Genomic DNA, 144,179 nt, shown 5'->3' on the forward strand with positions numbered 1-144,179 from the left:
AAAAAGGGTGTGTCCCTAAAGCACAGTGGGAATGGATGAATTAACTCAAGGAACCCCCAGTTTGTGCCACCTTTTCCAGGGGATCAGCATAAGTCTGCAGCAGAAATCCACTATTTGGAATATTCTCACCCACTCCTGTCTAGAAGAGGGGGTAAAATGAAGATAACAAAGATAAGATAAAATGAATAAAATACAGATTTCAGACTGACAGCAGGGGACAAGGGAAGGGCAACATCAATAGATGGAAAAGTGATTTTTGCTGCTCTCCTCAACCCAAAACTCAGCATCTCACCCACTGAGAGGCAATAAATTGGATGGAGAGATATCTACAATGATAGGGGTTAAGCCTTTCTAAACAGAAGCCAAACAATCAGGTGGTGCTTTACTTAAAATTATCTGCAACAAAGAAATATTTTTTTCCCATTACAGAAAACTGTTTAGGCACAAATCAGCCTGTTTTTGATTGAAGTCAGCCTCTAATAAAACAGCTAAATGTGTTGGTCTTGTTCACAAATGGCTTTGTGATTTTAGGCTTTTGATCCAAACTATTGACAGATTATTATCACTGCTGAAATTCTGATAGTATTTCTTTGCTTTTGTGTAGCTACTTACCCACGAAGAGTCCAGCTTTATGAAATCTTTATAGAAGGCTTGTGCAGATTTTGCTTAGAGCAAATCTAAATTGAAGGTCTTAAATCTGGATAGGATTGTTGTTCCCCCCACCCCCCACAGTTATATTGTCACAGGATTTTCTACTGCAGAAACAACACAGAAATTCAGAGTTAAAATAAGGGGAAGAAATGAGCCAAGGCCCAGTTTTTAATTTCCAAAGCTATATCACATGACTTTAGCTGACATTAATTTTGGCAGCCTGGCAGAATCCTGTGGATATGTGGATTTTTCTTGGAAGTTGTTCTCCCAAGTTACTCTAGGTATGAATGACTTCTCTTGATTAATTTTAATCTATAAATCTAAATAAATGTAGCCTTGGAACATTTGGTACTTCACAGCACCATTCTCTGGTGAGCAGAAACATCTGATTTCCACCCCCACCCCTGTACTTTCTGCACAGAGTTGTAAAGGATTCCTTAGGAGTGTGGAGATAAATCTGAATAAAGCAGAACTTGAATTGCTTTTTAGGGCACATTATTTTAATATAGGGCCTGAAAGGCACGGCCAGGAAACTCGTGCAGGGTCTCCCAACAGGCTGGGAGGAACAGGCAGGAATTCCTGGTGAGGAGCACCAGCACCAGTGAGAGCATGAACTGACACCTGGCCTGTAATCCAGGGAATTTCCCTCACTGCAACAGCAAAGGCTCCACCAGAATTTTAAAAAAAGGGTTCTCAACCTGTCTAAAATTTGTCATTTTTTGTTGCAGACACTGGGAAGTCCTCACAAGGATTAGCAGCCAGCAATTACTTCCATAAACACTTCAGTTGGGAGGACACTGAACGGGAATTGGTGCAGGAATACAGCAGTGGATAAAACACTTGACAGCAGGAATTAATCATTTCAAATACTGAACAAATCAGCAAATAAACATCTTCAGCATCTGCCTGCAGATTGTCCCTTGCAGCAGGCCCTTCAATTTGGGATCATCAATCTATTTGATGAAGGTTGGTCTCTCCTCTATATTGAATCATCAAATGTTTACTGTCCCTCAGCTTCCCTCCATTTTTAGAATTACTCTCAGGAATAAAATGAGAATTCACTGTCAGCTTTGATGTTTAAGCGTATCCTGTTGAGCCTGCTAGGCCTGGCTGGAAGACAAAAAAACAGGGTCTGTTTTGATCCCTGCTGAAAACAAGATGAAGAAGGAGGTAAAAATAAATCAACAAAAAAACCCCCTCCAAGATGAGTTTAGTTTGTGCAAAGTCAGCTTGGGAAAAATTGATCTATTCCACTCTCAATTAATGAATAACAGCTGCATTTAAAACAAAAACCACAAGTACACCACCCAAAATCAAACCTAGCTCTGGTAATATCTGTGGTAAGGATGCTTTAAAAAGAATTAAAATATAAGAATTTTGCATTTTTTTCAGTTTTCCCTCTGGCAAATCTCCTTTCCCAAGATAGGTTTGACTAGAACTGTAAATGCTGGCATCAAGAAGGAAAGGGAAAGGCTCATGCTGCACCTGCTAGGTGCAAGGGTTGATGTGACAGAGAGCTGACAGAGTGAGGCCCCAGCACCCACTCTTCTGACAGGCATCTCTGAAATGCAAAATCCTGAAAACTTTAACCACAGCAGAAGCTCCAATGTGTGATGTACTGGCAGGGTACAAAGTCAGCCCAAGTTAATTTAAAATCTATCCATGGGCACCTTTCCATTGTCTTCCATGAGCACTGCTAACAGGTGGCCAGGCAGTGGGAAAAGCCCTTGGAGCTGGAGGGTGAGAGGGAGGGGATTCACATGGAAGAAGATCTGACTGTCTCTGGGACATTTCCAGCAGAGAATCCTGGATTTTGGGGCCTGTGAGTTCCAAAGTGCATCCCCTGGAGTTGCAGAGCAAAGCCTTGCTGATCATAACTGCAGCAGAGTGTGGAGCTGAGGGAAGATTTGAAGCAAGAACCTGGCTTGGGTGCTGCCATTTGCCAAGGAGAAGCTGCAGAGATGAAGAAAGAAGAGGTATTTAATTTGGCTTTGGAAACAGGGTGAAAATGACTGACCTACAAAAAATTTTTTAAAAAGGAGAGGGTTAGATGGAAAAAAAAAAACAACTCTATTCAAAAGATTTGATTCAATCTGAAACAAAACCATTTGTAATAATTTTTTCCCTCCTCTCGCCTCTTTTACAGCTTGAATTTTAAGCCAAGTCCCAGCTAGCAATGCCCACATGGGCTGCTTGCTTCTGCATTTCCCTGGTGGAACTCGAAAGCGCCCACATTGTTTCCACACTTCCCAAATGTTCCCCCTCCGTTTATTTTTTCATCCCGTCTGTCCCCCGGCTCCCGCCGCCGCCCTTTCCAGCTGAAGTTTGTGTCATCTGCTCCCGGCGGGTTCCTTTTTTTAACTTGCGGGGCCCGCGCCAGCCCCGAGCGCTGCAGGTGCGGGGCTGTCCCCGCGGTGCCATCCCCGCCCGAGGGCTGCGGGGCACAGCGGGGACCGCCGGGGATGGCGATGGGGACGGGAACACGGCTGCCAACCTGCCGGGCCCGGCCCTGCCCGCGGGCGGGGAGCGCAGCCGGGGATGCTCGGTGGTGATGCTCGCCTGGTGATGCTGGTGGTGATGCTGGGTGGAGGAGAAGGAGGAGGAGGAGGAAGAGAAGGAGGGGGGAGCTGGCGGGACAGCCTGAGGTGGGCGGAGGGGGGAGGCGGGTGTTAAACCATCGCTCCGGGGAGGGCTGAGCATTTGCAAATTCCGGCTCCAGAGCGCGGGGAGCATCCTACAACCCACGCCGGGCCGCCAGCAGCGGCAGGGCAGGACGAGGCTTCCCGGTTCCCGGGGATCCCGAACGCCTCCTCCCCGGCCGGCCGTGCCCTGCCCGCGCTCCCGGAGCCGCAGCATCGCCCGCAGGCAGCGCTGAGCACAGCCCGGCCCCGGTCCCCGGCGCGCAGGCACGGGCAGAGCCCTGGGTGAGTAATCCCGGAGCCACCCGCTCCTGCAGGCAGGCCACAGCCATCCCAGCCCTTCTGCACGGCGCGGAGCGCTCCGGGCTCAGGTGCGCGCCCGGAAGGTGCGGCAGATCCCTGTCCTCTGGTAGGTCAGGCAGGCTGGGATCCTTGCCTGGGGAGGGATTTTTGAAAGGCTTCTTTCTCTGCCAGCAAGTTACCTGTCACCACTTGGAATTACTCCTTCCCTAGCACAGAACCTTCTCTCTTCCCCCCACCCCCTTTTTTTTTTTCCCTTTTCCCCTGCCTTACAACTTTTCCAGCCTTGTGGAGTTGCCTCCCTCATTTTCACCCGCAGATTTCCATAGGTAACAAGAAGCCAGTGCCATGGAGATTTCAGTCATTGAAGATCAGTGCCAGCAAGTGTCTTAACACACCTGTGTGTTTTTCTTTTGTTCTCCACTAGGCTGAAAAGTCATGACAGCTGAAAAGACTATTCCTATAATTAATGGCAAGCCAGAAGATGCTTTGGACCCAGAAGCCTCAAGTACCAACCTCGTCCACAGCAATGATAAGAAAGTTCATGAAAGAGGTCACTGGAACAATAAGGTTGAATTTGTGCTTTCTGTGGCAGGGGAGATTATTGGGTTGGGAAACGTCTGGAGATTCCCATATCTTTGCTACAAGAATGGAGGAGGTAAGATGGCATCACGTGTGGATTTACATGGGAATTAAACACGGGAACGAAACAGTTAAGAGTGCTTTGCAGTGATTTATTGCACTAGTGAGAGAGACGTGTTCAGGATTTCAGTGCATGTGCAGACAGAGAAGCATTAAACATCTGACAACTAAGAAAAAATGTTGTGTTTCTCTTTCCTTCTCTCCAAACACTGTGTGGTTTATTTTTACAAGTTGCTGTTGCGTTAGTAAATTGACACTTTTTTTCAGGAGCATTTTTCATGCAGGAGAAGCCAGCGTTCAGTTATAGTAGTACACGCTGTCTTCTGCATGTGAATACACACCCAGGCTGACTTAACTAAGTTTGTCTGGCACAGAAAAGAAGGCAGCACTTCATTTGTCACAGCAGTGTACTTTGGAGAGGATGAATTTTTTTTTTTTTTCTAATAATGCCACAAAGACTAAATTTATTTTTTTTGTCGCATGAAATTTTTTTATACTTCAATGTTCTTTTTTTTTCCCCCTCAGTACTTCCCTAATTCCTACAGCAAGACAGGGGAAAGTGTAAAACTACAGGTTACTTAAAGAGAGCAAGCCCTAATAAATATAAAATATGAATGTTATTTGAGAGAGAAAAGAGCAGACTCAACTTCTACCGAGTATAACATGTGGCATGTATTGGTTATAGCCAACTGTAAACTGTATAAGATAAATGACAGCTGAGAATAAGCACATTGGGCAGCAATGAAGAAAGGAAAGTAAATTACAAACTCAGTTTAGAATTCTGTGGACCGGGTTCAACATTCTTCACACTTAAGGCCTGAGTCAGTGGCAGTGTAAACACAGAGGCTGGAAGAAAAATAGGATGCTCAGGGCTGATAAGCACTGATCTGCCCCGTGATGGGTTTGTTTGCTGTGCCAAATTTCTATTCCTTGTCCCTCCTTATCTGAACTCGGGGATGGTTTTTAGCCTGTTTTGTGTGCTGTTTCTACAAGACAAATCCTGCCGTGCAAATTGTGTTTATTGTTGGAAGTTCCTTTCTTTATGTCTCTGTATTTTGGCCAAACTTAGGGAGCAAGAGTTCAGCTCTTTAGAGAATGCTGCCACCAGATCCTGAAAATTAACATGCTGCACATCATATACACAACCCTTTCTTGGTGATGCTTAAAGTGTTCCCAGAGAACTTTTGGCAGAGGAAATGACAGGAATATATTTTTGGTGTGTAATTTTTGGTTCCTGCAGCCATCTTTAGGTGCCCATTTGTAGGTGTGTGCCAGCTTGTCAAAAGGTGATGCTATCATTTTAAAGGCTGTAACATGAGGTAGAAAGAATTTTCATCATTGTTGTGGGTGATTTGATGAAAAAGAAATTACTTAGATATCATATTTAATCACCACTGTACTCTTTAAGAATAGAATAAGTGGGTGTGATTTAATTGGTCATGTCCTGGCACCATGGGACATTTGCCATTGACCAGTTTTAGTCAATGAAGGCTCAGTCTGTGAGCTTGTGTAACCCCCTGCTGGAATTAGACCAGAGTTTGTTTTTAGTGCTTAAATCTGATTCATCCAACTCCTTGGTGTGTGCTAGGGGAAGACAGTGGTAAATATCTGAGCTAGTTGTGAAATAAATTGCTTTCAACAGAACAAATCTAGAAGCTGTAGTTGGAACTTGTGAGGTGTGACCTCTCTGGCACTTAGTCCAAGTCATAAGAGGAAGTGTAGGAATAATCATCCATAAGTTTAGGCTGTGGATGTTCAGGTTTTGAGGAAAATTAATTTCTTTGTGTGTTTAGAATGAGGTGTTTCTTGGAATATGATCTTTTTGCAAGCTGGGCATCCTGATGTTTTCAGCTGGGTCCTGATGTATGCCGATTGGAAAAACAGTCCCAGCTGGTACTTTGGATTTCCACAAGTTGCATCGTTAAACTCACTGGGGTAGTGTGTATGATGATACTGGCCAGTGAATTATCCAGAGAAGCCATCCAAGTATTCCATTCTTTGTGGAATCCCTATGGATTGCTTGAGAGGCACCTGGGATTCATCTCTAGGGAAATTTCCTGGCTGAGGGAAGAGACTCCTGGTGATGAGATGAAGGAATCTCAGTCAGAGCAGGTGGATTTGGTTGTCTCAGCTTTCTAATCAGGGTGACTGAAGCACAGCAGCTGTTGCAGGGTGTGGGTGTGCTGTGTTTGGGTTTTGCTGTGGTTCACTACCTGTGCTCGAGTTTACTGTCAGCATCCAACCAAAATGTTGATGCTTTGTTATTTTCCTAGAATTTCACATCAGTATTTCTGCCTGATAAGGCCAGGCCCTCCTTTTCTGTCCTTGTAAGTAGTTCTGAAGTTTGTTTCCTCATTCCCTTTTCTCAATTCTTATCTTATAAATAACATAAAAAGGATTTCTCAGATTTAATATCTGTAACACTTCCTCACCCCTGAGAAAAGCAAGGAAGGGGGTGCAGACTGATGTGGTGCTGGGCAGAGCAGAACTTTGAGCTGAGCATAGCTGGGATATTTTCTGTGTTTGAGAGACTCCTGAGCTGACTTTAGGCTGAGGAATTTGGTCTGGTCTGTTTTAGTCCATGGCCCTGGCTTACAGGTTAATTTTGGATATTTGGGGCAGGAGTAAACCTTCCTGCACTGCACTGATGGCTCACAGCTGATCCTTCCTGTAATAGAAAATTCCTCACTGTGCTGCTGAGGAGCCCTGTTCATTCTAACCAACACCCCCTCAATATTCACTGGCAGGTGCTTTCCTCATCCCCTACGTGGTCTTTTTTATTTGCTGTGGAATACCAGTATTTTTCTTGGAGACGGCCTTGGGACAGTTTACAAGTGAAGGAGGCATCACATGCTGGAGGAAAGTTTGCCCTCTCTTTGAAGGTAACAGTTCTGTGTTCTACTGCAAAAGAAAGCATTCCATTTGAAGTAAAATGAAATAAATTGTATCAAAATTAAGATAAAATTAAGTAAAATATTTTTTTTTATTTAAGTAAAATAAAAACTTTAAAAATCTAAGTTAAGCTATACTTAAGAGTAAGCTTTTGTTTTTAAATTAAATACAGCCTGAAAAGCAGAAGTTTTCTTTCGTATCTCACTTTTTGTTTTGCTCCTCCAGGCATTGGCTATGCTACCCAGGTTATAGAGGCACACCTAAATGTATATTACATCATCATTTTAGCATGGGCTATCTTCTATTTGTTCAACTGCTTTACTACAGAGCTTCCCTGGGCTTCCTGTGGCCACGAATGGAATACAGGTATGACCTCAGCAGAGATTACCACTACAAAAGTCCTCCCAGGTGATTGAGTATTATCTTGAAATGTCCTGAACAAAGCCGTTGGTGTAGCAAAATCTGTGCAAATGGGCCAATCTCATCCCACTGCAGCAAGAGAAAGGAAACCTGGAGTGAAACTGCCTTGGACCTTTTTGGGTTAGGTCATTGTAAAGCATTTACTCCTCTAGAATATAATGTCAGCAGAAAAGGACTATGGATTTGTTAATTCTGTAAGATCTGGCTAAATCCCAAGACTCTCATTTGCAATCATATCTATTCTCCCTGAACACAGTGAGTGAATTCTGCAGCAGAGAATGACCTGATGACAGGTTGCAATCTTGCTCTTTCACTCTAATGAAGTCAGGAGGAGTTTGAATGGAGAGGGGAAAAATATTAAATGTGGATCTTTGGAATCGCTCTTTTAAATGCCAGATGTTGAGGGATAATGTTCATCAAGCTACTTCTAGAAATGTAGTCTCATAAATAAGCCTTGCTGCATGTAAAGTAGGCTCCTGCATGAAGGATGAGGTATGTATTCAGGAGGGTTTGCAGGGTAGGGCTCTGCATCTGTCCTCTCATTGATATTTATATCTGCAATTCTTTGCTTATTGAGTCTCTAGATCCCAAACATCCATGGGGAGGATCTCATCCCACTGTCCTTGTTCCCATGTTCCTGAAATTTTGCATTTATTTTATTTATTTATATACAATCCAATTTCAAATGTTGTCTTTCACAGTTTTCACTAACTGGCCATTTTTTTGTGTTCTTTGAGCACACCTGAAGCTGCCTGAAATCTTAGTTTCTATCAGGGAGGTAATTTTGGGCCCAGTGGATGTGGAAGGCTTTGGTATCAATTTTGGCAGCCCTGCAAAGGAGCTTGGCCAGTGTTATCACTGCTCAAATGCTCCACAGTGCTGAGCTGCATTGCCCTTTGTGTTAAAGATGATAATAATAATAGTGATGATAATAATAATAATAATAATAGCAGTGATAAGCCAGAGGAAATACACACTTTCCTTCCCAGGAAAAAGTGGGAGTTTATGGCTGGCCATGCTCCCTTTGTACCATAAACCACTGAACCAGCAGCTGGAGTAGGAGCACGTTGTAATTCCCAATCCATTGCCTCAATGTTTCTCTTGTCTGCCTGAGGGGATTTTTTGGCCCTGTGCCTCTGGGAAGTGTTGTTTTTCTGGGTTATCATAACCTGGTGCTGCAGAAGTAGCAGCTGTGGCATTTAGTGCCCCCAGAAACCCTTTAACCCCACCCAGAAAATGTGGTGCAGAGTGGGGGCTTTCCAAGGTGCACACAGTGGGACATGAATAAGAACTGTACTTGCATGTCAACATAGCAAACTCCTTCTTTTTTTGGTTCTTTTCTAGAAAACTGTGTGGAATTTCAAAAACTCAACATGAGCAACTGCAGTCAAGTCTCTTTACAAAATGCCACTTCTCCAGTGATGGAATTCTGGGAGTAAGTGCACAAAACCTTTATATTTGATCAGACTATTCACTACCTTTATATTTGATCATTTATACCTTGTAACCCTATAGCACTTAGGGATGTGAGTTGAGCTGGAAATTTTCTTATCCAGCCACAGACAGAATGAGAGTTTTTAACTCTTTTTTGAGAGGATACAAGGAAAGGAATTCCATATCCTGAAAGGACATAGAACAAAGTGTGCCACTTGCTCGGGAGCTTGGCTCCTGCTGCTGGAGGAAAGAGCCTCCAACCCATACTAATGAGGAGGCAAAGGTGAAAGAAAGAAGATGATTTACAATATTCCTTTTTTCCTTTTTTTTTTTTTTTTTCCCCAAATGTTTCTTCCCTTAGGAGTTTGAGAGCTACATCTTCCTCCTTGTTTCAGCTAACTAATACTCTGGCTTCTGGATCTCATTATTTTTTAAAGGACTATGTAAGTGTTAGTTATTCAGCTAGAATAACAGGAGAGTTTAACTCTCTCCTGTCCCCCTGACTCTGATTTCTTGTTAGACTAAGGGAAGAAAATCAGATGTTTGCAGAAGATGATCTGCTTTTGTAGTGACATATTTTTTTCTGATTATAAATATTTAATCAGTGCAGTGTAGCCTCCCATTTGTTCCTTGCAGGGTGCAGTGTGTGTTAAGCCAATCAGAGATATGGGATGTTACTTTGAATTCTGAGAGATTTCACAATTCAAAGCTTGTTATACAATTCTGGGTTACTGCAATTTCTTGAGGACCCATTAATTTTATTTTTAAGATAGAGGCTGTTTTGTGTTCAGGACAGCAACAGCTACACTTTAAAAAAACAGGAATTAAAACTCCTTCAAGGGAGAACTCTACATTGACATAATTTCCTTGAATCTTAGAATGTGCCATTGTCTGCCTGAATCTCTTTTTCTTGCTACATCAGTAAACTTAGATTTCATGAGTTATTTCAGCAAATAATACTGTTTTATTTAAAAATAAAATAACCCCCAAGCTGAATTAAACCTGATCTCTATGAGAGTCATATGCACTCCCTAGGTAAAACTGCAATTTTATTTTCTGTTAAAATTTTCAATAATCTGAACACCTAACATCTAAAATCAAAATACATCTACCCACAGATAATATTTCAGAATAAACAAGAGTTTCTCAGGTGGCATCACTTAATGCTACAACTTTATTTTAGCAAAAATCTGGTATGGTTCTTTGGGATAACGAGAATTAAGATTTAACATCAGTGGAATAAATGAACAATATATTTTCTCAAGTATTAGCAAATTTACCCTCTGCATTTATATGATTTTTCAAAAATATTCCCAACTCTGCCACTGATGGTAACTCCAGCTATCCAGAGAAGTAGGAAATGTTTAGTTCAGTTCTATGGAGGGCACAGAGTAAATTTTACACTCTCCTGTTTTTGTGGTTTTACACTCTCCTGTTTTTATGGTTTTACACTCTCTTGTTTTTATGGTTTCACACTCTCCTGTTTTTATGGTTTCACACTCTCCTGTTTTTATGGTTTTGTGGGTTTTGTGTTAGTGCTCATCTCTGGAGTGCCAGAATTCCTGGGTCAGTGTTATTTTGAAGCACATACAAATCCATTTTAAGGTCCCTTCTCAGAGTTCTCTGAAAATGAAGCTAAACAAGATTCTCTAGGCTCCACTTGCAATCAAGTTGCAGTGGGTTTTAATCCCTTCAATTTTGGGCCATATTTCCCCACCTGATTTTGGCTAAGTCAGGAATAAATTATGAAACTAGAAGGGTTAATCAGATTTAGCCTTTTCTCTAGCTGGTTTTACAGTCTTATCAATAAAAAGGTTGAAAATACACATTCCAAGCCTTTTAAAATCACAAACACCAAAAAAAAAAAAAAGGTGAATTAAATAATCTGTTATTTATTTGAAATGTCTTTCCTTATTGTGTCACAGACAAATTTTTTGTAACACTAACAGTTTGCTGGCCAAAATAACTTAAGATATTAAACTTTTCTACTTTCCCTGTCCAAGTAAAACTGGAGTTGCATAGTTTTGCACACAGGAAATAAATGTATTCTCTTCCTGCTAAGGAAGGTGTTTGCCTTGTTAGAAATTTAAGTAGTTATGATGTTGCATGGTGTCAAAATTGAAAAAAAAACCAGGAAAAACTAGTTTCATGGTGGAAGAATGAGCTTTATTAAAATCAGGATTTATTTTGCCTTGAAATAACTAATTTGAATTAAGATTATAATTAAATTATGTCTTAAATATCAGACATAAAAGCACAGCAGGCTCTTTCTGTATAAAGAGCAGATCACAGAGCAGTTCATACAAAGTGAATATCATTAAAAGAATTACTTTGTCTGGAGATAAGTGCTATCAGCAATGTTATTTCCCTCAGCTAGAGGTGGTGTTCTCGTGATGCTGCTTTATGATTTTGTAAATTCTGCTGCCAGGAGCCCTAAACTCACTGTAAGCTTGCTGAAATAGTAAAAAGGAGAGTTGCTGGAGTAGGGAAGGGGGAGGCTCCAGGTTTCTTCAGAACAGCCATTCAGAACCTTCACACTTTGCTCCCTGCAATGCCAAGGCTGCGTTTGAAATTCCTCTAAGTTGTGGCCACCTAAAGCCAATTTATTGTGTGAAGCGTTGGCTGTGGGGAAAAAATGGGGTTTTGCAGGATTTTTTTTTTTGTGGTGTTTTTTTCTCTGTTGATTTAATCTGTGGATTAGAGTGGTAATTGTTGTGCACAGGGATCCTGTTTGCTTTTTGTGAGTGAGCCTGTTTACATGTGAAACTCAACCCTGCATTTGTGAAGTGTCAGGCTGATGCTGCAGCTTTCCTTTCACAACCCTGTCCCATTGCCACAGCCTTTTAGAGTAATCACACTGTCTTCAGATGGTTGTAATTAAGCCCAGCCTAAAAAAGAAGAGACTCAGTAATTCCCCAGTGGTTTTGCTCCCAGTCTGAGAGCTGCTCATGGTGGGGAGGTTCAGGTTGTTGTTTCACACAGGATTTGCATTCTCAAAGTGCCACCAGAGGTTGGGAGCAGGGGACAAGTTGGATTTGGGTTTAAGTGTGTAAATTAATACACCAGGCCCAAACCATCTTTATTTCTGGGTTTGGAAAGGAATTTTTTCTTTTCCACCAGCTAGGCTGTAAGGCTCAGCCCTTATTTACTCATGCCTGGAAGTAAATCCAAATCCTCAGCTGGCTTGAGGATTGCAAACCCAAACCCCAGCCTTTCTGCTGAAATATTTGGAACTTTTGCTGCTTCTGCAGCCTTGGCAAGTCCTAAAGCTGTGGCTCAAGTCAGGCAGGGACTGAGCCATGGGCAGAAGTGGCAGAGGATACCTGGCAGTGCCATGAAGCTTTTCCAGTTCCCCTTCCTCAGGTGTGCCCAGAAGATGCTGCTCCTTTAGCAGGAATACTCTGGCTTCTGAGAATTCATCTTCTCTCCCTGCTTTGATAACTGCCTCACACAGAGGGTGAAAGTCTAATTTTTGTCTTGCATGGATGGTTTCTTTGTTAAAACAAACAAATCAAAAAAGGATTCAGAGAGGAATCCTGCGGCAGGTCCTAGGTGCTGTTTTCCTTCTGGTGCACTCCAAAGAGCCTCATTAAACTACAAAACTTTAAATATTTTTGTGAGACTGTAATTGATAACCACTTCCCTGTAGCTACACAGTGAAAATGGGCTGATCCTGCTGGAGTGCAGCAAAACCTGGCAGTTTGGACATTCTTTTCTTCTTTTCCTGCTTAGAAATATCTATCCCTGTTAGTGTTTTATGGCTTCATGCGGGTGTGCAGACACCACTGACAGCTGATCAAAATTAGGGGATTAAAGGATTTCTTACTCAAGAAGCCTTGCAAGCTGCAGCCTTGAGAAGTTCCAAATTCTGTGTGTACAGGGAAGCAACTAAACTGATAAAAATTCACTTTTTATCCTTCAAACTCTGTTGCTGTGTTCCAAAGGACAGACAAGAGCCTGAATTTCCACTTTTCTTTTCATACTTGTGCCAGCACTCAGAGACTTAACCTGTTTTCTCCCATCTACGGCCTTTCCCTCATCCCAGTTATATAGTTTGTTTAAGGATTTTCTAAGAAAAAGTAATAATCACACTTGCAAGGTGTGGCACATAGAATTTTCGGCGTCCAAATTTTAAATAATTAATAGTGGTAGCTGCTGGTAAATTAAAGCAGGATATGAAATAAATATATATATAAATACTGGTAAATTAAAGCAGGATATGAAAAAGCACTGTGGCTGTGAGTGAGGGTGTATTTGCAGCCTGGCAAACAGAGGGGAGATGCTCTGCTCCATCATTTTTCTGCTTTCCTGGGAGAGGAAATTGCCTGGCAGGTGTGGGGGCTGCAGCCATGCCCGGGTGCCCTTTTGGCTGCTGCTCCAGTCTGTCCCCACGGGCAGGAATTGGAGCTTTCCAGTGCCTGGGAAGGGAGCTGCACAGAAAGAGGAGCCACGGTTTTGTGGCTGATTCCACCTCAATGGTTTTTTATTGGCTGTGTAGCAACAAGTTGGTGCTCTGTTCAAGGAGGTCTGCTTGTTGGCCTGTCACTCTCTGGAGGGGGTGACACATCCCCAGCATTTCCAAGTAAAGCCTAGTGAGAAAAAACATTGGTTTTGTCTGGGCTAAAAGAAAAGGGGCTGTTCTCAGCAAAAAGGAAAAGGCACAAACTCTTTCCTTGCAAAGTCAAAAAAGAGGATTTTCCTGTTTCATTCAGGCCACAAACGAGTGCAGGAGTCACATTGTGGTTAATCCCCAGCACACTGAGAAGTCAGGGGTGAGCTGAGCCTGCTCAGTGCCCAGGAGATCCAGCACCACCCTGAACCAGCCCCTTTGTGGGTGTCTTGTAGGACATTAAACAGTGCCAGACCCTCCTCTTGCTGCCCAGCTCATAAGGGGCCGTGCAAAATTTGCTTTTTCTTTGGAGCCTCATGAGCTCTCCACCTGGGTTTGCCTCAAGATCACTGACTTTGCCTGACTTCAGCTGAAAAAAGAAACGGGATGGGTATCAAAATGCTGCCAAATTCTCCTGTACTGAGGGCTGGACCCTAAGCCAGGTGGATGAACTTCCATGGGTTTTGATTTTGACGCTTCCTGTTGCACATAACACTTTTGCTATGGATGATAAAAAAATGACCTTCAAGTTTGCAAATACTCCTGACTTTCTACTGCTTTGGGAATTGTAGCATTTGGTTGGTTCCTGTGTTAATACACGGTCAAGTTTTGGCTTGCAGTGGTGTCAAAACCAGAAATTACATTTTTGTAGCAAAGGTCATACGTGAGCTACTTAAAATATCCCTTAATTGCACAATTGTTAAAGTTCTAGAAATGCTGTTATTGCTACTAATGGTAGGTAAACATGCACAGAAACTGAGTGAGGTGCTTAAAACTATGATCTTTAGAAGCTGCTGGCTTAGATATCCAATTTTGCTGAGAAATGGCAAATCTGTTTTATTTGTAACCAACACAGGCATTTTCATTATTGGGGTTAAGATAGGAATGTGTGTTTAGACTTGTACATCTATAAATGCACTTTTTGCTGTTGTAGGGAAAGAACTACATGAGAGAAGCACATTTTGCTTGAAAGGATGAAATTAATAAAAAGTGAAAGGTCTAAAATAGCAAAACCTCAGTGGTGCCCCATGATGGGCTTGGCCAAATCAGCCAGGAGCAGCCTGAGCTAAAATAACCAGGAGTGTTTCTTCTGCCTTTGCCAGGGGTTCATTGGTTTCTCATAACTTGTTGGTTTGCTGGTTTTTTTGTGTGGGGTTTAAATTTTTTTTTATTAATTATTTTTTAAATGTAATTAATTTTTTTTAAATTTCAAATTATTTTTAATTAAAACTCTTCCACTGAAAGGCCTCCCTTCAGCGGTATCTGGTTTTATGCAATTATAAAACCAGCTGATCCCCTTTTTCCTGCATTGTTATGTACAGCATCCTACAAATATCTACACAAACTTTTAAATCCTCTAGAAAACTGAAAGTAGGAAGTGTCTACACAAACTTTAAAATCTTCTAGAAAACTGAAAATAGGAAGTGTCTGCACAAACCTTTAAATCTGGAAGACTGCAATTAGGAAGTATCTACACAAACTTTGAAATTTGGAAAACTGAAAGTAGGAAGTATCTACACAAACTTAAATCCAGAAAACTGAAATTAGGAACTGTCTAGATAAAGTTTGAAATTTGAAAAACTGAAAGTAGGGTACTTCTGGTGCCATTTGCTGCCTGAAACCAGTTAGTTCCCTCCAGTAGCTCCTCACAGGGCAAGCTGGAAAGTCCCATCCATGTTTGACAAAGTTTTCCATTCCAGGAATTATTTTCTTTACTGGTTGACCACAGGAAAGAGATGAGCAAGACTGGAAGTGCCAACAAATCACATGAAGTTCTTCCGAGGCATATTTTTCATAGCTCTGTAATTCCTTAAATATCCAAGTAAAGGAGAGACTTTTATTTCCAACTGTCCAGGAATGTTTCCAGTACATCTATTCCCTGTCTTGGAATTGGGAATGGGAAGCGCTTTGCTGAGAGGGATTTTAGAGATGCACAAGTAACTGAAAACACCATTTAACAGGAATCACATTCCTCTGGTTTTTGGCTGTCTCAGCATGGGTACTGTGTAAAGGATAGATTTCCATGCAATTCATCAAGCCTCTGTCTGCTTTTGGCTCTTGAAAAAAAACATCAGCATAAGAAAAATCAAATGTTTAGACACTTTTTAAGTGTATTTCCCAAATGGCTTTGTACACTCAGGATGTTAACAGGGTGGTTGCTTGGGATTTTAAATCAAATTAAATGCTCAAAGGAGAGGTGTTTTTACTGTATAAAAATTATAATGAACACAGGCTGGAAAAACAAAACAAAACAACGTGCTCTTAAAAAAAAAGATATTTCACTATATTCTTATATGGCAGCAAAGCAAAATTGCTTTGCTGTGTCAGGAGGAGTTCCTGTGGAAGCTCATTAAATATTGCCCTGGAATTCCTGGGAAGGCTCCAGGACACCAATCAGTGCAGGCCTTGGAACAGCACCATGGGCACTGCTGTTCTCTGGGTGCAAAGGAAACCACTGAAATCCCCCCAGATCCCTTCAACAGCTCCTCTTTAATTATTTCATACCTGATGTCCACAGGTTTTAGATCATAAATGAAAAATTGATCCAGTAGAATGAATGTGGATTTAATTAATAACCTATACTTTGTGAGTGCTACAGCAGAGTGATATTTTATGAAGACCCAGGAGCTGCAAATGTGGACAAAGCATTGGGACCTCCCAAAATAACTCCTGTCCTTTTGCAGCTTTCTTTTTTTCCCTTTTGAGCTGTAAGTTATTTTTTTTATTCCTTGTGCCCCTGCTCTTTTTCACATCTTAGGGGTTTTTTTGTGGCTGGAGTTTAAGGCCGGTGAGATAAGAAACATGTCGACAGAGGAATTTTTTCCATTTTAAATTTTTTTTTTTGCCAGTCAGGTAATGGTTTTCTTTTGGCCTGTTCTGTGAGGAAGAGATAAGAGCTTATCACCATTCATTTGTTACATGAATTTGTAGCCAAAACCTCACTGTGAAGGTCTGTTTTACAAGATCATGCAGCAGTTCTCAATATTTTGTGCTCAGTAGTTCTCATTTGATGAACATTTAATAAATAGTGAAAAGCTGAGTACAACTGTACAGGTTTTCTAAAAGGCTCCACACAAATTCTGAGAGGCATCAGCTTGACTTGATTTCTTCTGGGTGCTTTCAGCTCACAGCTGGTGCTGTGTGCTGAGCTAATTTATACCACTCAAGGTGAATAAAAAGGGAGATTTTTGTTGCTAGATGACTTCTTCAGAGAGGAGAAGAGGGAAAATTACAAAAAAAAAAAAAAGCCTGAAGGAGTCATTGGATATATTGAGAAAAGAGAGTGTAGAGCAGAGGTGAGTGGAACAGCACAAAAAGTGATTTAACAGAATTAAACCCTTGGGGTTGGTTAAGGAGAAGTTGCCATGACTTCAGTGAAAGAGGGGTAAGGAAAATAGGTCAGGAATGGGATGTTCTGTGTTTATCCCTCACTGCTGCAGTGTGAGAGATACACACATGTAAAAATGAAAAAATAATGTATTTATACATTATTATTATACATATATATACTATTCTACATTATATTATTATTTATACAGTCAACCTGTACTGAAAAAATAATATATTTATACACTATTATTATACATATATACACTATTCTACATTATATTATTATTTATACAGTCAACCTGTACTGACCTTCATGAGACAGGGGTTGACACAAGAAATGTGTCATTCTTTTCATGTTTTGCAAGCTGTACTCAGAATTTCAGAGAAAATTCTGCTGAGGAAAGCCTCATTTCACTTTTTAATTGGAGCTGTGTAGAAATGGGTAGTGAATGGAACAACTTTCAACCCTGGCAGGAATTTAAGGAGAAGGAACTAGGCTGGATAGCAGCAAATGTGGCTCAAGCAGGAATGATTCATTCTGTTATGTGTAATTCACACTGGATCTGCTGGGAGAGGTAAATATTTCAGAATAATGCTGTAGCTGAGGGAGTCTTGCCAATGTGACCACTGGGAATTGTCTGTCTGCTGCCTTGAGAAACAAGCCAAGTATGGAATTCAGTGGATTTCCAGAAATGAAGTCTTACACTTTAAAGAATTTCCAATCAATTTCTCTCAATCTGTAACCCATGGATTATCTTCTAAAAGCTGAACTCCTTCTTTCTAATCCCTGAGCACTGATGGTTGGGAAGTACACGTGGGTATCCAGTAATATCTGCCAGGGACCATTTTTAGCTCTTTTAGAAACCTGTGGGTATATTTCCTGTTTTAGAGTTTCCAGTAAGCCCTCAAAAGAGAGGTCTGGACACCGCATAAATCCTGTAGCTCTTACTCTGGATATTCCAGAAAAGCCAAAATGTCACCTCATGTTGACTTGCAGGGACACTTTGGCATCTGGACTCTCTGGATTTTAAACACTTTTAGTGACTAAACGTGCAGAAAAATCCACTGGGATTTGTTTAACTTTGCAGTTGTAGTCTTGCTTGTTCTGGAGGTGTTTCAGTGATTACCACACCACTGCCCTGAGAAAACACCTGGCACAACCAGCCCATGTTCTGTTTCCCAAATATTGGACTCTAGAGGAGGGGAAAGAAAGTCTGAAAGGAATAATTTCTTTTGAAGGCATTATCTCTGTCAGATATTTGCTCTCTGGAGGGTGTTAATGCTGTCACTGTGCCACTCCTGCCCATGTCATCATCACGTCACCGAGCTCCTCAGGGCAGCAAGACAAAGCAAGCTCAAGCAGTACCCAGTGTGTCTCTGCTCCTCCTGCTCTCCTGCTAATCCAGATTGTAGGATTTGGGTGGAAGTAAGGTCAGAACCAATTTATTGCAACCTGAGTCGTGCCCAGCCGAATTGTGAATTCTGACATTGATTCAGGGTGTACTCTGTGTAGTGCAGGAGCACTGTCCAGCCCTGGGCCAGCACAGGAGGGACCTGGAGCTGCTGGAGGCACCAAGGGAGGCACCAGGAGGAGCAGAGGATGGAGCAGCTCTGCTGGGAGGAAAGGCTGGCACAGCTGGCATTGCTCACCTGGGCAGGAGAAGCTTTGGGGTGACTGAAGGGAGCTACAGGAAAGATGGAGAAAGACTTTGGACAAGGGCATGGAGTGCCAGGAAAAGTGGGAATAGATTCAGACTGAAAGAGATGAGGGTTAGATGGGATATTGGGCAGGAATTCCTGGCTGGGAGGGTGGACAGGCCCTGGCACAGGTGCCCAGAGCAGCTGTGGCTGCCCCTGGATCCCTGGCAGTGCCCAAGGCCAGGTTGGACAGGGCTTGGAGCAGCCTGGGACAGTGGAAGGTGTCCCTGCCATGGCAGGGGTGGAGCTGGGTGATTTTTGAGGTCCCTGCCAACCCAAACCATTCTATGATTCTGTGCTACTCTGGGGCTAAAACTCATCAAGGTTATCACTGTTCAAATATGTGTTCTCCTCCTGGAAAAGGGAGAGGTCTCCCACACATTTTTGCTCAAGTCCCTCATCAGAGGTATGTGATCTTCTAACTATTACATTCTGTTTATGAAGTGAAGCTCAAAAAGTCTCTAATTTGAAAGTTATCTTTTACAGTCCTGTAATGTACAGAAGAGGATTTAGGTGTTAAAGCTGAAAAATTATTCCCAGCTTTGATATTTCCAGGACATTGAATGTTTTATACCTGCTCTCTAAGACAAAATTGCACCATTCTTCACATTTTCAGTGTCAAAAGATAACAAACCACACCAGAGAAGAGTAATCTTGCAAACCAGTGCATGAAATTCAGTAATGAATTGACTGAAAAATTAAAAACACTCTTTTAAGGTTCCTTTTATTGAAGGATATATTTTTTTTACCTTGATCTATATAAAACATGTTTATGTTAAGTAAGAAATCCAAGAATTTCACGAAGCAAGCTGCCAGCCTTTTGATTTCACTTTTATATTTAGCATTCAGCATAGATTTTTTAAGTTTAACATTTTCCAAAGTTATCCTATAAGTAGATAAGGCAGTGGAGAATATCTCAAATTTTTAATATCTTGTATTCTCTGGTTCTTTCAAAACCAGTTCTGGTTCTTTCCTTCTCAGCTATTTCTTTTCCACCTTGGAGTTCTGCAGTCTGGATGCATGGATCTGCCTCTCCCAAATTAGACAGCAATTAGCTCAGATTAGACAGCCACAGGGAAATGTTTCACCTTCCTGACAGGTATTTTGGCATGGGAAAGCTCCTGGCACTTCAAGCATCCACAGAGGATTCTGGTGCATGGGATTGGAATACTGAATTTTCAGAGTTCAGCAATATCTGCTCGAGTCTCTGAGTCAGAAACTGTATTTGCACAGGATACCTGAATGCATTTGGGTATGAACTATTCAAAGCAATACATTTTCACAGAAACAAATGAATACTAATTGCATAAAGTGCAATGAGAGAAAGAAAGATGTGAGTTAAGGAAATGGCTTTAGATAGAAACTTGAATTCACTTTCACACAGAAATAGAGGACGTCTAAAAGATCTCAATCCTTTTCCCCTAAACTGCTGAGAAATCTGTGCAGCACTGGCCCTCAGGTGTGTTAGGATCTTTGAACAAGGAGCTCAGTGACAAGGTCCACAAGGTAAATATGGGCTGGGTTTGACATGTGCAGGGATAAAAGCGCACCAAAATGTAAAATGAGAAGGGCTCTGTACAGGGGCACTGCATGATTTTGTTGTTTTTCATGCCCTCAGGATGCTCTGAGGGCAGAGCCTGGCCCAGGGTAAGCGGGAGCTTTGCCCCTGAGCTCCTGGCTGGGCACCTCCCCAGGGGCAAGGCACCTCAAGAGGCTCCTCTGCTTGGGTGCTGTTTGTTGTTGGGTATTTCAGAGCCAAGTGTCTTGGAAACTGCTCCAAATGAAAGTGGGAACATGAAGGGACCTTCCTCAAATAGATTGGAGCTGTTCTTCAGCTTCCCAAATCATGAAATAACTCAAGGAGTGCCCCAGAACATTCCTTTCAACAACGTGTTGGCAGCTGTTAATCCTCTTTCTATTCAAGAGCCTGTTCCAGCTCCTCCAACTTTATTAAAGACACTCTTTCCCAGGAAAATCCAGCGTTCCCATAGCCAGTAAATAGTGTGTAAACTTTCAGAAGGTTTGTTTTCAAATTTGGGTGGAATGGTTGCTTTTCAGTTATCTCATAACCTTCCCCTCTCCAGCAGTTCCAACAACAGAGGAGCCCTTCTTCCTCTCACATGCACTGAGGCACCAGATTGAAATGTCTTTTAGTACTTTCTCAAACAAATTAGTCCCATTTTCAGTAGGTGTCTAATACTTGTTGAAATCATCTCCCAGTGGGATTTTATCTGTGTAAATTTTGCACGTGCAGCGATGTGAATTGAGGGAACAGAGGTAACCCTTGGCAACGGGGTGTCCCTGGCATGTGGGGAGCACCAGGTCCTTGTACAAGGTCTAATTTCTTCCTGGGTTCATGATTTTATTATTTTATGTGTACTGAAAACATGCTGAAATTTTTCTTTATATAGTTCTTCCAGTTCTATAGGTCTAACTATTTAGATAGTTCCTGACTATCCATTTTTATTTCCTTTTTAATCCACATCTATATTTAGATTCAAGTGAGATTTAAGCCAGGCTTACAATATTTGTTACTCTAAGCAGAATTACTCTACACTGTAGTCATTTTGTCATGATTTTGTTCAGCCCAACTGCACAGACTCTTGTGACCAGAGCTCAGCATTTCTGGCAGCCCCTCTTTGGAGATGTGCTCTATTATCCCCCCTGAATTTATCTTTTATTCATTAGATTCCTGGAACTTTTGCCACTCTTATTCTGTGTTATTTACAGGAAGAAATGTAAGAATCTTCACTAGCATTTAACCAATTTAAATGTGTGTGATCAGAGGCATGGAAACCTTCAAGCACAGTATGAGGCACCACAAATCCACTCTGGCTGGGGTTTAATATTCTATTTACAAGCAAGATATACTGTGGAGAATGAATACTTTGCTACTAGTGAATTAAAACCCTGCCTTGGTTTGAAATAACCTTTGATTCCAAACTCCCCCATTGCAGTGGAGTGTGTTTGCCTCAATATTCTGCCCAAGAAGCTCAAGTGCCACCAATCCCTTGGCTTCTCTCCCAGCCTCTGGGTGGGTTCAAGGGGCTGAAGTGCTGAGTATTTTTACACAACAAAACAACACCCCCTTAAACAGCTACAGCAGCAAAACAAGCTCAATACCTACAATAAATACTTTCAAACTCTCATCAATGTCTGTTTTCAATGAGATCCAACAGTAATTAATGATTTGTATCTTCAATGCAGGACAGATCTTTCTCACAGCAAAGTTTCACAGAGCCTGAAGTTGTTGCCAGTAAATTCTGCTTAAACTGGCTTGTGCCAAGCAGGGATTTGATGTTTTGGAGTAATTCAAATGGTTACCTGCAGTTGTACTGCCAGCTACTGTGGTCTCCCAGGTTCTTGGGCTTTTATCTGTCAAGGAATGTTGTTGATAATAATTTCTTCAAATAAAGAAGTGGCAGCAGTGAATTCTAGTGAGAAAGGGTCAAGACATTTCAGTGAAATATCTGTTATTTCTTATTTGATTTAAGAGGATTTTAAAGATGCTCAGCTTCAACAAGTCTTGATACACAGGATAAAATTATTTATTTCTTTTCATCCAAGTGTGATGCAAAGCAGCTGAGCTATAGATTCACTACAGAACTTTTCAAATGTTTGCTCCTTCAAATCAGAGAGGAGCACATTCAGTGCTGATTTTACTGCTTGTTTCTGTGTTCTGTGCATGAAGAGTTGAGGAGAACAAGGCAGTGCAGGGCTCTTGCAGGTAAGAGAAGAGGAGGAAGGACTGGAAGAAGCTACATAACCTTTTTTTTTTTTTTTTTGGTTGTTTTCAGTGATTTATGGCAGGTTTTAGGTAGAAGCTGCACTGCTGAGGAGCAGAGCTGTGATCTGACCCCTGAATATCAACCTCAGTTCTCAGACACAGGGGGCAATCATATATTTCCAAAATGCTTCCCCTTTTCCTATTATTTCAGTCGAATAATAAAAGAATAGGGGTAGATGTGACTGAACTGAGGCTTTGTGAGAAGAATTTCATATTCTGATTGCTCCCTCCTATCAAAACTCCATCCACTGCTGCTGTTTCAGATGGTTCCAGCAGCAGAGCTTAGGTCTGGCTTTAGGGAGAGCTGTGAGGGATTTCCCTGCTGGCCTCTGAGCAGGACTTTCCCCTGCTTGGGTCCGTTCTTTGCATACATTTTATCTTATAGATTAATTAGCACTTCTGGACTTGTTGCTGCTCCCTTTCTGAGGGAAACACCAAAGCTTTGTTCTGCTGGAACAAAGGAAATCCAAAGCGATTGACAGCACTTCAGGGTAATTAAATCCTCATTATGGTGCTGACAGTTCCCCTTGATTGGCACCACGTGTCTGTTTTAAATAGGACCCGCGGGGATAATTAATTGTGGCGAGCCCATTAATTTGCCACTGTGACATTTCCAAAAGTATCAGGCCAAGAGTCCTGCGTGGGTGAAGGATGTGTCTCTGCTCTTTGGGACTTCCAGAGCATCCAGAAAACTCTGAGCTCTGACTTTCTGCTCTCAGGAATTGGTTGCTTTAAAAAATCTTCATCTCAAGCCTTCATTAAAAATTATGTTCTTAAAGCAAAGGCATCTTTTGGTGTGTGAAATATTTCAATCATGAGAGAGAGAGAGAGAACATTTATTTATGAAGTTGTTTTGCAGGCAGGGAAGAACAGTGTAGGAATTGAAGGGACTTGCACACCCATTTTGGAAAAGGAACTTTACTCATGTTTAGGTTCACATGTACATAAATAAATCCAAATAGCCATAAAAAAAACCTGGTTTGATTAAAACATAAGGAATTTTTTTCATTATTAGTTTACAGTGAAAATATAGCTAAATGAAAAAGGTTTCCATTCCACTGTTATTGTGGCCCAACCATAAATATTTTGTCTCAGATTTCATCTTAAAAATAAACTGCTTTAAAAGGCCTTTTATTATTTATTGCCCTATATTATTTATTCCTTTTCTTATCATATTATGCCAGTTTTTGTCCTGTTGTCTTGCAATTAATTCATCTTCAAAATGATCTAAGAATGCATGGACTTCATTTGGGTTTTGATGAAAATTCGTAAGGAGGGTGGACTTCATCCTAGGTAAAATTCCGTGTTCATCTGTCAAACAGCTTAGAAGAACTTGAATTTTAACGATGTATTTCATCACCTCTTTGTGTAATTATGTCTCTGTGATGTTGTTTGCAGGTATCAATTATGTCCTTCCTCTTCTTGATTAAAATAACCCTTCATTAAAAGCCACCTCTCTTCATTTGGGTGCATTTTGATGACAGAACTTCAGGCACTTTGCAGGTCTTGGCTAGCTGAGGGTGCTCTGTGCTCGATCACTTCTCTCCCAAATTGGCTGGTGGGAGATTTGAAGATTTGAAGAATAAAAATTTGAAGAATAAAACCAGTTCCTGAACAGGGAGGAGATGTGGATGAGGTGGCAGCAATTTTACATTTAAGCAGATAATACTCAAAAAGTTTGTGTTGACTTCCTGGCCCCTTGTTTTTTGACTGGGAAGATCAGTCTTCATAATTGTGAAATATGGAGATAAATTCTGTGATTTTGGGTTTTAACTGGGATTTTTCTTTACCCTGTTGACTCTGTCATTCCCCAGCTAAAGGGGAAATTTTAAACACACATTTTATGAGTGGCTGCCCCTGTCAGGAGCAGCAGCTGCAGCTCTGGAGGTGTGGAACGTGCCCAGGTGCTGCAGCATCTGCACAGGCACCTGGGAAACCTGGGCATGCTTCTGGATTTCCAATTCCCCTCTTGGCATCTCCAGCCTCCCACTGCATCACTCCAGGAACTTCCCTTCATCCTCACCTGCTAAGGGTGACAGCAGAGACAGAGCAGATTCCTCCTTTTTTTCATTTTTTTAAAATTTCATTTTATTTCATTTGAATATTTATATGTTATATAAATAGTATATTTATTTATATAGTTATATAAATATTATACAGTTTATATAAATATTATATTTTCATAGAAATATTCCATATCATTTAACTGTTGTATTTTATTGGCTGGAATTACAGGATCAGACTTTATATCCCTAATTTTATGACCTCGGACAATAATTGAACCAAATACAAAAGAAAAAATTATTTTATATATTTAATTGTAGTTTGCTTCGTTTGAATTTAAAACTTAACCTTTCTACTAAATTACAATTAAATTATGTGTACACCTATGTAGTCATTAATTATATAATCAATTGAAAGCAGTTAAAATCAATTAATTTGTTTTCACTCACAATGTGGAAGGAGAGGATTACAAATCTGAGGTTGTAATAATTTGTAATTTTTATTTATTTATTAACTTATAACTTTGTTAATTTATAATTTATATATTTAATTATTCATTAACTTGAAATACAGATTTTAAAGAAATCTCTGCTCAGGATGGTTTATTTCAGGTTGAGTGCTCAAAACTTTTATGTGAATGTCTTGGTGTGTGCATTTGTTGCTTCAAAATGTTGAGGTTTTGAAAAGAAATATTTTAATGTTATTGCTCCAATTACAAAAGGAAATTCATGAAAATCAAGGTTAACAGGTAAAAATAAAGGTTAATTTTTTTTTTTTTTTTGGGAAAACCAATCAAACTGAAAAAAACCCCATTTATTTAGGAAGTGGTTTATATTTGGTTCATATGTCTTGGTAACTAATTCGAAGAATTTATTTTTCTTTGACTTTAAGGAAAAGTTGTTCTAAAATTAAAATTTTGTGCCTGACCTGAAAAAGTGAAACATTTGTTCATTTATAACCAGATACAAAATACTGGGAATATTCTGGTTTTATCTTTTGTCTTCCTTTCTACTGTAGCAGGGGGTATTTTCAGTAGGGAGTAAAGAGGAGTCCTTGAATCAAATTAATTCCCTTTTAACCATTGTTTCACAATGCTGGTTTTCTTCAATATTATAATCCCTTTTTGTAATTAATTCAGTTTTATCCAAGTATTTAATACATAGTGCTGGTTTTCTTCAATATTATAATTCTTTTCCATAATTAATTCAGTTTTATCCTGGTTTTTCGTATGTAATGCTGTTTTGTTCAATATTATCATCTTTTTTTTTGTAACTAAGTCAATTTTATCCCAGTATTTCATATGTAGCATTGTTTTAGCTCAATATTATAAATCTTTTTGTAATTAATTCAGTTTTATCCTGGTTTTTCGTATGTAATGCTGTTTTTCTTCAATATTATCATCTTTTTTTTGTGATTAAGTCAATTTTATCCCAGTATTTCACACATGCAGTGCTGTTTTAGCTCAATTTTATAAATCTTTTTGTAATTAGTTCAGTTTTATCCTGGTTTTTCATATGTAATGCTGTTTTTCTTCAATATTATCATCTATTTTTTTGTAATTAAGTCAGTTTTATCCCAGTATTTCCCAGTAATGCTGTTTTAGTTCAATACTACAATGTTCTTCCCCTCTTTTTTCCCATGGAAGACGAAGGGTGCTGGCAATTTCTGATGGGATTGAGCACATTGGGAATCTGCGCTGGGAGCTCGCCCTGTGCCTCCTGGCTGCTTGGACTATTTGCTATTTCTGCATCTGGAAAGGAACCAAATCCACTGGAAAGGTGAGGCTGAAATATTTATTTCCACCAGAACAGGAGAATTTCACATGTGTGAGGAACTGTAATTAATTGTAATTAAGAGTCGTTTGTGTTTTTCTGTTCCTTTTGGTTTCGTGATTTGCTTTTGCTCTAATTCTCTTAGGTGAGGCTGGGTGGTTTTGTTTTATTTTGGTTAATTTAGCAATGAGCTTTACTGGACAGAAACTGGGTTTTGTTGATTTTTGTGCACAAATTCTGCAAAATTTGGATTTTGTCCCAAACTGTCAGGAGTCAAAACTTTCGGTCCCACAGGAGAGTCACTGAGTTTTGATGCACACAAAAAGATAATTTAAAAATACAGATTGACCACCAAGAGCAGAAATAATGCAAGCACTCAGAGAGGGACCAAAATGGGCATATTATGGGGAAAAATAAAAATATTTAGCACTTTTGGAGGGAATGCCACTGAATCCTGGGAGCAGGGAGAAGGAGCAGTGGGGTGAGGGGGAAGCTGCCCCTGGAGTGGCATCAGCCACAGCTCTGAGTAGAATCTGTGAATAATCAACTACACTGAGAGAGGAAAAGAGGCACAGATCTGGAGGATCCTCTGTGGATCTGGAGGATCTAAAAATAGCACTGATTTCTCATGTTGGAACTAAAGGAAACCAGGAACAAAACTGGTGCATTGAAACATTTAATTTTCAATTGTTTCTTATGTAGCTTGGGTTGTGGTTGGGGTTTTCTTTTGTTTCTGTTTTAGTGACCTCTGTTTATAAATTAAATATTTGAAATGCAATGGATTTTTGAAATTTAGAAAATGCCAGAATAAAATTTTTCAGCTGTGTCAGCTGCACACATCTTTGATACTACCAGCATTTTGGCTGCTCCCAGTCGCTGATTCTGGGTGTGCTTGCCAAGTGTGCCACAGCAGGGAAAATCACTGCTGAGAAACGCTCTCAGGGGCAGGAACAGTGCCTCGTCAGGGCTGCCCTAGAACAGAGACCAGACAGAGCTAAAGAATAAAGCAGGGATTTATTCAAAGGATCTCCTCCATGGATCCACCCTGGGCAGCACCAGAGCCCAGCCAGGGCTGCAGCCAAGAGGAACCAAAATGGTCCCAAAATGCACGAGCGCTCCCGGGGGCTCTCACTGGGATCAGCTCTGCTCCATTTGCACCTTGCAGTTCATTGTCCCATTCCAGCTTTAGCCCATGCACTCCCATCCTGCTTGTTTTTCTCTCTCCAGCCCACGCTGTTTGTGCTCCTGGGCCTGAGATTTGGATCATTTGTCCTTGGTGCCCAGCTGGAGCAGAAATTGTTTTGTCTCCCTGCTCTGTGCAGAGAGCTCAGCATCCCCTGATATGAAGCCCAGAACCACACACTAAAGCAGCACAGAATCTGAAAATATAAAAGCTAAAACCTGAGGCATTGGGATGAGAATAAATAGTTTAGAGGCAGGGGAAAAATCCTAAAGAGAGGAATCTGGAGAAGCCAAAGTGATCCAAGGAAATGACAAGATAAATGTCCTCACGTCTTTGACGTGGGCTCAGGGAGGTGCACGAGCACTTTGGAGTTTTCTAAGGGGCTGCAGCTGGTGGGGAAGAAATGAAACTGAGCAAAACTGTTTTTTTTTTCCATCAGAAGGAACGTCTGAGAATGGAAATGTATTCTAGCATGGTTTAATCTGCCCCAGGGGTGCAGGGGAAGGCTCCGTGGCTGCACGCGTGTGCACGCACGCAAGGCTGGGCCACAGGCACTCACAGAAAGAGCACTGGGAGCAATCCTGGCCTCAGGGGGGGCTGAAGTGACTTTAGAAAGGATTTATTTTACATTTCTGGAGTTTACATCCAGGATTTTATTGTTCTTCCATTCTTTCAGTTTATACCATTTCCCCAGAACCAGATCTTGTGCTTTGAAGGTGGATAACCTGTCTGACCTTTCTATTTTTCTTTTTCTGATGGCTTAGCTAAACCCTCAGCTTTAGGTAGGTGGAATAAATGGATTTTGTTTCAGTGTGATTTTGATAACTACCTCTCTGCTGAGGTCAGCTTGGGAAAGAACAGCCTGTGTTGGGCACGATAAATGGGATATTAAACTTTTCAACAAGCAGAAATAACTTCTAGTCTTTCAACAGAAGTGCAAAGAGAAGGGAATTCCTGCCCAATATTCCTCTTTATAGGTCTCAAGCTTAAAACATTTGGACCAGGGTTCTGTAAGAGGCAGACTCAAGATGTACTTGCACCATTTAAATCAGTTTGCCACAAGCAGCTGTTCTGTTTCCAGAATCCTGAGGAATGCCTCAGGACTGGTGAATTCCCACATTTCTCAGGAGAGCCTGTGGTACCCATGAATCCGCCTTTCCAGAGGGCCCATGGCTCTCAGGAAGGATCTGTCCTAGCCTATATTGATAATTCCTTTCTGCAGCTCTGTTTCTGCAGTGCAGTTTAGTCCCTGGGTATACATTTACTGGTTTTAATTTTTTAATGCGCTGTTTATTCACTATTCTTCCACTTGCCGCTTTTTCCAGCCTAATCTCTGGAAATCTGGGCCTTGGCACTGCCTTCCCAGAGCAGCAAACTTCCCAGCTTCTAAACAGAGGCAGCACTCAGGTGCTGGGGGTGCTATAAATGGATTCAATGTTCTGAAATATACATGATGTAGCAGATTTCAGGGCTGAAGTTTCCATTTCAAATCTAATGCCATTTCTGAAATTCATATTTAAGCTCATCCATAAGCCTTTCCACTAAATTGAATTTATTATATGCTCATTTCCAGGAAACATTTAAAATTGACTTCTGGGGTTTTTTATTATAATAATATAACAGTCTGTTAAATTTATGACATACTTTAATTGGATTGAATGATTTCGATCAAAAAATACATTTATTCAGAGCAAAAAACTTCTTAAAGTTTTATCACCTCTGGAACTTTTACAAAGGGAGGTGTCTGTGGGACAGGACAGTGGAGAGAAAGAGGACAGGGGAAACAGAGGTGTGTCCTCCCCACACACTTGTGCTTTGTGAAATATTCAGGAGGTTGGTTCACCCTTTTCCTCTTTTTTACTCTGCATTCTAATGCATGGTGGAAAAAAATCCAAGCCTTAAAAGCTGTTATAAAATAACCCCATCATTTTCCAGCCAGCACTTGCACAGATCATGAATATTTAATATTTCAGGATATTAAATATATTACGACTAACGCAAAGTTTAACTCCAGAGGAAGTGCTTATTACCCTGTTAACAGGGTGTTCCAAACTTTTCCATTACTGCTCTTGAAATTCATCACTTTCTCACAAAGCATTTCCATTTTCCATTCCAACAGATGGGAAATAGCAGAATAAATCCAGGTGATTCTGGCAGCGTTCAGGTGAAATAGATTTGTGCCCTTTCAGAGGTCCTTGTCCTTAATTATTCAAGCTTTTCTTGCCTTGAATTATCCAATCTTAGGTCTGAAGGTATTTGTGTGCCAGCTTTCACATTTTAAATGTTGCAAATGTGCAAAATACAGGATCCTTCAATGAGAAACTCAAAATCAGGAGGAGAAAAATATTCTCAAATTACCATAATTTGATGTGTATTTTGAAACTTGCTTGATAATATCTGATCTCCATGTCATGGAGAAGAGTTTTCAGTAGCTGAGATCAAATGCTTCTAAAGATGAGGTAAGAATTCTGTAGAAGACTGAAGAATTAACATTTAAATTATCATTCCAGTCTCTGATCATTGGGGTAGGTTCAGTACCTGATTTTTCCAAAATACTTTTGATTTCTGGTTATGGCAATTCTGAGTTTTTCTATATTGTACACAGAACTGCTGAGTCTCCCTATTTTTTTTGATCTTCCTATTTGATTAATGAAATCTTCAGGTAGAAGGGAACCTGTTCTTTTATGGATCTTGATTATCCATTTATTAATTAAACTAAATGCCCTTGTGCTTTAAACTTTGAAAGAGCAACACCAGTAGCTGCCAATGTATTTTTCCTAAATTACTTGCTGAAGGCAGTAACCCTAATATTTTCCTTTTTATTTTCATGAGTTTTTGCAAAGAAAACCTTCCACTGACCTCAGTTGTGTCTCTCTGCAACTTCTGCTCAATTCCTTTTGAAGGGAGGAGTCTGATGGACTCACAGCTATAGAAAAGCATTTTAAGTCTTCTTTCCTGCTCTTTGTTAATTTTTGGGTGCATCAGCACATCCCTGTCCTGTGCTGATATCCCTGGTCTGAAACCCTGGCAGGAACTTGGAGTTATAAAATTGCAAAGGTTGGGAGGGACCTTGGAATGTCTCTGGTGAAGCTTCATGGTCAAAGAAGGTTCAGCACTGAACTTGGAGCTGCTGTCTTGGTGTCCTCCAAGGAGAGGGATTGCTCATGTCTTGGGAAAACCTCTTCCAGTGCTTAATTTCCCTCTGTTCATCAATTATTTCCTACATGTTGGTTCATTACAATATTTAATTTTGTTTAAAAATTATTTCTGTTTTATTACCTTGTTACATTTCTGGTACCCAGCCCAAATCAAAGCCCATTTTTTGTATCATCTGTGTCACTACAGAGCATGGGTTTGAGTGTCTCCAATTACTGATTTGAAAAGACTTCTGTATTAATAATCTAAATTAATAGACTCAAGTTAAAAAATAATCTAGCTTTCCTGCCTGGACCTCTTGAGGGGGAACGAGAGGTAATCAGCACTGAGGTGCTTCAGAATTTTGTGCTGTAGATGAGGAGAAGTTGAATCAAAAGTATTAAAACCCCCCCACAGTCTTTGTATAATTTTTAATTTATTGATATCAGAACATTTTACCCCACCCACAGCACATTAATTAAACTGTAGATGAGGTTTTTTCATGCTATGACTCAACACCAAACCAACATTTTCTGGTGTGAAGTGTTCAAAGAATATTCTCCCTCCAGGATTTTACTGAGTATTAGAATATCACACTGATTGTATGAACACTGAGACCAATTCTCATATATTTTGTGTCTTTTTGAGCGGGTTCTTGTTAACATCATGCAAATATCCTTTTGCCAGAGCTAAACTCAAATAGTTCTTTTTTACTTCTGCACTAGTTACTGGTTAATAAGTGATGAGAAATCCTTCTCATTGTGCAGAACCAGCTGCAAGAGAGAAAAATCTCACAAGAATCCATTCTTTAACATTTCCTGGAACTACTCTACATGCCATAATCACTGAATATTATTCTGTCTGATTCTGACTTCTGAATATTTTGATCCTTTCCTTCTCTTTGTGCTCAGTTCCCTGAATTTCCACTTCCTGCTGATGTTAGGTGGTGTTGAATTTAAGCTGTGATATATTTTAGCGTGAATTTAAGCTGCTTCTCAATGTGATATATTTTAGAGCTGCCCCAGGAGCAGAGGCTGGTAAATACAGAGGGTGATGGTGGGAGCTGGGAGCAGGGATGTTGTAGACCCAGAGCTAAGAGGCTGTGGATATTGCTCTCAAATAAATCTACTTGGCTTTTCAGGTCATAATCAAATTTGCAAATGTCTTGCACGCTCTCATCAAGCCTTTGGTGATGCTGGGGCTCTGTCAGTCACTTTTTACCCCTTCCCACCCTGCAGTGCTCTGTTACCCACAGCCCAGGGAGCTCTGCTGGGAGGTTTTGCTGTGCTACATGAGCCAAAGCTCTGATGTGGCTCCTCTCTCTACAGAAACATGAGCTAAGATGCTTGATTAAATAGTGCTGTGAGTCAAAAAAATGAGATTCATGATTGCACAGGATCTCCTCTGTGCCTTCTCTCCTGATCTATCACTGGATATCCACTGCATCTCTAGATCCACTGTTCAGTTTGCAGCTCATTGCAAACCCTGAGAAATGACCTGGCAGGATTTCTGGGTGGTGTAGCTGTTGAATATAAACATAAAAGGATGAGGGGCTCTGATATTGTCCTGGTCACTTTCATTATTCATTGAAGTGTTTCACTTTCTACACAACCCCACTGGAAAAGTTACAAACCAGTTTGTAACCAGAAAAAAGTTACTACCAGAGCAGAGCAGAGAATTTTTTTTTCTCAAAGGAACAACTCTGCTGCTGTAGGTACCACAAGAAGCAGGATTTAGGGTTGAATATGTGCGAATGAGGGCATCATTTCTTGTTTTACTCTTTTGCTTGTGATTTTTTTCTCTTTTTCCAGCCATTGTGCCTATTGCCTTCACCTGTAATGTTCTCTAAAAGTTCCATTTAGGAAAATTAGCTAGATTCCATTCAGACCCCCAGATATTTCCTGCTTTGAGCATTTAATTTAACCTTTACATACAAAACTTAGACCAGAGTCCTGCAGAGGCTGCTGAGTGCATTTAAAGCTCTGATCAGTCTGAGGGGTTTAAGATGAACTCCCTGAGGGATCTGGGGATGTCCAGCCTGGAGAAAAGGAGGCTCAAGGAGGACCTTATTTCTCTCTAAATGATCTGACAGCCAGGTGGGGTCGGGCTCTGCTCCCAAGGAACAAGGGACAGGATGAGAGAATCACAGAATCACAGAACAATGAGGTTGGAAGAGACCTCTAAGATCATCCAGTCCAGCCTGTGCCCGTACACCTCAACCAGACTGTAGCACCAAGTGCCATGTCCAGTGTTTTTTAAACACATCCAGAGATGGTGACTCCACCACCTCTCTGGGAAGACAATTCCAGTTCTTTATTATTCTTTCAGTGAAATTTTTTTTCCTAATATCCAACCTGTACCTTCCCTGCCGTAGCCTGAGGCTGTGTCCTCTTGTTCTGTCAGTGCTGCCCGGTGGAAGAGACCGACCCCACCTGTCTGCATCTCCCTTCAGGGAGCTGTGGAGAGCAACGAGGTCACCTCTGAGCCTCCTTTTCTCCAGGCTGAACACCCCCAGCTCCCTCAGCTGCTCCTCACAGGGTTTGTGTTCCCAGCCCCTCTCCAGCCTCGCTGTCTCCTCTGGAGGTGCTCGAGTGTGTCAATGTCCTTCCCAAACTGAGGGCCAGAGCTGGGCACAGCACTCCAGGTGTGCCCTCACCAGTGCCCAGTACAGGGGCAGAATGAGCTCCCTGCTCCTGCTGGCCTCACCATTCCTGATCCAGGCCAGGAGCCATTGGCTTTCTTGGCCAGCAGGGCACACTGCTGGCTCATGTTCAGCTGGCTGTCAACCAGTGCCCCCAGGTCCCTTTGTGCCTGGGCACTGCCCAGCCACACCGTCCCCAGCCTGTAACACTGCAGGGGTTATTGTGAGAGAGGAGATGGCCTCGGGTTGCAGCAGGTTTAGGTTGGATATTGGGAAAAATTTCCCCACTGGAAAGGTGACCAGGCACAGGAAGAGGCTCCCAGAGCAGTGGTTTAATCACCACCCCTGGAAGCGTTCAAAGGACACGTGGATGTGGCACTTGGGGACAGTGGTGGCTTTGGCAGAGCTGGGTCAAGGGTTGGTCTTTTTCAGCCCTAATCGTTCTGTGATTCCCAGAAATTCATTTCCTAACTGCACAGCTGCTGTCTTTGCAAGGCTGCACTGTTCCTCACTTGTTAATTAGTGCTGTGGATCACTTTGATTCCCTGAGCTGAAGGCACTGAAGGGCCAGTTAAGGGCCAGGAAATTTTTGGAAGTCTGTATTAATTATATCTGTCAAAAACCAGAGATGAAAGAGAACAGGTACAGCCTGTTTGCTGGGACATCTTGACATAGAATCCTCTTAACAATAACAGAAACATGTCCTGAAAATGGGTTTTGACATTATTGTTAATCTGTCAATGTGATGGGCAGGAAACAGTCACTGAAAACCGGACCACTTGTAAGGAATAATTGAGGTGGCCAAGGAAATGTACTAAGGTATCCTTAATTCACACTCACATTTTAACAAGGTGTAACTAAAGGTTGAGAGCCCTGTTTTGTTGTTTTTTTTTTTCATTTTATGATGCTTTTGAGGACCACCTGTCCCAGGCTGCAGTTCTGAATAATTCAATATAAAATAGACACCTGACCTGTTGGGGGTTTATTCCAACAAATTAAGCTCTACACAATGCACTACTAAATCAAATATATAAAATAAAGCTGCAACTGTAGTTAACTTTTGGTTATAATTTATTTTTCATTTTGCTGTTGAGGAAAATGCCTTGAATTTTTGTGAGCAATTTAAAATGCCAAGTGGGAGCTCCCAGGCCCTGCTGGCTGAGCGAGTGTGGTGTCACCTCTCACTGTTGAACTCCAAATATTCCCCCTTAGCTCTGTTTTTATAGATCTGCTCCCTCCTCCACCTGGAGAGGAGCAGGGGATGGCTCATGGATGTACATCCCCAGAAAACTTCATTATCCAGACATAAGAAGTTCCTTTTGTACCCCCCCACACACTCCCAGCTCATATTTCTTTATATTTTGTGAATGATTTCTGTCACTCTCAGAACTTTGAAGGTTTTTTGTCCTGGTTCTGAGGTGAATTTCAGCTCTCTTGGTTTGAACTGGGCTTTGGTGGCTTTAAAATAATCTACCACACCATGAATTATGTACTCCCCAATTATGCTCAACCTTACTGTTATTAGTAATATCTTGATAATAAGAAAATATAAAATGTAATGAGGAGAACCAAATAACTCAGCCCTATACCTGTTCTTTTCAAATGTGATCTTTTTTTTCTGCCTAAAACAAAGAATTTCAAATACAAAGCAGTAAGCTTCAATGGTTTCTCCAAAGAACAACATCTTTTTTTAAGCTTTAAAGCTGGTTGGATTAAATTGCTTACCTCTCTGTAAGGCTTGGAGCCTATCTATTCTACCCAAAGATTTGCAGCAAGTCTGTAACAGCAGCCAGAAAAAGTCACAGAATTTCTGTAGCTGTCTCCAGCCCCTGAGTCACAAAGCAGAAAAAAACCCCAAGAAGGGGAGCTAATATGTCTTTTGCTACTTCTGGGATATAAGCTGAGGAAGAAAGTCAAGTGAGATTTGGATTTCTCATTCTGCATGCACAGGCACTAGATTTGCCCTTATGGATCTGGGCTAACAATTCTGTGATGGAAAACAATAAAAAATATAAAATAAAAAAAAAATAGGCCTGAACAGTGCTAATATTTCTGACTGGGGGTAATTCTGTGTTAATTGAGGACCTCTCTCATAGCAGAGCCTCTCTTGAGGCCTTGTCATTTCCAGTTGTGCAGAAATCCCTGGCATGTGACCCTAAAATAAGAGAATATATTCATCTGCTGGGAAATACAAGCAGAAAGAGAGCTCAGTGTGTCAAGATTAATGCATGAGAGAAGTGGGAAAATTCCTGGGATTAGGTTATTTCTTTTCCTTGAGGAGCAAGACACTGCTGGGTATCCAGTGTGCTTGAAGAGCCCAAACTCAGAGATGGTTTTTTCTATATTTTACCCATCGTTTTCCCTCCCCTCAGGAGTTAAGCCTTCCTTGCCAGCAGTTAAAACTCAGTCACTAGTCCCAAAGAAAATTTATTTCTCAATAGCAAGCCGTCTAAAGGCCTTAATGGATTCAATGAGGCAGAAAGAAGGAGCAAAAGGACAGAAACAAAAAAAAATAAGAGAAAGATGTGTGGAAGGAGGAAAAAAAAAGAAAAAAAGAAATAACTAGGGCCCATTGTAGGAGCCCAGGAAAAGGAACTGGGCAGCAAGGATTGTATCTCCTGAAGTGTCTTTTGTTTTAGGCTGAAGTAACAGCAAAGAATGGCCCTTCATGGTGAGGCTTTAACAGTGGCCAAGGCTGATGTCTGTATTCAAAGGGGGAAAGTAGAACATTCATGAGATGCATGCAGAGTTCCTGCTCTCCGCCTCCTCTCTGTGAGCTTTCGAAACTATTTTTTTTTTTTTTCCACTCTCCTGTGCTCTGAGCATTTAAGGACACCTCGGGTTTGTTAAAAAAATTAGATTTTTGTGCTTCTCAGTGGTTTTCCCGACCTTCTGTTTGACAACTGGGGAAGGTTTCATACAGGAAACTTCAATCAAAATCGTGCCTTCATGATTTCAGTCCTTCCCAGCTGCACCTTAGTGGGGAAATCCACTTTTATATGAATATTTCGGGTGGATCTAAGCCCTGGAGTACAGCTGAAGAGAGTAAAAAGTGTTTCAGGGCACTGAGGGACAGCTCAGGGCACATGCAGGTGGGAAAGGTTATGGGCAGAGAAATCACCTGTCTGTGAATGTAAAGTATGAGAAAGCAGAAGAGGCAGGGAGGAGCAGAGGGAGGAGGGCCAGCTGGGATATTTGCTGTGGCAATGCAGGGAAAATTGCTGCAGAAGTAAAGGGAAAGCCCCAGGGCACAGATGAACACAGCAATCCTTGGGGGCAAAATGCACTGATTGGCTAAAGGTAACAAATTCAGGTTCTTTTTGCCATTGAGGCTACCAGGAACTTTTAGCTCATTACCAAAATGACACTGACCCAACAAAGATGCTTCAGAAATGTGACACTTGCAGTCATTTATTCAGAGTATGATCTCTTTGTGGTTCAGAACCTGCCCTTCCTTACCCATCCTCTTCCTCCCTTCCTTGTAATCAATGAACGATTCCCTGCAGCAGAGCACCCAACAGGAGCCAAAATATAACATTTCCAGTTTATTACCATTGTTGATGCTTGTGCCAGGGTTAAAATATTATTCCTTCAGGTTCAGGGCACTTCTGCTGGCTGGGATTTACAACTGAGGGGTTTCCAAAGCTGCATTTCCCAAAACTGTGTGGTTGCCATGTCCTGGTCTCTATGTGAGCACAGAATTTCTGCACAGAAATTGCAATGAGTATTGCTTTTCTTGAGTCTTGCTCTGTGTATTTGGAATATTATTTGCACCTTTTCTTCTGCAGGAGTGCACAGGGTCCCTCAGATGGGATACACAAACATTTATAGCTCTGACTTCCCTAAGGCTGCTCCAATTTAATCTTTCTTCCCATGAAACAGAATAGCTACAGTTCCCTATTTTCACACAGGTCGTTTGTCCTCAGCTCCTGCTAATCTGTCCAGCTTTAAGACTGGCTCCTTAACTGCAATTTTAGCTATCCATCCCCACGACCCTGTATGCCAAGGCTATATTAAACCAAATTCCTGCCAGTGGGAAGGCAGCCTCTGCTTTCTGCAGCCAGCAAAGTCCACATTTCTGGCTTTATCTCCAGTGTGAAGATGTCTTTGTAGTACAAGTTTTGTTTACAAGGCTGTTCTTGTGAGATTTACAAACTCGAGTCCTGTATCCCACCCCAGTGTTAGCTCCCGTGGCTCAGATCCAAACTCACTCCCAAGGATGGCAAAGCTTTAATGAAATGAAATAAATTGCCTCACGAGCAACAAAGGCAGCTGCTGGTGCTGGGCTGGTAACTAAAACACATCCGCAGGAGGGAGCTGGCTGCTGTGCACCTGCTAGTCACTCCTGCTGCTGGAGAAAACCTGTGTGCTCCAAAAAAGAAAGGAAGAAACTCAAAACATCCTCTGTACCTGCGTTGTGTCGTGGAAAGGAGACACTTTAGACAATTACTAGATAGCTGTGTTGTAGAAAGTGTAAGGCACTGCTCTTAATTAAGTGTAGTAAAAAATTCTGGGTTCTTTCCTCTGGGTGTAAAATGTGTTTGGGAGAATTGCAGTGGTCGAGGTCTGTGAGGATTTTTGTGCTTTGGTTTGTGTGTCCCTTGTCCCTGGAGTGCCTTGCTGAGGTTGGAATCTCAGTGCTCCAAGTGTGGGATGAGCACAGGGAGAGGTCTCTGCTCCCCAGGGAGAGCCCCTTTACATCCCCAGAGCAGCCACTCGGGGATCTCTGCCGAGCTGAGGGCTTGAAGGGAGAGCTGAGAGATCAAAGCATTTCCCTAAGAGAGAAGAATAAATCTGTGGCAGTCACGTACTCCTCAGCCACCCTGTCTTCCAGCCTAGGGGTTTTATTGTGTGATCCCTCTCATTTTTTCTATGCATCACGTCAGCTTTTCTTCTCAAACCCACAAATTAGTTGCAGCAGTGTCAGATTGGTGTCCTACAAGCCAGCCTTGAGGTGATTTAGCAGCTACATTTAGAGGCTGCTTCGAGGGCAATAAACCCTCAGTCAAGGTGTGACTAACTGCATTAGCGGAGGTGGAGGAGCCACAGGGAAGGGAAATGTGGAGAATCAGGGTCAGGATGATAAGGATGCTTGTTAGGCTGAGTGGTGAGGCTATTTATTATGCTTTTGTTATTATACTTAATGCACAAGTGGTGTTGCAAATGCTTCACGGTGCATCCATCTCAGCTGTCACCATGGAGATAAGAGCTCGTGCTGCTCAGTGCCTGGCAGGGATGGGGCTGTCATGCTGGGGGCACACAAACACACCTTCTCCCACAGAAATGTGAGCTCTCTGTTCTCCTACAAAACTCCTCAACTTCCCAATAGAATCACAGAATGGATTTGCTTGGAAGGGAAAAGACGATTCATGGGATCAGGGAATATCCTGAGCTAAGAGAGACCCACAAGAATCACCCAGTCCCACTCCTGGCCCTGCCTAGCCACCCCAACAATGCCACCCTGGGCATCCCTGGGAGCTCTGGCAGCCTCGGGGCTGTGCCCATTCCCTGGGCAGCCTGGGCAGTGCCAGCACCCTCTGGGGTAGAACCTTTCCCTGGCCCAGGAGCCTTTCCCTGGCTCCTGTCCCTGTCCCAGAGAGCAGAAATCAGAGCTGCCTCTCCCTGCCCCTCCTGGTGAGGTCTGACCCTGCTCCTTCAGCTTCATGAATACAAAAATCATCAAAAGACAAAAAGGTGTGGCTGTGCTGTAGGGTATCTTTGCCTGCCAGTTTACAAATAGATTTTTTTTTTCCCCAGCATTCACTGCACAAGATTAAATAGTGCTGTGGTGCCCAGAAAACTGCAGAAGTGACTGCTAGATTTAGAGATGGCCACTACCAAACCTGCTGGAGTGCTTGGAGGATTGATGGGATAATTTTCAAAGAAAGTCTTACATATGATTAGTCTTGGTGCAAAATTCTAGGAAAAAAAATCTTATTACCATTGAATTAATGTTCCGTATTTTTAATATTTGCAATGTTATGCATTTATTTGGGGACAGCAGAGTCTGGCTGACACACTGATCTTTTCCAGCTGGCACCTTTTACCTTTTGAGGCCACTTTTTTTACCTTTTTCTGGCTGGAAAACCTCCCCTGTAATCCTTTGGTCATTGCACTGCTTCCACTTCCCAGACTTCAGCATCTTTTTTTTCACCTCAGTGCTGATTTTCATTTGGTAGTGTGTTTTTGGTTTTTTTTTTGTTTGTTTGAGGGTTTTTTGAATGACAAGTGAGGAAAATCAAGCAGGAATCTAAGCTGGAGATGATAAGGAATGCTCTGGTAAATCCCATTTTTACTGGAAAATGTTGATTCACTGAAACAAATGATTTAAGGGAATCTAATAATTCCATGAGGACAACACTTCTCCAGGAAAGCCAGTTTCATGTTCTCCAGGAAGAGTCAGAGGGCAAACAAACCCTGAATCAGGAGAAGGAGTTGGCCAAAAATTTTGAGTCCCTTCCAATGCACACTTAAGATCTTACACATTTTGGAGTGACAGGAAAAATCACCTCCTGCCCTGTCCTGACCTTTGCATCTCTATCTGCTTGAAGGTTAAACATTTTTAGGATGGGTCAGGACCTGAGGAGTGAGAACTGGAAGGTCTGTCCAGGATAAGTAAAAATTCCAATTCATGTAGTGCCTTACTGAACCCTTATTTCTGCCTGTGTAAAATCAATTGCACAACTGAGAATTCAGCTGCTGCTGTGGGTTAATTCTGAATTATTTGCACAGAAATGGGGCTGCTATGGGGAATAGCCATCCCATATTACACATTTTTAAAAGCAAAATGCAAACTTCTGGGTATATGTGTAACTCATGGTATCTGGTTTGTCTGTGAGGGTAAACTGGGTGGCATTGAGAGCTCTGAAAATCATGGAAGGTTCTGGGAAGGAACAACTTTGTTTTATAAAAGCTTGTACATTTTAAACACCTTTACAAAATGGAAAAAAAAACCCAACCCTTGGTTGATTAATTAGTCCTAATTTATATTTAAAATTCTTCCTGATTGATTCTTAAAGTTGACTTTTACTTGATTAAATAGAAGTCTTTAATTCTGAGATATTTGTGGCTCTGCAAATTCCCTCCTTGATGGGAGCTCTACATAAACACTTTGCTTGCAGTGATGAGCTCAGCCAAGATGCTGAAATTTGCTTCCTCCCCATCAGTCTTCCTCTCCCTGCCCACAACCAGGGGGCAGCTCTTCCTCTTTGTACTCTTGAATATTAAACAAAACAAATCAAATTATAGGATGCTGTAATTTCACTGGTTTATCATTATCATTAATAGTGGAGATAAAATAATGAACTTCAGTCAACTTCAGCGCTAAAATAATAAACTTCAATCAATCTTCTTTTCTGGGTAAAATCCCCACAAAACCCAAAACAACCACTGCTTTGAAAGAAAAACCTGCAACAAAGACAGTCCAGGTGCCAGGGACAATAACACCAGGAATTTAGCACTGGAAATCTGCTTTTGTATTTCCACTGGGAGAGCTGTGTGTACTTGCCAAATTGTAGAGCAGGTTTTGCTGAAGGTTTTCTGCAGCTCTCAGCATTTGAGAATTCCAGCACATACCTTCCCCACAACCAGAGGGCAGCTCTTCCTCTTTGTGCCCTTGAATGTTAAACAGAAAATCAAATTACAGTTACAGGATGCTGTTATTTCACTGGTTTATCAGCACCATTAATGGTGGAGATAAAACAACAAACTTAATCAAGAATTTTTTTCTGGGTAAAGACCCCTCTAACCCTAAAACAACCACTGCTTTGAAAGAAAAACCTGCAACAAAGACATTCCAGGTGCCAGGGACAATAACACCAGGATTTTAGCATTGGAAATCTGCCTTTGTATTTCCACTGGGAGAGCTGTGTGTGCTTGCCAAATCGTAGAGCTGGTTTTGCTGAAGGTTTTCTGCCTTTGAGAAATTCCAGCACAGCCCTTCCCCTGCTTCCCAGAGTTGTTTTGGGCACGCAGTGTTTACAACTGTTGGCATTTTTGTAGGAGCAGTGTGGTAGCAGCACGTTCACAACGTGAGGAACACACTCTCCAACAAATGGAGAGCACATTTTTGGCTCTGTTGCTGTTGAGGGTTGTTGCAGCCTTCAATTTTTCATCACCATAACTCCTCTAAGAACAGTTGGCGAGTGGAGGATTAATGTTGAGTGTGGAAAATATAATTTTGGAGACTGAGGAAGCATTGGGAGGAGGCACTGAGCTCCTGAGTTGTATTTACTATAGATACTGATCTAGGAAATAGATAAATGCTTTTCTTTCTGGTATTTAATGACAGCAAAAAATGTAATAGCATGAATGAGACATTTCCAACAGTCGCTCAGTTTCTAGTTCAGGTTGATCCTTTCTTCGTGTGGATTCATTTGTGAGCATCTAAAAACACTTCAGAGCAGTCACCACAATCTGAACTGATTTGTACAATGTGTAAATTTTACTGTGAATTTGGTACTATGAACTTGACCAAGGCCTATTCAGGCTGGAATTAATCCTTGAAATAAAAGGAACTACGATTTAAAGTCATTTTTTCAGGACCCAGCCCATTATTTATGATCACTCCCCCTGTTTTTCAAGCTGTTGGCACATTATTTGTCACTGATTAGGTCATTATTAAGCTGTGCATGTATCAAGAATTAATCTGGTTATCTGCATTTGCCATGATGTATTTATTTATTCTTAATAATTTATTAAGAATAAACTTATTTTCCATTATTATTTATTTTAAATTTAATTTATTATAGTGTTTAAATGCAGGTGCTCACACAAATGATTCCAATAATGGGATAAAATTCACTGTTTCTACACTCTCTATGGGTACTTTTGTGTGTTCTGGTCTCCATGGGTGGGATTTTTGACTGCATATTCTGTTCTTGGTAGTCTTACAAATGAATATTTTGGGGCAGGATCTGGTAATAAGAGAATTTTTACTCAAATACAAGGAAATCTATCTTTACATTAGCTCTAGACAATACACTGATTTTTTTTCATTAAGTAGGAGGTCTGTAGACCTCATCAAAAGAACTACCAAGCCTGAAGAGCAATTTTAGCAGAAAGAAGACAGATCTTGATTTTAATGCTCTGAGCAAGCTGGAAGCAAACCCAGCTGTTGGAACGAGCTGGGAAATTACACATATTTAGAAAACTTGCTGCTGCTTAAGGAATGTTTATGGAGAGAAGTAGCTCATCATGGAAGTGAATTGTTCACTCGATTCAGCTGGGAAAATGAGCTGCTGCTGTGCATGGATATTGTCTGCCCTTGGTGCTTTCTCATTGTTTTCCACTTTTAGCTGCATGCCTGGGTTTCTAATAGAGCACTTTGGATTCAGCCTTCCACCAGAACTTCTCTTGCTTTTGGAACTTTGGACTACAGGCAGGCAGTTTTGTGAACACAGAATATTTGAAATGGAATTTGGGAAGTGCTGAAAAGTGTATCAAGTCAGACTGAATGTAAAGAATAATTTGTGCTGCAAAATATATGGAAAATAGGGGTTTTTTTGTTCACCCATTTTTAACGTGGGATTAAGGCTTCTCAATAACAACTTTGGCTTGTTAAAGAATTTTTCATTCAAGAGAGAGGTCCCTTCTGCCCATTCAGTTAAAAGAATGCCAAACCAAAATTAAGCAGAACATTCTGATTTTGATTTTTTTTTCTTTTTTTTTAAATTGACTCAATGAATTTTGGAGTGAATTTTTCATTGGCTTGTGAAGGAAACCATTTCAGCAGGGCTCAGATTTTCATTTATTTATTTATTGCCTTCACCACTGTGTGGAAAAAAACTGGGACTTGCACAGCTCTGCCAGGTAGGGATTTTTCTGTGTCCCAGGCAATGACCTCAGTGTGATGTGGTGCTGGAATTATTCCTTTCTGCAGTTATTATTTCATGTGGAAACTTTTGCTTCCTGTGATCACTCAGGTGCTCCCATCCTTTCACCCACTGTCCTCTCCTAGCCCCTCTTTTGTGGCTCATCTCACTGAATTTTCATTCCCAATGAATATTTCCTTTTGGATTCTTATTTCTCAGACCTCAAATCTCATGAAATTTTCTTAGCTGTTGGGGTTTGAATTTATTCCTGCACTCACACATGATTCAGTGGTAATTTAGAAGGGATTCTGCAGTTCATAGGCAATCTGGTTAAGGATGGTTTAGCAGGATTATTCTGGAGCAAGATTCCCTCTGTGGATAAACAAAGATGACAAAGAGGAGATGATGCTGAATAAATCCATGAAACACACAGGGAAAATAGAAAAATCAGCCACTGTGCTGGTTCTAACCCCCTCCCCTCATTCCAGTTGTACAATTCCACTCACCTGGTGTTCTCTTGGGTTTTTACGTGTGTTTCTTTCTCTGCATATGAAATTTTACCTTTAAAATGTAGGTGGACCTCCAATGTTCTCCCCCTTTTGACGTGCTTTTAAAAACCTTGTGAATCAGCTGTCATTCCTTTATACCATTGTAAATCCAATTAATGTGGAAAATCTCCCTTTTCAGTTGTCTCTTGTAGCTCTGTAAATGGTGCAGAGTCACACGAACAAAAGCCTTTTTTCCCAACAATGCTGCATGGGATATTTCACACTATCCCATGGCAGTTGCAAAAGAAAATCTTTTATCTTGTCTATCATCTGCTGGTGCCATCTAGAAAGTCAGAATTTGTGAAACTGGCAAATATCAGTGAGGCCAAATCTAATTTGACTGTGCCTTGTGGGACAATTTGAAAACTTTTGATGGACATCCTGCTCAAATTGGTGGTTCCAATTTGAAAACTTTTGATGGAAATCCTGCTCAAATTGGTGGTTCCAATTTGAAAATTTCTGATGGAAATCCTGCTCAAATTGGTGGTTCCTGGGTGTGGCTACTCAGACAGCAGAGCTGCCAGGCAGGGGTATGATAATTATATTTCTATATTTGTGCCAATTTGTTCTCCTGGATAAAAATGACTCTTTCCCTTCTTGCATCACTGGGTGAAATTTTGGTTCCTGAGCAGTTTCTCCACGCAGGAGCGTAGTGCAGTGTGGGCACAGCTAGGGTTTCACTCTGATTTTCCATGCTCATGGTCTCAAATAAGTAATTAAATAAATAAAGTTAAATTACACTAAGCTTAAAACACTCAGTAAAAAATAAGGATGAGCAGGGCATGGGGGCAGGTCTGATTTTCCATAAACACTTAAATAGTGAGTTCAGGCAAATCTCTGGCAATTCCTGCATTGATATTCCTCAAGTTTACAGCCCACTGGAGCAGTAGAGGATTTTAGGGGACAGGACTTAGCAAGCCAGTAATTTCCTGAAGCATCAAGATAAAATTTATCCCATTTATAAAATTTGGTTCTTTATAGTGCAAACAAGCTTGAACATTGCAGCTTGCAGGGGAGAATTCCATCACTTTCCTGGCCTCCAAGTGATATTTAGTTCAGGAATTCTGGTTGTGTGTCCTTAGCAAGAGCCAAGCAAAGGAGGAAGGTTCACTGCTTCATGCTGCTGTGAGGAAGAGTGTGAAGCTCAGGCTGCTGTAGTGTGTGGGAGCTTTGGCCAAAGAAATCTGATTTGGGGCTTTGAGATTTCCATGGGTTGAGGCTCAGTTCACTGCATGGAAATCATCTTCCTTATTCTCAACAGGGTTATCCTGAATTTCTTCTACTTCTCCTCAAAAGCCTGATCCCCCTCACCCTGCAGCATGATCTGCCTGGAGTGCTCACAAACACACCTTTTCCTTTAGGACAAGAAGTTCAGCAGTCCCAGGGGACAAACTGGAACACAGGCACATATCTGTGCTGTTAAGATATTTAGGTATGAAAAGATAAAACTGAAATCTAGCTCAGATCTCAAAATCTTTATGGTGCCTCACTCACGAAAACATTTCATAGGTACCTGGATATCTATATATTAACCTTGAGTGACATCTAAGCCTCTTTAAGGTTTGGTATTTAAATTTCCAGAACTTGCTACTCAACATATTTCCTATTCTTTGATACTTAAAGCTCGTGGCAGCCAATCAAATATTCATTCTCAGGGTCTTTGGTTCCAATGCACTTTCAGTTAAGCACCCAAGGATAGTTCAGAGTTGTTGGGTGCATTTCCACCTACTTGTATGTCTAAATATCATTGTAAATTTTTCTTTCAAGCACATTTTGAGAGGAGAACTTGGTGCAAAAACTCGCCTGCCAGAAATTTTTGTTTTGTTTCCAACTGCTTAAACATTGGCATGGCTCTGACAAGGGTTTAAAAAAAGCATTTTGAACATTGGGATGCAAATTAATATACCAAGCAATTAAAGTCAATTAAAACAGGATGTGGTGTAATTAGAAACAGTTGTGTTCACATTGATATTCAGAGAGGTTCGATGTGTTGAAAGAAAGGAAAACAATTCAGGAAACTTTTAATGCCCCACAGATGTGATGATGCTGCTAATAATGGCACTGATTCCTAAATTCCTCATCCTGCCTCACCTCAGGAGCTCCGGGGAGGGGGAGAAAATGGGAATTAATGGCTCTCTCCCAGCACAGTGCACTCACCTGCTGAAGTAAAAGAGTTCCTCCATTTTTAAGGGTACCTGATGAGGCACATGAGATCATTTAATGTTTGGGGTTAAATAGTCTGAAAATCCAATTTCAGTTCATTAATTACAAAAATATGTCTGAGAATCCTTTCACGGGTCATTCTTTGATGTATCCCTTTCATTTACATAGCAGACAGATATTGGTCTCCTCAGTTTAAAACACATATTTTTTGAGGTTGTATTTTTCACCAAATGATTTTTTTCCATTCTTGCAGCTTAACTAATTTTGACTGGTACAATGCAGGTGTAAAAATAACACAGGTGGAAGTGGCCACAGGAAATTACAGAGTTACATTTATAGCGAGGTGGTTGTCACATAAAGAAAATATTGATAGTGCCATGGAATTTATTATTAATTCCTTCTCTGAGTTTGAGTAGCCATGTGCTGCTTTCAGGTTTCAGATTGTGAAACTGGACCAATTCTGCTTTGTTTTTCCTTTGGAAAATGGGACTTCTTGTAGGTTTCCTGTTGCTGCCCATGCACAGAACAAACTAATTTCTGGAAAAAAAATGTGTGGCCATGTATGTGAAAACAGAAATTGCTGGGGTTCAGCACCTCAGAAGTTTTGCCTGAAGGTTCTTTGTAAGATAAGGGTTCTCTATCAAATCCCAAGGAGATATGGATAAAATTTAACCTTTGGGTTTGATGAAATGCTTGTTCCTGAATCCCAGACATGCAGGCAGAGTAGTCTGAAGAGAAACCAATTTAGTAATTCTGGGGTGACTGAGAATCCATTGCTTGTATTAGGTAATCAATTACCTGTTATCATGTGTTTGGAAATGACACACTTGCAGAGAGCTTCCCAATCTCTATAAAAAAGTGCTGACATGTCCCACAAGCCCTGAAGAGTTTAGAAGGGAATATTGTTGGAGGACAAAAGCCACCCGCACAAAGGCACCCAAAGCACTTTTCCTCCAGCGGATGTGAAGAGAAGGTGGTTTGGCTGCAGCTGGAAGAACATCCTTTCCTGATGTTTGTTTCCTCCCCCAGGTTGTGTATGTGACAGCCACGTTCCCCTACATCATGCTGATGATCCTCCTCATTCGGGGGGTGACGTTACCCGGCGCTTCCGAGGGCATCAAGTTCTACCTTTACCCCGACATCTCCCGGCTCTCCGACCCACAGGTAGGACCATGGCTGCATGGTGGGTGCCTTTCTGCCTGGGAAAAACTGCACGAGCCCCTTGGGTTTGAAGTCTGAACGCAGGTGACTGCTGGGGGATTGCACAGATCCCTTTGTGGGAAGTGGATTTGTAGAGAATTCTCCAAGCCTGACAGAAGGCTCACACAGTGTGCATCTGTGTGCAGACCTTGAGACAAGAAATGCTGGCTTAGAAATGCCATGGAATGGGACAGATATTGCTGAGAGAGAAATGGAGCTAGAAACAAGTTTCAAAGGATGGCCTTGCAAATAAGACTGGATACTCTGGAGAAATAGAACCATGAAAGATGCATTGTGGTAGGACCCACGAGGGGTAGTTTTAGATTATTGGCTTTGAGGGATTTAGAGCATGGTGTGGCAAAAAGCTGATAGGCCAAGAAATGCTTACAGTGTTTTGTAATTAGGAAATTGTCAGCTTCTGATTGTGATGGTGTGAATTATAACATCTGTATTGTCTCACCCTTCAAATGAGACAATAAAATGGAATAAAAGTCTTTGAAACACCTCTCAGTTGCCCCATCTCTGGGTCAGAAAAGAGCTAAATCCAGCACCCTGTCCCTGGCCTCTCTTGGCTGCAGAGATGAATGGTGTTGGCTTTTCCTTGATGGAGATGAGAGAGGAAATGCTCCCAACACAACCTGGGAAGGAATCTGCCTCTGCCAGATCCCAATGTTTGCTCAGGTGGAACGTTCCAGGCGTGTGGGATGTGCAGGGAGCAGTGGATGTGCTGCACAGCAGAGCAGAGAAGGAAGGAAATGCAAGGGAATGTTACAGATATTCAGGTGCAAGGTTTTCAGTGCCATGAAATGGATGTGTCTGCTGACTACCCTCTGTTAAATGCAACTTTTGAATTAAAACGAGGAGGAAAGAATAGCTGGCAAAGAACTAAATAAATGAAAGTTACCCAGTTCCTCACTGGGGATGTGGAATCGGGGACGGGGCTGTAAAGCCATGCTGTGTGTTGGAACAGATCAGTTTTGAAATTGGAAAGTACTTTGGTTGATAAATGAGGATTTTCAGAGCCAGTTGCAGTTGGTGCTTCTGCCACTGAGGGACAAGAGCGTTGCCACCAGTTCAGTGGGAACAAATTTAACTGGGATTTAGCCATTTTTTGGTTCTTTGCTCGCTCCAAATCTAAATCTCAGGCAGAATTAACAGAGAAATTATTCACTCAGATGATTGCTGTCTCTGGGATCTAGCCATTTTTGGTTCTTTGCTCACTCCAAATGTAAATCTCAGGCAGAATTAACAGAGAAATTATTCACTCAGATGATTGCTGTCTTTATAGCAGAATATGCAACCGAGAAGGAATGAAGTGCTCAAACCAGGAAATTGTTGCTTCCAGTGTAGAGCAGAAGATGGAAATAATGGATTAAGTTTGTGGGTTTTTTATTTCCAGTGACAGAGGATTACAATAAAACAGTTATTGTCCATCATTTGTGTGATATTGAAGGGAAAAGTGACACAATCTCTATAGAACCTGACAGGTTGCAGACAGCATTTTACTGATCTGCTTTGGCACTGTAAAAGACATTACACAGTGTTTCTCCTGAGGCTATTACATTATTAAATGGATCCTGAGAAACAGACAGAAAGGAATTTGGGAATATTTGTCAAAATGAATTTTTTAAATCTGCTTACTGAAGATGTGTCAGCATAATTTTTTTAAAATCTCTGCTTACTTTAGAAATGTATTTTGTTTAAATAAAAATAAAATTAAATTTAATTAAAGACAATAGAGGGGCTCCCTCAGGTAATTTCCTTGGAGCATCTGAAATATCTGCAATGTTTGCTTTAAACAATAATATTTATACAGAAAGGAAAAAAAAAACAGAACAAAAAAACAAAAACAAAAACAAAAAAACCCAAACAAACCAAACCAAAGAAAAGAACAGAAGGAAACATATTCTTTTAAAAGATTGAAAATTCCAGATGAAAATTTGATCATGTTGTGTCTTTTGGACAATGTTTGTGTTGTGTGTCAGCACAGATGGGAAGTGGAAGGGCTGTGGGAATGCTGTCAGTGCTGGCTGCAGAATTCCAGCTGCACCTGCAGCAGAGGTGGCTCCAGGTCAGCTGAGAAATGAGCCCTGGCACACAGGGAAGGGCAGGATTCTCTGGCACACTCCCAGGTATCTGTCAGCACCTCCCAGCAGGCTCAGCCTGCAGTGAATCCAGCAATCCAGCCTGGGTCCAGCTGAGCCCCAGGTGCCCCGACTCCCTCTAGCCAGGACAGGGAATTCTCTGCCCTGTTTATTGAGCACAGGGGTGGCCCTGCTTTGTTCTGCCCGGTTTGAGCTGGTGTTTCACCCCTGGGGGTGGGGCTGGAGCTGCAGGTGCCCCCTGCCTTCCCCAGCAGTGCTCTGGTGCCCTGATCTGATCTGGTGCCACATCTGGGCTTTGCTCCACCTGCAGTATCTGTGTGGAGTCATGGAGTGGTTGGGGCTGGGAGAGACCCTACAGAATCACCCAGCACCACCCCTGCCATGGCAGGGACACCTTCCACTGTCCCAGGCTGCTCCAAGCCCTGTCCAACTGACAGGGGTGCACATAAAAAATTCATGTTGTCCCTCCCGTGGTTCCTGAGCATTTGTGGTTTAAAACTCACTGGTTTCACAATCAATGGCTCTGAATCCCCCTTCCAGTTTTTTCTTCCCATAGCAGAAAAAAAACCCTGAACTGATGCCTTGAGAAGGCTGAGCTAGAACAGAGGCTGGACACAGCTAAAGAATAAAGCAGGGATTTATTCAAAGGATCTCCTCCATGGATCCACCTTGGGCAGCACCAGAGCCCAGCCAGGGCTGCAGCCAAGAGGAACCAAAATGGTCCCAAAATGCACGAGCGCTCCCGGGGGCTCTCACTGGGATCAGCTCTGCTCCATTTGCACCTTGCAGTTCATTGTCCCATTCCAGCTTTAGCCCATGCACTCCCATCCTGCTTGTTTTTCTCTCTCCAGCCCACGCTGTTTGTGCTCTTGGGCCTGAGATTTGGATCATTTGTCCTTGGTGCCCAGCTGGAGCAGGAATTGTTTTGTCTCCCTGCTCTGTGCAGAGAGCTCAGCATCCCCTGGTATGAAGACTCACACACTAAAGCAGCACAGAATCTGGAAATATAAAAGCCAAAACCTGAGGCATCACAACCTGACCTTGGACACTTGCAAGGGTGGGGCAGCCACAGCTGCTCCAGCACCCTCTGCCAGGGCCTTACCTCCCTCCCAGGGAGCAATTCCTTCCCAATATCCCATCCAACCCTTCCCTGTCTATGTGAAACCATTTCCTCTTGCCCTGTCCCTCCATCTCTTGTAAAAAGTCCCTCTCCATCTTTTCTGTAGCTCCTTCAGGCCCTTCAGGGCTACAGTTCAGTCACCCCAAAGCTTCTCCTCTCCAGATGAACAATCCCAGCTCTCCCAGCCTTTCCTCCCAGCAGAGCTGAACTCTCTGTATGATCAGGAGTCAGTGCTGCTGTTTTAGAGCTGCTCCTTCCCTTGCCCAGTGCTTTTCCAGAGGCTCTTAACAGGATTTTGCCCTGCCTGTGGATTTCCCACGTGCCACTTGTGATGTTTGTCATTGAGGGAGGGCACGCCAGCTCAAGGGACATTATTGCCAGCTTAAGGGACATGATTGCCAGCTCCAGGGAGGGTTTATATGCTTATTTACTATCCTGGTGCCACTTGTAAAGAAATTCCTGTTGCCATGACAATTTGCAAAGCCCATGGGCTGGTGGGAGCAGCCTGGGAAGCACTAAGGGCTGTGTCTGTTTGTCCCTCCTCACATGTGGGCTGGAATTCCTTTTGGGAATGCTTTAAGGAGCCAATTCCTCCTCAGGCTCAGGGAGACTTTCACTGACAAGTTCTTGCTCTTTAGTTGGATTTTAAAAACCTTTTAGTAGGAAGAAGGTGAAGTAAAATGTGCCATCACAGAGATGGTGAATGCCAATGCAGGTAACTGAATTGTAGTATTTGTTGGTTCTAGAGAATTATTTTTGTGTTGGAAAAAAACTGTCATTCCACCAAAATTGAAATACCTTGTTGAGAATAATTAATTCAGTGCTTGAAAAACGCTTCCAGACTAATGGGTGCAATCTTTAGTCACTTCTCAAGAAATAGAGGAAGCTTAGTTCTTCAGACTTAAAACTAGAATTTGGCAAAACTAGCTTTATTTGAAAAACAGCCTTTGGTTCAGCTTTAGTGCAACTTTTAATGGCAGTAAGATGGATAGATAGGCATTCTCCATTTTATGGAAATGTAGAATTTAATGTTCAAACCCACAGTTATTAGGACAACCTCCCCCACTCCATAAAGCTCTTGCCAATTGGTTCTGGAGCTTTTTGCCAGGGAGCACAACTGAAACAACCTGGAGAGTCGTGCTTGCAGTTTCCATGTTTACTCATTTCAGTGGATTTACTCCCTAATGCCAGAGCATAAATCATGTGGACAGCAGAACTTGTTTTCCTCTTCAGTTGCAGGCCATAATATTTCAGGGAGGGTGCTGGGTCTGCATTAGGAGAGAGGTATTTGAGCCCCACAGCCAGCTATGTTTACTGGGGATTGAATAAATGAAATTTCTCTTCAAGGCTCATTTTGGTTTGAAGTTCTGGACTCTTTTGTCTTTGTGCAATTTGCATTCCATGGTGGGTTAAAGCTTTGTGAGCAGCTATTCTTCTTTGCAGCTCCCCTCAGCTTCCAGGGGCTTTGGTCTCCATTTCATTTTTATATTCTATCTCTCCAGCAGACCCAATCCCCTCGCTCTGGAAATGCCATTTTTTGTCATGTGTACAGCTCATACCAATCACTTTGTGTTGCATCAGTGGAAGCTGCAACAGTCTGGAGCTCTATTTAAGCCTCAGAAGTGTTTTCCTTCATCAACAAAAAGGTCTCAATAATCTTCATGCTCAAATTGGCTTGAAATACATCCCTCTGCCCTAATCTGGGAGATACAGGTGCTGTTTATAGCTGAAATAAGGGATCTTTGCTGAGTTATAACTCACACAAAAGCAGTGCTTCAGCAAGTTAATGGGATTGTTATGGGCTTTGTGTGCAAGCCTGACTCAGAATATGGTTCTGCTTGTCCCTGGACAGATTTAAGGTGAAGTTGTGTGTGCTGCTCACTGAGCCATGCTGGGCAAAACATTTGGTTCTTTGTAAGAGGATTTTGCAAACATTCGTGTCTGGAAGAAGTTTAGGGAGGGGCAGATGTAGCAGTTTGATGGATCAGGAAGTAACAGTATGGACCATTGTATGGAAAATCACATCAGTTTAACCCCTGCTGTAACAGAGGGTTGTTAAAAAGGGGAGGAAAATAAGAATAAAGCTTTCTTGTTTATTGTATGTTTGTATGCTACAAATTGGCCAAGTTGCTATTTTTTTTTTTTTTTTTTTTTTTTAAATTTTAAAGTTGTGAATTGTTTTAATGAACATATTCACGAGAGCATCTGTCAACACAGCCACAATTGCACTGAACAGATTTCCAAATTCCTGGACAAATTTCCCTTTCTCTGTGGGAAGAGTACAGGTTGTAGCTCATCTCTGATAAACTCTCATGCGAATGTTGAGCTTGAGGAACGAAGCCAAATTAATCAGGTACAGGAAAATCAGAGCCATGACAGGTAAATTGATTTTAGGTTTCTCAGCTCTTTTATTTGCAGTGGGAAAAGGTTAAAATTGCAATAAGATTTGTGGTGGCAGAAACATTTCTGCAATTCTTTGCTAGCTCAGCCAGGAGAATTCACTTGTAGGCAGCTGGGATGTGCAGGTGACAACTGGGAGATGGCTTCCAGAAGGACTTTGCCCATAAATTTCCTTGGCATTGAGACTTGGCTGGCTGGCTTGAAGCCCACTGGATTTTCCTTCTTGAAAATGAGTACCAAAACATGAGTGCACAGCAATGAGCATCAGCTTAACCTGAAAACCCACTTACTCTCAATAGATTTTATACTGCTGAGATCCTTCTCTTCCTTACATTGACCTCTGGATCAAAAAATGCTTTTTCCTCTGTGGAATTTAGGCTGTTTCCATGTGTATTTGTAGAGAAATAGAGCATTTTAGTGCATCTCTTTTAGAGAAAACACTTTTTTTTTTCTGGTAGAAAGTCACTCCAAAATAAATGCACATTGTTTATTTTCTCCCTGGAAATTGTAATTTTTCATTTTAATTTTTGTATTAGCATGAGTTTATGGTGGTGTTTTTTCCCCTCCTTAACATGACATTAATCTGTTTTAGCACATAAATAACAATATTTAAAAAAGATGCTGCTAACCAAAACTGCAAACAATTGCTTTCCAATCAGTCTGATTATAATATACATACAGGTGAGAGAAATTTGGAAATACTGGATCGGTGTGGAGGTGATATTTCCTTAAATCCTGATCTGAAAACTCCAACTACAAAAGCATTTGAGAATGTCTCTTCCCTTAACTCCTAATTTCCAAAATGTAGGGATGCTGAGTTACTCTAGGAAGAAGAAATCATGCAGATTGACTCAATTTTAGGATTTGCAGCCCTGGAATCCACAATCCTATCGCCACCTCGAGGCCAGCGAAGCCTTTTTCCAAAGCAGAGGAAAATCCTCTTTTCTGCCTCTGAGAGTGGAGCAAACTGCTGCACTCAAACATAAATGTTTACTCTGCTTTCTTCAAAAAAGAAAAGGTTGTAAAAGAAATTAGAATTTCATTTTTTTTTGGGGTGCTTTAATGCTCAGAAAATGCAGGTTGCTGAGCAGTGACTTCAGACCTGCCCTGCAATTAAACCTGCTGATCCTCACAATGGAAACCTTGGGATTTTCAGAATTTGGCAATGAAATGATCTCTGCTTGCTGGAGATTTTTTCGATGCTTTTTTGTTTTGTTTTTGAAATGTGACAGGTCATGACCTTAGAGGTCTTTTCCAACCTTAATGATTCCATGATTCCCTAAGGGAAAAACTTGCTGTGGAATGAGAAAGTGCTCCATTAGGATATCTGCAATACTGGGTGGTGAGTTTTTAAGGATAGTGCTTGGGAAAATGGTTCAGAGACAGGTCAAATATCCTGAATTTTGGCACCAATAATTAGTAATCCCTTCACTGATTTACTGCATTTTTGGCTTTTATAAGGTTTGGGCAACAATTAAAAAAAAAAAAAAAAATTAACTGGGAAAAAATAGTAGCAATGAGAGGAGGAAGATGTCCAGCTTCTATCACACTTGTTCAGTGCTGCTAAGGGGATGGAATTTACTCTTTTTTACTGGGAATTTACTCCCACTTTCTTCCTATTCTCTGGATTGTTCCCCTCAGCAGGTATTCACAGTCTGAACATGGTGTGAGTTGCAGTAAATGAAAACAAGAGTGAAGGTGAGAAATCCATACAAAGGCTGCAAGGATGAAAATTCTCAGCCAAATTTATTGTCTGTGTAACTACAACCCCCCCTTTACCTGGACCTTTGACAAGCAATAATCTAAATTTCAAAGTGTTCTCTCAGTGAAAGGAGAAAGCCTTGCTGCTGGAGGTGAGGTTCTTGTGTTGCTGTTAGGTAGGAATCCCCTACCCAAATTTAAACTTTAAATTTTCAAATTTAAACTGGGAGAAGAATTAATTCTTCTCCAGGTCTGCTGTTTGCACCGTCATTACAAATTACTGAGGTTTGAAACTGTAAGGAATGAAATTCAAGGATTCAGCCCAGTGTGATACTTAAAGATATTTTTCCTACGATGCAGTTTATATCCTCCCCAGTGAGGAATTATTTCATTTAATATGTCCTGCAGATTTTGCACTATGGATTATGTGGCTTTAAAGAGTAGGGAGAGCAACAAATCCCAAATGCAGGGAAAGGGCAGAGGTGTTGAACAAGGGTCGGAAATCCCTCCTGGGATGGATTCCCCATTTTCCCCAAATCAAGGGAATGAATTTCCCCAAATGAAGGGCCAACCTGGGAGCACGTTGCATTTCCCTGCTCCAAGGCAGCTGCATCCCATTCTCTGGCAGGAATCTGGTTGGGAACACACATCCCAAAAGGATGGGATGGAGACATCCAGGGGCTTCTCCTGGGGCAGCAAATAATTCCCTGTGGTGCCTGGAGTGTTTGCTCACCACACTGGGTTTTATATTGTTCAAATGCTTTGGGAATATTTAAGTGCAAAAGTTTTGTGTGCATTTAAGTGGAAAGGTTTTGGGTAAATGTCAGTGTTCTGTGGGAAAGGCTCAGTCTAAATTCCATACAGAAACTTTTGGGGTGTGTCAGCGCTCACCTTTTCATGGCCCACCAGACAGCTCTGGTTTATTCACCAGCACAATGTTGTGACTGTTAATTTTATGTGCCAAATGTGCTTTCTGAACTCCTGTTATGGCTCTGGGGTGTTACTTCAAGCCCTGAACAAACGACTTGCCTCCTTCTCCCCATGGTTTCTCCCTGTGTTTCTGCTCAAGCAGCAGCAAGCTGAGCAGGTTTGGGCAGTGAGAAGAGACTTGTTGGAAGAACGGGCTCATTTGGGGATTTCTCTGGGATTTTTGGGCCACATGGAAGCTCTTCCAGTGTCCCTACAACCCCTTAGCAACCTTGGCAGTGGGGAGGCATCATCTGAGTGTCAGAGAGGCTTTAATTGCACTTTAATATCAGATTTTATGGCTGGTGCAGTTGCCACTGGAGGGAGACAGGATCCACACATTAACTCAGAGCATGGGCATGACAGCCAGAGATTTGCCACTGCTTTCATGATGGAGCCTGAAAAGAAATACAAGAGAAACTCAGAGAGCCATTTTTTGCCTAACTTTAAATGTTCCAATTACAAATAATATCAATGACTTCACTCTCTCAGCTACTTTAGGAGTCCAGTCTTCCAGCAGAGGAAGGCTGTTGTTAAAAGTATATATTTCAGATGAAATTCAGATAAAATGCTGAGTGACAGATGGATATTAATGAGGAAATAATAACAAGGGAGTTTGCACACACTGGGGGGAGTCAGTAAGTGAAATAAATGAATATTCCATGTTATTTCTGTGATGCAAGTGGGTTTGTGATACCATATAAATAGAGGCACTGGAAATACAGAGCTATTTTGGGAATTGTTAGTAGGATTCTTAATCCCATTATTGCAGAGGAATGAGAGAAAAAAGGAAAAGATAAGATTACTACCCTGGTGGAATGATGTGCTGCTTGCAGAAAATCAGGAATCTGCTCTTTAAAAAGTTGAGTGTTCCTAAAGATTATTCTTTCAAGACCTGTACAACAAAATGCTTTCTAATCCCCCTGGCATTTCTGAAATTCTTTTTATTTCCACCCTAGAACTGGAGTAACAGCTGAACTCTCAAAACAAAAAAAGGGCTGGGCAAACGTGCTGAAAAGTAGAGAGTGCACCCCAAAAGCTGCCCTGGGAGAGGTGCCTGCTCTGGGCTGGCTGTGAGGCTGAAAGGTGCTTCCCCCAGCATTTACTGCCATGCCTTTGGTATCCACTAAAAACTGTGGGACATTTCTGCTTAAATAGGGGATTTACTGCAATGCTGCCTCTTCCTTCCTTATGGGTAAATTACTCCACTGTGTTGCTGTTGGTTGGTTCAGGTTGTTGGATTATTTGTTGGATTATTGCCCCAAATTTATTCTTTACCTCCCATTGCAGAGTTGTTTCTCCCTTCTGCTTGATAAAACACACACCCACATATTCACACTGATGTGATACCACCAAAACTGCCCGTGGGGATAAATGACAGGATGGGAAATCAACATTTTCCTGATTTCCCATTTGGCTGTGGTGCATTATGTGACTTCATATTTTTCCCTCTGAGACGAGTCTTTAAAGAGATAAATTTTTATGTGTTAACATTAAATCCCAGAAAACTTTGTAATACAGGAATTCCTATAAAATCATGACTATTTTAAGGAAAACCTTCCTTAGCTGTGTGCACAATCTCAGTTTCCACATGCAAACTGATTTTCCCATATGGATTTTTATAGGCAGCCACTTAAAACACTCAATAAGGCTCAATAAACTGAATTTTCCCAGAATTCTGCCCAGAATCCTGGCTGCAGGAACAGCTTTTGATGCCACCTGGGAACAGAGATAATAAAATGGGCTTTGTCCCACCAGGGCCAATCCCACAGTGCTGCTGCAACTTAGGTCTGTAAATAAGGAAAAGAGAAGACAATTTTTGGGTGTCACAAGCAGAGATGGAATGAAATGCATTGAGAAAATGTGTTACAAATTTGGCAGGAAATCTGCAGCTATTGCTGCAGTTTGGGGTTGGGGTTCACTGATTTCTCACTTGTTTGTGGTCAATTCCAGAGAATATTTGAATCAGAAAGTGCAGCTGAACCCCTAAAAATGGGAAATGGGACCTGGTTCTTGGTGATTCTACACTCAAGTTCTGTTTGTACACTGATATTTTAGCAGAACAAACAGAAAACATTTCACACGGATCAGAGCTTTAAAAAGTATTTTTATTTTAAACATTTGAATTCTTTATTTTTACTCATCACTGCATTTTGAAACAAAATCTTGTTTAGGAATTAAAAAGCAAATGCTTAATTTAAAAAATGGAGCAACGACATTTGGCTTCTCAAATAACCTTCCAGTTTTTGGCCAAATGCTTTGATGTTTCACACAAATTTGCAAATAAAATTAAATTGAAGCCTCATTCTTCTGCAAAATTAAACATTTGATCAATGTCTGTACATTTAGTAGGCCAAATGTCAAGAAGTAAGCTCTAAATGGCATTTTTTTATCCTAGCACTTTTTTGTCTTGATCTCAGTATTGCTTTTACTTTATGTTTCTGCCAGCTCTGTGGCATAAATGCAAGGTTTTCCACTGCCCAGCTCTCTTGAAAAAGGCCCAGGCTCACAGCAGAATTCCAGTGAATGTTGAGTGGCTTGTTTACTAAAATTCACCACTTGGGTACACAGCTCCTGCCACTCTAAAAACAACTCAGGCTTTTAAAATGCTCTAAATCCCTCTGTGTAAAATAATAAAACAACATGGGCGCTCTGGGGGATGCTCACAAAAAGCTCCTGGTGCTTTCTCAGCCTGGGGGGCTCGGGGAATTTGTTTATCCAGCCATGAAGGGGAGCACAACAGAGGTGGGAAATGATGGCAGCACCAAAAAATCTGTTGGAGAGAAGCAGCCCTCAGTGAGTTACTGGTGATGAAGGCAGAAAATGTGCCAGAGGAGGAGGGATTCCAAATTTTAATTATCTGTTTGGTAATTTGATCTTGGTAACAAAGTAGGTGAGGTGGTTCAGGGTCATTGTATTGAACAGGGGAGGGAAAAGTGTGGTTTGGTTCCTAAAAATCATCAGTCTCAGAAATTCCTCTTTGCCCTGGTCCTGTGGAACATTTGGAATGCCCAAGAGCCAGAGCAGAGATGCCTCAGCTTGAGTGAATCAGGCAAAAATTAAATTACACAGGGCTTAATTGACTTTCTGGTGCATTTTGACACGGAACAGACAATGATTTTCAGTACAGGTATATTGCTGATAAATGTATTTTTGCATTTCTAGAACTCCACTTACCTGCAAATTTTTAAGTTGTTTAGTTTTAAAGTAGTTTAGACGGCTTGTTTGGTTTTTTTTTTTGTTTTGTTTTGTTTTTTTTGTTTGTTTGTTTGGTTGGTTGGTTTTTTTGGGGGGGTTGTTTTGTTGTTGTTTGTTTGGGTTTTGTTTGTTTATCTGGGTTATTTATTGTTTAAGCTTTGGCTTAAATTTTTACATCAGTTCCATGGTCATATATGTGCAAGGAAAAGTAAGGGATGAGTGCATATTTCCCAAACATGGAGTTGAAGAAGGCAACACTGAGCGAGCTGGCAGCAGGTGAGAAAGGGAGAGAAATAAACCAACCCATGGTCCCTTTTTGTCTTTTTCCATTCTGTGCTGTAGAGAGAAGCCAAAGGTCCTTCCCATGGTGGGGGAACATCCAAGGAGTGATTCTGAGGGACAGACACTGCACCAAGGATGGCTTTGGGGTGGAACCACCCCTAAACCACTCTTTGAACACTTCAGATAAGCCTTTACAACAAGTCCAGGACATCAGCAGTGCTTTTGTTTTCTTAATTGATTTCCCCCAGACAAATCTGTCACAGGGCACAGAACACAAGCTTGTGCCTGAAGGTCTAAACCAAATTTGCTTTATTGCTTTGTCTTTTTTGATGCCTCCCTGTATTTATTTATAAAAATTACTTGGGGAGCTCATTCTGATTTTTCTGCCTGGATGCTGTCAGTAGCTCCTTAAATTTCCTAAACTGTCAGGGAGACTCTCAGTGGTTTGTAACTGAGAGAAACCACAAATCCCAAACGCCCCTTTAAAAAAGAAATTAGTTCTTAAAATCAGAGATTGGTTGGACAAATTGTTGCTGTGAGCTTGCTGGAGTAATCTCAGAGATTCTTGGCACATAATCCTGGGTGGGTGCCAAGCTCTTGGTTTGGTTCCAAGCAAATTCCAGCCACCATTCACCAGCAATTAACTCTGAGGCAGAGGCAGCTGGGCCACCCTGAGTTATCATCTCTGCCCTGCAGTCCCAGAGCTGGGCTCGTGCTCGTTCAGCCACAGAACCTGAGCTTCTCCTGAGGATGCCACCCCAAATTCCTTCCTGGGGCTTGTGGTCCCACACCCTCGGTAGCTGTGCTTGTGGAATTCCCACATAAGAGCTGGCAGTATGGGGAGAGATGAATCTAAACTTAATTTAGTTATATATTGACAAAATTAATGACTGTTGCTTGCTCAGTACTTTCATTGCTGGAATTTGAGGATTGAGGCTACAGGAAAAAAAGTAGAGTGTGTATTTGTGATTATGGAGGTTTGAGGCTGCATTAAATAATTTTATAAGGTTTTGTGAGCTACATTTCAGAGGTCACTGCAATGGATTCTGAAGCAATTCCCTGCTTGTGCTGCCACAGAATTGATCTGCTGAGGGTTTAGTGGTGAGGTGGCCCCGGTGGATTCCTGCTTTTGCTCCCTGGAATTGTTCTGGCTGAGTGATGGTAGAACTCATTTGGGGTTGCTGTGCTCAGAGGGGACACATCCATCCACTCACAAGTGGTGTTTGCAGACATTTATTGGTTTTCCATCTCTGGCTGCTCCGCGAGGTGTCCTTGAGCCGTTGTGACCCCCAGGCAGGGTAGGGGAGGTGCTGGGATTCCCGGGATTCCTGTGGGGACAATGGGAAGAGGAAGCCACCTTTGGGGAGCCTTCCCATGGCACTGTGCTCCAGCCGTTTGAATTGGGATGCATTGTAACTGCCTGGATTAAAATTGGCATTTGTTGCTGTAATCATTCCCCAGATACCTGGTTTTGGTAACAATAAAAAAAAGGACAGTGGTGACCTCTGCACTGGCTGAACACATTTTAATGTATTTATAGCTAATGAGTATCCCTTGCAAAAGTCAAGCTAAGAAGTGAAACTAGTTTCACTTTTGCTACTTTTGCTACTTTTGCTACTTTTGTTTGTATCACTAGCAAAGGTGAAAAAACAGTTTTATTTCCATGTCTTGACGTAAAGTAATTTCAATCCTTTCCATTCTATTAAATCTTATTAAACAGAAAATGATGGCTCTCAAATGAAAAAGGCTGTTTTAATAAAGTGGTTAATGCTCGAGGTTAGCTTCATGGATTTTCACAGATTTCTGGGCCAATTTTTGCTGAGTTAGCATGGGATTATCCACATCGGTAGCTTTGAGAAAGGCTGAGTGATTGAAATGGCATTAAATTAGAATAAAATTAAATACTTCCTTGTCTGTCCTTTTGGATTGTTGACCCATATTGTCACTACCAGTATTTGAAGCAATGTGTTGTCCCAGATTTCATTTCTCTGTTTTGAGGTTACTTTAGAAAAGATAATTAACTTTTAATTGTGTCTTTAGGACTTATTCTGCCTAAGCACTCAGTTTTCATCCTGCTTGTGAAGGACAATATTTAGACTGTTTTGTGGACAGCATGAAATCAATGCTGCCTTCAATTAAGTTTTTCTTTGTGTGACACAATGGTGGGTCAGAAGTTGTCACTTGGCCTTTTTAATGGGTTTATTAAACACTGGGTTTAGTTGAGGGATTTTCTAGAGACATTTCTGTTAAATTAAAAACATTTTCTTTGTTTTTTTTTCTCCTTTTGGCCTTTAGGCAATAAATTGGGTTTTTTAAATAAATCAAATTGTAACAGTGTTACTTAGTGGATAATAACTGGAAGCTGGGCCACGGTTTTGGAGGTATTGTAGAAAATTGAGTGTTTGGAGTGGCTGTTCAGAGATTTGTGTTTATTTGTGATGCTCATTGAATAGCAGTGTAGGACTATACACCCAACAGTCACTGGTGTGTTTTTCCTGTGAAAAGGCAAAAAAAATAAAGCAAAAAAGCTTTTACACACTTGTCAAACCTGGAAATGGAGCTCAGCCCTCCTGATTCCACAGCCAAGGCACCATTCCCTGTTTGGGTGGCACTCAGCCAGGAACTCAGGAGGTCCTCCTGGAGCCCTGCCTTGGCTTTGGCAAAAGTCTATAAAAATGGAGATGTAGTGGGTTTAGAAAAATACAAAAGAATGTGCTTTTTCACACAATGAATGACTAAATGGTGGAACTCCCTGCTGGAGGATGTGGGAGGCTGAAAGTATCAATTAATTCAATTAATTACAGATGGGCCAATTGTGAACTGTTAAACACAAGAGTCCAGATTTAATTTGGGGCTCTGGCTGGTTTCTGACCAGCTTTCAGTGGGAGGTGCCCTGTCCTAGACCCTGCTGGGGCAGTCTCTGTGTCTCTGCTGTAAAATAAAATGTAAATTAAAGTGAAGCAGATGGCAGCAGGTCAAAAAATTCCTGTTTGAATAGAGCTCCCCAAAGCAGGTTCACCCAGAACAACCCCAGGATCACTTGGGTTGGAAAAGACCTTTGAAACCATCAGGTCCAACCCTAAACCCAGCACTGCAAACCCCACCAAAGTCCACAGACAGTCAGGTTCTGAGCTCTCCAAGGGTGGTGACTGCACAAACTCTCTCTGGCCAACCTGTTCCAGGGTTTTGCTACTCTCTCCGCAAGTTTTTCTTAAATTTAAATGGGATTTGCTGTGTTTCAGTTTGTGCCTCTTGTCCTTCTGTCAGCACCTCTGAGAAGGCACTGATTCCCTGTCCTTTACTCCCTCCCAGGCATTTATTTATGCACATTTATTTATACTCAAGAATCCCGAGTTCTCCCCTCTAACCTGTGCAGTCCCAGCTCTCTCAACCTCTCAAACTTTTCATGTTTTTCAAGATGCAGCAATCCCTCAACCACATCTTTAGCCCTTCACTGGGCTCCAGTAAGTCCCTGTTTCTCACGAACTGGGATCCCAGCTCTGAATTTGTGGTGTTTGGCAGAGGAGAGGGATCACCCACCTCCCTCAGGGTGCTGGTAACTCTTCCTCATCCTCAGCCCAGGAGCTGCTGGCCTTTGCTGCAGGGCACACTGCTGGCTCATGGTCAGCCAGTCCCCTGGCACCTTCCAGGAGGTTGTTCCCCAGAGATTTTTCCAGCAGTGACTTTCTTAAACCACAATTGCTCAAGTTTCTAAAGAGCTTTTAGTGACAGATTTTTCCAAAGTGTTTTTGAATATAAACCCAGGCTTCCTTCACCTTCAACCACGTGGTTGCTGACCACTTAAAAAAACCCTTAGGAACAATAATCTCTCTTGAGGGGAGTTTACCTTTTTTGTTTGCAGTTTCTAAGCTTTACCAGCAGCTTCTGTGCTGGTTCCAATTCCAAGTATAGAAGGCACAGAAGGTGCAGGCTGGAGAGAGAGCGAGGTGAATTCTGCACTGGTAGCGCTATAGAAACCCCATTGGTTTCTTAATTTTCGGGATGCAGCTGCCAGTGGCACCATTCCAGCAGCTGGGCCAGGCTCCAGCGTGGAGGTGCCCACCCAGGGCACTGTGCCAGGGTAGCTGAGAATGGAAATCTGTTCTTGCCCTCTGGGCAGGGCCACGCTGCCGAATCCAGCTCCGTTCGCCTTCGGGCTTGGGTTGGTTTTGGTGGCAGCTGGAGCTGGGGACTGTGCTCTGGGGAGTGCTCCTCTGCTCTCCAGGGAGGCAGGAGACAGAGATTTCCTCACCATCACCTGCTGGCTGCAGGCTCTGACAGCAGAGGTGTGCAAGCAGGAAAAACATAACTCAGCATCAATGACACCTTCCCCAGCACGGAGGAATCACAGAACAACCAGGCTGGAAGAGATCACTGAGTCCAAACCAGCCCCAGCACCTCAGTTAACCCTGGCACTCAGTGCCACATCCAGGCTTTGTTAAACACACCCAGGGATGGTGACTCCTCCACCTCCCCGGGCAGCCATTCCAGAACTTTATCACCCTTTCTGTAAAAAAACTTTTGCTAACATCCAACCTAAATTTCCCTTGGCACAGGTTGAGGCTGTGTCCTCTGGTTCTGTCAGTCCCTGGAGAAAGAGCCCAACCCCACCTGAGCACAGCCACCTTTCAAGGAATTTTAGAGTGTTAAGGTCACCCCTGAGTCTCCTTTTCTCCAGGCTGAACACTCCCAGCTCCCTATGAGGAGCTACTGAGGGAGGGATTTAATCTGATCTGAGAAAGTGGGAATGAAATTTTACTGTCCCAAACAGCCTTTAGTGCTGGAGCTGCTGCTGTAGAAAATGTGAGAACAAACAAACATGAAAAAACTGTGTAACCATGAAGGGTGATGCCTCAGGTTTTGGCTTTTATATTTCCAGATTCTGTGCTGCTTTAGTGTGAGGGTCTGAGCTTCATATCAGGGGATGCTGAGCTCTCTGCACAGAGCAGGGAGACAAAACAATTCCTGCTCCAGCTGGGCACCAAGGACAAATGATCCAAATCTCAGCCCCAAGAGCACAAACAGCGTGGGCTGGAGAGAGAAAAACAAGCAGGATGGGAGTGCATGGGCTAAAGCTGGAATGGGACAATGAACTGCAAGGTGCAAATGGAGCAGAGCTGATCCCAGTGAGAGCCCCCGGGAGCGCTCGTGCATTTTGGGACCATTTTGGTTCCTCTTGGCTGCAGCCCTGGCTGGGCTCTGGTGCTGCCCAAGGTGGATCCATGGAGGAGATCCTTTGAATAAATCCCTGCTTTATTCTTTAGCTCTGTCTGGTCTCTGATCTAGCTCAGCCTTCTCAAGGCACCAAGGGCACATTTTAGGCACCTGGATTGTGGGTGCCTGACGCATCCTCATCCAAGGAATTAAGCAGAGTTGTCAGAGCTCACTGCAGGATGCAACCTGGGGGAAAAAAATCTGTATTATTGGTATGCAAAACCAAACCACTCTCAGATATCCCTTGACAAAACTGTCCACTTGAAGAAAGTTCTTTTTATCAGGAGCTGTGAGGTGCTTGTTGCATACCCGAAGTCACAATTAATGCCTTGGGTGACCTAAGGTCGTGCAGGGATCTTAGCAGGGAACATCTCTGTCTTTGGGACAGTTTATCCAAGGGGAGAGTCTCTGGATAAGTTTATTTTTCCCTATTTTCTCCAACTGACCTAATACCCCACTGCCACCTGCAGGGTTGCTTTGGCAGTTTTGTCCTCTAAGGGATTTCTGAGGGGAACAAAGCTCTAATGAACACAGTTAACTTTGGTGAGACAAACTTTGATTTACTGCTTAGAAAATTGAAATATATTCCTGTAGGCTGTTTTTTTTTATTTAGATGAGTATTTATAGCACACACTGATTATTCCAACACAGCTCAGTTTTAAGGTCTTTATAATGCAGGGGATGAGTTTTAGTTTTTTAAATTTTTACTCTGCATATTGTGTCCTCAACCCCATCATTTGCCAAATGCTACCTTAGAGTAGTAGAATATATTTATAGATTAACTCTTGACATATTTAATTTAGCTTAAAAATATTTCTGCAAGCAAAAGAAGCTGATGAATCAGTCTTTTAGTTGCATTTCTTTTCTTTTTTTTTTTTTTTTTTTTTCATGAATTCTAATTCTGCAAAATCTAGCAAGGTAAAATCTAGTGGCTCCTGGAAATTGATGGGAAAATTTCCACTTAATTTTGTGCCCTTAACATGGCAGAAGCTTCATCTATTTGAAATGCAAAAATGCACAATTTTCAAGCATTCAGTAGTGAGGCAGCAGATTCTTTATTTTCTGGGCATCCTGTTCTCTATTTTTTTAAAACTGCACAGTGCTAAATGTAAGTTTACCTTAGGCAGAGACGTTTGCATTTGATGAATTATGGAAATAGGTGAAATATGGAGCTTTAAACTTGAACTTGAAGTGGTCTGGGATCTTCAGGGCTCACTGAAAATCCCTGGGGATTCCTGAAGAGCAGGAAAAGCCCCAATGGAGTGGTTTTCATACCTGGAGGAGGGAACTGCAGTGTTTTGGGGAAAAAACAATGCTTTTGATGTGTGACTTTCTGTGGTGGTGCAAAGGCTTTGTTCTACAGGCAGCAGTTCTCTTTTCCCAGCAGAAACTGAACCCACTCTGAGAGGATCTTTTGGTATCAGATATTTATACAAGACTTAGGCTGCTTTCAATAAAAGGAAGAATTTAAGATCAAACTATCCTCAGCTTCTGTAGCTGTATTTTCTCTGTTTTGAGCAGGGTTTTTAGATCCTTTGTTAGGAGTTCAGCTTATAGATAAGTATTCTTCAGGTGGCTTAAAAAGAATCCTTGAGAATTATTATTTTTAAAGAAGTTACATTAAATAACATTTGACCTGATATTATATTACCCTCTTCATTTCTGAATGAAGTCTGTGAATAATGATCATAACCAAAGTAGTTCCTTTCTGCAAATACTTCATTATCAGGGCTGGATGCTGCGTTTGGTATCTCCAGTGTTCCTCAGGCTTCAAGGATGGTGAAAAAACTAAAGAGAGTCAGAGGAGTTAATAAAAAAGCCACTGGAGAAGGGTTTTTGTCAGTGGGATATTACAATTGAGCATGTCTGTAATAAAAATTGGATATTTTGAAGTGATCAGCTTGGTGAGAGGAGATGGAACCCCACTGCCTTTGCTAAATCTCCTGCATCCCCCTGAAAACCTAAAAGCCAAACCCACCCCAGAGCCCTACTTTCTGGCAAATGTAACACAAATAGAATATCTGAAGAAAGAACACCTTAAAACCATCTTGGTTTGGATTCAGAGAGGTGCAGAAATTACTCAGGGTCACCTCTCCCATCAATGCCTCAGCTGGATTAAGTGTAAATATTTTGAAACCCCTGTGAGTGCATTCTGGTGGATGTGGGAGCTGCCAGATCTCTCATCCTGAGAGCACTTGTTGGTAGTGTTTCAGTAAAGTGGAACTCTAATCAACACCCTCATTTTAAAAATTAGTTGACTGCACTTCCTGCATTTATTTTAAAAAATTGAGCATCTTTATTTATCATTTATAGGAAACAACATTAACAGGCTGCCTAAAAGACCTGGTAAATTCTGGTGTATCTGGGACTGAAGATATATTAAATATACATGGAAATATATGAAATATGGAAAGCGAAAGAAAAGCAATGGTTATTCTTTGTGCTTTTTCCATACCATACACAGAATGAAAAAAAAAATTTATTTTCAAATGCCTGAAGCTTTATATAGTGAAAGTGTAGGAAAAGGCAGAACCTATGATGCATTTAAGGCAAGAGGGCTGCCAGCAGTCAGGGATTTTACCTTGCCGGAGGGTGGGATTGTTTTCCATACCCAAAACACCCCAGAAGAACAATGCAAAGCATCCTCCTGCCCTGAACTTTTGCACTTTAAAGAAATGAAGAAGTGGAGGAAAAGGTGCTGCTCCCAAGAGATACTGGGATTTAATGACACTTTGGCCTCTTATCAATACATTGTAAAAGGAGATATTGTGATTAAATATCAATACCTTTCTAAAAATGTTTCCAGCTTGCCAGTTTCCCAAAGTCAAACTACCAATCCACTGAAGACAATTTTTGTTTCCTATCACTCAGACACAAAATTGTTCCAGATACTTTTTTTCCCCAAAAAATTATGTTATCAAAAGGATAGAAATGATTTTATATGAGTAATATCTCTGGGATATTCTGTGTACCTTATACTGCCAGGTATCTCCTTCCATATGCTCCAGAACTAAATTAATGGAAAGCTGATGCATATTTCAAGGGATTTGAGTCCTGCCCTGAGAAAATGCTGACAGGGAAGTGAATTCAAAGCCTCTGGATTTCCCTGTCTCCTGTTGTGCCAGGCTGAGTGAGGTAACTTTGAGGACGAAAATGAATCAAAGAGAATCCCAGGCTCAGGAGACTGAAAGTGGGAATCAAAGACACTTTCAGAGCTCTCAGAACCCTGCTCTGGGTTTGGTTGCTGCCCTTCCCACAGCCACTCATCCCTGCTCTCTGGAGGGAGCATTCCAGCCCCACTTTGCTCAGCCAGCATTCTGCAGTGCAGAGGGATCTTTGGATAAAATGCATTTCTTTTTTTAACCTATGCACAATCACAGAGTGGTTTGGGTTGGAAAGGATCTTACAGATATCCCATGCCACCCCCTGTCATGGGCAGGACTTTCCACTGTCCCAGGTTGCTCTAAAACCCTGTCCAGCCTGGCCTTGGGCACTTCCAGGGATCCAGGGGCAGCCACAGCTGCTCTGGGAACCTGTGCCAGGATTTTCTGCCTCCTCCTCTCTGTGAACACCCTCATGATTTACTCAAGGAAGTAAAACTGCACCTTGTGCCAGGATTTTGTGCCCCCTCCTCTCTGTGAAAGCCCTCGTGATTTACTCAGGGAAGTACAACTGCATCTTGTGGTTGTTCCTCTTGGAATCACACCAAGGCAACCAAGATACCCCTAAATTTTAGATTAAGGAGTGTAGGAATATTTTACTCATGAAAGGCAATGAGAGGAAGGAAGAGAATTGCTCCTGTAAGTCCCTGAAGGATCCTCAAAGCCTGCTTTGCTCCAGCACTTGATTTTCCCAGCTGGATGCTGCCACAGGAACATGCAACTGGTGTGGCTCCAGTATGGAGGAAGGTCCTGTCCCATTTTAACTGGGTGGTACTTGGCTGACAACACCCCCTGGGAAATTAGCATTTCAATACCTGTAAAGTGATCCCAGCTATAGTGCTGGGCTCCAAAGGCAGCAATGAATAAACAAAACTCGAGTATTTAGGTCCCTCTTCTCCCGAGTTTCCATTCTCCCAATGAATTTTCTGTATTCAGCCCTCTGGAAGTGACATTAGCAGAAGGTAGCAGAGAGACTGCCTAGCAACCCACAGAAACCCCAAAGAGAGGTGGAAAGGAAGTGATTTTCATGTAATTATTCACCCCTACAAAAGCTGTTGTCAGGTAGACACTAGAAACATAGCTGTTTTATTCTTCCCCTAACCTACTTTGAATCTTTTGAGAATCACTACCATTAAAGAGAGGGAAAAAGAGCTTAATTCAGCCATTTTCTGCCTGGCCGTTTAAGTGCTGTTTTCCTGCTCTAATGAAGGCTCTGCTTTCAGAAGCTGTGTTGTTTAAAAAGCCCTGGGTAGTAAACTTCAGCCACAAACTCACTCCTGCATCCAAAACTCACCATTTCTGTTGCTGCTTCCCCACAATGCACAGCTCATAATTTGTTTGGGTTTAGTTCCCCATTTAATGGCATTTCCCACTGAGTTGGGAAAGATAAATTAATTTTTTTTTTTTTTTTTCCCAAGAAGGCATTTGGGGACAGGGGGCAGGGGCTAAAGAGCTTAATTTATTTTAGGTAACGTGGTTGGTGCCAGGCTGCTTGCATCCAGTGGGTTTTTTCCTTTATTTTCTTCAGCCAGGCACCCCAGCTTTGCCCTCAGCCACAATTCCTTGGAGCTGAGGCTGCATGGAGATAACTGAGGGATATTTTTGTGCTATTCTTGCCATCTGGAGGAGCCTGGAGGAGCTGAGCTTCACTTGGCCAACATCACACCAAACACTTCTACATCGATGGCTGTCACAAGCGCTGCCACTTCAAGCAGCCCGAGGCACATCTGCAGTGGATAGTCTGACTTATATCCTTATTTTTCTACATTCACACTCCTAGCAGAGGTTCAATAAATGCAGAGAGGATAAAAGATGTTGAAAGCTGTCTTTTAAAGGGCTATATTCATTGGAAAATAAATATATCAGAAGTAAGTTGTATCAGAGATTGTGTTTGTTGAGGCAGCGGCATCCAGAGTCATTTATTGTGAAGAGCATCCTACTGACCTGTGTCTGTAGCAAAAGGAATATTCTGCTTTGAAATTCTATTATAGCAGTGTATTTTACTCACTGGATGTTTCAAGGTTCTAGTTCCCAGTGGAAAACTGTATTTTCATACTCAGCAAAAAAGTTTTCATTGGGACCTCAGAGATTAACTGGTTTAATTTTATGAAATAACTTCTTTTGTCTGATTTTTAAACACAAAATGTCTCTTAAATTAACTCTGTTCAGAAGATTTGTAGTCTTTTTTTTTTTTTTTATTAAACATATACCAAGACTATTTTATAGTCAAATAAATTCTCATATTTGACTATTTTTTAGTCAAATATGATAAACTATACAGATACAACAACTGTGTTGACAATGTGGGAAAATGGAGATAATAAAGTTTATTCTTCTCTGTTTGATGTTGCCTGCAGGATTGATAGGAATGAGATATAATCAGTGTGCTGCTAGTCAGGGAACAGCAGGATGCCCACAAGGAATGGATTTATTCCTTTTGAACGTCTGCATCCCCCAAGTGTTTGGGTTATTTTGTGAATAGAACAGAACTTTGACCTCTGAATTCTGTATTTTGGCAGCTGCACAGCCCAGACACTCAGCTGATTTCTGTGTTCACTGCTATTTAAGAAAAAATTTCACTTGATTGCAGGAGAGTGACTGGAGAGTAAATGCAAACTGGTTGGTTTTCTGTTTCCTGCCTTTGCACAGGGATTTGGGTTGGTGGCAGTGAATTGTGGTTTGCTCTTTGTGCAGAATCCGAAAGTGCTGCACCTTCCTGCTCAGCTGGGCAGATGTGGTGCCTCGGCCTCTCCTCCATCCCTGCACTGAAAATACCCAAACTGCATCTCTGCCTGCCTTCGTGGGGGTGCCATGTGAATATATAACATTTTTCAGCTGGAGGAACGTGGCAAGTGTTAAAGGAAGCAGCCAGGTGTGGCTCTGAGGTCTCCCTCCCAGTGTGTGCAGCTCCCACTCTCCCCCCTGCTGCCACACCAGACCCAACAGAGCAGGCTGAGATGTGGTTGGATGTTCTTTATAATAAAAAAAGCCAGAAAAAAAAAAATCACTTTATTGCAATAAGAACAGAGGTAAAATGCTCAGTTCTCCACTGCTATCTATTTCGGTATTATTCCTGGAAATATATTTGTACATATACATAAAGATGGGACTTGCAGAGGAGTGTAATAAAATGCAATTTAGGGAATGATTCTTTTCATTGCACATTACAGCAGAATAACTCTCAGTTCCCTGGTGTCACCGAAAGTTCAGCTTGGGGATAAAATTATCCTTTATTGGAGAGACCTGGGATGTAAGGCTGGAAAAAGGAGTGTTGTAAATAGAAAATATTAAAGCTCACTGTGTGGGCAGCTTCAGCAAGATCACAACAGCCTGGTGGGATTTGTTTCTCCACGTGAGTGAACCCTGATTTTCTGGGGAGGTTCACAGCATGAGCACCCTATGGGAATCAGGGGACCCCCAACGGGAAGAAATGCCGATGTCTGCTCCAGATCAGAGGCTGAAGGACAGCTTTATTAAAACTACACTATATTACATTAATATACTATTTAAAGAGACACTATCCTATTCTACACACTCACTTTTTACTTACCTATCTAACTCAAACTGTGACTCTGCTGAGAGCCCGAGGCACAGCTGGATCCCATTGATCACTGACCCCAAACAACCTTCACCAGAATCCAGCCCAGCAATCACTGCAGTGAACAATCTCCACACCACATTCCTCATGGGGAAAACAAAGGAGCAGAGATAAAGATTGTTTTCTCTTCTTCTCTCTGTGCTTCTCCTGAGAGACAGAATTATGTCTCTCTGTCCAGAGAATGTGAATGGCACAGCACCCCATGTTTTCTGTGGGGTGAAAACAGCAATTCCCCCTGGTTTTCAACCCAGCTCCTCGCAGTGAATGATCCACTGATGGAAAAGAACTTCCCAGGATACCGGAGATGAAAGCACAGGGTGGAATTGGGACTTTGCCTTCTGCCAAAAGCTATTAGAAACTGCATTTTTTATCTTTTTTTTTTTTTTTTAACATTTATTTTGGGGGTTTCCTGTGGTTTAGGTCAGAAATTGTTCTGAGCTCTTCCAGCAGTGCTTGGAGCTGCCAAAGGCAGCACTCCCTGAACCTCTCCCACCTCATTCCAGAGGAGAGGAAGGAAGCCTTTGTTAGGGAGAGGTCTGGCAGGTACTTTTGAAATGCTTTGATTCTCCAAAAGCCTCTGTTAGTGCTCCTAATTAAACCTGTTGCTAATTGCCCCATGTCTGATGGGGTCACTCTTTAAGTGCAGGTGTTACCTCAAGGTCAAGACTTCAGATTTTGATGGTTTCCTACAGTCCTGTCATACCTAAACCTATCTGGCAACAGGTTTTATTCAGGCATTTGTGATAAAATTCTGCAGTTATTCTCTGCCCTAACCTTGAAATTTCATTTATTATCTCCTGACAGCTATGGCTTTATTTTTAAAATTCTCATCTGAAACTGAAGGCAAACTGCTTTTTAAAATACAAACACTGCTGAGGTTCATCAAAAAGTAATGAATAATTTAAATTAAAAGAAAACCTGGAGTGATTGCTCCTTCTCTGATAACAAAATGGGAAATAAATGACTGTCAACATTTGTAACATCATGTTTTAAAGAGCAAGCACAGGTTTTAACTGGTCTGTGAGCTCCCCCATAGTCTCAGGCAGTGCTTCATGATGGGATTGTCATTTACACTCTGGAATTAAGGATGCTTTCAGCTTTGCTGTTCAACCTCACTACTAAGAATGAGAAAAAAAAAAAAAAAGTGGATATTTATGCAGATTCCAGCCAGTGCTTGGGCTTCAATGTGAAATTAATACCTTTGATTTTGACAGGAATTCTCAAGGGAGCAAACAGAGCTCAGAGCTGTGTGGGCTGTAGGAAAGGCCAGGGGCAGACAGAAAACCAATATATTGATTTTATTTACTGGGAGAACCCTCCTGGTGCTCCGTTATTGTTCCTGTTCACATGGAGACCCTGGGATGTGGCACTCAGCCATGACCCTGGAACCCCAGACTGTCACCTGAGCAGTGTCCCATGGATCTGTGACATGGAATTTCACAGAAACCTGTGAAATGGAATTCAGAATGCTGCCAAAAGAGAGGGGGGGATGTGTGTGCTGCTTTACCCACACGAGAGAAGCTGCACACAGCCCCTGGGTTGTAAAATGAACCTTCTCAGGTGACAACAAAATATATTTTCTTTTCTTAAAAAGCCCTGCCTATCTTTTGGGAGGATCAGACTGAAAATATCTGCCTGATTTTCCCATGTTGCCCAGACATGGAACAATTTTACAAACTTTTTTTTTTTTTACACAACTACAAAAAAAATTGTTGAGTTATTCAGCTGTTTGTCATGGAGGAAGTGCCAGTTAAAGTCAGAGTGTCCTGGGAGAGGCTTCCTGCATCCACAGAAAGATTTTGTAACACCTGCACTTGTTCAAAATATATCCAGAGAGTACAGAAAGTAAAAGGGAAGGTACGAAGTTAGAGAAACCCCTGGAATTTGAGATATTCCTTCAGGTGCTCACCTGAAGGAATTGTTTTTTATTCCATGATTTTGGTTTTTTTTCCAAAAGAAACAACAATTCCATGAATTGTTTTTTATTCCACCTGAAGGAATTGCTTTCTATTCCATTCGTGATGGAAATAATCGACATCAACACATCACAGGCTGTCCTGAGGTCTCTGCTTTGTTCAGGCACTGAGCTCATCTCAGGACAGTTATGCAATATTTTGTTTTATCCCTCTCACCCCTTGATTTGCCCTCTAAATTCACTGCATAAGGCTTGATAACCTCAAAAATAAAAACTGGCTCAGCCTTGCAAAAGGACTTATTTCTGCGCTGGCCATGTGCTTCAGATGCCTCATTTCTTTCATTTTCAGGGTATGGCATGACCCCATCTTACTGACAGAAAGACTTTTATACTGAGACTAAAATGAGGGGCTGTCACTCTTCTGGGGATTTTCAATTTGAAGTTGGTTTGTTAAACTGTGGGTTTTTTTAGTTGTTCAAGAAGTGACTTTAATTCACTTTATTTGCAGCAGTGAGTGCTCAGTAACTTTCTCCTTCCCTTTGGACACCCATTAGGAGATAGCCAAGTCAAGGAGCATGTGAGAAAAGGTTGCTTGAAGTGATTTATGGACATAACATCCCATAGAAACTTTACGGCAGGGACATGAAAAGAACCTAATTCTCCAGAGCAGGGCTCTGTTGTCTGCACTACAGCACATCCCCCTTCTTTCTTCCTTATCCTGCTTTCACTGCATGAGCTACAAAGGAGGCAAGGCATCCCCCAGACAGCAGCATCCTGTGTTTGGCCAGCTCAATTCATCTCCCTGGGCAGAGAAAACACCCATGGAAATGGAGATTGTGTCCTAGACCTGCCACAAGAAGGCCAAATTGAGGTCACCCAGACAGAGTTAAAACGGGGGCGTTGCCAGACTCGAGAGCTGGATGTTGCAGAGCAGCACTTTCCATTTTCAGTAGGAAATGCTCCTGTTTATTGTTTTGTAAGGTTCTGTCCTTTGAAATCGTGATTTTTCAAATATTAGGATTAGTTGTCAAAGTTTTTGAGCTTTAATTTTAATCTCATTTGGGCATGGAAACTTTTAATATGAGTTGAATAAAGCTAAAAAAGTCTATTTCCATCCTTTAAGGTAGGAGCTGATAGAAACTAGAAAACAATTCCAATCCCAAGTTTGTGAGTGCTAAATTGAATTTATTATCACTGACCTGAGGGTTTTCAAGGTCCAAAGTTCATAAAGCACCCACCCACAGGGTGTTCTCTGGTGTTCTCAGGTCCTTTCTCTGCACTTTACTCATGGCAGAGAAGAATTGAGCTGGGTCACCTTTCAGACAGATGTCCTCTGTTCCCAGCTGCTGCCCCAGGTCTGCCTCTGTGTCCCTGCCCTTCAGAATGTCAATGCTCTGCACAGAAAGGGGAACAACTTCTGGTTGAAGGCAGACTCAGCCTCTCAGAAATATCCCATAATGGTTTTGTGGCCGTGAGCTGGGTGAGTGGCACCTGGATTTGGGATTGGTGTCTACAAGAGTCCAGCAAGTTGGAACGAGAACGACTTCCCCTGAGGTGCCCTTTGGGAATGACCAAACTGGAGTGACACAGACTAATGAACAATTAGACTAATGAACAATTAGACTAATGAACAATTTGAGACCTCACCAAGTTCTCCTGCCATGAACTGAGAGCTGCAGTCCGAGGCTAAACGTCAGATGGTCCCTGGCTGTTGGGGAAGGAGATGGAGAACTGATCTGAAATGTCACCTTCACGTCCTGAAAGTGTTGGTGTGTCTGGCAGTTTACACCTGGGTTACTCCAGCTCTCGGGTTTTTCAGCCACAGAAAATCTAGCTGTGGTTTCTAAATTTATGCTCCTGTTTGCCACTTTGCTGATCATTTCTTGCCATTTTAGAAACCTGAATGAATTAAATGCCACTTGTTCTTTGAGTATACAACCAAACAGAAGCTACACAGATTGTATTATTCCATTCAGCAAATTAAATTGCTTCTCCATTTCCTATTTAAACATCAGTCCTAAGTTCTGAGGGAATTTCTAGACTGATGTCATAGAGTGCAACAAAACCTCTCTTCAGTCTGATTCCAGTTTTACAGAATATGTGACTGTTTCCTTGCAGAAGAGGTTTCTCAGAGTGTTTGCCACTTTTTAGGCTGACTCCCTGTGGGATGTGACAGTCTTTGTTTCCTTTGAAGGCCATAGAGCATCACTTGTGGCCAGAGTTTGATCTGCTTGTCTGCCTGGGCAGGCTCTGGAGCTGTTCCCTTCCAGCACAGCTCTCCTCTGGCCCAGGTGCAGCAGGACTGGCACTCCAGGGACTGTGGGGCTGTGCCAGCAGAAGGGCTGCTGCCCCTCTCAGTGCCCTGCCCTGCAGCCAGGGGAGGGCAGGAAGGGAAGGGAAGGATCTGTGTGCTGATCCAGTCTCCCAGCTTTTGTCTGCGCCCTGCAGACGGAGCATTTTCAGCTGACCCACGCTCCTCACAGCTTTTTGGGAGCTTCCAGTCTTGTTAAAGAGCCTGTCTGTCAACAGCCTCTCCGTGTGCAGCTTTTCCTGGTGAAGCTCTGGGATGTAACCAGCTGTGTCTTATTCACAGTGACAGCAACGAAACCCTTTAAGCCTCTGATGTAAATCAAATGTGATCTTAATGTTATTTCTAAACAGAAACACTCAACAGCTCCAGAGAGCAAGGTCTCACTTGATCAGCTGTAAAGCAAACACATCCCCTTCGTGTGTTTAGGAGGATTTGATGGCTGTTATTAGTCCTGAAATCGTTCCCTGTGCTCCCTCTCCCCTGGCTCCAGTGGCTGCACAGCCACTGCCTCTGATCATCACTCAGGGTTTGCTGTTTTGGTTGCTCTGCTTTAACAAAAGACTTAAAGAGATCATTCATCCCAGGAAAACAGGAGCAGGATTTTATTGGATGGCAGCTCTGTGGGTTTGGGTTCTCCATGTCACTCTCATGTTAAAACCAGGACTTCAAGGGGTGCCTTCAGCTGCAGTGGGAACACACCCACACTGGTCAAATGAAATAAATTGCTTTGTTGCAGTATTGTTAAAGTAAAATGAACCTGCTCATTAATGTTCTGAGGTTGCTCTGAGGAGAAGAATCTCACTGTGTCAACTGGCGCTTCCTTTTCTCTGATTTAAAATTGTTTGCATCACTTTAGGATATGAATGTTCCCACAGTGCCATTACAAAACTCATTAAACTCTACAGAACTTTTATTTGTTGATTGTACAGTGACCAGAACTGTAACTTTGTGCCTGTTGGATCCGTTAAATTTTGCTGAAAACATCCTTTCCCTGCATACGTTATCCCTTCTTTCCCCAGCTTAATTTATGGATTATCTAGGAATATCACCTTTTGTCTTTAGAGCATTTATTCACACTAAATTTTAAAATTTGAATAAATAACTGTCCAATGGGAGTGAGGTAAATGCAGGTGATTCTACTTAGGCTGCAATTACTAAAACTATCTAAAAGAAATTAAATAATTTAACGGGTGAAGTTCTTCTCTAGGAATTCTGTCTCCCTTTCCATTCCAGGAATGGAAATTCTGTTTCCCTTTTCATTCTAGGAATTCTGTCTCCCTTCAGGCTGAGCCTGTAAAGACCAGCTGGGATGGGGAGGGGAATTTCCCTCTCAGCACATTATTTTTTTAAGGTTATGATTTGTAAAAGCTTTGCCAGACCCTCGTAACCTGCAGAGCCACCTGTGCAGATTGGCAGCCAGTATTTGGCAGGAGGGTGATTTCTCCTGGCTGGGTTCTGAAGCTCTCCCTGCTCTCTGTCTCCAGGTGTGGGTGGATGCTGGCACACAGATCTTCTTCTCCTACGCCATCTGCCTGGGGTGCCTGACAGCCCTGGGGAGTTACAACAACTACAACAACAACTGCTACAGGTAACAGCCTCCACGCTGGAATTCTGCCCTTGGGGTGACATTTGGAATCACTTCCCTTCCCCTTTTTCCATGGATGACCATAAACACACACACGTGTTTTTGTAGGACAGAGATCTGTAAGGTTTCTTGGAACTGCTCCAGAGGAACTCTGCTCCACCATGTGGTGTTTTCATCCCTTTTGGTCGAATCTGAGCCTCCCACAACCCCTCAGCACACACAGGGATAGACATTTCATGTAAAAATACAGGATTTCAGACAGGTATCATTGAACCTGTGTGCATTACTTAAGCTGCTTTTTAAAAACTACTACCAAAAATTGTCATTAAAAATCACCTCAGTTTGCTCTGTGCTCTGACTGCCACTTTTCCCCATTTTTTGGGAAGTCTGCAGGCCAGAGGGAGTAGGGAGCATTTCATGGCTTACCTCTGTATTCCCAAGGAGGGAATTGCCAATGACTTCAGGAGGTTTTCATCTCTCCTGAGTCAATGCCTGAAGGACTGATGTGCACAAAATCCCTGTTCCACGTTACTGGCATGGGCAGCAATATGAGCAGTAGTCTTTTCTTCTGGAATTCATGGTTATTGAATTCGTTCTCCTAAAATTCCTACAAGGACAGTTTGGTTGTAGTGACTCCATTAAGATCTCCAGGCAGAGAATTAAAATTTCATTTTTCTGTAAAGGAAATAACATGGTCCAAAAGTGAAAGAATCCTAAACAACCCCCCCCCCCCTAATTTATTTAAATTCTAAATTACAGTTTTGCTTGGAGACCTCAGGAAGCAGCTTTAGGAAATGCTCCTTTCCATGTCTTAGCAAGACAAAGTGTTTTGCTGCAGAAAGTGGTGTGGGACCCCTACAACCTTCAGAGCTGCTGCTAATGAACCTTTTCCCTAATTAGCACAAGCTTTAGCAAAGGCACCACTCCTCTCTTATTCAGTTTTATTTATATTTACTTCCAGCTGTATCCCAGCTAGAAATTGTCAGTGCCTCAAGGAGTGCAGGAATGCTTTTCCTGAGTTTTTTTTTTTTTTACAAAAAGCAGGAGTTTGGATTTATGGAATTTTCCTCCCTTCCCCCTGAGCCTGGAGCTCAGCTGGTAAAACTCTGCTCTGAAGCTCCTGAGCAGGATGCTGCAGCCAAACACCTTTTACTCCATCCAGGCCCCACAATTCCCCTCACAAAACCTTTCCCAAATTTCCCAGCTAGGAAATAGATGTTAATGTGTCCTGACATGTGATTTTTAATGATTCTGAGGGAAGGGGTAGGACAGCAGTGAAGAGCAGAACGTGGCCAAGCTGGGCAGGGCAAGACAAGACATAAACAGAGCTCTGATGTGAAAATCACAATTTTGTATTCTAACCAGCACTTGAAAAAATAAAATCAAGCTGGGTTTTTTTCTCCTGCAATTCCCACAGTGTGATTGTAACATCGATGTTTTCTGCTCTGTTTTACTCCATTTTTTATCTTAAGGGAAAATTGCAGTGGAAAATAATGCAAGAGGTGTTTCAGTGGGAAATGGGAAAGTCTGAACTGCACGTGGGCCTTGTGAATTTAAGATTTAAACCCGATTTAATTCTTTAATGTGGTAAATGAATCGCAAAAGTCGCTTCGTGTCTTTGAATAGGAAATGAATTTTTGTCATCCTTACATATCTTTCATTGAAAAGAATAAAAACAGCTCCTGCCTGGATGTCCCAGAGTTTGCATCCCAGCTGACTCCTCTGAGAAGGTGAAAGCCCTGGCAGTGTTTCCCCACAGGGATCACAGACAGGTGTACTGATGTTTCCTCTGATTTTTATCCAGCTCAGAATCCCAAACCCATTCCCAGGTACAAGTCCAGGGTCAGCTCCCCTGTTCCCACTGTGGAGCAGGAGATAAAGGAGTGATTTCACACATGGACAAAGCTTTTAAGACTTGTCCTTTGTCAAGTTTCTAGTCGAGGAGGAAAAGAGAAATGGGAATTTCTCCACTGGGTCTTGAGGAATCCATAAAGGCAAGGAAGGAACTGGAGGGATGCCAGGGGCTCTGTGGGCTCAGAGAGGCTCCTTAAGGAAGGCAGGATGAATTTTCAGAAGTGTCCTGCCTGTCAGGCAGGGACAGGAGAGGAGATGCACATCTTTAATTATTCAGGTGATTGGCAGGAGTTTAATTTGGAAGAATGTGAAGTTTTCATAAAAATTTGAAGTTTTCCTTTCACTTGAAATCAGTCTGGGCTTCAGTCAGGCTCTGATATCCTCCTGCCAAGGGAGCACATAAAAAATTCACGTTGTCCTTCCAATGGTTCCTGAGTATTTGTGTTTTAAAACTCATTGGTTTCAAAATCAATGGATCTGAATCCCCTTTCTTGTTTTTCTTCCCATAGCAGAAAAAAACCCTGAACAACAGGGTACTCCTGCCTATGGGATAAAACCAGGAGCTGAGGGGTTGGTAGAACTCCTGCAAAGCCAAGGGAAGGGAAATTGGAGGTTATATTTTTATGAGGGCTCCCAGAGAAGCTGTGTTCAGTCTGTGACTGCCTCGCTGGGATGAAATGATTCAGCTGGGATGGTGTTATCTGAAAAGAACAGGAACCTCACTGGCTGGAGGGGAGGAAAATCCCCTATTCCCCATTTCCTTGGAGAAATGTGTATTTATCCTGCAGATATTTGTACCCAGTGCTGTGGTTTGCCAGAATTCCCTGAGAGAGGAGATCCCTGGGATCCTTTTGTTCTGTGGGACTGTCCAGCTGGGCTCTGCCCCTGCTGATGCCTTGAGAAGGCTGAGCTAGAACAGAGGCTGGATGGTGCTGAAGAATAAAGCAGGGATTTATTCAAAGGATCTCCTCCATGGATCCACCTTGGGCAGCACCAGAGCCCAGCCAGGGCTGCACCCAAGAGGAACCAAAATGGTCCCAAAATGCACGAGCGCTCCCGGGGGCTCTCACTGGGATCAGCTCTGCTCCATTTGCACCTTGCAGTTCATTGTCCCATTCCAGCTTTAGCCCATGCACTCCCATCCTGCTTGTTTTTCTCTCTCCAGCCCACGCTGTTTGTGCTCCTGGGCCTGAGCTTTGGATCATTTGTCCTTGGTGCCCAGCTGGAGCAGGAATTGTTTTGTCTCTCTGCTCTGTGCAGAGAGCTCAGCATCCCCTGATATGAAGCCCAGACCCTCACACTAAAGCAGCACAGAATCTGAAAAATACAAAAGCCAAACCTGAGGCATCACTGCCAGGGGCCCCAGCCTTTAGCCCCCACTCAGGAACCAGCAGCTCTCAAATATCCTGTGCCACAGCATTCCTCAGAAGGAAATACCTTGTTCAGACTGCATTTGAAGCAGCAAATTATCTAAACCAAATCTTATCTGAAGAAAACAGCTCAGTGCTCAGTGGAGGCATCATCTGGCTGCATCCCCCCCAGAGCAGGAGCTCTGTTTTTCCCTCAGAGGATTATAAAATTCATCCTTCTGACCTCTCTTATCAAGAGGGTTTCATCACACTCAGTTTTAATTTCTCGGTGTTGAACTCACCAGTTCTTGAGATGAGAGAGTTGGGGTGAGAGTCCCTCCAGAGCTCTTTAGAGCTGAAATTCACTGAGAAGGTCAGGAAGGGGCTGATTGTTCATTGTTTTCTATCTCTGCAAAGCACAAAGGCCTCTGTGCTCCTCAGTCATTTATTCTGGATTGCTGTTTTGCTTTAAAACATCCAAAGTGTAGAACTGGCCTGGCTGGGCATAACTACGGGGAGAATTTCATATGAAAAGCAAATAAATGAAGGTTAGAATTGTATTTTCAGCAAGTATTTCACTGCAAATGAACAGTGTTAGAGAGAGTCAGGGCATGAAAGAAGTGTGAAATCACTGCACTTGTCCATGTCTGAGTCTCCTTTACAAATGGGAATATTCATTCTTTTTCATTGCTGGACATCTTTTAGCAATTTGTAGATGTTGTGCCACAGAGATTATTTTTATCCTGAAATTGTTGTGAAAACATAAACCTTCCCAAAATAATAGTTCAATGAAGTGCAGTGGAGGTGATGAGAGGGAGCCAAAGCCTCCCATGGCGCAGAGGCTGGGCTGATCCTTGGCTGTGCAGCTCAGGAATGCCCAGGTGCCCCCTGCCAGGGGAATGTGTGTGCCTGGTGCTCAGGTGAGTCCCAGGGGAGTCAGAAGAGCTTTGGGCAGATGTGGGAGACACTGCAGGGCTCATCAGTGAAGGAACAAGGTGCTGGAACTGCTCACCTCACTTTGAGCTCCAAAATCTGACGAGATGCTGTTACAGGGTAAAAACACTAAATGAGACAAACAGCAAGGCAGGGAGATCAGCAGAGAAATTTTGAGGGAATAATTGCCAGGACTTTGAAGTAGGAATTGTCTCTGATTCTCAACAGCAAATCTGTGACAAAGATGTGATCCTTTACTGAATTACTGAAGCTGTGAATTCAGAACCTGCTAGATTTTACAGGGTCCTTTCTTCTTATTGATAACTTGCACAAAAATTTGCTTCAGAGCCACAGTGGGATGGGGATAAAGCAGATTAAGGGATGGGCTTGAGACAGCTCTAGGCTTGCCTTGTGTTTCAGATGTCTAATTTACCTCAGACATCCAGGTTAGGTTATTACTTTCTCAAGCACACAGCTGTCTCTGCAAAGTCTTCAAGGAGTGACTGTCAGCATAAATCATCACTGCCTCATCCTCTGTCACGCCTGGAGAGCTGTCAGAGCAGCAGGAACAACAATATTTCCCTGGGCTCTGGGGGAAATCACACCTTTCTGCAAGAGGATCTTCCCTTTCTGTAAAGTGATTTACTCTTGTGACGTTTCCAGCCTGGGCAAAGAAATCTTTCTTCACCTTGGCCTTGCCCTTGCTGTGGTTTGAAGTGTGTGATGGGTTTGTCTGAGACATCTCTGTCCCTGCACTGCCTTTGCCTCTTTTTAGACACCTTTTTAGGCATGCACACACTTCCAGATTATGTGCAGTGCTTTTCATTCCCACAGCCTCTCAAATATATCCAGAAACCAAACTGCAGCTGTATTTTGCATGGATATATTTTGCCAGTGTTCTTTAACAGGGATAGAAGGAGCTGATCACAGGATTTTTTTTTTTCCCCAGGAAACAAATGTTACCAAATTATAGAGTTTATTAATGAGTTCATACCCTCTGGAATCTATTAGTATAATCATTATGGAGAAATCGTTCTTAGCAATTATTACATGTTTGACAAAGCTTTACATGTTTTGTTAAAGATTTTACTGGAAAACAGCAAGTGACTTGCAACAGGTTTGCAACTCCAGCAGTTAAAACACAAGCAAGGATATTCTGATGGTGTCCTCCTGCACGTGCTAATTCCTGGTTGTTCTCAGGAATAATCTGAGTTGGGACCTCTCTGTTAATGAACAACTTGCTTTCCATTCCTGCAGCCCAGGGTTCTGTCAGTCCTCTGGCTCAGCGGGTGGAAGAAACCCCAGCTCTGGAGATCAACTGCAGTGTTTTTTATTTATATTTTCAGAGACTGCATCATGCTCTGCTGCTTGAACAGTGGCACAAGCTTTGTTGCTGGTTTTGCTATCTTTTCAGTTCTTGGATTTATGGCTTATGAACAAGGCGTGCCCATTGCAGAAGTTGCAGAATCAGGTGAGTTCCAAAAGCGGATTTCTGAGTTAACAAGAAATGCCCAGAGGGTGAGGCCAGAGTTCACAGTCTGTGCCATGGCCCGTGGATGAGATGACTCAATGGAATAACTGCTGCAGGAAGAGTTCTGAACTATTTTCGTGGCCATACATTTGTGTGTGAAAAAGATGGATGTTGCTGTGCATAGAACAAATTAATGAACTCAGGGAGTCACAAACTACACAAACTTTCTCCAGCTGAGCATCCAGAATGTTGTTTAGCAGAGATAAACTCAGTTGTGTGTTAATCCTCATCTGCATTCCACCTTCTTTCAATGAGACAGACTGAAATGCACAAATATTTATTCCTTCTGGAAAAAAAAAAATAAAAAGGATATTAAAGAAAAAAAGCTGCAGCTGTTAAAGTGACAAATCAGAAGGGCACACAGGCCCAGATTTATGAAAAATCAACCATCCACAACCACCATTGGAGCAGGGCATCCAGTGGAAGTTACTCCACACCTTTGTGGACGTAACATCCTCAAGCAGGAGAAAAAGAACAGGAGGCTGCACCCCAAAAAAAACCAAAAACCAAAAAACAAAAAAGCAAACAAACAAAACCAAACAAAACCAACCAACCAACCAACCAACCAAACAACAACAACAAAAAAAAAAAACTACCCACCAAAAAAAAAAACCCAATGTAATGCTGAACTATTGAGTAGGAAAAATGACTCTCATGGAGTTAATCCCAGGAAAACTGCAAAACAAGCAGGGTTTCACTGATGCTCTTGTGGAAAATATTTATCTTTTCCTAAATTCCATGCAACTGGCTTGCAGTTCATTATAGGAGCTTGTAAATGCTTTAAATGAAGAAGCAGCAGAGTGTGGCAGGTCTGCACTGAAGTTACTGCAGCAGGAGCACAGAGTTCTCTTTTAGTGGCTGGGAGAGGCCCTTTGTGCCCCTGCTTTGAAAGCTGGCTGGCTTCATAAAAAGCAGCTGATAAATAAAACCAGAAAAACATGAGCAAGGTGAGAAGGTATCTTAGCAGCTCTGAGAAGTTATTAGTGCTGTTACAAAAATGTTCTGTTTTGAAGATTTCCCTAAACATGTAGCCAATGTCACACAGCAGCAGCACCCCAAAACACAGAGCAGGATGGGAGCCAACCTTTGCCTTGCACCAGGTCAGGAGAAAAGTAAAGACTCCAGGATATGTTCCTGAGTTATATAAGGCAATCACTATGATTGGCTTGATTTATTCAGGCTATGATTTATTCAGGGATGTTTGTAGAGCTGCACATCCACCCAAAAAAGGGGAACAGAAAGCACTGGGATGTCTGAACAGAAGCTGAGCATCCTTTGGCCAGGGTGCAGGCAGGGTTGTGCCATTTCTGATAAGCCTCATCACCAATTGTTTAGACTATGAGAGATGTAGAGTTTGTCAAGGAGTTCAGTCTGGGGTTTAGTTCCTCTTATCTGCCCTGACAGAAGAATCAGGTTGTGGTGGGCTGACCCTGACCAGCAGCTGGGCATCCTCACTGCTGTTCACTCTCAGCTCCCACAGGGGATGGGGAAGGGAGCAGGAAGAGGAAAAGTGAGAAAATGGGTGTGTCCCTGATAAAGCAGTCTGATAAGTGATGCTGAGCGAGCCCTGCTCAGCCAGAGCCACACTTTTGGGTGTCAGCAATGCTGTTCTCCCACAGCTCAGGCTGCTCTGGAGGAGCTGAACTGCATCTCAGACTCCCACACAAGTATAAACTTTTCATTTCTTTATTCCTTTTCAGGACCAGGACTTGCATTCATTGCTTACCCTAAAGCTGTCACCATGATGCCTCTGTCTCCTCTGTGGGCAGCTCTGTTCTTCATGATGCTCATCTTCCTGGGCTTGGACAGCCAGGTATGAAACAAACCCCATTGCAAGGAGTTTTCAGCTCCCCAACAGATGGAAGTCACACCTAAACAGCATCAGCCTGATGAAAGACTGAACCCTAACTTAATTCTTTGCTATTTTAGATCTTAGTTGTGATGCTGGATATTCCTTCATGATTCACTGCAAAGGCTGGCTCAGCCTGACTCCAGCTTTCATTATTAACATGGAAATCAGTCTGAACTTCAACAGGGCTGATTAAAATTCACGCTTCAGTAAAATACCAGCCCATTTTTAAAGCACTTTGCAATGAATTTTGAAGCTGAATATCAGATAGGGATAATGTCATTTTCTATGGTATATTTTTACTGCAAGATACCATAGCAAGGAATGTGTAGTCATATCCTGCAGCAAAGGGGCAGCACAGAAATCATTGTCCCTGTGTGACTGTAAAAATTACAAAAGCTGCTCGAAGAAAAATGTGAAGTGCCTGGGATTTTTAGCATGCAGCTCAGCCCTTGGCATGACTGGGTGCAGAAAGTTTATGATTCTAAAGCTCAGCAGTGCTTGTTCTGCATGACATTTCCAATCCTTAAATTTAATGTTTTAATAACTGCTCTTTTTAATGATCTAACAGGTTCTTAAAAGTATTTTTTTTTTTTAAGTGAGCTGTTCCTGGATTCTGCTCTTGACTATTCCACTGTCTATTTTGGGGTGTTAATTTGGGGCCTGTTTTAGAAACCTTGCTCCAGAGCCCTCAGTCAGAAGCTCAGGCCTTTTGCTTTTTTTGATGTTTAAAGACACTGAGCATGTTCCTGCCCTCCTTTGTTAGAGGTACCTGGCTTGGCACTCAACAGCTCTGGGGAACTTCTCTCTTCTGGTAAACGGACAGAACTTCCCCCTGACCCTGCTGCTCCTTTAGCAAGTCAGAGGATACATGGCAAAATTGGCAAAAGTGCCTGGAGTGACATGATCCCATGAAGGATTTGTACATTATTTAATTCCCATCCAAGCCACATTTGAAAGGTTTAATTTTCATTTAGTCCACCTGCTACAGGGCAAATGCAGTATGGGATAATATTAGAGAATCCAACTGTTTGAATTCGGTGGAAATCCATAACTTTGGGCTTGTTCACTGGGAGATGTTCCTCTCAGCTTGAGCTTCTGCTTATGGAGCATCCCCAGGGATCGCCCACGCTCTGTGATGAAAACACAGGAGGATATTTAAAGTGTTAAGTGGCAAATCCCAATGCCAGCAGCAGAGGAGACAGATTTGACTGGATCTTTGCTGTCCTTTGCTGCAGTTTGTGTGTGTGGAAAGCATCGTGACAGCTGTGGTGGACATGTACCCCAAGGTGTTCCGCAGGGGCTACAGGAGGGAGCTGCTCATCCTCGGCCTCTCCGTCGTGTCCTACTTCCTCGGCCTCATCATGTTAACTGAGGTAAGAGCTGCCCTGCTCAGAGGGGACAACTTGTGGTTATAATCACCACAGACAAAGCACATGAACCTTTGCCACAGACACATTTCCCTGTCAGGAATGTGGCAACAAAATATTTGAGAGACTGTTCTCAGGTCCTGTGTAACCTCTGAAATGGGAGATGTGGCTGTTGAGGCAGGGACGGGAATGAAAAGACCCCATCTTCAGAAGATAAAGAATGAACGTTTATTCGAAAGTACATCCCTCTTTTATAGAGAACATCATGAACACTAATTTCATTGGTCTTAGAGTAAAAACATTTCACCTGATTGCTACACTGGACTTAGGTCAGTGTGGCAGAACATATCTATAAGCAATATGAATGGAAAACAAGATAACAGATGGTTTACATTCCTCCTGGACTTTTTCCCAGGCTTTCCCAATCTTTCTCCTTTTCTCTCTGACTGAACTGAGAATATCCACAGGAGAAGTGGCTTTGTTTTATCAGCTGAGCTCAGGAAATGTTTTAATCAAAAATACACAGCCCAGCCAAGGAAATTCCGTCTGCTTTGCACCAGCCAGCCACACACACTGATCATGGTTTCTGCTTGCTTACCCTGGGCAGGAACAACCACATTTTGGATGGAAAGAACAATAAAGAAGATTAAATAAAACGAAAAGAGAAAATCAAACCATCTTTGGTTTCCAGATCATCAGCCATGTCAATCAGTGCAGCCAATCTCTGATGCGTCCCTTCCTACTTGGAATAATTTGGAACTTGGAACATTAATATTTAATTACACTAATCAAATCTCCCTCTCTGATAAGAGATATGATGCTCTGTGTGAAATAACACATTGAACGGAAATTTTATATACTTTTTGACTTTATATTTACCTGTAAATCATTCTTATTCTCAGTGAAATAAATCATCTTTGCTATGCAAGAAGGGAAATCTTGGAAAAACCCCTCCACAGGGCACGTATTGAAGAGAGATATTAAGATATTCAGGCTAAAAAAAAAAAAAAAATATAAACCTGAAGAGTGAAAAGGAAGCAAGTTCTCCAAACTCCAGGAATATCCATGCAGGAGTTTTGTGCTCCTTACCTTGTATTGTCTTAGTTGGTTGATTTCTAAATTTGCATTTTGCTCAGGTATTTGCTGAGCCTCACCATGATGACTTTGCAGTAGAAATTTTGTTTTCTTCCTATTTTTAGGATTCTCTTCCATCTGCAGAAAGTTGTCTGAGACGTAATGGATCACATGAGCTCCCCAAAAACCATTACATTCCAACTGAGGAGCTCATCTCAAGCCCCTCTTTCCTTCCTTGGAATTCCTTTCCATCAAAATGCTCTTTTGCAAACTCCTCCTCCTCATTATTTCAGTATTAAATGCAGATGTGATAAATTATTGTGTTTCACATAAAAAGTGTAATATTATCCATATAATTTTAATTATTTTAACCATAATGTTATTGATTGGATGATTCTTTTTCCTGTGACAAGTAATAAAGACTTGTTTCAGTCATGTGGCTTCAAGTCTGTGAGCTGCATTCACATTTTTTAGGTCACTTTACTCATTTTGTAGTCCCTACACCATCAGAGAGGGATTTTGGTAGCTACAGATTTTACCTTTTTCCCCCATATCTTAATTAATTATTTTACATATTAATAACACAGACACAGAACCAGGATCTGGAGGTCAGAAGCACCTGGGAATATCTACAGCTTGATGTGGTAACAAATAGAGGTAAAAGCAGGGAGGTGGGAGAGAATTTTTTGAAAAAAAAAATCAAATTTACTTCTCTCCACTCCAGATTTACCACCCTAAAAGAAGTGCAGAGTATAAAAAAAACCCCAAGAAATTAATATTCTTTGTTCAAGAAGAAACCAACTTGAGTAGGAAGCTTGCCAGGGAGCCAATAGCTTGACATTGTAATTAAAAGAGAATTGCTATGGAATATTCCCACCAGTGCCAACCCATTTTTTTTCCCCTTTCCTATTTTCTCTTCCAGGGTGGGATGTATGTCTTCCAGCTCTTTGACTCCTATGCAGCCAGTGGGATGTGCCTGCTCTTTGTGGCCATATTTGAGTGTGTCTGCATAGGCTGGGTGTACGGTGAGTGATGAAAATTGCTCTCTTTTTCTTATCAAAGTTTCCTCTTGGCATAAAAGCAAAGTGAGAACCTTGTACCCTTAAGGAATGGGACCTTCCACATTCCCATGCCCCAAAAAAAGTCGTAAATGCCTTTTTCTCCACAAAGAGAAAAAGCACACTCTGGATAATTTCACTTTGTAAAGCACCATAGAACTGCAGATCACATGTGCCCAGCTATCCTTGGGTTCACACATGAGCTTGTAGCATCTAAATATAGCAACTAAATATATTTATATATAAAATAGATACTCTTTGACTGGGGTTGTTTACAGCTTGATTCCACAACAAAGAGAAAAAACCAACTAAGCAGAATATATTAGGTTTATGCTTGCTTTGAAGGAAAGCAAAACTCAAGGTGTGGAGGAAAAAGGAGAGTAGGACTAAATGAAATGTTTGTATTTTTGTGGCAGCTTGTGCCACACTAATGAAACCTCCCTCTCTGATAAGAGATACAATGATCTGTATGAAATAAAAGTTTTATAGCACCAGAAGTTTTATAGCAGCAGGAATTTTTTATCAACCACTGCCATGAGCACAGGGCAGGGAGGAGTTTGCCGGGGAAAGAGGGGCAGCTTCAGCTTTCCCAGCTGTGTCTGTGCTTTCTCTTCACTGCTTTAAATCCTGACCTGGACAACCCCTTCCATGTGCACTCTACATCTGCTTTTCCTTTGTTTTTGGGCAGGCAGCAATCGCTTTTATGAGAACATTGAAGACATGATTGGGTACAAACCTGTGTCGTTGATTAAGTGGTGCTGGATGGTCCTAACTCCAGGTATTTGTGCAGTAAGTACAGAATGTCCAAAACACTTGTTTCAGATATAAAGAACGTGATATTCTGAACATGTTTTTTATCTTTTTGCTGTTGCTAATAGTTGAGAGAAACGCCTGTCGATTTGTAGCATGTATTTCAAATAAAAAAGCACTCTGTAGGATCTGTAAAATCGTTAAATATCTGTAAAATTGTTAAATATTCTGTGAAAAATCTCAGTATGTATAATCATAGGAAAAAAATAATGCCAGAGCTCTAAATGAACATTTGCCAGAACAAGAGAGATGTTTTTCCCTGTAGTTGGTGCACCTTGTGTGCCAACACACAGCTCGAGCTCCTCCAGACTTGTGCTGGGTCCTTTGCTGCTTTCTCCCCCCTTCTCCTCTCTCTTTTGGGGGGAGTGGACATTTTCCAAAGGAGACAAGACATTTTTTAATTTCAAAAGTAGTGGAAGAGCCAAAAGCCCATCCCACAGGCATGAAGGAGGGGAAGGAAGCTGGTGCCAGCTCTGCAGAGCTGTGGCAGTGTCACAGGGACAAAGCTCCAAAGCAGCATGATCTGATTGCTCTTAAAATTGAGGATGAGATGCCAAAACCCCTTCCAGCTGTGTAACACTCCAGTGATGGCAACTGCAAACCACAGCAGCTGGGGTGCCTCGAGATCCAGGATCCCATTTGCAAACTTAGGAAAATTTCTGACCCACCTGCACCAAATCTGAAATGACCTCTATACCATTTGCTCTTGTGCACTCATTTCACCACTTTGGAGAAAATTACATGGTAGCTTTTCTCTATTTCATACACTGAAATGGTCCAAGCTGCTTGATTAGAAATTTAGACAGATTTTTTTGGGTTTTTGGCAGGATGAAAGCATTGGAACTGCAGATACACACAGTGGATTAAAGCAACTTCAAAAATTTTGGCTTTCCTTTTTCAGCCTGACAGGTTGGAGAGAACCCAGCTCATGTTACTTAATCACAGCTGGTTCACTGTAGCAAAACTTAATCTTTCCTGCCCAGGTGCTGTTTGCTATCAAAGTGCAGGGTTTATAGTCATCAAGAGGTAAATAGGATTAAACTTGAAAGGTTGCTCGTTTCTGCAGGAGCCTCTGAGATGTGTTATTTAAGCTGTACAGAAAAGAGGATGTTGCTGGTGGGTTTTTTTTTTGCTCTGAGTGAAGAACTTCCCTCTGCTCTCCCTCCTCAGGGAGCCTGGCCTGGCCTAAACACCCAGCCAAATCCTTGTTACACACGCAGGGTTTGCCCAAATGCCTCTGACAATATCTCTGCTTGTTTCAGGGAATCTTCATCTTCTTCCTGGTGAAATACAAGCCCCTGAAGTACAACAATGTGTACATCTACCCTGACTGGGGCTACGGCATCGGGTGGATGATGGCACTCTCCTCCATGGTCTGCATCCCGCTGTGGATCTGCATCAAGCTCTGGAAGACAGAAGGCACCTTCATGGAGGTGAGAGAGAGCTGCAGATCAGTGGTGCTGGAGAAAGAGCTGGGAAGGGGGTGGGAGTCCTCACCTGCATCCTTTAATCACAACAGCACTGCCACATCCCTGTTCCCTGTGTTAGGGCTCTCAGCCGCCACTGGAAAGAGAATTTTGAACTTTCTCTGCTTTATTCTGGATTTTCACTGCTTTATTCTGAATTCCTGTTGGGCTTCTTGCTGCCAGTGGTAAACTAACCAATTTAAGGTGCTCTGTCCCAGCTCAATTTGTAGCTTAAAATGTCTGTAACATCACCCGAATCCCTCAAGGTTTGTACCAGCCATTCCCTTTTTCCATGGTTTTTGTTGTGCTGCCAGGATTTTCTCCAGGAGCTGGGTTGCCCACACTCCCATTTTCTGGACAGTTTTCCTAATTTCTGCTCTCTAAATGAGAAACTCAGGCAAATAAAGAGATTCAGTGGAATCTTCTGACATTTGGTGTCAGGTTAGCTCAGGTCTAGGCTGAGATTATTATCAAATTAAACCTTGGAAGGTTGCTCCTTTCTGTGGGAGCTCCAAAGAAAGGCAGTGAAGGAAGCAATAGTGGAAGAAACAAAAATAAAAACCTTTTTCAGCCATTTGGGATTCCAACATTGCAGAAAAGCCTCATTCTGTCCATATTGCAAAGACTCCGTTCAGCTGATTAAACACAGCCTGAGACTGCCTAGGAAATCTTTACTGGGTATATAAACTAAAACTGAATTGTCCGTGATTTAGTTGTCTCAGAGAGTCAAAAAAGGAAGTCTGCACAAATCTAAGCATTAAATATTTCCTCAATGCAGCAGCCCCACCTGTCCCTGCAGGTGAGCAGACTTTGCTGGAGCTGCAGCACTGCAGACAGGTCGTTATCTTTTCCCTGCCAGGATGACAAGAGGATTGTTTGAATCACAGCTGGGAGCTTCTTGAGGAGCCAACCTCCTGCTGTGAGCAGCAACCTTGCTGTGGATGTCATTGCTAGAAAAGAGAAAGTAGATTTTGCTTTATCACAGCTCAATACACCTCGGCTGTCTGTGGTTTATTTGCTTTTTCCAGTGGACATCATTGATGATAAAATGAGAAACAAAATGTAGCTGTAGAACAGACACAGTGCTGTGAGTCTTCATGAAAGGGGATGATTAAATCAGCATAAAAATTCACTTTGGTTTGAGCTTTGCCTTCTTTGGTCTGGCGGGATTTATCCAGAATTGTGCAGCCTGCAGGTCTGAGGGTGTGCCCACAACAGGGAAATAAATGAGAGGCAGACATGCAGGAGAAAAGCCTTTTATAGTCGATCTGTTAAAGAGAAGTGTGTCTGTGAGTTAGAAAAATGTAATGATTTCCAATTTCTCCAATTTTCTAGAAATTCAGGAAGTTGATTACACCTAGCTCAGACCTGAAAATGCGGGGCAAGCTCGGAGGAGGAGCCTACATTGCAGCAATAAATGACTGCGATGCCAAACTGAAAGGAGATGGCACCATTTCCACCATCACAGAAAAGGAGACACATTTCTGAAAGAACTTTTTTTGGTTGTTTTATTTTTTTTTGTATAAAGAAATAAATAAATTCACTTAATTATAGAGGCTGGCTTGTTTTGCACAGAATTTTATTAACCAGTTAATTTTAAAGTGAAAATTGTATACTTGTTTAAAAAATGATTTTTTTAAATTACTCTATCTGTAATGATTCTGTAAAAGAAAAAGAAATAGTATTATATGGTCTGTTAGTGATGGCTTCTTGTAATATGGTGATTCCAGTCAATGTGTTTTTTTGTTTTTTTGTTTTTTTTAGACTTTAGAGGGACCTGTATGATGTGCTGTAAAACTTTTCTACTTGGATTTGTGGCAGGTGTAATGTCCTATAGACCTTCTAACCTGTAAGCATTTCAGCCCATTCCAGCTGTCCATGTGTGTATATAAATGGGACCAGCCTGTCCTGTGGTTTGCTTGGGAAGAAATCTCCTTTCAGGGCGAGTTTGGTGACGCCGACGGCGCCTCAGCTGCTCCCACCTCCTTCCCTCCAGCCTCCACTGGCTTCAGCAGGGCTGCAAATGTGGAATGGGCCCATCCTGAGCCACTGTTTTCCTGGAGATTGGATAGAGGCTGGTTCTGAAGGGCTCTGAATTTGCTGCTGTAAGTTCCTGGTCTCTGAGAGGATGTGCTCCCAAACCTTTCCATTTTCCTCCATGGGTGGCTGCTCCTGAATTTTGGCCGGCACTTCCCACTCCCTGGAGTGACCCGTGTTTGTGTGTGCTCCTCCAACAGGAGATCAAGGTTATTCCACAGAGCTGGAGATGTTCTGAGGGGAAAAGAACAGGTTTAGGGCCAGGTTTAGGGCTCTCTCTGTACAACTCATTCCCCTCCAAAGGAATCCAGGATCCTACAATGCCAATGTGTAGCACTACACAGCTCCTCTGCTGGCACAGGGTGGGATTTGGGGTGTCCTGTGCAGGGCCAGGAGCTGGACTGGATGACCCTTGCAACTCATGGGGTTCTGATTCCTCTTCAAGGGCCTTTCCAGGTCCCCTCAGATCAGCACTGATTCCTCTGCCCTGGATGGGATGGAGGCTTGGACTGAAGTCAGAGCAGGAATTTCTGTAGCAGAAGGTTGGGGTGATGTCCTTGACCTGTGCAGGAGTCCCAGGAGGTCATTTCTGTGTGCAGGGAGGGGATTCACACAGGGCTCTTGTGACCCCTCGGTGGCACAGAGGGAGCAGTGCTGGGTTTTGCAGTCAGGCCTTGCTCTGGACTGGTTAGGGTTAAAACCCTGGGTTTAAAGCTGGTTTTGTACGTGGATCCAGCTGCTGGATGGTTCTTCCAGGAAGTGTGCAGATGTCCCAGCATGAAAACTCCTAAGCTCTGTCTTAGGATGTGGGTTTTTTACCTGCTAATATTCCAAACACTATTATTTGTTCTGGACAGTTTTTTCTTGGCTTGTTTTTGTTATTTGATGGTTGTGTGAGAAACCTGTGGAGGAACAGCATCCTGCACTGCACAGGAGTTGGGGGCAGAGACAAGAGACAGCCCAGAAGAAATGTCATAAAACCTGCTGCCTTCTCTGCAACTCCAACCCACTGGAGCTCAGACACAGCACCTGGAGATGTAAGAAACAGAAATGTCTCCTGACCTTCTCCCAAGGAAATATTTCCCTAGAAATCACTAAATATATCTTAATATTGGCTAGAACTGTACCTGCAGTCAGCACTTCTCTGAGCTCTTGCTGTTGCTTCTTTAAAAAAAAAAAGCATTTTTATGGAACTGCTTTGTCTTGAGTCACTTCATTAAATCTAATAGAGCTATTTCATTTTTACTTTATCTTATTTGTAGGGCTTTATTTTGTCTGTGGCAAGGTGGAAGCCTAGCAGAGGAGTTCAAATCCTCTAAATCCTGTTTGCATGTCTCCATTGTGAGGTGCTTGGAGCAGGACATTTGGAAGAAACCTGGATTAAGGAAGGCACAGAGCCATCGTTTTGTGCCTCCCTCAGAGGGAGCCAAAACTCAGTCCCATGGGAAAACTGGGAGAGAAATGTTCCCAGAACTGAAACCACAGATTGATTTATACACAGTGAAGAAACTGAATTGACACTGACACTCCAAAATCTAGGAATTCACATTTTTGGAAGTCCCAACAAATCAGGAATATTTGTGACCCAGTGTCTGTCCCTTCCTGGGCTTTCTCTCCACCCACCCAGGCTGCAGAGCCAAAGCCACACGTGGGCCTTGGGGTGGGTTATGGTCCCTCCCAGGGAGAATGGGAAGATTTTTTCTGATCAGTGAAGGGAGATGCACCTTTAGGTTGTGCTTGGCCTGGGTTTCAGGACTCCTGAGAACCTTTAGGTTGTGCTTGGCCTGGGTTTCGGTGTCATTCCCTCGGCAGTCAGGATTCTGAGGAAGTGCCAAGAGGTTCAGTGCCTGAACCGTGGCTCAGGGGCCACCCATGGGCACAAAGTGACCCCACACGGGCTGAGGTGATGCCTTGGTGGTTTTGGCACCCCAGATGGGACAGGGAACTGCTGCCTTGGAGGGCCCCTAGAGCAGGGGGCAGGCAAGGTTAAGAGAATAAAGTGGGTATTTATCAAAGCCCTCAGCAGGCACAGCTTGGGCAGGCACAGCCTCCAGAGGCTGCACCCGAGCTGGGCCATGGGCACGAGTTTTTCACACAATTCTCAGTCTGGGCCATTTACACATCAGGGGTTAATGCTCCAGTTCCAGCTGCAGGTGATGAAGTCATGTACCCCCAGTTTGCTCCCCCAGCTCACTTTTGGTTATACTTTTTGGGGCAGTGAAGTGTCCTTGAGTTCCAGGCCCAGAGAGGAATTGTTGTGTCTGCCCACAATGTGACGACAGTAACTAACACTCTGTACGGAGTTTAGATTATGCACTAATGCGGCACGGGAATTGAAAAATACAAAAGCTGAAATCCTAAAGCATCCCTGGGATTGGGATAAACGCTGCTGCAGGACAAAAAGTGCTCCCTGTGCTTTGTGTGAGTCCTTTGGTCCTTGCCCGAGCCCTGCAGGAAGGCTGTGCCGTGCCCAGGAGCTGCTCCCTCGTGCTGCTGTGGACATTGCACCCGTGCTCTGGAGCATCGCCGCTGTTACCGATGTGCTCTGCTCTGTGTGCTCCTAACAGCCGATTTCTTTAACGCTTTACTGATTTAAAAAACTTTTTTTTTTTCTTTTTATGTGGAGGGAAGTGGGAGGGTAAATTTCCTAATTGTGGTTGCGTGTTTTTTTTTTTTAATTATATGAGGGGAAAATGTAAAAAATCCAGCTCTGTGGTGATGATTTTTTTATGCAGTAGGAACAAACTGCCCTTTTCTGAAATATTTGCAGAATTATTAAAAATAATACAATAAAAACGAACAACCATTAAGGTTTATGTAACATTTTACACAAAGAAAGATTCTGTTTGGTTTTGAAGGGCACGAGGTTTCGTCTACTTACTTTGTTCTCAAAAATTAAAGGAAATGGGCAAACCCCATTCTGTGTATTTCAATTTATATCGACACTCCCCTAATGAAAGAAATAATCACAGCTACCCTGGCAGAGCAAACAAATGTCCCTTGGTGTGAAGTGGGGAACTGAGAAACAAGAGGAGGTTTAGCAACTTTGTTTGAGGTCATGCAGCAAATCTGTGGCTGAGAGAAACTGAGGTTCCCTGGGGTCTAGAGCTACATTTATTTATATCTATATTTTATGTAGATATTTAGATATAAATAGATATATAGATTTAGGTAGATAGCTATATATTTATATAGATATATAAATATCCAAATATGTAATCAATATATATAATAGTTATATATAGTTATATATATAATATATATAGTTATATAGATATAACTATATATATATAGTTATATCTATATAAATAGATATATATTAATATAGATATATAAAAATATCTAAATATCTATATAAACTACAGATATAAATAGAGATATAGACCCAGGGAACTTCAGTTTCTCTCAGCCTATTATATTATATTATATTATATTATATTATATTATATTATATTATATTATATTATATTATATTATATTATATTATATTATATTATATTATATTATATTATATTATATTATATTATTATCATAGCATATTATAGCATATTATAGCATATAGTATCATATAATCTAAATATATATATAAAATATATATATAAATAAATATAGATAAAATACAAAATAAAAGTAAATATAAAGATTATAAATATAAATTATACTATAAATTAGAAATTAAAATATAAAAATGTAAAATTATTAAACTTTGTAAAAATCAAAATATAGATTATAGATATAAATACAAATGTAAATAGAAATATGAGTATAGACATAAATATAAATATAAATATAAATATAAATATAAATATAAATATAAATATAAATATAAATATAAATATAAATATAAATATAAATGCTGACAGCCACCCCGTTCCTGCTGCTGCCCCTTCCCTGGCACTCATGGCTGGCTTTGCTGGGGCCCCTCTGTGCCACTGGCACAGTCAGAGCCGTGCAGGGAGAGCCTTCAGGAGCTGCTGGGGATGAAAACCCTGCCCGAGCCGAGCTCCCAGTGCCTCCAACTCCCTGCCCAGCCAGAGGCTGGTGCTGGAGGGAGATGCCACAGGGAGGGGAATTGCATCTTCCAGCTGCTGGACTGAAGTGAAATAACCTCCCAGCCACGGCCTCACGCCCAGCTCTGTGCCCCCCATGATCTTTAGTGCTCTGGTTTTATGCCTTTATGCTCTTCTGGGTGCCTGGAGCGCTCAGCTCTGGGGCCCCCAGCACCAAAAGGATGTGGAGCTGTTGTGTTGTAGATGTCGGCGAACCCAATGGGAAGAATGATGATGGCTAACTCCATTTCAGAAGGCTGAATGATTGCTTTATTATAATTATGTTATAATATATTAATATGTTATATAAAAGAGGATACTAAATACTACATGCTACTTTATCTAACCATCATATCTAACTCCTCACAACTCGTGACCCTGTTCTCCAGAGCCCAGACACAGGTGGATCCGACTGGCCGTCAGGACCAAACAATCCACCATGATCCAACCAAGCACTCACTCTGGGTAAACAATTCTCCAAACACATTCCACAAGAGAAAAACAAGGAGCAGAAATAGAAATTGTTTTCTCTTTCATTTCTCTCTGTGCACTTCAATAAAAAATCCTGAGAGAGAGAGAGAAATGTGCTTGCCACACTGTTGGAATAAGTCAAATGGAAGCCACAAAAGTGATGAAAGGGCTGGACCCCTCTGCTCTGGAGCTAGGCTGGGGGTGCTCACCTGGAGGAGAGAAGGCTCCAGGGAGAGCTCAGAGCCCTTCCAGGGCCTGAAGGGGCTCCAGGAGAGCTGCAGAGGGACTGGGGACAGGGGATGGAGGGACAGGACACAGGGAATGGCTTCCCAGTGCCAGAGGGCAGGGATGGATGGGAGATTGGGCAGGAATTCCTGGCTGGGAGGGTGGGGAATCCCTGGCACAGGTGCCCAGAGCAGCTGTGGCTGCCCCTGGATCCCTGGCAGTGCCCAAGGCCAGGTTGGACAGGGCTTGGAGCAGCCTGGGACAGTGGAAGGTGTCCCTGCCATGGCAGGGGTGGAGCTGGGTGAGGTTTAAGGTCCCGTTCAACCCAAATTTTTCTATGATCCTCTCTTACATCTCTGGCCCGTGTACAGGGAGAAATTCTTGCTTTAGTACACAACACACTCATGAAAAATTCTGCTCTTACCCCCTGAGGCGCCCTCTTATACAGGAGCCTGCACACAGGAAATTAAATTCTTTTCTTAAAGGCTCTTTCTCATCTTGACTACCCAAGCCTGGCTCTAATACGGAAAATGTGCTGTGGATTTTGACAAAACCTTTCCACTCCTCTCTGAGTGTGCCACTCCTGGGTGCTTCTGTGCTGTTTTACTCAGTGCCAGAAGGCACAGCCAGGCCCCTGTTTCTCCCAGGGTGTTGCTATCAGCTGATGGAGAGGCTCTTTCCAGACTGTGATGAGCTCCACGGTGTTTAAAATTCGGGAGTCCTTGTGGTATTCCAATGAAACAAGAAAAGAAGCCCAAGGATAGTCAAGAATTCCTTGCTAGCAGTGGTAAATGACAAAATATTGGGGGGTGTGCTGGTTAATCCAGCCCCTCAATCCCCCCTCCATTCCACTCTGGAAGAGGCACAGCAGCTTTTCTTCAACATTGCTGTAAAACATCTTCTGAGGAGCACTGAGAGCCGGGGCTGACACCATCCCCTTCCTTCCCCTGCTCCTCAGGGATGAATCATCCCTGCCCTCTTCCCAGAGGGCTGGAAGCTGTCTGCAAAGGAGGCATGGCATGCTCAGAAGAGCAAACAGCAGCGATCTGGGCAGACACCTCCAGGGCCAGGGCTAAGTTTGGCAGCAGCAGTGACGTGGGACTGCTCAGCACTGGTGTCACAGCCCTGGCACCCACAGGCTCGGGGAGGGCAGGGCTGGAGCCCAGCAGGGCAGGGAACAGGGGCACGGCCAAGCCCTGGCCCCTTGTGCCTTCCCCGGTGCTCAGAGTGGAAGGAGTGAGAGAGAGCTGTCCTTAAAACAAACTGGGGGGCTGGTAAATAAAGCTGGGTACTGAGAGGTGAAAGAAACAACAGGGAAGACTCCACTGATCCATGAAAGGAGTGAGAGGGGTCTGTCTTCACAAACTGGGGGTAAAGCTGGGTGCTGAGAGATGGAAGAAGCAATGGGAGGAACCAGAAATTCCTTAGGAAAGGAAAAAGGGGGGTATACATTAGAAGAGGTCTGCCTTGGGTGATTTGGGAAGTCTGTACCTGTCAGGTACCTCAGCCAACGGGGAAAGAGAGAGGGAAATGCAGCCAGGAAATTGGAATAAAAGAGGAGGCTGCATCCTCTAACCATTTGAGAGACCCCAGGGAAATGCCCATGGCATCTCTCTTTATTTGAATAAAGTTACAGGACTCCTCTGCCTCCTTTTTGGACACAAACCTCTGGTGTTTGAGAATTAATTTTCCTGACAAGAACAGGCTTTCTGTGGGTTATTCACTGGTGCCAGGGGGGTCAGGCTGTGTTTGTGCTCACAGCCCTCTGTGGAGCAGCAGGAGCTGAGCTCTGCCTGCTCTGGAGACACCCAGGTCTCCCCCCAGCCTGTCCCCACATCACCTGTGAAGAACAAATGTGTAAACTCCAACAGAAACCTGCCCAGGAATTCTTCCGGGCTTTAGCACCTTGCCTGGTTTTGGTTTCCTTTCCCAGTGAAATCAGCTTTTTTGTCTGGGTTGAAATGGAGGCAAAAATCACAGGCTAAAGCCTGGAGACCTAAAACTCAGCTCAGAAAAACAGAGAAAACAGAAGTAAGAGCAGAATAGGCCATGAAGATAAAACAGGAACAAGGAACCTCTGTGTGCTGTTTGCAGGGATGAAAGCATGATGTGGTACAAGTGACACTTAAATCAGCTTTTCATTTTTCTTGCTTATCTTTGGATATTATTTCCAGCAAACCAGCCCAGGTTATACTTAAAAGTCTCTGCACGTTTGCCAAGCTCTTTCCTGAGACTTCACAGGAAACTTTTTGGGTTCTTGGGGCACAGATTCCTCCTCTCCCACCTCCTGTAGGTACCACTTTTGTCCTTCCCAACATCTGAGCTTCCCCTTCAACATCTTCAGCTGCCACTGCAGCCTCTGCTCCTGGAGCAGAAGGGGAAGGGCTATTAGAGACTATTAGCTAATTGGATTAATTAAAACAATTTGGCTGCACATGATGACCATGACTGGGGAAGGAGAGTGAAGTGACAGGGAGAGAAGGCAGGAGGAAGTTGGATTTTTGGGAAGAAGCTGGAAGGAGAGCTGTGGTCTCTCCTTTCCTTGAGCACACAGCAAGGAGGGGTGGCAGCTTTATTTTTCAACTAGTTTTCTAGTGCTGTTACTTCTGGAGCTTTTGTTTTTTTCCATGTGTTTCTGGGTGTTTTCAGAGGCCTTTTTGCCATCCGAATTGGCAGATTTTTTTGCAAGTTTTAGGTTCACTGAATGTGCAAGTTTTTCCTTAATTATTCCTACCCTTGGCAAGATCAGCCTCCTCAAACTCCTGTTTTATCCACCCCACCCCTGCAGGTTGAATTGTAAGCCTGCTCTGTGTATTACAGTGCTGTTGCTAATTAAAAAATCCTAATTATTTGGCTAATTCAAGTAAAGTGGTTTAAAATTGTTGGAATTAAAGGATTTTTTTCAGCAGATACTGACATAGCCAAGTGTGGTTTTTTTGGGACTGTAACCCACAATCTGGACTAATCCTATTGTGTATCCTAATACTGTGTCCTTTGAGTTGTTGTAGCAAGGTAAAATAATTTTTTATCTGTTCAGCTGCAGGAGGTCAATTTACCTGTATGTTTATGGAGCTTGGGGGTTTTTTGTGAAACGATCCAATCTGTGGGAAGCTGTGTTGTTAGCTCTGTTTTGGGGAGGAGTCTGCAGGCAGGATGGAGTGAAGAGGCAGCATTGGGGGCAGGAAATGTGGTTCTGCCTCTCTGGGCTTGTTACTAAAGAAATGTGGATATTTCATGGGCTGATAGAACTGTCTGAGGAGCCCTGAAACTCAGGGAACTCTGCACACCGGAATTCTGCTTCCTGCAGCAGCCACCACTCTGCATTTACATGGAATTATCCGAGACAGATTATCTCTTCTTATCAAGGACATAGTGAGTGAAATCTGACTCCAAAATCAGATTTCTCCCAGCTGAAAGTCCCATTTCCGAACGGGAATTGTAGGAAGCAGCTTGTGCTGCGTGCCCTGTGCAGTGCAGGAGGGAGCAGCTCCCAGGGGAAGGTTCCTGTGCTGCTCTCAGCCGCAGGGTAACCTCACCCCGGGCTGCAGGTGCTCCACAAAGAACCTCTGGGCAGAATTTCTGCGGTGCTCTGGGGACACCTTTTGGTTAGAAGCGGTCTGAACCTGGGTTTGGATCCAATCCCCACCTCGCACCCAGTTCTACCCTCAGCTTTTCATACATGGACTTGCCCTTCCCTGTTCCAGGTGATAAAATTTACAAATCCCTTCTGTAGCTGCTTGCTTTTTTTTTTTTTTTTTTTTTTTTTTTTTGTTTTGTTTTGTTTTGTTTGTTTTTTAATGCGATTCTGTGGTTTTTCCTTCCAAAGTCTTGGTTTCCATATCATTAGGTGGCAGCACATGCCAACACAAAATCTGTTTGTCCCCAGAGCTGGAAGACAGAGGGTCAGGAGAGGTTTCCTTGGATCTGAATCATGATGTAAAGAATACAGTGAGTCTTTACAAGAAGATAAAATGAAATTTCTTTCTTAAATATCCATAAAGCTTCAGGCTGAAGCTGCCCTGAGCTGCCACTGAGACTGGTATAGATGTTTAAATTATGGGGAACAACATGTGGTGTCAGGGAAAACAGTGACAAGACATCCTGTGGGAAAGGCCACTTCCATAAATTTCATGTCTGGGTTTGTGGCTCAGGTCAGGTTACATGAACCTGGAAAGTCAAATTCACATTTGACTTTTTTTTTTTTTTGCTCCTCACTTTATTCTTGCTGTGTCTGAACCCTGCCCAATATTTCTGAAGAACATCTCAGAACATCCAGCCTGCACACCTAAAATGTCCCCACTGTCTGCCCATCCTCAGCCACGGTCCTGAGGTTCCTCATGGAATATCTGGGAATCAGAGCATTAACAGTTGAAGCAAACATCCTATTTAATTAGAAGCAGGTGTAATTAACACCCACAGACAGTTTTGTATCCAGGTGTGAGGTGATGAGGTGCAGGTGAAAACCAGCAGGCAAAAGAACAAAGTGCAATTTGTATTTAATTGTGTTGGTGCTTGCATTTTAAGCAAAGGCTGCTCTATCTCTGTGTTCTTTGTGACCAGAGCTGAAAAGCAGCTGTGTGAGAGCAAAAAACCACCTCAGGTGGGCCAGGACATGGCTGAAAGGGGGAAAACGAGGAATAATTCACACTGAAGCTTCAACTGGGAGACCAGCACGGTTATGGGAGGTCTCTCATTCTCGAGGCCATTCAGCTCTGGTTTCTGGTAATTCTTTGAAATCCCAGCTTGGACCCTCAGGGTTTGCCCTGGGAATTCTGGGATGCTGCAAAGGAGCTGCATTGCTGTGCTTCTGTCAATAGCAGTGAAAATTCTTCTGCTTTCTCAAAGCCCTTCTTTTCCCAAACCTTGTTAATGCTTCCAATTCTAGTCTTGGGTTGGAGCCCTGAACATCCTCAAATAATCTGAATTGTCCTGTCACCTCTGACTGGAATATTTCTTTTTCAGACAGGAATAAACACGTATCTCTTACGATTTCACATGAAAAGTTAATTTCTACAGCACAGTTCTGAACAAAGAGCCTGATTTACAATCCTGAGGTGGCCTTGCTTCCATTACTACTAATAAACCTATTCTTGTTGGTGGTTTTAATGAAGGGATGGGATTATTTTAGGTTAAGAATGGTTTATTGTTTAGATAAATATTAGTTTTAGAGGTTGTGAGATTTTAAAGGAGTAAGTAATTGGTTATAGGTTAAGAGTAGTTACAAGTTTCTTTGTTATAAGGTAATATATAACTTTCTAAACTAATAGGTGGGTTTTTTTATGATTTATTACCTTTATTTAATTTTGTTGTATTGTGAATATTTTTATTTCATTTTTTTGTTTTATATGTATATATATATTTCTATTATAACTTTTAAACTATTATAACTTTTAAATGAAACCCTAGAAACTGGTGACTATTTCAAGCCCCACATTCTCCCTGCTTTTCTCTTGACAAGCTTGCACATCGATTCTGACATGCAGACTGACAGCTCCATGGCATTTTGGAATGTTCCAACTGCACTGAGGATGTGGAACTATTTATTTCAGTGCCCCCATTCCCAAAGCAGCCACTGACTCACAAGAAAAAGCTAAGAGCAATATTTGGCATTTGTTTCCTGTGCAGTACAATTTGCCTGGTTCATTAACCTTCTTTATGTAGATGTAAATTCTGACTCTGACATGGCTATTTTTGGGGAGCATGTCAGAACCAGATTTGTCTGTCTGAGCAACATTTGCTTGGGAAAAATGTTGGAAATTGCTTCAGCAATTTTGTCTTTTGAAGCAGATTTTGCATTGGTTAAGCTGTGTTTGTGTTGTACTTTTGGCTCTTCAGCACCATTAAACTTGCAGGACAAAGAGTGTCTAAAGCAGCAGCTGGAGGACAGTGTCCTGCATCTGTTAAAGCAGAAATATTTTCTTTTCTCGTGTATCCCAGCAGATTGATGGAGGCTGAGCCTAAATTCTGCTGTCACTTGTACCTGGACGTGCCAACAGAGCTTAGTGGCTGGGCTCAGTCTTGGGGGGCATCTCCAACCTAAATGATTCTCTGATAATTCTGTCCTCCCTCAATACCTTTTCTATGTTTTTCTCCTTGTTTTGCCAAGAACTGTGTGGGAAAGGAAGGAGGAGGGCAGAGGGAAATCCACTGGCCTCTTCTGTTGCCAGTTTTCAGTTCTGTCTCACCTGTTGTTTGACCCCAGCTCTGCTTCTCCACTCCAGTGGCTCCTTTCTTGGAAAAGTTGGTGCTCAAAACACCAAATTTCCTCTGGCCTGGTGCTGACCCCTCCACAGCAGGAATTGCCTCAGGAATTGTCCCTCAGTGCTGGCTGGACCAGCCCCACAGCTGGACCAGCCCCACAGCTGGACCAGCCCCACAGCTGGGTCAGCCCCACAGCTGGACCAGCCCCACAGCTGGACCAGCCCCACAGCTGGACCAGCCCCACAGCTGGGTCAGCCCCACAGCTGGACCAGCCCCACAGCTGGACCAGCCCCACAGCTGGACCAGCCCCACAGCTGGACCAGCCCCTGCTGTGGCAGACGGAGCCTCCAGCTGCTGCCAAGGGCCCCTGCATTGCTTCCCCCTCACCTTCCACCCTGACCTCCAAACTGGCCCCTTCCTCCCTGTCCTGGGCTCATTTTGGTTCCTCTGACTGCCTGCTGCAGATGCTTTTTGCAGGATTTGGGGGCCAGGCTGGGCAGGAAGTAGAGCCCAGCAGCCTGGGGAGGATGGGATGTGACTGAGCCCCTCCTCAGTGGGAGCTCAGCCACAAAGATCAGAGAAGGTGGCAATGTCTGAACCCTGAACATGGGCTCCCCTCTGCCAGGCTTTAAACCAGGCTTTTCCCCTCTTTTTCCTTCTTGTGCTGTTCTCTGGAGCATCAGATTGCCCCAAGGAACTGGACTCAGATGGGAGTGTATTCTCCACATCCATGCAGAATTTGTTTTAAATAAAAATGTTTGCTGGCTAGAGCTTGGTTCTGCCATCCTGCTTGGACTGTGCATGGACTTGCCCGATCACATAAAATAAAAGAAGCAGTGAATTAATCTGGAAGCTAAGCTTGCAGAAGCAGCAGGCAGTAGAACAGGTTTTCATTGACACTGGAATGGCAAAACCTGTCCAAGTTGTTCCAATACCTCCTTTCTGGCCTGAAACATCTGCCTCAAATTGGAGCCTTTCCTGCTTTTAGTGTGTCCTGTGTGGAAAAGTGTTTCATCTCCCTGGTCTTTTGGCCATTTAAGAATTAATTGAGGTGGGTTCCTTTCTGCAGGGTTTGGGCCCAGATGTGCACAGGGATCTGCTTCTGAGGTTCTGATGCCTTTTCTCTGAGCACAGCTGATTAAAAAGCTGTGCCAGAAGAGAGCAGGTTTTCCCAGCTTTAGCTGCAGGTCCCAGCAGAGTGTGTGGCTCTTGCATTAATGGGTTTTGCTGAGGTGATGTTTTAAAGGTACCTTTGAACTCACCATACTAGTGAAACACTGTGAACTAATCCTTTTGCTTTTCTTCTTTTCTCCCAGACTGCTGCAAAGCAATGCAGGTCCACACAGGGTTATGGGTTCCTTTTATCTTTGGTAACTCAACCAAAGCTTAACTTAGCAGAAATGCTGAAAGACGTTGCACTAACAACAAATGAGATCTACTGGTCCAAACTTTGCAGCATACAAGCTCCTTCCTTTAGTGAACATGAAACAGTGGGTTTGAGACAGCCAGAGGTCTAGACTTGAACATCAATTGAAGAACTAGCAGCAGTCCATGCCAGCCTGAAGCTAATAAACCATACAGTGCTTGTTGCTCTTCTGCTTCTGAAGAGAAGGAGGATATTTCAAATTTTCTAGGCACACATGGCTATGAGCTGCACAGCTTGGATCCCATTCCTTATTTTTGTCTGAGCTAGTACCTAGGATTTCCAGATCCTGCTCTTCAGAAATTTCCATAAATTCCATAACCAAGCAGAGAGTTCTGCTTTTCCCAACGCCAGCAGGTAATTTATATAAATTCATTACCAGTTTCCATGCCCTACTTTAATCTGGAGAGTTCAGCTGATGCCTTTGCTTCTCCTGTCCTGATCACTGACCTGATCCTGAGCAGAAATGTTTGCACAGCTGCCACTGCTCAAACAGAGATTCCTCTGCTTTAAGCTGCCACCAGCAAGAAAACTTTCAATGCCACTGGATGTCACTCTAACAAAGCTCAAAGTGCTTTGGCAATCCAAATCTTTACATTTCCACTGTAAATCCAGGCTCCTCGGCAAAAGGGGGGTGAAATAATTCACAAGTTCCCATGTAGCACCCGTGGATAACTCAAACATTATATCAGGCAAAAGTATCCCAGGTTTCATTCTGGGTTTTTGTATCATTTTTGATGTTTCAGGATTTCTTTCTAGAGCCTCCCAGTGCTGCAGGGGTTGTTCGGGGTGTAGAAAGAAGGAAAATGTCAGCTCTGACTATTTTTCTGTCCCATTTCCTTACATGTTTGAGAGTTTCTGAGCAGTGTGGAATTTGGGTGTTCAAATCAAATCAAAAACCAATAAAATCTAACCCTGTCCTCATCTTTCCATTTTCAAAGAGTGACAAGAAGGCAGAAGTTAATTTAGCTCAGGGACCATGAATGGTGCCATTACAAAATTCAAGTGTAAAATGTCTCTGTAGAGAAGTGACTTTTCTGAGGACAAGCAATGAGTGACAGGGTTGAGTTGCTGCCCAGAGAACCTGAGCCACAAATCAGCCAAAAATTATAAATTGAGGGTGGGTGCTCCTAAAAGAGATAGAGAATCATCCTTGGGAGGGTGGAGAAGCATTAGGGGCACCAGAGGAGCCTCTCCATTCAGGGACTGCTGCAGGAGTAACTTGGATAATACATTTTAAATTATCCAGGTGTGACATCTTGCCCTCTGCTGAGCAGGGTTGCTGTGATTCTCTTACCCTTCCCACCTTGATTAACTTTTATAAACCACTGGTCACATGCACTGTCACACAGCCTGGGCTGGTTCTCCCTCCCTCTTCCACATCCTTTTACTCCCAGTGTGAGAAAAGGTGGTGAAATAATTGCACAGAGGCTGCAGACAGTGCTTAAAATCTAAATAGACTCACTAATTACTCCTAAAATATGGTTAATACCAGATACAGATAGCTGGAAAATCCAGTAAATGCTGTTCAAAATGTAAGTTCTGTGGCAAGCTGGGTAATTTCCCCATCTATTACAACAGAATGGAATGTCAGGGCACTGTACAAAATTTTAATTACATAATTAATTGACTGAGTCACACAAGTTTGTCTTTTAACTCGAGCCCTGCTGTAGAAGGGTTTGGCAAGCGGGAAGCTGTTTCCTAGTGGAGGTTCCTCTGGAATTTTGATGACAGTAGAAATCTCAGAGGGACCATCGTAGGAATTGTAATCTGGGGCTCTTCTGGGAGAGGAGCAACAAGATGAGGTGAGATCAGAGATGTCAGACAGCTCCTGCTGCAAAGGGCTGATGCCTTGCAGTCAGTAATGACCTGCAGTTGACTCAGTGACTCCAAGTGCGAAGCTCTGAATGCCATTACCCAGCTCATCTCTGGGAAATCAATGAATGGCTCCCCAGTGACACATAAACAGCTCAGCCTTTAAACAAGTGTCAGGAAAGGGCCTTCATTTCCCCCGTGTGCCTCTTTATCGTTCATTTCAATGGGCAGAAAAAACGCAGCCCTTGGAAGTTCCCAAAGGCTCATTAATACAAAGTGCAAGATGCACAGACCTCCTTCCCAGGAAAACAAAACCAACACATCTTCTCTCTTTCTGTTCATGTGTGAGGGCTGTCATCAAAGAGGGGACGTGCCTGCTGTTCTGAAAATATTCCCACAGAGTTTATTTCTTGTTTTTGAGGTTGTGCCAGCTCACTGCCACGAGGTGCCCCTTACAGAGGCTCTGTGGGTTGGTGTGGCCACAGCCAAACCCACGTTTCCACCCCTTTAGGAGGGCTGGATGTGCTCAGCTCAGTTTCAAACCCAGGTTTGTGGGGAGAAAAGGCTGCAGAGATCAGAGCCAGCTCCACATCTCTGCAGAGCCAGAAGAAATGGGATGGGGGCTCTGGTGTGTTCCACCTTCTGCCCCAATATTGAACCTGCAGAGATGAAAGGCTGCTGCACACTCTTCTGAAAGGAGCCCAACACCACTGATACTTTTTTGGGGAGGTTCTCTGATACTCTTTAATTTATTAGTTATTTTTTAATGCTTAAATTTATCAATTATTTCTTAATGCTTAACTACTGGGGAGGTGGGGGTGGGAAATAAAAGTCCTTGTGAGGCAATGGTGATACAGTGGATGTTTTTTATTTCCTTTTTTGCATTGGATTATTGGTTGTTTTAACACCAATTGTTTATTCAATGTGCCTTGTTTTATTCACCAGGCAATGTTGGCCTCATTAGCCATAAATACATTTATACCTGGCCTTGCTTTGGCAACTCCTTGTCTGGTTCTGTCTTCCTTTTGCTGCACCACCCCAAGGCTTGAGCAAAACAGCAATAAAAATAAAACAAAAACTGATTTCTAGCAGGTAGCTGTGGTGCATTTCAAGCTATTTTGGTTGATTAGGAGCTTGATTACAGTGGCTGATTGTTGGTGCATTTTACTGCAAGTTTTACCAAGCACAGCTGGCTCCATAAACAACATTTACGTGCCTGAAGCAGCCATGAAAGCCCTTGCTGGAAGTTCCTTTTAGGAAAGGGATCAACTCCTGGCATTTTTTTGGCATTCTTGCCAGGCAGAAACCTTACAGGGTGTGGGGTGGTTCTTCATGGGACCTGCTGGAGGAATGTGAGAGGCTTTGTCTAAAGCTTGGCGTCCTCAAGTCTGGTCTGTGAATGTCACACCAAACCTTAAATCTGCCCCAGCTCCACCTAAACAGCTTTGCAGTTCTTAAAAACACCCCCTGAGCTGGCATTCCAAACAAAACCAGGACTGGGGCGAGGTTCCCAGCCAGGGGAGGCTCCTTTGTGCTCCGAGGGATGAATTTGGTGGCTCTGCAGGCAGCACCTGTCCTGCTGCACCTGGGGACTTCCATAAACCCCAGAAATCCAGATGAACACATCCAAAAGGGGAATTTGCACGGGGAGTGGTCTGGAAAAGGCTTTCTTGGAAAAGTTTCTGGTGACTTCAAGAAAATCTGCTTAAGAGATTTCAGTGGAATATTCCTGCTTAATGCAGCAGAGCTCTTCAAGTGGGGAGATGGTGCTTCTGGGCTAAGTTTAGTTTTATATCTGCAGTGGATTGTGGAGGATTTGTAAGAGCTCTCCTGGATGCAGGTGGAGCTGCACATTTTTCCCTCAACCTGATGTGGTTGAGGGAAAAATGTGCAGCTCCACCTGCAAAAATCAGAAATTTTTGAATTCTTGTGCCTATTTAACCTCATGCAGACTGAGATTTTTCATAATTAAATTTGCATTATAATGTCAGAAATCCAGACAGATACACAGCCCCAGAGCCTGTTGTGCACAAGGAATCCTGGGGGCTCTAAAGGTCATTTCTGCCATGGGCAGGGACAGCTTCCACCAGAGCTCTTCCAGCCTGCTCTGGGATGTTCCCAGCAATCCAAACCTCTGCAGCCTCTGGGCAATCTGGGGTTACAGCACCCTCATGGAAAGAAAAATTCTGGAACACTTCTGAGTTAGTTCCAACCACTCCAGGACAGCCCTGTTGTGTTGGGATGTCCCATTTCCTGTTAAAAGCAGAAAATCACCAGCATTAGGAGCAGAGATATCCTGGTTTTAGGTCCTTGACGTGTACACCTATGCAAAAACACATCATCCTTTTAAAATCTTTCTGACTATCACTCAAAGCTTAGGCACAGGTGCAGGGTTTGGCTTGGTTTTTTCCTTCTGTGGTTTGCTCACATCGAATTGTGCTGTCACTGATGGGAGCTCAGTAAGTGAGAGGGGTTTTCAGTCTAAACTCAAATCAGGCAAGATTAGGCCTTGACTGCCTGATTTTTTCATTTCTGCATTACAAGCGTGCAGCTATCTGTGGGTTTAGATAAAGATTTCCTGCAGCTCTTATCAGCGAGAGGCTGGCAGGAGCAGGCAGCCCAGGGAGCTCTTGCAGAGCACAAATACTGGTTTTGGGAAAGCACTTGGTGTTGTTGGAATCCTGTTGAACACTTCAAATTACAGCAGCTTCTCTTGAGAGGAGGAAGCAGATTGGAGCCACCTCCTGTCCTTTTCTAACACTTCCTAAGTGAAAGCCTCCAAAACCTTGACTGACTGTGCATGGTGGTAAAATTGAGATGCTCAGTTGATTTCTGCTTGCTGTCTGAAGCCCCTACCACCCTGTAATTTGAATTTTTCCTGCTGGCAATTGTTCCTTTAGGCTCTTCTCACTGACCTGGTTAAATGTCTGCATGTCTGAACACACCCAACCATTGAAAATTGGCAACAAATAGTGAAAAATAGTAAATTACTAGTAAAGAGATAGCAAAAGATGATTAGCCAGTCTCCTTTCAGAAGATATGTAAATTTTGCTCAGGTAAAAGGGTGTTTGAGCAGCGAAAGATCACTTGTCTAATGACCCAAAGTCTTTTGGTTTTTCACTTGTCTGAGCCAGTGTATTGACCAGAGTGCCATCAGATCTTTAATATAATTTTATTTTTGTTGGTGCCTAAATTCCAGCTGTTATATGCAGTTTTCATTGGCAATACTTGAGGGGTTTCTTCCCTTCTCATAGTAAATATTCCAGAAGCTCCCCATAAAAAACCTGTGGCCTCTGCCCACCACAAACCAGCTATTTCCCACAGTAAATTGAATCTCTTCAAAGACTGATGCAGAGTGAGCCAATTCTTAAATTAAATCCATCAATATCTACCATGGAGATCCACACAATGTGTGTTTAGGAATAACTTCCGAGATCGTTGGGAATTTCTCAAGCAGGACAAAGCCCTCCTGCAGCCAAGTCTGAGCTGTGGCAGCAAGAACAACAACTGCTGACCAAGAGATGAATTCACTGAAAAGTTTTCCCCAAAACTGTGTCTGTGACCTAGAAACAGCTCTGGCCTGATCAGTTGTTGCATTAAGTATCCAGTGGTTGTGAGGAAAATTATACACTGAACATCCCCTAACTATAGATTAGAGGAGTGTGGAAGCAGTTTTATTTCTGGAAATGTATAATCTTCTCACATCAACCTCGGGCCTTTGTGGAGAGGATTATTTGTGCTGAGTGGCTGGGGCTGGGACAGGTTTGCAAGGAGAGAGTGCTGAGGGTGCTGCCTGCTCTCAAATTGCCTCCCCAGTTGCTTGGTAACAGATGCTGAGCTCCTGAGGGACTGGGAGCACTGGGATTGTGTGGCTGTGTCCTTGGGCAGCCTTTCTGGAGGCTTCCATAGTGAGGAAACCAAACCCCTCCTCTCTGGAAATATTTTATATATTCCTCAATATTCCAGGTTTTGGGTTCAGGGGATGCTGGTGCTTGTGGAGTTTGTTCTCTTGATGTCTTGAGAAGGCTGCCCTGGAGAACAGAGGCTGGACAGAGCTAAAGAATAAAGCAGGGATTTATTAAAAGGATCTCCTCCATGGATCCACCTTGGGCAGCACCAGAGCCCAGCCAGGGCTGCACCCAAGAGGAACCAAAATGGTCCCAAAATGCACGAGCGCTCCCGGGGGCTCTCACTGGGATCAGCTCTGCTCCATTTGCACCTTGCAGTTCATTGTCCCATTCCAGCTTTAGCCCAGGCACTCCCATCCTGCTTGTTTTTCTCTCTCCAGCCCACGCTGTTTGTGCTCTTGGGCCTGAGCTTTGGATCATTTGTCCTTGGTGCCCAGCTGGAGCAGGAATTGTTTTGTCTCCCTGCTCTGTGCAGAGAGCTCAGCATCCCCTGATGTGAAGCTCAGACCCTCACACTAAAGCAGCACAGAATCTGGAAATATAAAGGCTAAAACCTGAGGCATCACTCTCTAGGCATTTCCTGGGCAATTCTGAAGGCTGGGAAGGTGAACTTGGTGCTCACTTGTCCCTCAGCTTCTGAGCTCTGCCCTTGAGTCAGACAAAACAAGAAAATTCTTACTCGTGGTGTTGATGGGCGATTAAACTGTTCAGATTTATACAGAAAAATGTTCACTGGGCCGTGGTTGAGCAACGGTCACCTCAGAAAACTGAGTGAATCTAGAGATCATAATCTTTCCTGTCATTGATGCTCTGGGCTGGCTTAGATGAACTATAAATTGTAACATTTTTGGCCATATTAAAACCACCACATTATCCATGATAATGTGGCATCTTCCTGCATCGGTGCCTGAGCTGGAATCTGTGTCCCTGCAGGACACCTGGCTGGTTGATAATCTCATCAAATATCCACTGAAGGCACAGGTTCAGCCAGAGGCCACCAGGTCAGCTCTTCCCAAGTATCCCATTTACAGGAGGTGATGGAAGCCTGGGTTTGAGCAGGAAACTTTTCAGCTGAGGAGAATTCCTGGGTTTCTGGCACAGGAATGCAAAGCTCTCTTTGGAAACTGTTCCAGTAGGTAGCCACCTTCCCAAAATCCAGCATAATTTGGATTCCAAGCAGAACAGCAGCTCACTGCCCAGGTGATAAAAGCTTCTCCTGTCGCACTGACTTTGCAGCAAAAGAGAATTAAAGGCTAAGGTTTTGTGAAAAGGAGTGAGATTCGTCTGATCCTGTTATCACAGACTGAAATCACTCTGCAACATCACCCAGGTGAAAAAGGAGGAGCTTTAACTCTGTGTTGGGAAAAAGAAACTCCAAGAGGTTTTCAGACATGAGTCCAGCCCTAAATTTCTGTTTATCAAATAAACCAGCAGTGAATGTGGTGGCCTAAGAGCCACGTGAGCATTCTTGTCCCACCTGCAACTTGGATTTCCAAAAAAATCTCACCTGAGAGCGAGGAGATGGACAAACACATCTTCCAATGAATCCATAAAAAATCATTGGGAAGGATGGAGACAACCAACTTGAGCAAAACGATGGCTCCAGGGAAAACAGACAGCCTTCCTTTGTGCATTTTTATAATATTTACAAGGGCCTGTAGTGACAAGATAAGGGGGAATGGCTTCAAACTGACAGAGAGTGGGTTTACATTAAATATTAGCACAAAACTCTTTCTTGTGAGGGTGGGCAGGCCCTGGCACAGGTGCCCAGAGCAGCTGGGGCTGCCCCTGCATCCCTGGCAGTGCCCAAGGCCAATCTTTGGCAGTTTATTCACCACCTTAAAAGTGCCTTTTCTTTTTTCTCTAGATGGCTCCTGAGAAATTGCTTCTGGATCATGGGCATGAAAAGTGAAACCCAAACATAGGGAATAAACAAGGTTTTGGTGAGAACACGGAATAAATTCTTTTATAGCAATTAAAAGTTCAGATGAAACTCACACATGATGTGAGATAAGGCATCTTGTGGCCATTTTCGTATCGGCTAAATAAGGACCAATATTCTTTCCCAAATTATCTCCAGCTGAGCAAAACACTTGTGTGTATTCTTAATTTTTGAGCCCACAAATAGATATATGGCCCTTCACTTTCTGTTCTTTATTGCTGTGTAAAATCCTGAGCTCCTTCCTCAGAGATTTTTACTTCTTACTTCTTCTAATCAGGCAAAACTCCCAATAATTCTGTAACACTCTTGAGGCATTATGCAGGTTATTTATAGCTGCCTTTAACAGAAATAACTTGGACAAATCCATCGTGCAGAGACTTCCAAGCAGCAGCAGCAGCAGGGTGCAAGGTTCCCTTTGCTTCTTTTCTGTGAATCCACAACAGAGACTGGAAGGGCAAATCAGGTAATTTAGGACCTGTGAGGGATCCTGTGTGCAGCTCCAGGGGTGTGCTGGGGAATGGAGTCATGGAATGGGGAAAGGTGGGGAAGACCTGAGGGCTGAACCCAGTCATGAATCCAGCATCACCAAACCGTGGCCACAAGTGCCACATCCAGGTGTCTTTTGAAAATTTCCAGGGATTGTGCTTCCACCACTGCCCTGGGCAGCCCCTTCCAGTGTCTGACCATCCTTTCAGTGAAGAAATTTTTCCTGATATCCAACCTCGACCTCCCCTGGTGCAACTTGAGGCCGTTTTTGTCCTGCCTCTTGTTCCCTGAGAGAGATCTCCTTCCACTTTACTGCATTTCCTCTTCAGGGCGTTCTGCAGAGCCACAAGGTCCCCCCTGAGCCTCCTTCTCTCCAGGCTGAGCCCCTTCCCAGCTCCCTCAGCCCCTCCTGGGGCTGCAGCCCCTTCCCAGCTCCGTTCCCTGCCCTGGACCCCCTCCAGCCCCTCCAGGTCCTTCTTGTGAGGGGCCAGCGCTGCCCCAGGACTTGGGCTGGTGCCTCAGCAGTGCCAGCACAGGGGACAATCCCTGCCCTGCTCCTGCTGCCACCCCAGGGCTGGCACAGCCCACCACTGGCCTCTTGCCCACCTGGGCACAGCTGGGCACCCCTGGGCACCCCTGGGCACAGCTGGGCACCCCTGGGCATCCCTGGGCACAGCTGGGCACCCCTGGTACCCCTGGGCACAGCTGGGCACACCTGGGCTCGTGTCCAGCTGCTGTCCCCAGCACCCCCAGAGCCTCTCCCATCCCCCAGGCTGCAGCAGAACCAAGGGCAGGGCCCTCCCAAAGGTGCTCAGCCCATGGATCCAGCCTGCCCAGATCCCTCTCTGAACAGTCAGATCTGCTGCTCCCTGCCTGAATTGCAGCTCCCATTTGTAAAATTGAGCCGGGTTTGGAAGGAAAAGAGAAGGTTCACCCACGAACAATAACTTCAGAGGATGATGGATGCATTTAGCTGGAACAACTGACTCTAAAAATAGAGTTCTGGTTCTTTTCTTTTGGCACAGGAACAATGAGATGTGGGAAGAGAAGGAGCCTGAGAAACTCCACATGCACTGCTCCCAGCAGAGCTCCGAGGCAAGGCTGGAAAGTCGCATCCTCCCAAATTCTCCAGCCAGGGGTTCATCTGAAAATATCTGAGAGCTGATTTATCTTCATCATGGGTTCCTGAGGAAATGCATCTTGGGAGGTTTTGACACTCATTTCTCCTTGTGTCCTCAGGCAACTTTGTGCTTGGTAAAGCTCAAGTGGATAAGAGAAGGAAACAGAGGATTTGAGACCATGAATTACTGAAAAATTTCTGAAAATATGTGGCCAAGGAGGGAAGAGCCAACCTATGAAAGGTGCTGCATTTATAGGAATTAAATCTCTTTTCTCCCAGAGGGAAAAGCTGCACTGTCATGTTTTGACAGAAGAAAATTGACATGGAAGGAAGGTGTTGAAAACTTCCAGCCAGGGGAAAGTCTGGAATCCCTTTGTGGTCTCAAAGAAGTCAAAGCTGGAACAAGACTTTTGGAAATCACAGCCCTAGAATTGCTATAATCTTTGTAATACATCTTCTATGACAACTTCCCACTGTTTTCAATCTGTGAAATAGTATTAGCAGGAGATTGGAAATATCTGTTTCTCTGAAGAACCTTTCCTTCTTATTCTTCACATAAATAAATCACTTAGAGAAAAAACAAAAAACTTTTCAGCATCTCCAGTCCTAATAAAAAAGGGACACATAAAAATGTGAAGTGGGCAATGAATATTTTAGTTTGCTTCAGACTATTTTAAACTTTTCCCAACTCCTTTGTCATTAATGCAATGGTAAATTGAATGAATTTCATATCATTGAACAGTGCTGTGGAAAATGCCCTATCTAGCACAGAAACGTGACTGTGGGTTTGCATTTTCAAGCACTTTGGTTTCCCCTGCCACGACCCTGGGGTGAGACCTGACTGAGGCTTTACTTGGGCTGCCTGATTTAGTCCCAGAGTCAGCGTGAGCTTCATGCTCAGAGCAAATTTAGACAACCCAGTAAGTCAAAGTTCCCTCGTGAAGAACTTATAAAACGTGAAGAATGCTAAATTTTATATAAAGCACAATTTGAATCTGAATTCAAGCCCACATGAACATTAGAGCTCCTTTTGTACTCCTATCTCTGTCGTAACAAAAGGAAGGTGATGGTACATTTCTTTTTCCTCACTGTTTGTTTGTTTATTTAATTGTAAAAATAGTATTTTTTTAGGAAAAAAGCAGAAAGTGTTTGTGAGGCATTTCACTAAAAATACAAAGAGCCCATTGTTGTGAGGGCTCTTGTGTCTGTGCTCTTCTCACTAAGAGATAAAGAAGCAGAGGAGAATCTGGGCTGCAAACTCCAGAGCAAAACTTGAGCTCTTCCATAATAAAGGGATCTGATCCCTCTATCCTCGCTCTGCCCAAGGACAGCAGTGTCAGCCTCTGCCTTCTGCATCCCTGTGCATTCTGCAAGCACTAAAGAGGGGCTGGAAGCTCAGAGCAGCTTTCCTCTCTCATCTCCATCAGCAGAGCCTCTCTTCTGCGTGCTCTCCACAAATTATGTGCATTTAAAGATGGAGTTTATCAGGTCTTTTATGTATTTTTTAATGCCATGACACTATTCAGCCACACATGCATGTGTGGAAGCACACGCACACACCCAATCACACCAAGAGCTCCTTTTGCTTCCCCAATTTTTTTTAAACACAAAATCAAGCCTACATTTTAGTTTCCACTGTAATTATAATCAACGTCTTCTTCTAGGAAGATAAAAAGAGAAAAGTGGGAATCAGGAAAAGGGAAATGTTACAAGCCTTTTCATTAGGGTTTTATGTATTTAAAGAATTTACATTTTTAACCAGTGGCAAATTTATTTCATACTCCATAAGCTCTGAGGATCCTTTGGGATAAACAGCATGAAAGCTGTCATTTGAGAACAATCATCTATTTTCTGTTTATTGAAAGTTTGCTTTTTTTTGTGCCACGGTGTTTTGCGTGGAGCTGGAAATATTTGTTCAAAATGATAATTGTGAAAGCGCTCGTTCTGTTTGGGATTCACTTGTTAAAGAGAGCTGCCTCTGCCATGAAAATAGAGGGAATGGTGCCAGCTGATTTCTTTGGGATGAAGGTTGAAGCCTTCCCCAAAGCCAGTTGAGGTCCCATTGTAGTTTCCTGGCAGCCACAGCAGAGGCAGAGAGGAAAAGTTAATTTTAGGAGAGGCAGCAGAAATCTGTGTGTGGAGAGCTCTGCAGAGCTTGATGGCTGAAATTCGGGTTTGAGGGCATGGACAGTCATTTTCAGTTGGAACCCTGGCTGCTGAGAATTTGAGACTTTCTGTGCTGCCAGGCACTGACCCCCAGAACTCTGCATTGACCTGAGGCCGTGGAGAAGCTTCCAGAATGGAATGGCAGAACTGGAATTGTGGGTGTGCACTTTGAATGGAAGTGTGTGATATCACAGGGTGGAAAACTCAGAGTTTAAGGGTTTAGAAAACAGTAATAAATATAGAGCAAGATGGAGGTTTTAGGGTGGAGGCTGCTCCTTCTTCTCCTTCTTCTCCATGGGTTTGGGTGGTTTTGTGTAATTGGATAAAGAAGTCCCCATTACAGGCATGGGTGGTTGGTTATTGGGTTAAAAGGAAAATAATTTAGGTGTCATTTCTTAATTGGACAGTTTATTCTTAAAAGGCCTTGTAGAGATAGATAGTGAGCCATTAGTAGCTTGTTAGTAGAATGCTATAGAACTCAGGACTTGTAGAACTGAAATAATAAACACCTGAGTCTGAACACCAAATACCATCTCGAGCGCCTCAGTCCTGACCTTGACAGAGACAGAAAAGAAGCTGAGAACCAGCAATTTTCAGTGGGAATGAATCCATTCCCATGTGGAATTAGTGGAATCCTGCTTCCCATCAAACCTGGGACGCTTCCATCACTGCTACTGCAAAGCCAGTCTGGGCTGGATCTTTGGGGGGGTTTGGTATGGAGTACCCTGGAAATGCTACGATCTGACACCAGCCTGTACAGGAGCATCTGGGCAAGGTTTAGCCTTTAGTCTGGGCTTTAGTCTGGGGTCAGGAGTGTGGTGTTCACCAGGAACTGCACATGAGAGGAGCACAGATACTGTGAACAGGACTGACCTCTGGCTCACTGTGCTGGAAAGAGCTGTGCTGTCCCTGCCACTCTCCTCAGATCCCACACCCAGCTCCCAGGCCCTCTCTGTCCTTGTGTCCAAGTGCCTGCTCAGGTACAGAGGCTTCACAAATCAGGGGCTTAAAAATCCTGGTGTGAGATGCACACCAGCAGATTTCAGATTTTTTTTTTGTTTTTCTTCTGGAAGAAGAATCCTCCAACTCTTGAACTGAAACTGCCTCTTACCTGAGCAGCCACCAGAAGATGAAGAGTAGGAATATCCTAAAACTTTCCCCAAACACAAATTAATTTCATTACATTTCTAGGATGTACTTCGCACCTTGCTGATTTATTTGCAGGTCTATAAATTCTCTCTCTCATTGATTCTTACTGTGCTGGCCATGGGATTTAAAAGCCCCAGGATCTTCTTGCCCAAAATTTGCATTTTAATATGAATAGAAGAAAAATATTTATTGTAGCAACAGCTATGACTTCTCTGTTCAGATGAGCAGAAACAAAGGGGAATAAAGTCGTGTCCTCAATCATTGAAGGTTTTTTATTTGTACCTTTGAGCTGGTGATGCCTTAGGGCTGGGGCAGGATGGAACAGGAATTCGCCACTTGGCCCAGGAGTATTACTGTGTTTTCTTAAAGACACAAATCATTCCTGCCTTTGCCTTTGGTCTGGATTTAAAGTAATCCATGTGTACAATAAATAGCTCCCAGGCCTTACACTGATTGCAAGAGTGGAATAGAATAAATTAAAAAGACCTTCAGAGAGTTGAGGTGGTGTTGGAGTCATCTCCTCACCCTGAAATGCTTTTTTCCTGTAGCCTCAGAAGTCACACCCAGCAATAATTCATGGCAAATAGCGACTTTTGTGTGGATTTAGGGATCTCCAGATGCTGTTTGTTTGAAACCTGTGGTTCTTTTGCTGGACCCAGTGCCATGTGCTGCTCCCAAATTCCCTGAAAGAGCTGACAAATAGTTAGATTTTTTGGAAAGCAGTGAGTTTCCCACCAGCAAAAGCATTAATTAAGAAAACAGGGTTATTAGTGTCTTTTATGGTTCCAAAGCATCCTTGGGAACCAAACTATTGATGCAGAAATCAGTAGCAGGATGATCCCACCAGGCTCAGCACTGTCGCTAGGCAACCCTTGATGTTGGCTTTGAGGCCCTCAAAGGATAGGACTGGGATGGAGATCAGAGGTGATGTGGTAAAAAACCTCTGACAAACAGGTTTGTTGGTGTTTTGTGGGACAGGAGACTGAGTATCACATGGCTCAGTGTTTAATGGAGCTATGGGAGGCTGAAGTTGAAGCTTTTCTTCATCTTTTTAATATCTCATCTTTTCTTCTGTCACATCTCGTTGATGCTGCGCTCTTAACTGAGTTTTAGAGCCCGGGCTGCATTTTATTGCAACTGTTAATCCCATAAAAATGTCATTCTCAGCTAGTTAGGAAAGCTCTGGGAAGTCTTGCCTTGGAAGAGTAATAAAATTCCTGCTGCAATATAGAGAAGACAGATTGTGTGCCAGCCTTTGGGTACCTGTGGTGTGGCCTGGGACAGGGGCAGGACAGAGGATTTGAGTTATAGGTGACAAGAAAGAGCACGTGGGAATACTTGAGGTATTTTCTTCTTCATCCTTTTAACTCCAGGTCTTTGAAATGAGATTGGAAATCATTGTTCCAGTGAAGAGGAGCTGCAGTCTCTTCCTCTGCAGAGACAGAGCTTTCCCTGATGGAATAAGGAACCTTTTGTTCCTGATGCCTTGAGAAGGCTGCCCTGGAGAACAGAGGCTGGACAGAGCTAAAGAACAAAGCAGGGATTTATTAAAAGGATCTCCTCCATGGATCCACCTTGGGCAGCACCAGAGCCCAGCCAGGGCTGCACCCAAGAGGAACCAAAATGGTCCCAAAATGCACGAGCGCTCCCGGGGGCTCTCACTGGGATCAGCTCTGCTCCATTTGCACCTTGCAGTTCATTGTCCCATTCCAGCTTTAGCCCAGGCACTCCCATCCTGCTTGTTTTTCTCTCTCCAGCCCACGCTGTTTGTGCTCCTGGGCTGAGATTTGGATCATTTGTCCTTGGTGCCCAGCTGGAGCAGGAATTGTTTTGTCTCCCTGCTCTGTGCAGAGAGCTCAGCATCCCCTGATATGAAGCCCAGAGCCACACACTAAAGCAGCACAGAATGTGAAAATATAAAAGGCTAAAACCTGAGGAATCATTCCCTGCCTGCAGTTCATGGACCCAGAGTCCCTGCAGTGCTGGGCACAGAGTCCCCTCTCAAAGAGCACAGGCAGCACCCACCCAAGAATGAATCTAAAGTGATTTCTGACTCCATTCCTTGCTTTTGCAGGAGGGCAGCAGGAACAGCTGGTGCTCTCCTTGCTCTCTCTTTGCAGTGGGGGCTGCAGGGAGCCTGGCCTGGCTTTGCCAGGGGGCTGTGGCACAGCTCCATGGCCAGCGTGCTCCCGGGGGTCTTTAATGAGACTGCCACCAGCCATCCCTGGAGAACGTGGGAGTGCTCCAGCCTGAGTCAGAGCATGGAACTCTGGATATCTCTGGGAGGAGGGAAGGCTCAGTTGCAGGGAACATGTCAGACACAAGCCCCAAGCTTTGTTACAGCAGCCTGCAGCCATCCCATCTCCTGCAGCCTCAAAGTCTTCGTTGCACTTGCTTCAGAAAGGAATAAATAAGGATCCTTCCAGGGGCTGTAAGGCTGCTCTTGTCAGACTGCTAATGGAGCAGATCCAGCCCTGGGTGCTGTCACCAGCCTGACTCCTCTCCAGCACAGCTAAATTGATGATTTCTGCTCTTGCTCTGTCACCTACAAAGAAAGAATCCATTTGGTGTGCCTGGATTTGTGCTGCTCTTCCCAAAACCCCCCATTTCAAACCAGAGAAACGTGAGCACAGCCAGGAGATATTTCTGTACCAAACAGGAATGTGGTTAGGTAGCAAGATTTGCTGGCTGTTCCTGAACTTCATCCCTTTTCTTCCTGGCTTTAATTGCCCCACATAAAATCCCCTTGCAGCACATGGAGGCCAGCAATGCCCTGGGCATTCCCTGTGCCTGGCTCTGCTGTACCAGGGCACTGACACTGCCTTTGACAGCTTTTCCCTGGAGCTTTCCCTCCCTGTGGACTATATTTGTACACTCCAGCCTGTGAGCCCTGAGAAGGATCTGCAACGTGAAATTCTCCTTAACTCTCTCACGTAACAGAAACATTAGCAGAAGGCTCAGTTCAGTAATTTGAACTAAAAGCTGAGTATCCATGCTTTGCTTCAAGAAGAGGCAGGCAGACACTCCAACATCAATGCACCCATGCAGGCTGCACTGCATTTTGTATTTTGTATTTTGTATTATTTTGTATTTTGTAGTATTTTCACCTCTGGCACGAGAGGTGAGCACTGCTGGCTCCAGCAATCCTGATGCCATTGGGATGTGCTGTAAAATGCCCTGGAAAAGTTTAATGTGGGAAATGGATTTATAGAAAAAAAACATCTCTACTATTATTCTATTATTTTTCCTTGTCTCCGTTTCATATTATTAAGAATAGCTTAGTATAAAATACTTTCTTGAATATATGTTTCCTATTAAATCAGCTTAGTTGTTTATTGAAAGTTAGTGTTCTTATGCTAATTTTTATGTTGTATCACACAGTAATTTCTATGCTTCACACCAGTTTTAGGGGTTTTATAGAGATTTTTTCATAGAGATTTATAGGTGTTTAAGTTTTTTATAGAGATATTGGCGTTTAATAAATAATAACATAAACTGTAACATCCATATTATCTCACCCTTCAAATAAAACTGAAAATAAAATAAAAAATTTTAAAGCACCTCTCAATTACCCCATCTCTAAATCAAAAATAAATTAATCCAACAGCCTAGGAAAAGGTTCAGTGACCCAGGCTTTTCCAGTGGGATGCTCTGCTCTGGGTATCATGGGGTGAATGAGGTGGGATGTGGGAATTTCTGTGTGGAAAAAAAAAAAAAAAAAGCACTACTATACCCTCACACAAAGTTACCACAGAGAAAGAACCTTAAATAAAATACTGGAAACCTCCCTAGCTTTTCCTGTGGGTAAACCTGTTGTTCAGACCAATTTGTAGCTTTTAAGTTGCAATCAGCTCTGAGTATCCCTGCTTGTTGAAAGGGATGTGACTGGGACTGATCAGCTGAGGAATTAGAGTGGCCAACAACAGAAAAAAGGGATGTGCTAAAGTAAAATCTGGTTTTGCTGAAAATTGCATTGACTATTCAATCTTATCTGAATATCTCTAGAATATATGCAATGTATGGAATTTACCAGGCCAGCTGTTGAGGTCTGGACATGAACTTTTCTCCAGCAAACGGAGGGAGGACCAGGCATTAATTACTGAGCATGACAATGTGCAGCACGTAGGAAAAGAGCCTGAAAATGTTTCTGTATCTCCAAGGATTTCCCTCAGATATCAAAAGGAGAAATAAATCTGTGAAAAATAAAGCCTTTCCCTCCTTGGCTTCTGTTTGCAGAGGTATCAGCCCAGCTCTGCCTTGGTTTATTCTCTGTGAGGTGCAAAAGGGTGGCAACGTTGCCACCAACATTTGCCAGGCTCTGAGCTTGCTTGGCCAGTGATTAAAAGAAGATCAAGCCAAGCTTCTTCACACTGCAGCAAAACCTTCAGAGCATCCTGACTGCCAAATTTAGGAGAAAAGGTTAATATAAAACTCACAGTTGAGACAGTAAAGGATATTCGAGGTGACATCTTAGCCATGAGCTCTGCTTTGGGCTCTGGGGAAAAAAAAGCAGAACAAGGTTAGTTCTAACCTTCAAATTAACCTTTTTTCTATTTTTTTTTCTGCAGCCAGAAGAAGACCTACAGGCCAAGATGTCGGCTCGAATATTTTTTGTGTATTTCAAACCTCAGCTTTGACCCCATTTTCATGGTTTAGTCTCTGGACTTAGCCAATATCAAGTGGTGCTGTGCTGATTCCTCTGTTTTCCTGGGACCAGAGGAAAAACTAAATATTATTTGTGGGCTGCTTTAGAATTCCTGCTTTGTTTCAGCTGAACCTAGTTCAGTTGTCTACTCTTCACCATGCTGGTTTGTTTTTTTTTTCCTGTGGCCCTGCTATTTTTTTTTTCCTGGCTATTTGTTCCATGTCATTTGCAGTAATCTGATTTCATTTGTTCAGCTCTTGGCATAGTCTCCTAATATAGTCAGCTGCTGCCATGAATATGTGGAATTTCTGCAATCTGACTAAATATCAATAGACTATTGAACTTTTATATTATGCATCCTTGTAATCAAGTCAACTGCTTGAGAATTTGCACATCTATGCATTTAGATGTGGAAAAAATAGGCTGTGTTCATGTAATTAAAGTCTAGATCACAATACTTGTGCATAAAAAGGGCCAAATTGAGGTTTTGCAGGCAAGTTTAATTCCAGCACTTCCTCTTTGTTAGGTGCTTGACTTTGCAACCTGAAAGAGATTTCTAATGTCTTTTTTTCTTTTAATTTTATTCATAATATCCATGGAAAATTGAACTGCTGAATTGTCTGTGGCCACAGCCCCTTGCTGTGAGTTATTAGTCATTAATAACATTGCAGCTATTACAGGTGAAGTGAGGCAGGGGAAGCAAAAGCTACTGAGTTTTCTCAGCACCAACTTTGCATCGGGATGGAAAGTGGGGAAAAAAAACCCCAAAATCAGGCGGTTTGTGCATTTTGTGCCTTGGAACCCCAGTACAAAAAAAATCACATTTTTTGCAGGAACGTTTTCTATTCAAGTCAGCAAAAGAAGGGCAGGGTGAGACAGCTGTGACTGAAAAAATGCAATGGGTCTGCTCTCAGATTTTTCATAACATGTGGAGTTTTAAGCCCAGGATGTTTGGTTTGGTATCAGAAAACCACAGGTCAGCTTCAAATTGTCCAATTCCCAGCTTGGTATCATTTGGGTGCTAAGACAGGAATTAAACTGTCAGATAAAAACTAAATTGTCTCCTTTGAGCTGGAATTGAGTGAAAGGAAGGAGCTGGAGGAATTATGATTTCTCATCAAAAAATTACTATTTTCATGAATTAAGATCAGCATAAATCAAAGAGAAGATGATGTTTGTCTGGGCAGCCTGGTCAACACGGGGCCAGGGAGGCTGAAAGAAAATCCAACAAAGCTGGAATGGTAATTGTCTTCTGCCAAGCAATTCAAGGTAACTAATTGTCACAGGGACATTCTCCTTTCTTTTGGGATTTTTCATAGAGTAGCACAGAGGAAAGAAAGAGAAAACAATTTCTATTTCTGCTCCTTGTTTTTCCCATGTGGAATGTGTTTGGAGAATTGTTTACCTGGGGTGATTGCTTGGTTGGATTCAGGTGAGGATTGTTTGAGCCTGGTGGCCAATCCAACCCACCTGTGGCTGCACTCTCAGAGAGGGTCACGAGTTGTGAGGAGTTAGATTTGGTAGTTAGACAAGTAGGTTTGTAGTTTTAGTATCTCCTTTAAATAGTATATCAATGTATTATAGTATAGTTATAAAGAATAACTATAATAAAGAAATCATTCAGCCTTCTGAGCTGGAGTCAGACATCAGCATTTCTCCCCACCGGGTTCACCTGCATTTACAATAACTAATCAGAATAATGGCAGCAGCAGCTGCAACTTCTGATGGAGTTAGAAATTGTCAACCCCTCAGAAATCATTGTCTTCAAGACAAAAAAATTCAGGCCAATAAATCTCCACAGTGGGCCCAACAATCTTTGCCACTTGGAGGGAGATGCAGAGGAGTTGTATGTCATATCAATGGATATTTTATTTAAAAAAAATTATTGTAAATTTAATTTATTGTACATTTATTGTAAATATTTTATTATAATTATTTATTTGTTATAAACTATATTCTAAACTATTTAATATTTTGCCTGCTGTCTGCAGCCTTTGCACTAAAATCCTTAAAGCAGTGGGCCCTGTGCTCTGCCCAGTGTCCTGTGCTGGATGGCTCCAGCAGCTCCCACCCTCCCAGAAAAGCAGGCAAAATTTCCAGCCTAATTGTTTCCAACACCAGCAGGACCAAACTTATTTAGGGCACACATGAGAAGCTGACAAAGGATCATTTTCTTAACTGGAACAGCTGGTAGTGAGGGCAGGAATGGAAACAGAAAAAAAACCAAAAAACAAAAAAACCCAACTAAATTTGGTAAGTGCAGTGCCTTTGAAATGGCTTTAAAAGTGGAATTATGTGAAATTATGCGAAATTAAAATGGAATTATGTGAAATTATGTGAAATTATTACGAAATGGCTTTAAAAGTGGAATTATTGCCAGAGAAAAGTGTCCTCAAACTTAAGAGGCCTTTTTTGTGCTTAGATCTTGGTCTTTCCTTAAGTTTAAGCTTTAAGGCCTATCCCCGTTGTCCACAGCAAGAACCCCAAAGCCTGCAGCCCCAAAATGCAATAATTCACCCATAAAATTGCACAGGAAGTTTTCCCCCCATCAGCAGCCCTGCAGAATTCCTGCTCTTCCGTGTGGCACTTGAGTCCTCTCTGAAGTTTTGTTTTCTGCTCTGCATGGGGCTCGTTTCCATGCATGTCAGCAACATGGAAATTCTGCATTTTTTCATTTTTCAGTATTCCAAGATGTCTCTGATCCCTGGATTATCCATTGGTCCAGCACAGATCCTCTCCTAAATGCACACAAATAAAGACATTTCTTACTCGTTGGAGGCTCAGCTGAGAATCCCTTCTGCATTGCCTTGAGATGATGAATTTCCTTAAGTGTTCAAGATCTAAGCTCAAAAAAGGCCTCTTAAGTTTGAGGACACTTTTCTCTGGTGATATTGTGATATTGCCCACATAATTCCACTTTTAAAGCCATTTCAAAGGCACTGCACTTACCAAATTCAGTAAATTTGGTTTTTTTGCTGTTTCCATTCCTACCTTCCCTACCAGCTGTTGCACTTAAGAAACTGATCATCTCACAGCAATGCAGAAGGAATTCCTTTTTGGTTTCCTGCTCTCTGTGGGGCCCGTTTCCATGCATGTCAGCAACATGGAAATTCTGCATTTTTCAATTTTGAGTATTCCACGACATCTCTGATTGACATGCCTGGATTATCCGTTGGTGCAGCACAGGATCCTCTCCTAAACGCACACAAATAAAGACATTTCTTACTCGTTGGAGGCTCAGCTGAGAATCCCTTCTGCATTGCCTTGAGATGATGAATTTTCTCTGAAATCCTCCATGAGGTTGTTTGCAGTGTAAACACTCTGCCTTCAGCTGAAGGTACACACAAAAATGCTTTGAGGAAGTTCCTACTGCTCCTGCAGCACCACGCTGGGAATATTTTGTGCTGTTCCCAGCAAATCCTTCTATTATTTCTGTAAATATTTGCTCTGAGGAACAGCAAACAAAATTTTGGAAGACTGTAAAGACTTTATTCAAAATTATGGTTAATATTCAAGGAATGTTCTCTTGAGTCACTATCTGCTCTCTCCTGGCTGCCTCTTTTTATTTCTTGTGTGTGAATCTGAATTCAGGTTCTGTATCTGAGAAATACCAGAAGTACTGATTTCTGTATCTGGATCTTGTGTAAGTGAGAAAAAAAAAAAAAAATTAATGCATTCTATGCAGCCACTCTGTAACACATTGCATAAGAGATCATAATAGATAAAAGGGGCTTTGACTTTTATTTAGCTTTAACATCATTTTTTAAAGTATCATGGATACACTTACAAGCATGAAACTCTTTTCAAAATTCAGTAATTCTATTTAAAAAAGAATAAATAAATTCAGTAATTTCTATTATAATTCTATTTCTATTCTATTTTCTATTTCTTATCTATAATTCTATTTATAAACAAAATGAATAAATTTGGTAATTTCTATTCTATAGTTTAAATTAAAATTTAGACACAGCACAAAAACAAACAAACAAACAAAGAAAACCAAAAAACCACAAAAAAATAGGTTGTGTCAGTTGGGGTGGTCCAGCAAAAGGGCATCACTATTTGAATTTCAAAATCGTGAATTCCCAAAATGTGCACCTCAAAAATTTGATGTTCATAATTTTAAAAGTACTACTGGACTTGTGGGGGATGCAATTTTTAAAGAAGTTGCTTTCGCACTTTTTAAATTGCAATGAGCATGGCTGGAAATGACTGTCAGGTTTTTGATGGAAGCTGAGGTTGCCGTGGCTCCTGCAGATGGGCCTCCAGGATCATCCCAGAAAGGCCAAGCTGATGGTGGCCACGAGGCCTGGGCAGGTTTGGAATGGACCAGGGGATCCCTGCTGGCTGCTGCTGCATCCCATCACTTTCATCCCTTTGCTGGCAAAAGCTCAGCCCCAGCGGGAGGGCAGAAGGAACTTCATGGATTTCTTCCTCCTATGAAAACCAGCACAAAGCTCTGCCTCCACTGCCTTTCTCCTTGAAACAGGCTGGGATCCATCCAAATTCTCAAATATTCCCTTTCCTGAGGCCTCTCCTGATCCTTTCTGGCCACTCTGCCCCTGCTCCCACCCAGGCAGGTGAGAAGCCCTGCTGGGAAAAACACCTGGGGACAGACCTGGGGACCCTAAAAGGACTTTCCCCCACCCCCAGCTGTGATTCCCATTTTGTTGTCTCTCCCCAGTCCTTGGAGCACCTCCCTGATTGCAGCACTGCTGTTGGGATGAATTTTCCTGAGTGTTCTGACACCTTCCCCAGCCTGGTGAATAGATTTAAGAATTAGACAATGGGATTTTTCTGTTCCTGCCCACCCTCGCTGAGTGTTGCTCGTGATTCTATTCTTATCTGGCATATCCCAGCAATGTTCCTGCTTTTAAGGGGTCTGGGGAGTGCAGCAAAATATCAGAGGAATAATTCAGCAAAATATCAGAGGAATAAATCAGCAAAATATCAGAGGAATAATTCAGCTGAAGTTGAAGGGAAAGGACAATGGGCCTTGTGTGCATTTCAGCACACCAACAACCCCACAGGGTTTTCTGTTCCACCACCCCGTTCTCTGGTAGCACAATCATTTTCCATCTCCATACTCAGAGCTGGAATGAAGTCTCCCTCTTCTTTGTTGTTATTCCTGCTCACAGATTAAATAGGAATAATTTCTGTGGATAAATAAGTGCTGTGAGTGATTTCAAAAGTTTTTTTTTTTCTCAGTGCTGTGTGGTTGCCACTGATTTGACTTCTCCTCTGCTTTCAGATCTCATCTGAAGAGTTTCCATCTCACAACCACAAGTTTTCCAGAGTGGTAAAAAGGCACAGTGCATGTGCTAAATAAATATTAAACATCAATATCTGTGGTGCACATTTTATTTGAGGAGGTGGTAGCTTGGAAGGCCTTTGTAAAGGAAGCAAAGCTCTTAAACTCTCTTAATGTTGTTTCTGCTGTTGAAAGTTTGTTTTGCTTTATAAAATATTTCTGAGGTGAAGCAGAGGGACAGAAATGTGTGGGTTGACACACTGCTCTTGTCCTCAGCAGTGTCACTTGCCATCAGCTGTGTCACCTCTGGATGTGCCCTCAGTCACAGATCAAGCTTTGTAATTCCTCCTCACATCAGCGTGGGAGGGAAATGAGGTAAATTCCAAAAGTAGGAGTGGTTCTGGTTTTTAGTGCAGTTATAGCTCAATATATCCTGCAGTGGAGCTTGGAAATAGGGGAGAGAACCCTCTGGTGCACAAAACACAACTGCATCCTCTTCCCCTACAACAGTCTGAGTGGCTAAAATACTAAATGTAAGGAAGAGAGGTTAGGTTTCCTAAATCCAGGCTCATCCTTATGTCAAGCTACACAATTCTGCTCTAATTCCACAGAATCAAAATTATAGTCAAGAGCAGAGATCAACAGAAAAATTTACATTTCTCCAAACCAAAAATCTGACTCGCATCGGTGTCTTTTTTTTTGGTGCTATTTTTACCAAGCTTGGAATTAAGAACCAGGTTTGGTGGGATCCAAACATGAGGAAAAAAAAAAAAGTCTTTCTGTTCTGTATGCAATTTGAAGATATTCTTTTGAGCTAAAATGAAAGAGACTTTCCCTGCTAAGCGATGCAATTCACTTCTAACAACACTTGCTGGGCTGCCTCTGAGCCCAATCTTTTTGTTGTTGTTGTTTATGAGTCTAGATAAAGGAGGACTTTTCTCCATCCTGACAAAATATTGGGTCTGAAAAAGTTCTCTGAGCTCGTGACCTGTTGCCAGATGTGAATAACAAATACAACTGCTCTTGCTGTCAGTTTTCCATCCAGCTTTCAGCAGGAGATGAGCAGTTCCTGGGCTGGGAATTGCTCTGGTTTAGGTGTCATCGACAGAAATTTTTCTTTGAAATTTTTCTTTCTTTTTGCCTGCAAATTGCAGCCACCAAACGAGGTCAGTTCCCTTTGTTAGATAATAACCAAAAAGGGACATTCCCCTGGGAAATTATTGCTCAGTGGAGATGAAGGCCCTGGTTAAACTCTCAGTGAATTCACTGGTGGGAGAAGTTTTGAAAAGCTGAGAGGGGACCAGGACAGAGAATTTCTTTGTGATTTCTGCAGCTCACTGGCTCGTCCCCAGATGTGTGCTCAACGTGCTAATTAATCCTCATTCCAAAAGCTTTTAACCACAGCAGATGAAGGCTATCACTTTGTGTTCTTCATCGTCCCTCAGAAGAGGGGCAGAATTCACCAAATGGATTGTTTAGGGGTTAATATACAGCAGGTTGAGATGTTTGTCATGTTAAATTATGCTCCAAACAGCTTTTGTGGGGAAAAACAATTAAAAGTAGGCCCTCTGTTAGCCTGAAGGTTAATTATCTGTGTGGTGTTGGTGAAAGGAGATCGTGTTTGTTTTGGTTTAGGGCAATTTTGGGAGAAAAAAATTTAAAGGGTTTTTTTGTAGAAAAATAAATTTAAGGTTTTTTTTTGTTTTTTTTTTTTTACTTGGTTTGGGAAAAAGATTTTATTGGAGAAAAGTGGAAAAATGTTTATGTAATAGGAAAAGTATTTATTAGTATAAAAATTAATATTAAATAATAAACAATAATATATTTAATTAAATAAATAAAAATTAAATAATATTAAATAATGATGACTTAAAGGAGATTATAAACTTAGAAAATAACTTTATTAAAGTTAAATTTTGTGATTATTATCCGTGAAATTTTGTGGTTACTTATCTGTATGGTGTTGGTGAAAGGAGATCCAGAATTCCCCATTGAATCCCACATTAATGGATTTCCAAGGAGCTGGGGGTACAGCCATGATACTTTGGGTTGAAGTTTTTCTGTTCTGCTTTGGTGTGCAGCTTTTAGCTTTATATTAAGTGTTACTGGGATCTTTTCACAGGGTGGAGAAGACAAAACAATCCTGTTCCAGCTGGACACTCAAGGACAATCTCTTCAAACTTCAGGCCCAAAGCATAAACAATGTGAGGAGGGTAGGCAAGCAAGGAGGATGAAACGTCATCATTTGAAGCTATTAATTAGACAATTAACTCCAATATGCAAATGGAGCAGAACTTATAAAAGTGTGAGATCTTCCACCTTGGAGCCATGGGGGCAGAGCCACGACTCTGGCTCTGGTACTGCCAGGGTGTGGCCTTTGAGGGCACTTCAATGAATCTCCTCTTTATTCCCCTTAACTCCATCTAGCCTCTGCTCCAGCTCCTCAGAACTCCTCCCTGAACGCCTGTTCCAGGTTGTTCGACAGGGAATTCTGTGTTCCTGTGCTGTGGGGTGGAGGAGCTGCCCAGAGCAGGACGGAGCAGGGAGGTGCTGACTGAAAGGAAAAGAGCTCTTGATTTTGGGAGTAAACCAGTTCTCTGGAAAGGGTTTGTGGGAATCCAGCACATCCTTCTGGCTGCCCTGGCTGTGTCAAGACCCTGGCAGGTGGGTCAGAGACCTTGGCACAAAGTCAAAAACACCTGTGGCTTCCATTTTAGCCCTTGGGAAAAGCTGCCAACTTTGTATGAGGAATTACAAGCCACAAGGGTTTGAGTAGTGTGGTAGCTGAATTAACACAGGGTGAAAAAGTAGAATTTTGGGGCTTTTTAGAATGGTGTTCAAGGGGACAAGATTGAGGGATTTGGGCGTGTCCTGCTACGTCAGGGAAGGTACAGGTTGGATATTAGGAAAACATTTTTCACCGAAAGAATAATAAAGTACTGGAATTGTCTTCCCAGGGAGGTTGTGGAATCACCATCTCTTGGTGTGTTTAAAAAAGACTGGACGTGGCACTTGGTGCTATAGTCTGGTTGAGGTGTACGGGCACAGGCTGGACTGGATGATCTTAGAGGTCTCTTCCAACCTCATTGTTCTGTGATTCTGTGATTCTGACCTTCTTCTCCTTCTCCTTGCCCTCCATGTCTCGCTGTGCTGGTGACACTTTTCTGTTGGTTTAAGGCACAGACACAGTGCCCAACATCAATGACAGACATTGGCACGTTATTGTAACCACGGCACACGGAGTTTTTGGTATAAAATGTGAACACTGCCCTGAGGGCAGACAGAATGCCATGGCCGAGCTGCTGGGCAGAGCTCAGCAGGGCAGAGAGAGAATGTTCTAGAGAAGGGAAAATAAACACCCTTGAGAAGCCGACCCTGCGCATTCAGACTCCTTCTTTGGCCACTCAGGCTGGGAAACAAAAGGACTTTTACACTCTTGGGGTCATCCCGACACCCAGACCCCGAGAGGGTTCTGTGTGGTTCTCCCAAGACCACAATGCCCTGAGGCATCACTCTAAGCTCTCTGAGAGCCCTTGGGTGGAATCGGGATGTTTTTCACATTCTGCACTTTGTTGTGTTTCTCCTCCTAAAAATAAATAAACGAATCGACACTTACTCCTTTGGCTCATGGCTCCCAATAAAGAGTTTTGGCTGGGCTAATTATTTCTACATTGCCACCAGCTCTGATACATGTGTGACATGTGAAAACCAAGCCCGTGCTCCTCAAGGGGAAACTGGGACAACTTTTCTGCAGGTAAATTTTCTCTTAAACAGAAAGAGTGGACACTGGGCTTCCCAGAGCCATGTTCAGAGCCAGCATTACCTATTTTACATTCCTTTTCATGATATTTTGGAAGAGAATTTGGTATTTTGTTGCTAATTACCACGACTCGGAGCAGGGAATTCTTATTTTGCAGAGGCTTTGAAGCTTCTTCTGCTCTGGAATTTCACCTTGGGCTGCACCAAAAGGGGGGCTCCTTTTGCTTTGATCATTCTGTGCAGGTTCTGTAGCTTCTACCCCTCCTTTTTAGGAGAACTCAGCAAAATCCTTTCTCCATTTTGCTCTTTCATGCTCTGCCTTCTCAATTAAAACCTTTCACCAGGCCAATCTCTTGTCGTGCGTGGCTCCCCCTACACAGCTGTACCCAAAGAAATTGCCAGGGCACTTGGATTTGTAGCTAATAACGAAGTTAAAACCTTTCTGCTGTGGTGGCCCGCAGGTCTCCAATTTTTGGTTTGATTGGAAGAGCTAAGCTCCACGTCTGAGGTATTGTTTCTCCTCAGATAACTACCCAGCAGGACTGCAAGTGAAATCAAACTCTCCATTGGAATTTTTCTGTGAAATGTCTCAATTTTACATCCTAAAAGTAACCCTAAGAAATTACTAAGCTATCATCTTTGGCCACCTTTATGGACTATTTCATATTGCTTTGGATTTGAGGAAGTAAAAGGTTTTTCTAGGCATTACCCAGCTGCTGCTTGCAGTTTTTTAAAGGTTTTAAAATGAAAAAATGTGTGTTTCCTGTGCTGTCTGTGCCCTCCCTTGAGCGTGTATGCATCCACAAAATATACACTATAATGGCAATTTCCAAGGGAATAAAAATAAAAATAAAAATAAAAATAAAAATAAAAATAAAAATAAAAATAAAAATAAAATAAAAGCAATACAGTCTCAGGAGTTTGGGACTTTTTGCCCAGGTTTAGCTTCCAAAGTGATTTCTGCAATACTCCAATTTATTTTTGTTCTTTTTTGATTACCTAAATTGATCTGAACCAAAATTCGTTCTTCTTCAAACAACAGCAATATGGTTTGAAAGAAAACCCAAATGCCTCAGAACTCTCACTTGCTCACCAATATTGCCATAATCTTTATGTAGTTTCATTTATACAGGAATTATGTGTGAGAAACAAATTGCTGGGGCAGTGCAATGACGTCTTCTATGTAAATACACTTCTAGATCATATATTGTATTGTAAATAATATTTTTTTATCTTAGTGCACTATCTGAGGCAGGGACCACTGAAAAAAAGTATCCCTGAGTTCAGAAAAACTCCTCCTGGAGTGTTTGATTCAATTCTGTGCCGTTTTTGGAGATATTTTTTGGTTGTGCTGCATGATTTGGGTTGCCAGTGTTCATTGTTGTCATTCCCTTCCAGTTTGCTGGGAAATGTGATACCAAAATGTCCTGGATAGGTTTGGGATGGCACAAATCTCTGCAGGGCTCTGTTTATTGCTAAGGCTTTATTAAAGCCTTAAGCTTTTATCTGTGGAAGCTTTCTGGTCACCTGGGCTCAGAGCAATGAATTTGAAGCCTTTTCCCACTTAGATTTAAATGAATGCAGTCATTCATTTAGCTGTGAAAAACTCCCAGCTTTATTTTGCTTTTTAAGGTTCTCGTGTCATTTTTTTTTACCTGCCGAGAATGAAAATCTTTGCGTGTGCATTAATTTTCAATGTCCTCGTTGTGCTGAGATTTTGAAGGCAATAAAAAAAAGAGAAGAAACACCACTGGCTATGTGCCAGAGTGAGCAAACTGCAAAATGGGATGTGACACTGCTGAAGGACCCCATGGTGTTTGAGGGAACACTGAGGTCAGGAAGGAAATCCACCCTGAATTTCCAGATTTCACCTGAGACACCTGGCTGGGTGTTACACACCTGGCTTTGAGGTGTTGCACAAGAAATCACCCGAGTGGGGGAGGATTCATTCCCTCTCAAATTCCCTCAGGCATCAGAACAAGACCTCAGCCAGCAGAGCCACGGGAAGGTGCCAGGAAATTCTGCACATTTTCCATTTAACAGCCTCCTCATCCAGGTGTGCCTCTGATTTTACTGGAACACCTGAACATTCAGATCCACTCCCCCTGTGCACTTTCCTGTTCTGCTTGCACTCAGCTGTTTGGTTAGTTTTGATTCATTCTCCCTTGCTGTAAATCCCAGCTCCAGCTGTTTGCTGCTCAATTTCTCCCTAAATATCACCCCCTGTGTTGCAGAGAAGGGAACCAACACTGTTCCCTGCTGTGTCTTCTAATTCTAATTTGGGTAATCCCAGATTTTTACAAGGTAACTCGACACAACAGAAACCAAAAAAACATTTGTGATTGTGGAGTTTTTGGTTTTGTTTTTTGTTAGGGTTGGAATTAAATGTGTGAGATGGTATTTTTTGTTTGGATTTAGATGTTTCTTAATTTTTATTTCCCTTACAGTTTCACAAATTGTGAGGTTTTAGTTTTAATAAACTAAAAATGGAGTTGCTTTTTTTTTTCTCTCTAAGGTTTTTTAAGGATAAATTGTTTAATTAAGAAATGATACTTAAATTATTTTTATTTTTAACTTAATAATGAATTACTTGTGGATTGTAATGTGGACCTTTTTATTTAATTATATAATATTACTTAAACTTATGATGAAGAAGGTATAGAAGAAGGATTAGGTTCTGTTTTAATTTTTTTTTTTTTGTTTTATATATATTATTACATTTTTAAACTTTAAACCCTAAGTTTTCTACTATGTAATATTACATATTTTTATTTAAACTATACACTTACATTTCAGTTTTATTATTTAATTTTGGAAGGGTTTTTGTAGGTTAAATGTAGTGGTTGTTTGGGGGGTCAGTGCTTGTTAGCACAGAAAGTCTGAAATTTTCAGTAAGCAGGGTTCTAAGATGTGATGGCACCAAACAAACAGGTGAGAGAGAAACATCAGTCTGTGCTCACACAGCACCAGGAAAAAGCACCTTCATTCCCTTGATCTGAAATCCCAGCTGCACATACCAAAATTTAAAAAAAAAATCCAATATCAAATATCACTACAAAAAGGCAGTGGGCTTTTGCTGTAACTCCCGGGAGTTTAAACTGATGGACTCAGAGGTTTAAGTGAGATATTGAATTCCTGCTTTCTCCTTGCCAAAAATGGACATGGAAATTAATGATTAGGGAAATGATCCATCTCCCTTTGCCATCAGCAGCCCCTCTCAGGTCCCAGGATGCCTTTGGAGATGCTGTGATTTGTTTTTTTGTGATTTGTGTGTGAGCCTGGTGTGATTGATGCCCTTTGGTTTTTGCCTTTTTTTCTTTTATATGCTCCCTGTGTTCCCCATATTGTGTTCTTCACACATACATTTGTAGCTCTGTAGCCTGTTGCATTAGCAGCTAATTTCCCCAGTAATTTTCCATGGCCTTTCCCTAAGCAAAAAAAACCAAATTCCAGAACTCCAAGCCCCAAGAAATTCAAAGCCCCTATACCGTGGTGGGAACCAAGGCTAAAAACAACTCTTCAAAGTACATTTTCATGAACAAAGTACAATTAATACCAAGAAAGAAAGCTCCAGATAAGTTTCTTAACACAGGGAGAAATTAAATCATCACTTGTCCTCCTAATTGGTGCTTTTTATCAATTGTGCTAATTTCCTAAAACCTATAAAAATGTACTCATCCCTGTGAAGATGGGCTTTTGTGGACATCATTCCATGCCTGTTCCTGAAGGCTTTCAGATAAAGACCCACTCTTAAATTACCTCTTCACCAAAATTATCTTGAGTTTCCTTTCCAGCTTGGGAAAAAGGCACCACAATGAGCCAAGAGCAGCTGAACTCACCTGCTGCAGGTGAGGGCCTTTGGCAGGCACTGGGACAAGGCCAGATCGAGGAGAAAGGGACACAGGGTTCAGAGACAGCTACAGGAAATGCCAGGAAATAGAAAACCAAGTCATTTGACCCCCAATTTCTGCAGAAAATGCCAGGAAATAAAACCCAAGACATTTAACCCCCAATTTTCTACAGAAAATGCCAGGAAATAGAAACTCAGGTCATTTAATGCCAGTTTTCTACAGGAAATGCTAGGAAATAGAAAACCAAGTCATTTAACCCCAAATTTCTGTGTAAAATTCCAGGAAATAGAAACCCAGGTAATTTACCCACAATTTTCTACAGGAAATGCCAGGAAATAGAAACTCAGGTCATTTAACCCCCAGTTTCTCCAGAAAATGCCAGGAAATAGAAACCCAAGACATTTAACCCACAATTTTGTGCAGAAAATACCAGGAAATAAAACCCAAGTCATTTAACCCCAAATTTCTGCAGAAAATGCCAAGAAATAGAAACCCAAGTAATTTAAGCCCAAATTTCTGTGTAAAATGCCAGGAAATAGAAACCCAGGTCATTTAGCCCCAAATTTCTGCAGAAAATGCCAGGAAATAGAAACCCAAATCATTTAATCCCCAGTTTCTGCAGAAACTGCCAGGAAATAAAACCCAAGTAATTTAAGCCCAAATTTCTGTGTAAAATGCCAGGAAATAGAAACCCAGGTCATTTAGCCCCAAATTTCTGCAGAAAATGCCAGGAAATAGAAACCCAAGTCATTTAACCCCAAATTTCTGTGTAAAATGCCAGGAAATAGAAACCCAGATCATTTAGCACCCAATTCTCTGCAGCTCTACAAAACCTCCCTGAGAGAATAAGATGTTTACTGGTGGTGGTTAAGGTTTTTTTTTATTTCATAATAGCCACAGATAAGGAAAATCAACTTTCTCAGTGTGCCTGTTCCTGTGTTTGATCTCCACAGTGATTCCACAAGGCTGTGGACACTCATCTGGGGGTAAAATATCCTCTTGAAAGCCATATAATCTGATTTAAATAGGTATCTTGTGTGTGTCCTTCTGTGCAGAGCAGGTATTTCACTGCTTATTTCCTGTCAGTCCTTCCAAACAGGTCTGCATCTCTCTGTAGTGGCTGCCAAGATGAAATGAAGAGAATTAAGGAATGATGGAGCTGGCAGTAGATTGAGAAGGATATAAATGTCTTGGAGCACAGAAATAATCCACCAAGTCCAAGTTAAGAATCTGGCTCAGAGTTCAATAAGGCTTGACCAGGAAAATGTCATTTTTGATACTTTCAAAGCAATTTTGTGGATGTGGAGCCTTGCAAATTACTTCTTGTGGGAGTGTATTGGACAATAAAGTGAATACAAGGGAGAGAAGTTGAGCTCGAGGGAGATTTGGTTACTAAATGTGATTTTGGTCCATTAATTTCTGGAAAAGAATTAAAAATGAATGCAATTCCTTTCTCCTCCTTTTCCTGAAGCTGTTTTTCCTGGCACTCAGGCTGTGATCCAGGGGATAACCACTGACCACTCCATGTGCACAGCACTTTGTCCTGGGAGGATTCACCCACTCAGCTTCAGGGAAAAAAAAATCCATTTTCCTCACTATTTCTAAACTAATCAGACCAAACTGAGACCCCTCAATCTGGACTGGTTGCCTCCTTACCTGGTGGTTTTTGTTCTTTCTTGTCATTATTTTTCTTCCTTATCTTTTGTTTTTTCTCCTTCTTCTGACTGTGGCAGCATCATTAAATCTGCTCCTTGCCTTGCTCTTGATTTTTCCCCCAAATATTTGCCCTGTTCATGCCAAGCTATGGATATTCTACTTTAATTACGAGTTGGAACATTATAAACCCACTAAATTCATAGTTTTGCCTTCAACAAGAAGAAGCATTAAATGAAATTGTACTCACACTTGATGGAGTTTAATTTTTTTTTAAGTCTATCAGTGTTCCTCAGACAAGCCAAGTGTCACATTGAGGCACCACTTGCATATTTATGAAATGATTTGTATTCAGAGGCATTGTGTGATGTTTTCTGGACAGTTTTCCACACTAATAAGTGTTTAACACAAGAGACTACACAGGTAACCTGAGAAACCAAAGCCTACCACAATTTTCTTTGCAAAATACTTCTTGTAAGTCCAAAATAAATAAATGAATGAGGGCTGAATGATTGCATTTCTTTGTTTTATTGAGCATGTTGCTTGCACAGAACTGAAATACACTCTTTACAAGAAAATAATTAGGGCTGTCCTGATTCCTCAGAGGCACATTTATTTCTTTCTGCTCCTTGCCTGTAGATCAAAGAGATATTGGACAGTTATTTTCAAGTAATAGCAGGGTTCAGTTCTAAGTTTGATTTATACCAGCGTTTCTCATGCATTGAAAATGTGCACTTGGTGCTCCTCGGGCTAAATTAAATCTTGATTTTCAATTTATATATTTGTCAATCAATAAATATGTTCGATGGGAGCAGATAGACTCCCTCTCCTTTGTCTGTAGTAAATAGACTTTCCATCATTTTTGGGTGTTAAATACAAATAGAGAGCTCAGCTGGCAGGGGAGTCTTTGCTCTCCTCCATGGAATTTTAAGGAATGAAGGGATGCTACTGGAACCCACCAGATGCAGTGTTTGTGTTTCATGGTTACAGTACCTGGGGGATTTTCTGGGAATTTGATGGAGGCAGTGCTGCCAGACTGGACTGGAGGAACTTTGCCCTTATTCATTTCCCACTGTGGTGTCTCAGTCAAACCCACAATCTGAGCCCTAAAAATCAAAGTTCTCCCATGTCTGAAGTGTGTCCAGCCTTCCTCTGAGCCTGGCACACAGCCATAGATCCCTGACCAGCAGAAAAAAATGTTTTATAGAGACTTTTTAAGCATTTCTAGCTATAAATCTAGGCAGGAATGTGGGGGCACAGGCATGCAAAACTTGTGTGAGGAATGAGCTCCTGAGCAAAGCCTGCACCTGGAGTAAATGGCTCTACGGGTCTAGAATTAATATTTGTGAAGCCCAGAGGAGCACAATTAGTTAAGTGCCTGTTTTAAGTCCTGAGGAGCTGCTGCTGCAGGAACCTGTTCCTGTTTTACTTTCAGCAGTGCTCCCACAGTGACCATGGGCAGCTTCCAGCACTCTGTGCAGTGAAATCCACTCAGCCATGTGTGAGTCCAGCCCTGGACAGCAACTCCCTCCTTTGGACTGCACTGTAAGAACTCTGTCAAATTATTTACAACTCCAGCTAAAACACTGGGCTAAACGTGACCTCTGCAATTGCATGATGTCTATTTTCCAAAAAAACTCTTCAAATTAACTCGGGGCAAACACAGAGCAAAATCAGGGCTGCTTTGCACCAATTCCCTCTTGAATGGCTCTTCATCCTCAGCTTTAGGCACAACATAACCACAGACCTAAAGCTGCAAAGTAATGCACGATTTTCCTTATTGTTAAGTGATTTGAGGCTTGCAATAATAGTTTCACAAATAATAGGTCTTAATTACATCCATTTTCCCTTAAAAACAGAGGGGAAGAGGGGTAGAAAGGTGAAACATTCCCTATGGAAGATCAGGAAAATATCTTAGGAAGGTTCAGCAGGAGTGCTGCAGTGCTCTGTTCATTTCACCCTAAGGAATTTTCAGAGCACAATCCACTTCAAAAAAACAAGAACACCAAGAAAACCAAAGTATTTAAAACATAAAACCCTCCAGATTTTTTGTGACCTGCCTAAAGGCATCCCCACTCTGCATTCCTGTGTGTTATGGCTGCATCCTCTGGCACGAGCTCTGCTCTCATGTGGGATCAGGGGAGTTTTCTGCTTTGCACAACGTTTGAAGAGGCACTTTAGAAGCAGAATGAACATTTTCCAGGCCTGAAGCTGAGCAGCAGCTTATTCCCACTCTAGCTGGTGGACAGAGTTGTTTTCTCTGTTTGATGGAGCAGCTCTTGCTGCTCGGTGCTGATTAATTCCTACCACGGCTCATGGTGAAACATAAAATTACAGGAATGCTAAAACACCCCTGTTGCTCTCCACAGAGGCACTTCCTGTTGTTCCCAAAGCCTTTCTTGCAGGGAATTGTTTTGTTTAAGGAGTTATCTCCCTCTGGAGGGTCCTTAGAGCAGTGATCAGTAAAATATGTTCACCTTGAATAGCCAGGATGGCTTCAGAGGCTTTTGATGGTGCTGAGTAACTGCCACAAGGCTGGAAAGTGGCAAATGGGACAAAAAAAGGGACGAGAACTCACAATTCATAACCCTCCAGTAGCAGTTGTGTGAAGCTGAGCAAGCTGGGCAGCATTTCTTATGGATCCACAAATGGGCCGTGAGGATTCACAGAATTCAGAGAATTCACAGAATTTCATCCAAAGCTGACGTTTGATCAGTGTGTGTTCAGAAAGCCTTCAGTTCAAGGTGCCTAAAATCAAGATACCTAAAATCTGTACAGATTGGCACATCTGGATGAAATAGCCATAGGGTCGGAGGGATCTTTGGGGTGACACCTGAGGATATTTGGGGTGTGCAGGGGTGTGTGTCTGTGTCTGTCTGACACAGGCTGCTGCTCACAAAGGGGCTCTTGATAAATTCCAGAGGTCAGACTGAGCCCCGTGCAGATTTTGCCAAGCCCACACATATTTCTGCATGTATACACACCATTAAATTCAGCTTCCTTCAGCAGCAATGATTCCATTTGCAATTTTATTGATTCTGCATGGAAATGAGCTACCTGCTTTGCACACAACACTCCCGGGCCTATTTTTTCCTGACGATTGACAGAAAGTGGGGGCCTCCTTTCTGAAGCAGGTTAGTGTTAGAGGAGGGGAATGCCAAAAGTAAAACCTCTGGAAAGCCTTTCCTTGGTCGCCTTCCAAGCCCCAGCAGCTGCAGAGGGTGATGAGCTCTGTGTGGTGTCATTGCACTTCCACCCAGCTTCATTCTGTGCTTGTTTTCTCTCATTTGTCCTTGCTGAGGCTCCAGCTGCCCCATGTGGACACAACCCCACAGGCATTTTCCCTGGAGCATGGAGAGGATCCAGCCCTCAGGAAAGGTGTCCCCAGTGTCCCCTGGCTCCCCGGGGGTGTCCCCTCTCCCCGGAGGTCACTGAGCTTTGCTCTGCAGTTCATCCCCGTGTCCCTGCAGCCAGGGCACAGCTCTGGAGTCAGCAAGGCAGGGCTGTGCCTCTTGGGCTGGGAGGGTGAGAAATGCTACTCACTTTCAAAAATTTAACAGGTTTATTAAAAACTTATCAAAAACACAACGGAAGACTGAACATGGAAAATATTACAGTGCCAGGAGCAGGGGATTTTCCCCACCATGTGCTCACCCACACGATGGAGCTTCCACCTGTCAGGAAAATCAATCCCCAAACATCAGAGGTTTATGTCCAAAAAGGAGACAGAGGAGTCCTTTTACTTTATTCAAATAAAGGGAGAGGCCATGGGGCATTCCCCTGGGGTCTCTCCAATGTTTGGAGGACGCAGCCTCCTTTTTATCCCAATTTCCCAGCCACATTTCCCTTCTCTCTTTCCCCGCTGCCTGGGGTACTTGAGAGGTTCAGACTTCCCAGAAAGCCTGATACCAGAGATTTCCCTCTAATGTACAACCCTCCCTTCAATTGTTAATTCTCATGGAATTTAGGGGTTTTCCCCATTGTTCCTTTCATCTTTCAGTATCCAATTTCATTGATTGGCAAACCTAAAGTTTATTTGTAAAAACAAATATCTTTTTCCATTCATCAACCAATGGAATCATTGTTTCTTTTATCCCTCAGTGCTAGTTTTATCTACCGGCAGACCCACAGCTTGTTTGTAAAGACAAATCCACCATTCCTCTCACACCCTTTACCCCTTCAGCCCCTCCCAAAGTTCTGTCCATCGACTCCTCCTTTGCTGTCCAGTGCTGGAGATCACTTCCTGACATCTTGAGTGGAGATCAGCTGTTGTCACAGTAATGAGTGACACTCCCAAATATCTCAAATATCCCAAACCCAGGCCACCCCCTGATAACAACACAAGGTGTGTAAAACATAGCTATAAATCTATAAAGCTTCCCCTAACATATATCCATGATATTTGCCTTTTAATTGTGACAGTCAACCATGGCATCACTCGTCCATCACAGGAGAGAGGCACTGGTGGTGCTGCAGGCACAGGGCTCAAGGGACAGGAGTCCCTTGTCACTTGTGCCATGTGAGAAAAGGTGATGCCATCACCTCCAAGCAGAGCTCAGAGCAGCTCCCTTCTCCTCACAAGTCCTGCCTCATTTTCCATCCTGGGTTTTTCTACCTCCACATCCATTCCTTCCTTCAGGCCAAACCCTATTGGGGTTCTTGCAGAGCTCTGATATTTCATGGACTATCAGGGCAGATTTAGAGCAGATATTAGGGAGAAATACTTTACATGAGGGTGGGCAGGCCCTGGCACAGGGTGCCCACAGAAGCTGTGGCTGCCCCTGGATCCCTGGAAGTGTCCAAGGCCAGGCTGGACAGGGCTTGGAGCAGCCTGGGACAGGGGAAGGTGTCCCTGGATGGAACTGAATGGGCTTTAACGTCCCTTTCAACCCAAACAATTCTATAATTTTATTACAATCACCCTTAAAAATAAGCTTTAAAAAGCTTCAGGGAGTTTTGTTGTTTTTTTTGTTTTTTTGTTTTTTTTGTCTGGGCTGGTTTTGGGCTGGGAAGGTCACTTAACTCATGAACAGCTCTCTACCTCTGAAAAGGAAAGCAAGGCAGAGCCTGCCCAGGTTGTTTTGAGCACTTTAAATCTTTGAGAATACCAGTGCTGCACAGTCAGACTGAAGCAGATAAAGGAGCAGCAGTCCCAGGGTGCCATCAGGCCCCACATGTGAGGAACAGCTTTTTGGAGGACGTCCCCGTCGCCAAAGTCCCCTCACAGGGGATCTAAAGGATCAAACTTTCCCCTGCTTTTTGTAGCCAGAGTTCCTCATTTCAGCTTTCAGCATGGCACTGTGGGGACTGCCAAAGTGACAGTGCCCGTGGAGTTACCCAGTTTTCTCAGGGACTGATGGAACTTGTGCAGTTTGATGTCCAAGCAGCGCAGCAGTTGTTAGAACTGAGCTTGTCAGTCAAGTCCTGTGTTTTTTTCCAGTTTTTTAACTCTCTGACTCTCTCAAATTCAGTTCTTTCCACGTTTGATGGAGTGCTAGCTGCTTTAAAAAGCAGTGTGATATGCTGGTGTATTCTGCTGCCCCACTCTGTCTTTTAGAGCCACACTTGCACTTTGTTCACTCCACCCTTTGTCTTTGTGCCTGTGAAATCCTGGCAGTGCAGAGCAGAGAGCAGGACTCCATTCTTCCCAGCCAGCCTGGATCAGAAAATATGGTTATTTAATGATGCTCTCATTGCTGAGCAAAAATTTTTACTTCAATTTTTGCTGCACCTCAGAGCACTCCACATTCTTACAGCTCTTCTGTCGAGTGAGCTGCTCAGCTCAGCCCCCGCTGCACTGACACTGGAATTCACCCACTGCTCCATTAACATCTCATTCATCTGCACCCCAACAATGGCTCTCTCCTCACTGCTGGAAGGACAAACCTCTGGAAAGGACTCGGGTTTGCACAGCTCCACTTGTGCAGTCCTCCTAGGTAAGAACAGTCAGAACACACCAGGACATCCCAGCCCAGCAGGGTGGCAGCACAAAACCAGGCAGGGACATTCAGGGACGGTCAGAGACTCACTCAGAGCCTGACATTAATAATTACTGGGGAAAAAAAAGCCACTGCTAGGTTTCTAAAGGCATCCTACTACATCTAAATGAACGCCTTTCCTTCCACATTTCTACTTCTCCTGTCTTTGCTTTCACCTAGGAGATGTTTGCTGGATTTCCTCTCAATGCCCTGGTGTTTCAGGCTATTAACCAAGAGCTTGCCCTGGCATTTCCAACTGCTCCCATCCTCCCAGGACAGCTGTGCACACGAGGCCAGGGCAAAGTGTCCCTGCAGAAGCAGAGCAGGACCAGTCTGTGGAACCAGAGCCCTGTGAAGACAAAGGAGCTCTGCAGTGCTGCCTTGCTGGGGACAGACAGGACAGAAAACCTCCTGAGTGACTGATGCCAGCCAGGCATTCTGGTTTGGAGGACATGGGTGGTATGATGGGATCCTCAGAACACAGAATTCACCTCCACCCATGAAGGTGTGGGTAGAAATCCACTCCCAGGAAGCATTTCCTTTGCTAACTCCACTGCTTCCACTGGAACAGTGAGCAGGATTTGCATCCCAAGCTCTCTCTCCTGCTCCTGAGCTCTTCTGGCTCTGCTTCCAGCTCTCCCCATCTTGCATTGGTCATGTTTCACATTTCCTAATTCTTCCCTGTGTTGCTGAGGCTCTCCCATCTGCATGGGAATGGAGATGTCTCAGGGACCACCCAGGACAGGAAACTCCCAAAAAAGCCAGGTGCTACTGAGGAGACAATTTCTTTGCCACGGGACAGGAAGGAGAAGTTGCCTTTCCTCTCTGCAAAGAGAGGTTTATTTCACCACAAATAAACGTGACCAACCCCCCAAATAAATGAATAAATAGACAAATTGACCCTACTTTGGTCAGGGTGTGTGGGATTACTGTGATACAACACCTCCAAAAAGGACACATTTGCTGCCTTGGAGGGTAGGTCAGTATTTGTTTTCCCCTTCAGCTTGACATTTTTTACCACTCATTCCGTCTCTGTCACTTGCTCCTTCCCCTCAGTCTCTTCAAACTGCTGGAAGGACCAGAGAAGGAAAAAAGCTACCAAAAATGGAATTACCCAATCCATGCCACACGATTTTCAAATGCCTCAACCCAACTCGTGCAGTAGCAATAGTTTATAATTATGGGGTTATTTCAGCCAGACATTTTAGTGTTCATGAAGCCCTGCAACCTCTTACAGCCCTCAGAGGATGTTGCTCACAAGGAGTTCCATGGGAGGGGGAACTGGAGCTGTGGGGAAGGAAGCCAAGCTGAACATTTGAGATGATAATGCCAATATCTTGGGGTTCAATATTTGGAATTCCACGTCTTGGATTCCTTTCCAGAGCATGAAGTGGATTGAGGAGAAAAGCCTTGCCTTTCCCACCTCCCTGTCCCATAAGAGAATCGGGAAAAGACAAAAAGAAAAAATATGAAGCTAAATCAGATACCATACTTGTGCCTCATTACTTCATTGTTTGTGGCACTAAAGAACACAAACATCAGGGCAAAATGCAGCGAGAAGCAAAGGCACAGGACACTGACTTAAAGCCCCACCTCAGCAGCAGAGAGCAGAGGAATATTTCCCCAGCACTTCACTTTGACTTGATTTGACAACCTCATTTCATCCTAATGTCACAGGGAATCACAGTCTCATTTTCCCGTGGCACAGTGTTGGAGGCAAAGAGCCCTGTGTGTGTTCTGCATGTTTTGCTTCAGAACAGAGCAGAGTTAACATTTCCAGGGGCTGCCTGCAGCACCAAAACTGCCTGTTAAGTCCCCTCCCAATTAAAACAAAAATGGAGAGGTTTTACTATCCCTGTGTTCTTTTGCCTTTTCACTTGGCTGAGCATTATTGGATGCTGTCTCTCTGTCAGTCACATTTCATCTTATCCCTTTGCCTCCAGCCCTTTTGGTCTGGAATTGATTTTCTCACCACTCCAAGCAGAAACTGTGAGATCTGAGCATTTCTCAGAGCTTTGTGCAGTGGTGGCAGTGGGCTGCATCCCCCATGCAGCTGCTGAATGTCTTTATTCCCCTCTGGAAGGCAGGGGAACTCGCAGGCACTCAGTAATTGTAGCGGATGCTCGGGATTTTGCATTCTCAAATCCATTTTTGATGCTTCTGGCAAGTGTTTTGCATGAATGTCTATGGCTAAATCCATGTAAATGTGGGCAGGCCTGTGTGCATCTGCATGTATAGATGCACATGTTTTCTGACTGGAAAATTCTGCCTGATAAATAAATTTGTCTCTCAGCCATGGGGAAAAAAAAAAATATTAAAAGCTCTCGATGTTTTAAACAA

The 144,179-nt window shown here is 42.7% G+C and overlaps 1 protein-coding gene across 1 annotated transcript; it reads left to right on the top strand.

Moving 5' to 3' along the window:
- Positions 1-3,382: 3,382 nt before the first annotated feature.
- Positions 3,383-91,263, top strand: SLC6A11 (solute carrier family 6 member 11). Its single transcript, XM_053989803.1, has 15 exons — positions 3,383-3,575; positions 4,018-4,248; positions 6,980-7,114; positions 7,350-7,490; positions 8,889-8,979; positions 26,052-26,184; positions 46,690-46,824; positions 76,316-76,419; positions 81,899-82,023; positions 83,784-83,896; positions 85,171-85,308; positions 87,299-87,401; positions 88,123-88,223; positions 89,507-89,677; positions 91,046-91,263. The coding sequence occupies exons 2-15, from the start codon at positions 4,029-4,031 to the stop codon at positions 91,196-91,198; spliced, it is 1,863 nt and encodes a 620-aa protein (XP_053845778.1). The 5' UTR covers positions 3,383-3,575; positions 4,018-4,028; the 3' UTR covers positions 91,199-91,263.
- Positions 91,264-144,179: the final 52,916 nt, after the last annotated feature.

This window comes from Vidua macroura, chromosome 13, assembly GCF_024509145.1.
Source record: "Vidua macroura isolate BioBank_ID:100142 chromosome 13, ASM2450914v1, whole genome shotgun sequence".
Taxonomy (NCBI): domain Eukaryota; kingdom Metazoa; phylum Chordata; class Aves; order Passeriformes; family Viduidae; genus Vidua; species Vidua macroura.

What these genes read in the sequence shown, in the direction of transcription:
- SLC6A11 (XM_053989803.1), top strand. Translation starts at nt 4,029, where the DNA reads ATGACAGCTGAAAAGACTATTCCTATAATTAATGGCAAGCCAGAAGAT. An exon ending in TACAACAACAACTGCTACAG is followed by an intron (nt 76,420 to 81,898) that starts GTAACAGCCTCC and finishes TTATATTTTCAG; the next exon opens with AGACTGCATCATGCTCTGCT. An exon ending in TCCTGGGCTTGGACAGCCAG is followed by an intron (nt 83,897 to 85,170) that starts GTATGAAACAAA and finishes CCTTTGCTGCAG; the next exon opens with TTTGTGTGTGTGGAAAGCAT.